General features: G+C 39.9%; 1 protein-coding gene across 1 annotated transcript; it reads left to right on the top strand.

Moving 5' to 3' along the window:
- The first annotated feature begins 30,772 nt into the window (after positions 1–30,772).
- Positions 30,773–96,768, top strand: MLXIP (MLX interacting protein). The gene is made up of 17 exons (XM_051972726.1): positions 30,773–33,318; positions 70,431–70,537; positions 71,025–71,110; positions 71,557–71,646; positions 72,138–72,179; positions 73,033–73,204; positions 74,156–74,245; positions 74,780–74,871; positions 75,597–76,233; positions 76,609–76,715; positions 76,962–77,145; positions 85,568–85,692; positions 86,756–86,857; positions 86,952–87,079; positions 87,251–87,374; positions 90,773–90,902; positions 91,027–96,768. The coding sequence occupies exons 1-17, from the start codon at positions 32,852–32,854 to the stop codon at positions 91,155–91,157; spliced, it is 2,814 nt and encodes a 937-aa protein (XP_051828686.1). The 5' UTR covers positions 30,773–32,851; the 3' UTR covers positions 91,158–96,768.
- The last annotated feature ends 20,382 nt before the right edge of the window (positions 96,769–117,150 follow it).

Raw genomic sequence — 117,150 nt, 5'->3', positions numbered from 1 at the left:
CTTAGCCGTACTTGGAAATTTCCTGGGAATAAGATGGTGGGCGGGTTCACAGATATGTGCCAAAGGCAGGATGTGTTTATGAAATGTTACATGAGAACCGTTGGCTGGATGGTCAAAGGATTTGAATAGTTCTCAGAAGAACTGCCAGTGACAGATGGACACAAGAAAAAATGCTCCAAACCTCTGAATCATAATAGACATGCAAGTGAAAACAACTTTGAGATGTCCCCTCAAAACAAGTAAATTAACAAAGATGACAATACATGCGAACAATTAATACAGAATTATTTTAAGTCAATGTGAAGTTGGGTTTTTTTTCCCCCCTTGGGATCTGAACTGGACTATTTGATCAAGAATCCAGATAGCAAATGGGAAGAGGGAAAACTTCCCAGAGATGGGCAATAATGCATTTCTCTCTCTCTCTCTTTCTAAAAAAAATTATTACTGTTGTATCTATAACCTATATCAAATTGCTTGCTTTCTCAATGTGGGGAATGAGGAGGGAGGGAAAGAATATGGAACTGAAAAATCCCCCCCTCAATATATTTGAGCATTTATTTATTTATTTATTATTATTTTACTCAGTTGCATTCAAAACAAATCTTTTTACATTTGTTTTTAAAATTTTTGAGTTCTAGATTCTCACTCTTATTCCCACCCACAATTGAGAAATCACATGTGAAGTTATGCAAAACATTCCATAAAAATCAAGTTGTGAAAGAAAACATAGTTCTCCTACCCTAATGAAAATAAAAACCCTCAAGAAAAATTAAGTTAAAAAAGAGAGAGAGAGAAAGAGAGTGCTTCAATCTGTATTCGGAAACAACCTGGAACACAACATTTTAAAAACAAATGTTGGAAATTATTTTTACATGTAATTGGGGGGAAATAAAATACCAAACAAATATTTAAAAAGAAAAAATGATAAATTATTGCTGTTGAATTTATTGACAAACATTTTACATTCCTAATTCAATTTGCCTCTGTAACTTGTCCAAAATTTGTAGCCAAGACTGGGAGAAAGGAAGAGGGAAAGAAATAAGGGTTTAAGGTTTAAGAAGATGATAACATTACGCCATTCTGGACTTTTTTGCTTTGACTCAAACTGTCTTATTAGCTAAACAAAGATATCCAATTACTTCAAAAAAATATGTAGGCAAGGACATTAGCGATCCATTAGCTAAGAGCCAAATGGCTGAGGTCATTATTCTGACCTTTCTAGTTACCAATGAGTGTGGCACAGCAGAAAATGCTTGAAGTTTTAGCTTCTCAATTGATCATGGCCCAGTCCTTCTTTCCTAATCATCATTTATGAAAAGGCCGAAAAGACTGAACTTTTGCAGCTTTTGCATCTTAAGTACAGAAGCTTAAAATACTAATGTCTTTGATTTTCCCAGAGGCATTATAATGGGAGTAACTATAACCATCGATTACAAGAAATGGTGAAATTTTGAAAGCTGTGGATAAGTTCACTTATGTTGGCAGTCTACTTCTTTCTAGGGATGTCCTCATTGATAATAAGATTGTCACACTCATTGCCAGAGCTAGCTCAGGGTTTGGGAGGCTCTGAAGGAAAGTGTGGCAGGGGAAAAGAATTAGAATGAGCCAAGGTCCACAAAGCCATTGGTCTGGCGTCATTATTATTTGCCTGTGAGAACTGGGCAGTCTAGCAGCACCATGACAGGAAATTGAATGGCTTCCATTTGAATTTCTCAGGAAGATTCTGAAGATCCCCTGGCAGGAAAAGATCCCAGACTCCGAGGTCCTTTCTTGAACTAAACCACCAAACATTCCAAGTCTACTACATCTATAAATGCTTGCTTAGGAGCAGTGGGGCAATCTCTAGCACCATATTTGAAAAGTGAATAAAAATGCACATAAAACAAATATTCTAATAGTTTCCATGGGAACACATCTCTTAGTATGACTCCCATCTCTTAGTCTAATTCTTAAAATATCGTCTCTTCTTTTTACAAGTTTTATTTTTTTAGATTTTATATATATGTGTGTGTATATATATGTATATACATATATATGTGTATGTGTGTGTGTATATATATATATATATATATGTCAAGTTGGGAGAGAAAAATCAGAGCAAAAGGGGAAAACCACAAGAGGAAAAAAACCAGGAAAATAGTATGCTTTGATCCTCATTCAGTCTCCAAAGTTCTCTGCATGTGGATAGCATTTTCCATCCAAAGTCTACTGGAATTGCCTTGGATCACTGAATTGCTGAGAAGAGCCAAGCCTATCATAGTTAAACATTACACAAGCATGCTGTTGCTGTACACAAAGTTTTAATGGTTCTGCTCATTTCACTCAGCATCAGTTCATGTCAGTCTCTTCAGGCCTCTCTGTATTCATCCTGCTGGTCATTTCTTACAGAACAATAATATTCCATAACATTCATAAACCATAAATTGTTCAGCCATTCATCTGCTCAGTTTCCAGTTTCCTGCCACTACAAAAATGGCTGCTGCAAACATTTTTGCAATACAGGTTCTCTTCTTTTTTTTATGATCTCTTTGAGGTATAGTAGTGACACTGTTGGATCAAAGAATATGCAGTTTTATAGCCCTGTGGGTGTAGTTCCAAATTGCTCTCCAGAATGGTTGGATCATTTCCCAACTCTACCAACAATGCATCAGTATCCTAGTTTTCCCACATCTCCTCCAACATGTAGTCATTATTTTTCCTGTCATTTTAGCCAACCTAAGAGGTGTGAAATGGTACCTCAGAGTTGTCTTAATTTACATTTCTTTAATAAATCGTGATTCAGAGCATTTTTTCATATGATTGTAGATGGCTTTAATTTCTTCACTTAAAAATTGTCTGTTTCAAACACAGTCTATTTTTTTAAAATAAGGTGGCTAGATGGCAAATGGCACAGTACCTGGAGTCAGGAACATAAGTCCAAATTTAGACTCTTAATAGCTGTGTGACCCAGGCAAGTCACTTAACCCTGTGTACCTCAGTTTCCTCATCTGTAAAATGAGCTGGAGAAGGAAATGGCAAACCATTCTAGTATCTTTGCTAAGAAAAACCCCCATGGCTTTTTGAACCATTGAATGAAGAGTAAGATACTGCTAAACAACGACAAAAACTCCAGCAGGAATTAAATGAATAGTCCCTCAAAATATTCTGATGCAAACTAACCTTGTAACTAATGATTACAAACAATATTAATGCTAGCTAAAGTACAAATTGTTGAGTGATACTCCATTCTACTTTCAACATGATGTAGCCATGCTGCTTAGTACATGTCTAACATAATAAGTGCTTAATAAATGAAATGATGTTATGAAGGAAGGAATTAAACACAGATATAAAGGTTTTTCTACTTAACATCATTAAAATCAAAAGCAGTGGCAAATTTTGAGAAAGCAAGATCAGACAATTATATATGTCAAATGTAAATTATCCTAATAGGAGTTTAAGCATATTCTTATAATAGGTTCTAAAAATTAGGTGAAGGACTTCATGTATATAATTGTATTTTTAACTCTGTACAAACCAGGCATTCTCCAGAGGGTTTTATATGTTTGATTTAAGGAGTTTTCTGCCTTCTGTGCTACTTTGGAATGTTTGGGTTTTGATTTATCAGTTGCTATTTGAATTTTTAAAATATTTTTGATGAATCCTTTCAGTCTCCATGACCCCGTTTGAGGTTTTCTTGGCAAAGATATTGGAATGGTTTGCCATTTCTTTCTACAGTCCATTTAACAGATAAGGAAACTGAAGCACACAGAGTTAAATGAGTTGAACCAAGGTCATATAGATAGTTAAGTGTCTGAGGCTAGGTTTGAACTCAGAAAGATGAATTTTCCTGATTCCCAGCCCAGTGTTCTATCTACTGCCTCACCAATCTGCCCTTAGAAGATTTAAATCTAAGATGAAAAATGAAATAAATGAATATAATCTTAAAAGGTTCAATGGCATTGGCCAATGATCAGAAGAGCTAATTTTATAAGTCAGATCCTTATAAATTCTTTTGAAGATTCTTCCTTTAGCCTGTTTTTGGCAGTCTCTATTTTAGGTGCAGGGTTTAAGTAAACATAGAAACTCTCTGGAGTTTTGAGTGAATTATGGGTTCCTGATCCTTCAGCTGGTTATTGAAAAACTAAATTTAGAAGAGTAGATTACTGAGGTCTGTTGGTGGGTTTTTTTGTTTTCATTTTTTGCTGTTTGTTATGTTTTTGCCCCATATTTTGGGGCAGCTAATGGCTATAGTGGATAGAGTATCAGCCCTGATGTAAGGAGATCATGAGTTCAAATTTTTTTTTGTTTTTTTTAAAATTTTTTATTTAATAATTACTTTATATTGACACTCGTTTCTGTTCTGATTTTTTTTCCCCCTCCCTCCCTCCACCCCCTCCCCTAGATGGCAAGCAGTCCTTTATATGTTGGATATGTTGCAGTATATCCTAGATACAATATATGTTTGCAGAACCGAACAGTTCTCTTGTTGCATAGGGAGAATTGGATTCAGAAGGTATAAATAACCCAGGAAGAAAAACAAAAATGCAGATAGTTCACATTCGTTTCCCAGTGTTCTTTCTTTGGGTGTAGCTGCTTTTGTCTGTCATTTATCAATTGAAACTCAGGTCTGAGTTCAAATTTGACCTCAGATATTTAACACTTCCTGGCTGTGTGACCTTGGGCAAGTTACTTAACCCCAATTGCCTCAGCCAAAAAAAAAAAAAAGAAGAAGAAAAGAAAATAGTATTTTTTTCCAATTACATATAAAGATAGTTTTCAATATTCGTTTTTTAAAAAAGTTATTGACTTCCAAATATTTCTCCCTTTTTCCCTTCCTGCCCCCTCCCCAAGACAGCAAGCAATCTGCTATAGGTTATACATGTGTAATCATTAAACTTATTTCCACATTAGTCATGTTGTAAAAGGAGAAACAGAACAAAAAGGGAAAATCATGGCAAGAAAATGACAAATAACAAAAAAGTGAAAATAGTGTGCTTTGACTTGCATTCAGACTCCATAATGCTTCCCTGGGTATGAAGAACATTTTTTATCACTCTATTGGAATTGTCTTGAATCACAGTATTTCTAAGCAGAACTAAGTCTGTCATAGTTGATCATTGCATGATGTTGCTTTTACTGTATACAATGTTCTCCTAGCTCTGCTCACTTCACTTGATATCACTTCATGTCTTTCCAGGTTTTTCTGAAATATGCCTGCCCATTATTTCTTATGAAACATTAATATTCCATTTCATTAATATACAACTTGTTCATCCATTCCCCAATGGAAGGGCATCCCCTCAATTTCCAATTCTTTGCCACCACAATAAGAACTGCTACAAATACTTCTGTACATCTGGGTCCTTTCCCCTTTAGTATAATATAATAAAAAAGATGATTGCAGTGAAGTTACAAATCTATTATGTATAATTTACTATTACTTTTAAATGTAAAATAAAATTATCATGTACATTTTTTTCCTTTCCTTCCTCTCCTGGTCCCCCCATCTCCCATTATGGAGATGGCTACTTTAGACTCAGATATGTATGTGAAATCATTCTATACAAGTTTCTATTTATCAGTTCTTTCTCTGGATGCATATAGCATCTTCTGTCACATGTCCTTTGTGTTCATTTTGGTACTTGGCTTTTTAAAAAATGGTAACTATACTTTAATAGATTTAATATAATAGCAATCCTATGTATGTTATTGTTTGCATTTAAAAACTCCCTCTGAGAAGGTTTCCACAGATTTTTGCCAGACTGACAAAGGAGTCCCTAACACAAAAAAGATTAAAATCCTCTGTTCTAGGATGAAGGTCAGTGAGATCAGATCCCAGATGCTCATCTATATCTATCCATTCCCATTTCTCCTCAGCTTGCCCTAAATCCTTCGCCCTGTTTATATTCTTTCCCATGGTTTTGCTTCTTTCCTATACCAGATGCTGTGAAGTTCTTGGTCTTATTGAATTACCCTCCTCCAATCTCATGTCGTGGGACCCTTCCCACTTTCCCCTAAGACAGAGAAACCTAGAGCTATTAGTAAATCTCCAGTGAGAAAACGTCAGGCGGTTTTAAGCATTATATTGTGGTCATTCCCATCTTTTCCCTCTTAAAGCAATACATAGATTCTGGAGTTGGAGATATAAAATGCAGTAAATAATGCATAGTGGAAAATGATTTAGTCTTAGAATCAATTGTAAAGATCTGAGCTGAATCCTGGCTTGGTCCACTGTTAATTTTTTCCTGGGTAAGTCATATATTTTGAAAATAAAAAGTTTTAATTAAAAACACAAATAATAGCTTTCTATTTTCCAAATACATGCAAAGAGAGTTTTCAACCTTCACCCTTGCAAAATCTTGTGTCCCAATTTTTTCTTCCTTCCTCCTTCCCTTCCCCTCCCCTAGAAAGCAAGCAATCCAATATATGTTAAACATGCACAATTCTTCTATGCATATTTCCACAAGAAAAATCGGATCAAAAAGGGGAAAAATGAGAAAGAAAACAAGGGAATTCCAATATAACATTTTCACCTTTACTGTTGTTGTTTGCTTGCTTTTTGGATGCAGATGGCTCTCTCCCTGGATGCAGATGGCTCTCTCCATCACAAGTCTATTAGAATTATCCTGAATCATTTCTTTGTTTAAAAAGAGCCTCATTCATCAAAATTGATCATCGCATAATACAAAGTCCTTTTTATACCTAAGGGAAAGAGGTAGGTGGGAGATTGAAAATCCTCCTGACTCCTGCTCAAAAAGATATTTTTCAAGAGTTTAACTGGAATTCTTTCTTCTGTCTTGCAGTTTACTGGAATTTAAAATTCCAGCTCTATTTTTGTCTTTAATCAGAGTTCCCAGAGTATCACTGATCCCTACAGACTATTATACCTCAACAGCCTGTTCTGTCCCAGCCTGTTTTACTTAGGGATGTGTTCTCACCTTATCATTTTCTTTAAGCAGGAAGCTTGGTTTGATTAATTTGCTCAATTGACCCTCCAACCTTGGAGCATTATTATCAGCTATAATCAATAAGGCAGAGAATTAGCTTTTGGAAGAGGCTTCCTGTTAGGAGACTTCCTATGAAGTCCTGGCTCAAGAGTCTCCAGGCTTCGCTTACTCATCTGGAAAATGAGTGGGTTGAATGTGATGGATTCTGAAGTCCCTTCCACCTCTCCATCTATGATTCTTTGGTCCTAAGAAACAGGTTCTACTGTGTGACTTAACTTCTCAGGCCCCTAGTTATTTCTTCTAGCTCTATAAAGTAATTTCTTGGCAGTTTGATTGATATGGCATTGAATCAGTAGAATAATTGAGGTATATTGTCCTTTTTAAATATTGTCTTGGCCTACTCATGTACAGTTGATATTCTTCCAATTGTTTAGATCTGACTTTATTTGTGTAAAAAGTGTTTTGTAATTGTGTTCGTATAGTTCCTGACTTTGTCTTGGCAGGAAGACTTCCAAATATTTTATATTATCTACAGTTATTTTAAATGGAATTTCTCTTTCAATCTCTTGCTACTGACCTTTGTTGGTAACATATAAAAATGTTGATGATTTATGTGGGTTTATTTTATATCTTGCAACTTTGCTAAAGTTGTTGTTTCTAGTAGTTTAGTTGATTCTCTAGAATTCTGTAAATATACCAACATATCTTCTGCAGAGTGATAGGTTTGTTTCCTTATTACCTACTTTAATTCCTTCAATTTCTTTTTCTTCTCTTATTGCTAAAGTTAACATTTCTAGTACAATATTGAATAATAGTGTTGATAATGGGCAATCTTGTTTTATCTCTGATCTTATTAGGAATTCTTCTAGCTTATCCCCATTATATATAATGCTTGCTGATTATTTTAGATAGGTACTACTTATCATTTTTTTAAAATCCCATTTATTCCTATGCTCTTTAGTGTTTTTAATATTTTGTTAAATACTTTTCTGCATCTATTGAGATGATTATGATTTCTGTTAGTTTGGTTCTTAATATGGTCAATTATGTTGATTTTTTTTCTGATATTGAACCCAACCCTGCATTCCTGGTATATTTAGATATAAATATAAATGGTCACTTGATCACAGCATATTATGCCAGTGATAAGTTGCTGTAATTTCTTTGCTAATATTGTAAGATTTTTTTTGCATCAATATTCATTAGGGAAATTGGTCTATAATTTTCTTTCTCTGTTTTGACTTTTTCTGGTTTAGGTATCAGCACCATAGCTGTAATATAAAAGGAATTCCATAGGTCTCCTTCTTCCCCTATTTTTCCAAATAGTTTATGTAGTATTGGAATTAATTGTTCTTTAAATGTTTGTTTATTGTCCTTTGTTGTTGAAGAGGACCAAAATGGCATCACTATGTTAGGGTCTAGTTACAGTGTGTCCAACCATGACTAATACAAGCTTGGAATGTTCTGCCACAGGTTGCACACAAACAGTCCCATGAACATTTGGGTTGGGTTCTCTAACTGTGCATCTTGTGTTTCTTCTGAGTTAATTCACTTCTGCTTTGCTCATAGAGCACAGCATCTTCTCCAATGAGGGCACACTACACTGGGCTGTCCTGTGCCAGTGTCTCCCAGGTCACATAATCAATTCTAAAGTTCTTAAGAGAGACATTCAGAGTATTCTTATATTGCTTTTTCTGAGGTTCTTTCTTTGAAATGTTTAGTAGAATTTACTGTAAATCTATCTGGCCCTGGAGATTTTTTTCTTAGGACGTTCATTAATGGTTTATTCAATTTCTTTTTCTAAAATGGGACTATTTAAGTAATGTGTCAATCTGGGCAATTTATATATTTTTAAAGTATTCATCCATTTTTCTTAGATTGTCAGATTTATTGGCATATAATTGGGCAAAATAGCTTATTATGGCTTTAACTTCCTTTTCATTAGTAGCAAGTTCATCCTTTTCATTTTTGATACTAGTAATTTGATTTTCTTCTTCCCTATTTCTAATCAAATTAACCAAAGGTTTGTCTATTTTGTTGGTTTTTTCATAAAACGAGCTCTTAATTTTATTAGTTCAATAGTTTTCTTACTTTCAATTTTCTTAATCTCTCTTCTGATTTTCAGAATTTCTAATATGGTATTTAATTGGGTTTTAAAATTTGTTCTTTTTCTAGATTTTTTTAGTTACATGTCTAATTCATTGATCTTTTCTTTCTCTATTTTATTCATGTAAGCATCTGGAGAGAGAAAATTTCCCTTAAGAACTGCTTTGGCTGGATCCTATAAGTTTCAGTATATTGTCTCATTATTGTCATTCTCTTGGATGAAATTATTGTTTCTATGATTTGTTGTTTGACCCTCTCATTCTTTAGTATTAGATTATTTAGTTTCCAATTAATTTTTGGTCTATTTTTCCACAGTCTTTTATTACATGTAATTTTATTGCATTATGATTTGAAAAGGATGTATTTACTATTTCTGCCTTTCTGCATTTGATTGTCTTTATTATTATGCTTTAATACACATTATATAGGTGCCATGTACTGCTGAGAAAAAGGTGTTAGAATCCTTACAAGGTGTTAAGTCACTAGAATTGATAAAAACAATGCTTATGTTTACACCTTTGAGAATTCACACATTAGCTCACACATTGGTTCACAACTTTGGGAGATTTACAAGTCAGGATACAGTATGAGATTCATAAGTTTATACCTCCCACAATCCCATTCTCGGAGGAGGAGTCAACCTTTGAGTATACACCTCTAAACAAGCATAAAAGGAGCTGAGTCAGTGGAGTCAGGGAGTTGAGGAGATTGAGAAACTAGAGATTGCAGTCAGGCAGAACTGGGGATTCGGAAGAGGAGAGGCTGAAGCTGGCAGAAGCAGAGGCAAAGGACTAGCAACAAGAGCTCTTGGAACCAAGCAAAGAGATAGGCCTCTAAGAAAACTAATGGGGCTATTTTGGAAGAGACAATAAAAGATTTGAACTTTTAACATCTGGCTGCATTTGAAGTGATTATTGATTTGAACTGAAACTAAGGCTGCCTCCAGAAGCTCCCCAAGAAACCTGCACCCAGAGAACCATTATATTTTAGAGAAAAGAAGAACACCACATGAGGTAATTATTACTCTGAACCAAAACTAAGGTTGCTTCCAGAAAACCTTCCCAAGAAACCTGCTCCCAGAGAGAACCATTATCATTTAGAAAAGAAGAGAACACTACAAAAGGTATTCCTTTCTGTCCCCATTCAATTTTCTCCAAAGGTCTATCATATTTAATTTTTCTTTCTTGTTTGTTTTGTGATTAGATTTATCTAGCTCTGATAGAGGGAGGTTGAAATCTCCCACTTGTATAGTTTTTCTGTCTATTTTTTCTTGCAACTCACTTATCTTCTCTAACAATATGGGGGCTATATCACTTGGTGCATATATGGTTACTATTGATATTACTTCATTATCTGTGGTACAATTAAGCAAGAGGTAATTTCCTTCCTTATCTTTTTAAATTAGATCTATTTTTGCTTTGTCTGAAATCAGGATCACTTCCCCTGCTTTTTTTTTTTTTTTTTTTTTTTTTTTTTACTTATGTGAAGCATAATAGATTCTGCTCTCACTTTTTCCTTTGCTCTGTATGTATCTCTCTAATTCAAATTTCTTTCTTTTTAAACAACATATTAAGGAATTCTGACTTTTAATCCATCCTGCTATCTGCTTCCATTTTATGGGAGAGTTCATCCCATTCCCATTCCCTATTAAGATTAATGGCTCTTTTTTCCCAATATCCTATTTTTCCCCAAGTTATAGTCTTCTCTCCCCCTTCACCCTTTCCCTGAGCCTCCTTAGGCTCTGAGAGGACTCTACTCTGAGACCAATTTCCTAAGGATGTTGATAATCTCCCTCAACTCATTTCTCAAAAATAAACAAACTTCCATCTGGTTTTAGCCTCCCATCTCAGTGATTCTAAATCCTTGGCTGTCCCATTGTGCAAACCAATTCTCCATTCCACACTGCCCCATGTCTGATTCACCTTCTCCTCAACTCAACCCCTTTGAGGTCTCATCCTAAAGCTACCCATCCCTTTCACTATCCCTGGAATGCCTGCTCCATAGACATCAAACTTGTTTTTTTATCTTAAAACTTTTCCTTTCCCACTTCTTGCTTCTGACTTTCAAAGGACCTAGGTCCCTTCTGAGGACACAGCCTCCCTGGCCTCCCCCTTTAGCATAAGATGCACTTTCACTCATTCCCCCAGTTGGGGAAGTTGAAATATTCTTTTCCCCTATTTCCATATGGGAAAAAAATAGTAACCATAGTTATTTTGTTACATTTTGATAGACTAATCCCTCAACCTCAAGGTAACCTAACATTAGAAAGTCCCCAACTGGTATTGAAGGAGAAATAAAATATAATAAACTATACAAGGACACAATAAAGCAGATGGTCTTGGCCATTGATTTAACAACCATTAGTTATCTTTGACTAGGAAATCTTGTAGTTTTATCTAAAAGGATTCCTTTCACAATTATAAAAGTGCTTAGTCACTTCCCCTTGACTCTTGTACTTGAGTATTCTTAGAATAAATCTTTCCAAGAAATTGGAAATTGAACAGATGTCATCAATTGGGAAATGACTAAGTTATGGCATATGAATGTAATAACATATTATTTTTCTATAAGAAATGACGAGCAAATTGTTTTCAGAAAAGCCTGGAAAGAGTTACATGAACTGATACTGAATGAAGTGAGCAGAATCAGGAGAACACTGTACCTAGCAACATCAAGATTATATGATGATCATTTATGATAAACTTAGCTCTTCTCAGCAATATAGTGATCCTAAACAATTCCAATAGTTTTGGTATGGAAAATGACATCTGTAAAGAGAGAAAGAACTATGGATACAGATCAAAGCATTCTATTTTCAACTTTTTTTTGGTTTACTTTTTCTTTCTTATGATTTGTCCCTTTTGTTCTGGTTTTCCTTTTGCAATATGACTAATGTGGAAATATGTTTAAAATGATTGTACATGAATAACCTATATCAGATTGCTTGCTGTCTTGAGAGAGGGGAACTCAAGATTTTACAAAAATGAATGTTGAAAATTATCTTTACATGTAATTGTAAAAATGAAATACTATTAAAAACATTAAATATATGAAAATAAAAATTGGACTAATTTTAAAAACTAACACTTATACAGCATGTAAAAAGAAAAGAATAAATTTTGCCAGTTGCATTCCAAACACTTCTCTTTTCTCTTTTGGCTGATCTTTCTCTTTTTCTATCTCTCTGTCTCCTATGAAATGCTTTACTTATCTATCCTAGATTGCCACACAATTCTCCTGACTATCTTTCTTTCTTTTTTCTTTTTTCTTTTTGCTAAGGCAATTGGGGTTAAGTGACTTGCCCAGGGTCACACAGCTAGGAAGCTGAGATCAGATTTGAACTCAGGTCCTCCTGACTCAGGGCTGGTGCTCTATCCACTGTACCACCTAGCTTCTCTACTTACTGCATTCTAAGTAGACCAGAAAGGTTATAAAAATCAAATCTGTACTCTAGGAAACAGACTCTACTGCTCAGTGAGAATAGTCTCCCTTATAATGTTGATATCTTTGCTTTCATTTGGCCCCCTAGCTGTGACTTATATTCATCAGACCCCCAGTGATGGGGATACCTCTCTCAAGAGATACCATTCCTCTCAGTTGAGTGAATTCCTCCATAGATACTTCTAGGTTCTCCCTCTCTCATCATCTCTCAGTAACTTCTCTTTTTTGAGGTTAACTCAATTCATATTTATCCCCCAATCACAATTTTTTTTCTTAATAGTATTTTATTTTTCCAAATACATATAAAAAATCAACACTGATTTTTGTAAGACTTTGTATTCCGCATTTTTCTCCTTTCCTCCCTTCCCTCCCCCCTCCTTAAGACACCAAGCAGTCTGCCAATCACAGTTCTTATAGCTATTGCCTGGCAACTTCCAGGAAGTTTCTCAGACCTACTTCTTCATCCCTAACCTTTTTTCTGACCTACATTCTTGCATCTCAAACTACCTATTAAGCATCTGGAACTGGATATCTCATAGACAACTTAAACTGAGTATGCCCCCAAATGAACTCCTTATTTTTCTCCCAACCCTCTCTTTTTCCTAACCTCCATCTTTCTGTTGAGGGTACTACCATCTTCCCAGTTATCTAGGCTCACAATCTCAGTACGTCCTGGACGCTTCATCCCAGTAACTAGTATTTTGCCAGAGCCTGTCCATTTCACCGCTGCAATATCTTTACAATACATTCTCTTCTTTCCTCTGACATGGCATCCATCTTAGTATAAGCCTTCATCACACTTAAACTACTACAATAATCTGTCTCAAGTTTCGCCCCACTCTGGTTCATCCTACATTCAGCTGTTAAAGTGATCTTTCTAAAGTGAAAGTCAGATTATGTCACTCCACTCCTTCCCAGACCCTTATGACTCCCAAACTCCTATATTTCCTTATTATTTCTAAAATCAAATATAACCCCCCCCCCAGCCTGTTTGGCATTCAAAACCCTTCTTAACCTGCCCCATGCACTTCTTATACCTTTTATCCCCCATGTACCCCAATGATATTGATCTCCTTGCACAAGACACCCCACTGGTGTGGGCTCTGGACATTTTCACAGCCGCCCTCTCATGCCTAAAATGATCTTTCTTTATCCCTGCCTCCTGGTTTCCTTCAAATCCCAGCTAAAATCCTACTTTCTGCAGGAAGCCTCTTCTGATCCCCGTTAAGCCTTCTCTCATTGGTTAATTCCAATTTTTCCTGTCTATAGCTTATTCATACACAGTGATGTGTATATTATCTCCCCTTTAGATTATGAACTTCTTAAGAGCTGAAACTATCTTCTGCCTTTCTTTGTATCTGTTAGTTGGGAGAATAAACTCCAAAACCTGAAATAGTTTTGGAAAGCCAATTATTAGGTCTGCAGATAGGAAGAGAGCTGGAGAGAAGAAATGGCCCTTTTGAGTTTTGGGGAGTTACAGTATATAGAGTTCCAATAAAGGCGTAAGGACATTTGTCTGATTGGACTCACAATAAGGAGTCTCCAAGAGAAGGGCAGTTGGAGGTGGATATCAATAGATAAATAGATCTAGTATCCTATACTAGTAATCCTAGTATTCCTCATAACCATCTGAAGGTCTCTGACATCAGCCTGACCTCTACTGAAAACTTTAGGGTTAGACAATTTTCTAGATACATATAGATTCAACAATATTAACAAAAAGTTTTCCCAACAATGTAATAAAATATTTCCCTCTATATTCCCAGAGCTTAGCACAACGGCTATCATACAATAGGTGCTTACTAAATGCTTATAGACTATTAATCAGCCATGACACTTAGGGAGAGAGAGAGAGAGAAAGACAGAGACAGAAGAGAGAGGGAAAGAGGAGAGGAGAGAGGGGAGAGTGAGAAAGAGAGAGAGAGAGAAAGAGAGAGAGAAGAGAGAAAGAAGAGAGAGAGAAGAGAGGAGAGAGGGAGAGAGGAGAGAGAGAGAGAGAGAGAGAGAGAGAGAGAGAGAGAGAGAGAGAGAAGACATTCCTAGGGTCATACTAAGCAGGGGCAACATTTGAATTCAGGTCTTCCTGCCACCATGTCCAACAGTCTCCCACTCTGCCACTAGCCGCCATAATTACAATTGCCATTTATTTATTTGGAAAGGCTCTGTGAGTGATCTCCTTGGCCATAGGTAAGTGCCATTGGGGGAAATCCCTTTAGTAATCCAGCTGTGCAAAAGATCTGTAAGTTGTAGACAGAGTTGCCTGGAGGCATCAAGATCACATGTTGCAAAGGGGTAACTCACGGCTCTTGGAAATGCATTGGCTCAAGTCCCGGGAGGTTCCCTTAGGTACAGTGTGGCATTTCTCCTGAGCTCTTTGTAGAGCCTTGAATGGATATCCCGACTGCCCTTGGCTCCCTAGGCAGATGTTGTCATGGAAACTGCTAGGCTGGGGGAGGATGGGAAGTCCTGTGAACTTCGGGCTGGTCACAGAGCCAGGGACCCTGAGCCCACTCCCCACTCTGACACCTTCAACATTGGTTGACATTTTTATAGTTCTTGAAAGTGTGCAAAGCACTTTCCAACAGAGGCAGCATGCTCAAAAGAGACAGTATTTGTGAGGGTTAACAAAGTGTCCAACGCATAGTAGGTACCTAATAAACGGCAGTTCTCTTTCCCTTCCTCCTCCATTTGGGCTTCACAAAGTCCCACTCCAAGTGTTATTCTCACTACAGTTTTACCCATAAGGGTCACATTAACCTAATACTCTCTGACATTTATCCACGGAGCCTCTCAAAGAACAGTGGCTTGGGAGTCAGGAGACTAAGCAATACTGGTCCTGATTCTGCTTACTGACTCTCTCTCTGCCTTTGGGTGAATGACTTCTCACCTTTCCCATCAAAGACCTAAATGGGCAAGTTGGGTCAGATGGTCTGTAAGGACTCTTCTAGCTCTGATTTGCCATGTAACTATGGGGAAGTAGTATCCTATGGCCTTGGTTCTCTTATCTGTAAAATGGGAGTAATTATATTCCTTTACTGGACTAGGAGTTCAAAGATCTTTTGTCTTTGAAATCTCACTGAGTGGTTGCATAATTGAGTGAGTCACTTCACATCTCTGTACATTTTAAGATTAGCGTCTTTCAAGAAAGAACTTGGCAGAGGATGCAGAGCTGGGTGACTTTGGATTTATTTCTTTTCTTCTCTTTTCTAGGACTTAGTAAAAACAACCTGAGATTTGATTCTTGGATAAATGCCAGTTAGTAAAAACCAGTATCTAACCCAGAGACTAAATTATCTTTTTTTTTTTTTTCTGTACAACTGAGGCATTTCTAGATCAGTTATTTCAAGATGATTCAGTTCTTTTTTTTTTTTTTTTTTTGGTGATGCATTTGGGGATAAGTAAGTAGTGTTAAGTGTCTGAGGTTAGATTTGAACTCAGGTCCTCCTGACTTCAGGACTGGTGCTCTATCTGCTGGGCCTGCTAACTGCATCTGATGATTCAATTCTTACAAGGAATTGGTGGAAGAATTAAGACTAATGCTGAAGTCTGATTTGCAGCTTCCTCTCTGGGATAGGGATTATTATATCAGAGATTTAGAATTAAAAAGGATTTCAAACTTAAGCCCTTAAACCCTTACCTATTTACTAGTCTTCTACCTCTTTCTCTGAGTACTTTACTCTTTCTCTTTCTGTTTTTTTTAATTTTAAATTGTAAAGATTTAATAAGTTAAATCCATATAACATTTAATTAAATTAATGCTTCCACCTTAAAAATATTTTATAGTATTTTTCCAAATACATGTAAAGATAATTTTCAATATTCACCCTTGCAAAACCTTGTGTTTCAAATTTTTCTCCCTCTCTCCCACTCTCCACCCTCAAGACAACGAGCAATCTAATATGTGTAATTCTTCTAAACATCTTTCCATATTCATCGTGCTGCACAAGAAAATCAGATCAAAAGGCAAAAAACACACAAAAAAACAAGCAAACACTTGTCTCTCTTTGTGTCTCTGTCTCTCTTTCCCTCTCCCTCCCACTTTCTCTCTCTCCATTTACCTAAGCATCTTCTCTCCCATTCAACAATAAAAGAAAAAGAAAACCTTAAAGCAAATACACATAGTCCAGCAAAACAAATTCCCACACCCACCATGTCCCAAGTTGTCTGCTTCGCTCTGCATTTAAGTCCATCACCTCTCAGGCAGGAGATAAGGGCCGTGTTTCATCTTTATTTCTCTGGGCTTGTAGTTTTCCATCATATCAATCAAAATTATAAAGTCTTTCAAGGTTTTATTTTCTTTCTTTATAATGTTGTCAATATTTACATCATTTTCCTATTGTTCTCCCTTCCATTGGAAACAGTCCATAGAGAGCTTCCCATTTTTCTATGACACAATCCAGTTAATCATTTCTTCCAGCACAATAACACGCCATTCTGTTCATATACCTCTATTTGTTCAGCCACACCCCAGTGGGTAGGGACCTCCTTGGGTTATAGTTTGGGGTTATGAAAAGAGCTACGATAAATATTGTTGTGCCTCTTCCTAGACTGTTGATTTCTTTGGGGCACAGTTCTCCTAGTGGTGTGGACAGGTCAAAGGGCATGCACAGCTGGGCACTGTAATCTAATCAACAATACTTTTGTATTTAGAAAAGGGATGTCAACTGATTGACTATCCGCATATCGATAGATAAAGCAATTATTAAGTGCTTACTTGGGCTGGAATCCAATACCAACGAGCAAGATAGTCTCTATCCTCAAGGAGTGGACATTTCTAGTATGAGGAAGGAAGGAAGGAAGGAAGGAAAAAAGGAAGGAAGGAAGGAAGGAAGAAAGGAAGGAGAAGAAGAAAGGAAGGAAGGAAGGAAGGAGAAGAAGAAGAAGAGGAAGAAAAAAGAAAGACAGAAAGAAAGAGAGAAAGAAAGAAAAAAGAAAGAAAGAAAGAGAAAGGAGGAAAGAGAGAGAAAGGAAGAAAGAGAGAAAGAAAGAAAGAAAGAGAGAAAGAAAGAAAGAAAGAAAGAAAGAAAGAAGAAAGAAAGAAAGAAAGAAAGAAAGAAAGAAAGAAAGAAAGAAAGAAAAGAAAGAAAGGAAAAGGAAGGAAGGAAGGAAGGAAGGAAGGAAGAAAAGAAGGAAGGAAGGAAGGAAGGAAGGAAGGAAGGAAGGAAGGAAGGAAGGAGGGAAGGAGGGAAAGAGGGAGGGAGAGAAGGAAGGAAGGGAGGGAGGAAAGGAAGAAAAGAGAGAGGGAGGGAAGAAGGAAAAGATAATTTCTGCTCTTCAGGAGATTACAGTCTTATGATGGAAGTCAACCCAGAAAAGAAAGCTCAGTGGGCTTGAAGGGTGGGCAGAGCAGTCAGTCAGAGGACTCTCAATGAGATGCCTCAGCTGAGCTCTCTCCTTAAAGGCTTTGGAGTTCCTAGCCCTGCTCTCCAACCCAGAAAGCAGAGGGGGTTGATGAGATTTTACAGACTCTGCACCCTCATTTTCAAAGCCAAAAAGACACGAGATATACATCTAAGCTTTGTTTTTAGCAATCAGAATGTTTTTTTCTGGAGTTCTAGGGGCATAGAAGCCTACATGGAATAGAACCGGTCCGATTCCCTCTCTTTGGGGTCAGACCATTTCCCAAGCTGAATCTGGGCTCTGATCCCTGAGCCAGAGAGCCTTGTGGGAAGGTTCTTCGCCCGCTTCTGGGATCCAGGTCTTTGTGTCCTCAGTGAAGAGCACTGTCCCTGGCTTATTGAACCACCTTTGCATGTATATGCCCCTTTCTCTCCTCTGACACTGGGCCCAGCCTGGTGCAGGCCCTCATCCCTCACTACTGGATTACCACAATAGCTACTGCAATACCAGAGGCAGGTCTCTCCCCGCATTAATTCATCTTCCATTCAATCACCAAACTACTTTTCCTAAAACACAGGTTCCACTAGGTCACTCCCCTCCCTACTCAATTAACTCGAGTGGCTCACTATTGCTTCCAGGATCAAAACCCACAGAATGTTCTGTTTTGACAAAGCCCTTCATAACCTGTCCCTGTAATACCGGAGAAACTGAGGCAGGATAGAGATTAGAGAGTTATAATAATTTAATTTATTGGTGAGTTTAAATGATTGGATCGGACTCTTGTCTCAAAGTATCCAGTATCGAATGTGTGATTCCCAAGATTCTTTATAAGGTTTAGTGGTTAAGAAGAATAATGACAGGATGGGGGAGGCAGAGTGAGCACCAGACATTCTGATAAGTTGGGAAGGTGTGGGGTCCTGATGTCTAAGACAGAAGGTCTTTCTCCTTATCTAAATTAAACATTTACAGTTTATAACCCTAGAGTAGCTAGTCCTAAATTATATCAGTCCTAATGGTTAGGAGGGGGGATGTTGCAACCAGGCAGAACAATTCAGGGAAACTGAGGTAGAATAATCAAAGGAAATAATACCCTTTCTACCTTTCCAGTTTTCTTACACCTCCAGCTTTTTGATCCAGTCAAATGTGACCTCAGGCATTTACTAGCTGTATGACCCTGGACAAGTCACTTAATCCTGTGTGCCTCAGAGAAAATCCACCAAAACAGGGTCAGAAAGAGTCGGACACAACTGAAAAAAATGACAACAACCAATATCCAGAAGCCTCTCCCTTTGTCTACTTGCAGTGATGTCAGTCATCTATCGCCATGTTGTTCTTTAGTCATTTCAATATTGTTTGATTCTCTGTGACCCCATTTGCTGTCTTCTTGACAGAGATTCTGGAGTAGTGGGTCATTTCTTTCTCCAGTTCATTTTACAGATGAGGAAACTGAGGCAGGGAGTGTAAAGTGACTTCTTCATGATCCCATTTGGGGTCTTCTTGAGAGAGAGACTGGGGGTTGGCCATTTCTTTCTCCAGCTCATTTTACAGATGAGGAAACTGAGGCAGAAAGGATGAAGTGACTTCTTCATGATCCCATTTGGGGTCTTCTTGGCAGAGACACTAGAGTGGTTGGCCATTGTTCTCCACTTCATTTTACAGATGAGGAAACTGAGGCAGGGAGAGTTAAGTGACTTGTCTAGAGTCACCCAACTAGGATGTGTCTGAAGCCATATTTGAACTCAGGCCCTCCCAATTTAAGGGCCAGCACCCTCTCTGGGGTACCACCTAGTTGCCCCTGCATGTTCCCTCAGCCGGAGATAAAACCCAAAGAAACAGTAGACTCCACTTTTGACTCACTGCCTATGTGAGCTTTGGAGAGTCATTACAGCCACGTGGGTCTGTTTCTTCATTTATTAACTGGGGGCGGGGGAGGACCAAATGGCCTTGGAGGTCCCTTCCAGCTCCAGACTGCGAGCCCAGGACCTGCTGGGGGGTCTCTCTGTCCTTCTGACTCAGGAGCTGGAGTTATGAATAGAGATCCTGTTTGGATTCCTTGGCTAGGAAATAACAATGGGGCCTTGGAAGAAAGGCCACGTGTCTGAAGACTGGCCAGAGTAATCGGGGCCGGAATGTTTTTCAGACAACTTCCCCGAGATGGCAGCAGCCCTTTAAAGTCACCAAACTTGTTTATTTGTGAAGGGACCGTGCCAGATGGCTCCCTTTCCAGAGAAGGCTCTGAATGGTCCCGGGCTTTCAGGACACAATATTGGGGGGGAGTCCCCTCACTAAGGACCCCCCACTAAGGAGCCCCCCAAGTCTTTGATGCCATTTTATTAGGCCCAGGTAGCCAGTGACGCAGTTATGGGCACACTGAGATGTTCCCTCTCAGGGAGGTTCTTTGGTAGAGGGATGAAGGCTGGTTTAGAACCTCTGTGGAGCCCTTCCCCTCCCTCTTAGGTCCATTCCCAGGGCAATAAAGGGGGGAATAAGAAATTTAAATGTGAAAGACAATTTCTAGGGGTTCTTTCTCCCTGAGTCTGAACCCCATGAGCTGAGGGTACAGCTGTAACATAAAACAGCCATGTTGCTATTTTCCTTAAATATAAAAATTGGGGGGGCACAATTGGATGAAATCACACAGCTAGTAAATGTTTGAAGTTAAATTTGAACTCGGGTCCTCCTGACTCTAGTGTTGAAGTCCAATCCACTAAACCAGATGGTGGCTACCTAGCGGACCCCTGGATATAGAAATCACTAGTTTTTCCTCTGATGATTGTCTTCTCCCACTCTTAACCCCAGCCCTAGAAAATAGTGATATATTATTAAGGAACCCCCAAACCCATGTATCCTCATGAGTGTTGGTTATAGGCTCAGGCTATAGCTTTTCCCAGGGACTTTGCAGCTACTGTTTGGTATAAGTCAGAAAAAAATTGGATAAACTTAGCCCCAAGTCTTTGACCTGGAGGAAGCCAAGGAGATCAGTAGGGAGAACAAAGTAGGGAGGACGTGGGAGCCAGGCAGGGAAAATGCCAGGAACCAAAAGATAAAGTGTCTTTTTTTTTTTCCTGGGGTCAGCCAGGATGATAGACATGGGTATATATTATGGAGTAAAGTAGAAGACTGGAAAAGTAAAAAGGGGCTGGGTTATGAAAGGCTTGGAAGGCCAAACAGAGCATTTTGTATTTGATTTTGGAGGCAATAGGGAGCTACAGCAGTTTTTGAGGAGTGGGGAAATGACATGATCAGACTTGCACTTTAGAAAAATCACTCTGGTGGTTAAATGGAAGAAGAATTCAAATCTGGTTTCAGAAACTTACCAGTTATATGTCATTTAACTCTGTTTGCTTCAGTTTCCTTATCTGTAAAATGGGGCTAATAATAATATCCGCCTCCCAGGGTCATTGTGAAGGTCAGATGAGGTAGTAATTGTAAAGAGCTTAGCACAGTGTCTGCACCTAGGGCTATATTTGTTGTTTGGTCGTTTAGGTTTCATCTGACTTTCTTGTGACCTCAGTTGGAGTTTTCTTGGCACAGATAATCTATTAATTGGCCATTTCCTTCTCTAGCTCATTTTCCAGATGTGGAAACTGAGGCAAATTGAGTGGAGTGACACATCCAGGGTCACGCAGCTCAACATAGCTAGTGTTGAGGTCAGATTTGAACTCAGGCCTTCCTGACCCCAGGGCCTGTGCTCTGGCCTCCAATCCGTGATAATTGTGTGACCCTGGGCCAGTCACCTAACCCCATTTGCCTTAGTTTCCCCCTCTATAAAATGAGCTGGTGAAAGAAGTGGCCAACCACTCCATTATCTCTGCCCAAAAAATCCCAGTGGGGTCCTGAAGAGTGGGACACAATGGAAAAATGTCTCAACCACAACAACGATTTGTGAGGCCCCAGAGGATCAGTTCCCCAAGTATCGAGCAGAGCAGCAGGCTCTTTCAGCGTGTCACAGACCATTTCCCTTTGGGCCCTCTGCAATCAAGGATGTTCTTGCCATTTCCCATCTCTGGGTCTTTACACAGGCCTGAAATGTACTCCCTCCTACCTTTTAGGTCCCTCACCTTTATAGTTTTTTTTTAAACATGAACCATTTTAAAAAACATATATATATATATATCCCTCAGTACTCAGCTCAGATACTACCTCTTCCACAAAACCTTCTCTGAGTCCTTCCTGCCCAGCATCTTCTACCCCAGCCCAAAATTACATTGTCTGTATTTCTTATTTACTTGTTTACTTACACGTTATCTGCTCCAGTAGCATGTAAGCTCCTTAAGCCTAAGAACTATTTCAGGTTTGTCTCTGTCCACACAGGGCCTATCAGGAAACACACGCTTGGCCACAGAGATCAAAAGTAGGAAAGGATTTTTTGGGCCATCAAGCCTGACCTGTTCATTTTATTTTTAATAGCTTTTTATTTTCAATATACATTCAAAGATAGTTTTCCACATTCACCCTTGCAAAACCTTGTGTTCCCATTTTTTTCTCCCTCCCTTCCCTTCACCCTCCTCCTCTAGACAGCAAGCAATCCAATATAGGTTAAACATGCACAGTTCTTCTAAACATATTTCCATATTCATCATGCTGCACAAGAAAAACCAGATCAAAAAGGGAAAAAATGAGAAAGAAAAAAAAGCAAAACAAAAAAGGTAAAAATATTGTTCTCTCTCTGTATTCAGATGTCTCTCTCCATCCCAAGTCTATTGGAATTGGCCTGAATCACCTCATTGTTGAAAGGAGTCAAGTCCATCACAGCTGATCACATAATCTTGTTGTCCTTGTAGACAATGTTCTCTTCAGTCCTTTCATTTTAACAAAAGAGGAACCTGAGGTCCTGAGAGAGGGAGTGATTTACTCAGGATCCCACAAGTTAAGCGTCTAGATCAGGAATCTAAACTCAAGTCTTCCTTATTCCTAATCCACTGTCTTATGTACTATAATATCCGGATACGGATTGATTGATACCAAAGATGTAAAGGGGAAAATCTCTGATCTTATTATTTTTTAAAAAGCCAACAGCAGCCTGTCAACAACCACTTATCCAGATGCCAACTTTCCCATCTATATAAATTTTTTATGAGAATCATTTCCATATATATTGAGGATGTCCTCAGAGTGGGTCTAGGTAGGGAATGGGCAGAGATTTTTGAAAGCAATATTCCATAATAGGCCACATCTTTATCATTACACAGTTGATGGAAACATGTAGAGAACGCAAGATCCTACTAAGCTGATTGTTTGCTAATGATTTTTTAAGAACCACTTAATTTGGCAGCACAAACCACTGCCCTAAATGCTCTCTTTCAACCAGGCATCTTAACATAAGAATTATTCATGATTCCTTACAAGCTATAACAACAGAGACAGGCCTTTTGAAAGACTGTCTGATAATAAATAACAGGGGAGGTGTTAAACAGACCAACATGCTTGTTATCTATCTACACTGAATCTTCCTTTAGGTTCACCATCTTTGCATGGAAAACAATTAATTCTCTCTTGTTTGTAAACTTGGGGGATATCTTTGACTCCACTTTCTTCCTCAACTTTCATTTCCAGTCAGTTACTAGGCAATTTTATCTTTGCAGTGTCTCATATCTATCCCATCCTCCCAGATATATAATCTTGGAGCCATCCTTAACTCTTCACTCTCTCTCGTCCTGCATGACTAGATAAGTATACAGTTTGATATATAGAATATAAATTCTCTCTACATATAAAATATAAATTATTTGGAAAATAGGCAAATGAATCCTATCAAATTCCTTTTATGACACAAATATGCTAATATCTAAACCAGATCAAGCAGGGAACAAACTATAGACCAATTTTCTTAATATTAAAACAAAATGCTAACAAGGGCATAACAGCATTATATTATAAATACATATACTATGACCAGATAGGATTTATACCAGAAATGCAGGGATGGTTCAATATTAGGAAAACTATCAGCATAATTAACTATATTAATAACAAAAATCATGATTATCTTAATAGATGCAGAAAAAGTTTTCTCTTTTAAGTTAATTTATTTTCATGGGATTCCACTTATTATACATTCTTACTGCCCCTCCTCACTAAATAATTAAAATAAGATTATATGTTGATAACAAATATTTTAGTTCAGCAAAACAAATTTCCCCATTAGCCATGCCCCAAAATGCATCTAAGTCTCTCTTGGGAGTTTAAGTCCATCAGCTCTCTGTGAGGTGTCATGTTTCATCTTTAATTTTCTTGATCTGTGGCTTTACAATTCATTGATCAGAATTCTATAAACTCACAAAAAGCTTTTGACAAAATACAACACCCATTCCTCTTTAAAATACTAAAAAGTATATGAATAAATGGAGTTTTTCTTAAAATGATAAGTAGTATCTATCTAAAACCAAAAGCAAGCATGATATATAATAGGAATAAATTAGACATCTTCCCCATAAGATCGGGGTGAGCAGGGATATATACATTATTACTACTATTGTTCAATATTGTACTATATGTACCAGCTATGGCAGTGAGATAAGAAAAAGAAACTGAGGGAAAAAGAATAGGCAATGAGGAAACAAAACTCACTCTTTGAAGAAATCGAAGGAAAAGAATAGGCAATATAGAACCAAAACTATTACTCTTTACAGAAGATGTACTTGGAAAACCCTAGAGAATCAACTAAAAAACCAGTTGAAACAATGAACAAGTTTAGCAGGATATAAAATAAACCTATATAAATCATCAGTATTTCTAGACACTACTAACAAAACCCAGCAGGAAAAGATATAAAGGGAAATTCCATTTAAAATAATTGGCAAGAATATAAAATACTTGGAAATCTACTTACGAAGACAAATACAGGAACCATATGAAAATGATTACAAAATGTTCTTCACATAAATAAGGATAGCCCTAAACAACTGGAGAAATAGCAATTGCTCATGGCCAAGTCAATATAATAAAAAATAACAATTCTACGTAACATGCTTATTTATTATCATACCAAACTACCGAAGAATTATTTTATACATCTAGAAAAAATAATAAAAAGATTCATCTAGAAGAATGAAAAAGTCAGGAATATCAAGGAAATTATGGGGAAAAAAAGTGAAAAAAGTAGCCTCATAGCTGGTTCCATCTTTACGACTTTCCCCCCATGTGTCCCCTTGTCTCCATTTACCTTGATTCAAGATGTCATTAAGTCTCACTTACTGATAGGCTTTTGTGGTTTTTTGTTTGCTTTGTTTTTTTTTTTTTTTTTTTTTTTTTTTGAGAGGCAATTGAGGTTAAGTGACTTTCTCAGGATCACACAATGCTTGAGATTGGATTTGAACTCAGGTCCTCCTGGCTCCATGGCTAGTGCTCTATCCACTGCTTCCCCTAACTCCCATAATGATAATCTTTCCCCTTCTAACATCTCTCTTCTCCTATTTTCCATGAAACTCCCAAATTAACACTCTTCAACCATAGGATTTAACATGTTACTCTTTTGTTCAAGAATCTTCAGTGATTCTCTCTTGTCTCTAGGCAGAGATATAAGTTCCCATGGAGCCAGAGACATTTAGGCATCATAGTGGGTAGTGCTGGCATTTCTGCCTCAGTTTTCTCAACTGTAAAATGAAAATAATAATAGAACCTCCCTCACAGGGTTGGTGTGAGGATCAAGTGAGATGATATCTGTAAAGCGCTTAGCACACTCTGTAGGTACATAATAAGTGCTTCTTTCTTTCTTTCTTTCTTTCTTATGCCTGATACTTCAAGTTCATTACAGTCTAACTCTGACCTATCTTTCCAGACAGCCTTCTCTCACACACTATTCCCATTCTAGTCTCTAACTTTGCTTTTACATAAGTTAATTATTGCCACTAAAAGCTGATTCCTGGGCTCAGTTGAATTGCAGCCACTTACTGTAGTGGTATGAAGGAGAATTATTTGAATGAATTCTAGGTGGTTTAGAATGAGGAGACAGTTTCTCTCACTTATTTAGATCCTCCATTTAACAGATCAAAATCATCTCCAATCAACCACCACTAAGTATTTATTAAACTCCTACTATATGCCTAGCACTATACCAAGCATTGGAAATACAAAACCAGATGTGAAACAGTCCCAGACATGAAGAACTTTGTAATTTAAAGGGAGGAGACAATATATATATATGTATATACAATTTGTATATATTTTAGCATATATAGATATATATGTATACACACATATGTATATTTGTACATATATAATATATGCATGCATACATATGTGTATATATATAATACTTACAAAATTAATATAGGGTAGTTTAGGGAGCAAAGAGAAGGGAACAAACCTTTATTACATATCACCTACTCTGTGCCAATTGTGATAATTGCTTTATAGATATCTCAATTGATCCTCACAGTTCACTAGCAGATGGGAGAATTAAGAAATCTTTCATATAAAGGATTGTGCTTGAGCCTTGATCTTGAAGGAAATCAAAGATTCTGAGAGTACAAATGAACAGAGATAGGAAGTAGAAGCAAAACCTGGGTTCCACTTGGGGCCAATCTGTTGGAGAACAAAAATCCATAAAGAGGGGACCACCTCAGTGAGGAGAAAGTCTACTTCTTCATCAGAGAATGAAATAAAGGAAGAAATAGCAAGAGTGATGCCAAAGGGTTAAAAAGATTGATTGATTTCCTGTTAATCCTATTTATAATTAATTGATTTTGTCCTATAAATGCTTAAGACATGGCTCTTTATCTCTGAACTTAGGGAAGAGTTCCACTGACCTGTAATGGGTTAAAGTGAAAATTTCCACTCCTCATGCCTCAAGGAATTGTGGAAATTTTGGAAAATAAAGGGAGTGGGAGCTCAAATCTTTACTCCACCAACTTATCCTTCAAAGATGGATGGTCTATTCTCCAAAAGCCTGAGCTGGTATTGCAAATCTGGACTCAGATAATGAACACTTCTTGGTCTAATGAGAGAAGAGGGGTTGTTGCTAGCGCCCATTAACAAAATTCCAACCAATCATGTTATTTCTTCTGTCTCAGATTTGTCACATTACCCTCAATCCCATGAGGTTATCCACCCTGTTTGTTCTTTGTTATATACCCTCCAAAACCTATATAAGGGGAATTGTCTTCTTGCTAGAGATCTTTGGCATTAATTGAGGCAAGCCATTGACCCCTTTCTTAATATGGTAGCATGGCCACAAGTAGCTGCTCTGAAAGCTCAGTGTCCATTATAATAACGTATTTGTATTTAGTGAACTTACCCAGAAACTTCCTTTTCACATTGATTAATGAAGCAATAGGAATTGCTTCTAGGACCACCTTCTGATCTATATCTTGCCACTGAACCCAGATGGCTCCAGAGGAGAAAGTAAGTTGGTGACTTTGCACAACTTTCCCTCACTTAAATCCAATTCACTTGCATGTCACAATATCACCTTCCTGACGACAAGGTCCTCTCTGAGAAAGGGTAAACAACAATAGCATGCACCTGCTGATAAATGTTATCTTATGCAGATCTCTGCCTCGGTTTATCCTTTTGTTAAAATCCAATTGAGACAGGTTTCTGAAATGAGTTCGTGGTGAATAACTTTGATTTTTTTTCCATTGGCAGGATTGTGAGACCATGCCATGCAAGTGAATTGGATTGATATTCCCTCAAGGTTTTTCTTTCAATGCCTCTTGGATTAGCAAGTCTTGTAAGAATCTGAAAGCAGACAATAGTCCAGAGTTAGGACAGGCTATGCTCCATTCCTACAATGTTCTCCTCTTTCAATTCTAAATGTTAGAACCCCAAATTCAATCTAAGTACTACTTCCTAAACATGGTTATTCATAATCACCCAGGCCCCCTTTGAAATTACATTTTATTCACATTATTTTGGGTATCTTTACTCTGGGCAAGTTATTCACTCAGTCAATAAGTATTTATTAAGCTCTTATTAAATGCCAGACAATGCTAAGCACTAGGGGTACAAAAAGAGGCAAAAGATAGTTCCTGCTCCTGCAAGAGCCTACAGCCCAATAGGGAAGACCACAGTGAAAACAACTTTGTCCAAACAAGCTATATATAGGATAAATAGGAAACAATTCATAGAGGGAAGGTACTATAATTAAGAGGGAAAGGCTTCCTGTAGAAAGGGGGATTTTAGCTGGGATTTGAAAAAAGCCAGAGGCAGAGATAAGAAGGGAATGACATTCCAGGCGTAAGGAACAGTTAGTGAAAATACCCAGAAAGGGAATATTTTGTTCAGGGATCAGCAAGGCCAATGTCACTGGATCAAATATTGGGGAAAGTAGGCTGAGGTGGGAAAGTTTAAAGTAGGAAGACTGGAAAAGTGGAGGCACCTATTGTAAACAGTTTTCTCTAGTAGTTAACTCATAAAAGGCAAGACAGATATGGAATGATAGGATGGGAGAATCAAAAGAGAGATTTTTTTGAGGGTAGCGGAAATGTGAGCATATTTATAGGAAGTATAGGTAGTATAGGAAGCAGCCAATAGAGATTAAAGATAAGCGTGAGAGTGGGGATAGAAGAGAAAATCTGTTGGAGAAAACCAGATGAAATGAGATCACTTCTGTATGTAGAGTGTAGATTTCCCTTAGCAAGGAGAAAGGTCACTTAGCAACCATTTTTGGTCAACCTGGGAGTCTTCTCTTAAATTTATTTAGATTTTTTTTTTTGGCTAGGTGAAAAGAGATTTTTACTTGGCCTTAATCACTGAATGGGTGTTGCCTCAGTCAATCTGAGACCTGTTAAAAGTCCTTAGCGGTTTTTAAAATTTTCTTTTTAAAAAAATTTTATTAAAGCTTTTTATTTACAAAATATATACATAATTTTTCAACATTGACCCTTGATAAACTTTCTGTTCCAAATTTTCCCTTCCTCTCCCTAACCCCCTCCCCTAGAAGGCAGGTAGTCCAATACATGTTAAATATGTTAAAATATATGTTAAATCCTATATATGTAAACATATTTATATCTTGCTGTACAAGAAAAATCAGATCAAGAAAGGAAAAAAAAACTAAGAAAACAAAATGCAAGCAAACAACAGAAAGAGTGAAAATGCTGTGTTGTGGATACTCAGTTCCCACAGTTCTTTCCCTGGGTGTAAATGGCTCTCTTCATCACTGAACAATTGCAAATGGTTTGAATCATCTCATTGAAGAGAGCCACTACCATCAGAATTGATCATATAGTCTTCTTGTTGAAGTGTATAATGATCTTCTGGTTCTGCTCATTTCACTCAGCATCAGTTCATGTAAGTCTCTCCAGGTCTCTCTGAAATCATCCTGCTGATCATTTCTTACAGAACAATAATATTCCATAACATTCATATGCCATAACTTATTCAGCCATTCTCCAATTGATGGGCATCCATTCAGTTTACAGTTTCTGGCCACTACAAAAAGGGCTGCTACATTTTTGCACATGTGGGTTCCTATCCCTCCTTTAAAATCTCTTTGGATATAATCCCAGTAGAAACACTGCTGGACCAAAGGGTATGCACAGTTGGATAACTTTTTGAGCATAGTTCCAAACTGCTCTCCAGAATGGTTGGATCCATTCACAGTTCCACCAACAACGTAGCAGCATCCCAGTTAAAGTCCTTAGCTTAAAAAGGCCAAGGTCCCCCATTACTTTCAGAGCCATCTCTAGTCTTCCTGATCTATATTTGGAAACTGAAGCAGGCAACCTTGCACAGCCCTCCCTAAAATCCAACTCACTTGCATGTCATGGCATTACTTTTCTGGTGTCATGGTCCTTTTTGAACAAAGGACAAATAAAAACACTTTATGTGTGACAGGGTAAAGGAAGAAGGGACACAAGGAAGTGAGAAGAGCAAGTTTACATCAAATGGCCTTAATTTTTTTCAGCAAAATATGAAGCAAGGTTCTTACCTGAAAGAATAGGGAGTAAAGGAACAATGGGAGATTTGAAAAAGGATGAAAAGATATGAAAGAACCATTATGGAAAATGGGATAGTGAGTTGATGAGGAAGGGCCATTCTGGAAGACAGAGTAGATAGAGCAGGGGTCCTGGAATCAGAAGGAATTGAGTTCAAATCCATTCTCAAACACTTAATACTTCGTAGCTGTGTGATGGGGACAAGTCACACAACCTCAACTGCCTAGGGGGAAAAAAGAGTTGATAAGGAAGATAAGGAAGGATTGCCTAGCAGAGGTGAGGACCAAGATACTGTAACATAAATTTAAACTGGATTCAGTCAGAATGGTTGTGTGATTTTCTTTGCCTTTGTTCAGCAGCAGGCATGTAGTCCTGAAGACCTACATTCTGAAAGGTGTTGAGAGTGACTCAAACGATCCAGGGAAGAGCACAATGTAGAATTGAATTGGTTCAGTAAGGATTCAAGATTGGGAAAGTAGGACAGGGTGGTTATTGCAGGAGTGATGGTCTGGGAGAGAAGTGAAGGTTTAGGGATTGGAAATCCCAGTGTAAACAAATTCAGGGTTTGGTAGTAAAAGGGTAATTGGAGATGTGGAGAACTAACAGACTGTGGTTAGATAAGGGGATTTGTCTTTGTATTCCCAGCCCCTAGCACAGGCATCTCATATATGAACACTTGTTTCATGAACCTGTCTCCACTCTAGTCTAAGCCACTCATGACCACCTACCTTCCTGAATCATAGAAATAGTTTTTTCATAGGACTTTTCACTTTCATCGTCTGCTTCTTCTACCAGTTTAGTAGCAAACAAACAAAAGAAATTGGGTTAATTCTCTCAGCCAGGTACCACTGGGCCTGCCCACATTGTCCAAAGGTAGATGGATAGTTATGTGCCCCTAAAGCTCATCAGGATACTCTCTTCCCTGATGAACCTGCTTCATATATACATATACATATATATAATTTCCTTTAATCCTCAGAAGAATCTTGCAACAGCTACCATTTATTATTTCCATTTCATAGATGAAGATACTGAGAACTCAGGCAGTTAGGAAGTAGCCAACAGAGATTAAAGACAAGTGTGAGTGGGGATGGAAGGGTCACCCAGCTAGTTCCCTTAGGAATCTAAGTATTAAGTCCCTCCCGATTTCAAGTTTGGCTCTCCTTCCAGTTCACTGGGATCTTCCTCTAGAGCCTAGCATGAAGCTCTGCAAAGAGCAAAGGCTTAATAAATGTTTGTCGAATGAATGAAAGGCTCTCTTGCTTTACAAAAGCTCTTATACTCATGATCTTATTTGATCTTCATAAATCTCCCGTGAGGTCTTCAGGGCAGGGATTAGGACAACTCTTTTACAGTGAAGAATACCACTGACAGGGAGGACAAGTTTTCTTTGTTGGAAAATTCACTAGGGCTGGTCCCTGGCACAAGTTGGAAGATAGTATTTTGGCAACTCATTTCAAACGCCCAATTTATATTCATAATTTGTTCGCGCTGGTGCAGGAGAGAGCAGTTCTTTGGAGATGAATGAGATAACATTCAGGAGTAAGGCAGGGTGGCTCTGCCTTCGTGAAACATGGAGAGCAAGAGTCTTCATCCGGGTGTGTGGAAAACAACGGAATGTTGTTTGTGGATAGGACCTCGGAGCTGTGGCTCCCGCCTGCCACTAACTGGTGAATGACTTTGGGCATATCACTCGACCTCTGAGTTAAGTTTCTTCGTCTGTAGGATTTAAAATTTCTAAAAAAACAGGAACGACTTTTAAATTTAATTTTTTGAGATTCTTAGCCTGAAACATCTATTACAGTACTGGAGAGGAGGTAGGGGCTGAATAAAGTTTATGACCACAAGTTTATGACACTTTCCTCACCTCCTCTTCAAGATCTATCTTCTACACAATACTTTCCCAATCCCACACCCGAATGTTTCCTTCTCCGATACTTTGTATTTAATTATTTTGTATTTCTCTTAACAAGTGAATGTCAACAAGCGCCGATTATATGCGGCTACTAAGCGAAATGCTTATTAAAAATAATTTGTTCTCTTCTTTCTCGGGCCATCCAATTATCCTTCATTTATGTCTGTTCTTTGCGACCTCCATTCTATCTCTAATCTACCTCGAGCCCCTGTACCCCGTCTCCCTCTATCTATGTAGTTGCTTATGGTCATCTCCTGCGCTATCGCCATCCGAGCCTCCCCACGTGTGTGCTTTGTCCGCCTCTCCCATCCGCCACGCATCTCTCTCTCCATCATCCGCCTCTGTTCTCCCTCTCTCCGCCCTTCTCGTCCCCCTCCCCGCCTCCGTTTGCAGGTAATGTGCTGGGCAGCGATGACTACATTCTTTAGACTGGACCCCCAGCGCCTAGCTCAGAGTAGGCGCCTAAGAAGTGCCCGTTAAGTGACTGTGCAGTGAGGGTGTTCGCTCTGAGACGTGTCACTTCCCCTCGGAGAGCCCCGGCTTCCTCCTTGGCAGAATGTCGGGGTGGGGCCGGACTGGCCTTTGGGCTGGCGATTCAGGAGTCCCGGGGCCGCAGCCCGGCCTCCGGCCTCGTTTGCCAACAGTCTGGGGAAAGAAGAGCCCGGGACCCCCTGTTGGGGTGGGCCACACGCCTTGCACACAATAGGCGCTTAAGACCGCTAGGACCGGACTTGTTGGCATCAGAGCTCCCACGTCCCGGGGTCCCCGCAGCAGAGAAGTTGCTTTGGGGCGGGGAGGAGGCGTTGGAGGGGCGGGTACGTCTTGTTTGCCCAGCGAGGGAAGGAGGCCCAGGAGGAGGGGAGAGAAGGAGGTGGGGGGCGGGGCGCTCAAGTGTTGTGTAGGTTTAAAAAAAAAAAAGAAGAAAAGAAAAGAAAATTTTTGTCCTCCGTGGCTCTGGGTAAACCGCACACCCGGAGCGAAGGCCTTGCGCCTTTAAGAGCTCGGCCGAGGCCGCGGATTGGACGCTCCGCACCGTGACGTAGAGGGAGGCGGGGCTTGGTCCGGCGGTCGGCTCCCCTGCCTCAGGCTCTTCAGGGGAGCGAGCGGGAGGCGGCTGCGGCGGCGGCGGTTCGAACCTGGCCCCGGCCCCCGCCCCGGCCCCGGCCCGGGCCCCGCGCTCGGCCCCAGCCCCGGCTCCAGCCCCGGCCCCGGGGGATGCCCCCGGCGGGCCCGCCCTCATGGCCGCCGACGTCTTCATGTGCTCTCCCCGCCGGCCCCACAGCGGGGCCCGCCCGGTGCTACTCAAAGCTCCGGCTCCCGACGACGACGACGACGACTCGGACACTGATGAGCCCTCGACCCTCACCGCAGCCCCCGCGGACTCCGGCCCCTCGGGCGGCCCGGCCGGGCCTCGGTCCGGTCCCGCCGCCGCCCCCGCCCCCGGCGGCCCGGACGAGGACGAGGACGACGAGGCGGAGGACGAGGAGCCCGGGGGGCGGCGGCGGAGCCGGCAGCAGATCATCCACAGCGGCCACTTCATGGTGTCGTCCCCGCACCGCGAGCACCCGCCCAAGAAGGGCTACGACTTCGACACAGTCAACAAGCAGACGTGCCAGACGTACAGCTTCGGCAAGACCAGCTCGTGCCACCTGTCCATCGACGCGTCCCTCACCAAGCTTTTCGAGTGCATGACCCTGGCCTACAGGTAGGCGCGCCCCATCCTCCCCCACCCCGCCCCTCTGCGCGCGGTCTTCATTCACCGGCTCTCCCAGCCGGGGGGCTCCGCCCCCCACGATGCCCCAGGACCCGGATCTGTGGTTCTGAGCTACCCCCACCCTACCCACCCATGTGGTCTGCTGGAGGATGGGGGAGACGCCCCCCCTCCATTCTCCCCCTGCCTCCTGCACAACCACCCTGTAGGGCGGCATCCTATGGGGTGACACCCCTTCCTCAATAGAGGCTGTTTCTCTTCCTATCCTATCCTTCCAGTCGATGGCGCTACCTTTTTCACCCCCTACAAAGCCGGGTGCTCATTTGGCCGGCACGACCTTCTAGCCCAGCTCCCCAGCTGGAGAATGATACCCCTCTCCTCCCCAGGGACACTAGCCCCTTTCCCTAAAAGGGAGAATCCTAGAGATGAGGATGATCACTCGTTCGGCCTTGGAGACCTAGGCTACCTCCCTCTCAGCTGGGATGATAATAACTAACCTTTATGTACCCTGTCAAAGTTAACAGTTGCCATGTGTGATCTCATTTGATCCCACCACTAACCTGTGAAGTAAATGCTTTTATAGTCCTCATTACAGCTGAGAAAACTTGAGGCTCTGAGACACTAAATGGCTATAGTAAAGGAGCAAGGCAGGATTTGAACTCTGGTCTTTCAGGCTCTAACACTCTTACTTGACTGTGCTGCCTAATTGCCTTGGCCCTTAGGAGGTAACCCTCCCATGGAAATCAAATCCTTCCCTCCATCTGGGAGAGCACAGGAGGTTGCCTGACCTGTCCATCCCTATCCTCCCCCCTCCACATACACACACATTTTCTCTCCCACATAGATCTACCCACTTCTCCGGGCTGGAGACCCTGGGAGGTGATTCCCCCAGTCACACAGGATGTTCCTTCCTGCTTCTGTACACAATGTGTCCACACTCTCCACACTTTAGTGAGCATTCTCTTCCCCATCATTCATTCACTCCTCCCCACCTAAATACCTAGCTCTACCTGCTGAGGGACTTGAAGGTGACCGATAGGAGGCACCTGCCCACCCACTCCTCCTTCCATCCTTCTCTCCTTTATGGAGACTGCTTTCTCTTCCAACCATCCTATCCAGGGTTCCCTGCCATTTCCCTGTGGAAGGTGGGGAACACAGTAGAGACTTTATCTCCAGCTGGAAATCTGAGAGCTAGCCCCTTTATATGTACTTTTAGGGAGTTCCTCTTCCTACCCAGAAATCCACTGGAAATGCTTCCTCTTATAAGGAGCTGGGGGAGAGAGGACTGAAAGGACAAATCCCCATAATAGGAAGTTAGGATCTGGGAGATACCCCCCTAGAGGGGGCTACTGACTCTAATTGGAAACTTTTCCTTCTCCCCTCCCCCAACAGGGAAGCTCAGGAAATAACATCCTTCACTCCACACTAGACTTGCCTCTTCTCCCTTCTCTGTCCCCTGGGAGTTCTTCCCTATTTCCTGTGATACCAGGGAAATCAGGATTTATCTCTTTCTCGCCATTGAGGGACCTGAGAGATGGCCCTTCCACACCCAGTCTGGAAGTTCCCTCAACCCTCCACCTCCCAGACTTCTAGGAGACTAGCAGCGGGAGGAAACCTTGGGAGATATTACCACACTCCTCCCCCAGCCCACCCTGGGGAGCTCCCCACCTCAGCTCCCTGCTCTGAGCTGCTCCTTCCCTTCCTGATGGGCTATAGGAAGGTTCTCCCCTCCCCCTCAAGGATCCCGACAGCCTGGCTTGTGTATCAGGTGGCAGCTTGCCAGGCTGACAAGCAGAAAAGGAGAACCAGGAGTTTGAGGGCCAGAAGGAACTTGGACAAGTCTGCCTCCAGCTTCCCTACTTAGAAGTGAAAGAGACCTTTAGAGATAAACAGATTTCTAATCCTCCAGGCACAGAGAGGAAATTGAGTCTCCTGTTGGGCGGTTGGGACTTGTTCCTGGTCAAGTAAGGGGCAGAAAGCACCATTTCCTTTTACTGTGTGATGGACATATACACAAGGGGTAGGGGTGAGAGGAATGGGCTCCATAAACCTTGAGTGCTGTAGATGTCTGTTATCATTATCATGTCTTATTTATTATTCCAGCAAAACATTTACAGTTAGAATGGATCTTCTAGGAGTTCCATCCCTTGGGCAGACCCCTTCTCATAATGTTTTTAAATGAATAAAATAAAATACAAGAAATTATAAAGGAAACAAATTACATTGAAATAATTACCAAAATATTTTAAAAATGAGTTCATAGGCTTTACATTAAGAACCCTTGAACTAGTCTTTTTCCCTCAATTTTACACGGGAGTTCACTGATTAAGTGTAACCCTTCTGGGTCTAAATTTTTCCTTTTGCACAATGAAGGGTTAGATTAGGCTAATTTATTAAATATTGGGTGTAGCAGGTAGGTGTTGGGAATGCCTAACAAAAACCAAATACTCCCTACCCTGAAGGATCTTAGCCTTCTGTTGCATGAGAGGGAGGGAAGAGAGGAGTGGAAGGGCCCAGGCAATTTATACACAAATAAATACAGATACAAAGTTTTTTAGGGAGTTGAAGGACTCTAATAACTGGGGATCTCAGAAAAAGCATATTAACAGGAGATAATTTAGAACTGATCCTTGAAGGAAAGTAGACAGGAATATATCACTCAGAGGCTTATGCTTGGGACATGGCGGGTGGGGGGGGTGGGGAGGTGGAAGGGGTGGTAGGGGGAGATGTACACCAAGTCTGGGAAAAGGAGCTGGAGCCAGGCCAACTAGAGGGGTTCTTTCTAATAGACACAGTAGGGAGCCATTGTGGATGGATTTGCATCTTCATTGTAGATACTGGAGAGAGGGCCATTGGCTTCCTACTGCTTGGTGGTTCCTACTTTCCTCCAATCCCTTTTTGTTTCAAAGAAACCCTAGGATGTTGAAGCTGGATCCATGGACTATGTAGAGGTTACAGCGAAGGAAGGTCCTTGTCCAAGGGAACATATTGAGCTGCTAACAATTAGGGACAAGGACTCAGGTCTTACGGTCCATTCTACACCTGGCAGAGGACTCACTGGTTTTAGACAGGAGGCCCCACCTCTTCCCTGTGTCAGTTACTGGGAACCATAGATGTGCTTCCGAGGAACTGTGGGGGACACGTTGAGCCTTGAGTGTTGGGAGCCACCAGCTGCTGGGAGTGTAGCCTGGCAATTCTTGGAGCAGTGGGAATCTGGGCTTGGAGACATGTTTCACCAGCTTTTGAACACTGGAATATGGAGCTTGCTGGTCCCAGGGCTGCTATGCCCAACACCATCCTCACAGCCTGATTTCAATGCCAGAAGAATCCCTGAGCTACATCCAGCCAGGTGCTGAGTCTGGGAAGGGATGGAAGGATTACAGTTCCTTTCCATTCTGTCATGGTGCATGCATTAAGGATTTGGACCAAGTAGCTCTTTGACTTTCTTTGGAAGATTTGCTGGTGCTTAACCCTTCACAGTTTGGGATTGGGATCACTGGTGAGCTGGGCTGCAGGCAGCATAAGAAAAACCAGTTCAGCCATCTTGCCTGGGAGTCTCTCTCCAGGAGTAATATATACTATAAAGAAAAGAAATTGGAACTTCTTTCTCCTTCTCCTTGGTAAGCTGAGTTACTGCTTTCTAAACAGTTAACTCCAAGTTTAGCCTCAATGTAGTAAGTCAGACATAGATCAAATAGTAAAAACTTGGCTGTGGTTGGCATTTTTCTTCCTTCTGGAAGAAATAATTAGGCTGTATGTTCCTCTGAGTTCTGGTAATAACTCCATTTCCTTTAAAAAGAATTTCCTTGGTGACTTATTTGTCACATGTCTATTCCTTAGCACTGACTTCCATCCTCTAAGGCACCATATTGATAGTTCCTCCCCTGGTGCTCTGGATTTTCTTATGTGCATCTGCACAGACAAATCTGGATTGGGGAGGGGGCTCTCTATTTAAAAAATAAAATGGTGGCATTGCTGTGACCCTTTGAGCTTGTATTGACATGTTCCAGTAAGGGAAGACCAAAGGAATATAGCCCCTCTAGGTTGTACTGTTCCCTTTATCATTTGGGGGGAGCCTTTTTCTTAAGTCACATATGGAAAAGTAACAGTTTAAGGAAACTTAATTCCATTATTAGGAATAAGTCTTACTATTGGGTATTAGTTATGCCCATTATTAGAGTGGACACTCTCTCTGAGCCTCTTTTTGATCTGTAAAATGGCAGTGTTGAATCTGAACCCTACCATTTCCTTCCAGCTTTACAACTTGAGCCTGTAATTTACTTTTTCTGGAAGTGCATTGGGATTTGCCTGATAAAATAAAAAAAAAAAAAAAAGGGCTAAAAACTTAGTTTACCCAAGCAGAATAGTTTACCTATCAGAAAAGGAGGAAAACAAAGTTATTATCCTCTTCTAGTGTGTCTGGTAATCTCAAACATGTTTTCTAAAACTGTATTCTTTTCTTAAACTGCTCTTGGAATTCTGGGTTTAATGGTGGCAGACAACCACACACAAATGGAGCAGACCTGTTACAGACCATATTCTGCTACTCAAGAGTGTTATGTATTCATTCAGTGAAGAGGACTGTGAGAGATTAGTTGAAATGGATAGATAGTATTGGAAAAGTGGCTTTCTTTAGGTCTAGGAGAATTGAATGCATTCAATAGAATATATTCTCAGAAATTAAAAAAAAACTATTTTTATACCAGTTATTGCAGATAATTGTACAAAAAGAGGAAATTTTGAAGAGTCACAAGTTTCAGTTTTCTCATTTGAGTTTTAGTTTTTAACTTCTAGGGATCTATTAAAATACCAAATCCAGAGTACAGAAGAAAGGCAAATAGACAATTTGTGTTTACTTTTAGTAACTAGTCCTGTAGTATATGCTGTTTCCAAGCTTAATAATCATTTCATGATTCTAGCAGAATTATAAAGACATTGGCAAATAAGACATAGTAAACTTAAGAAGAAATTCAAAATTTTAAAAGCAAAAATATAGTCTGGAAACAGTCTTCCTTTAAATATAACTGATATAAGTAAAGGGAAAATTTGTTTTTGTGTATGAAGCATTCTTACAGGGATAACTAGCCATCAAATATTGTTAAAATCAGACTTTTCTTATGTAGTACCACAAATAGCATACATTTTAAAGAATAAAATATATTTTTATTTCAGTCTTCCAAGTACAAGGGATTCAAACATAGATAGTCTTAGTGCAGTTTTAAGCTTCATTAGCTTCAATGGAAATTGATTTAAAAACCCATATAAATAAAATGATAAGAAAAATGAACCTTTAAGATGTAATAGAAAATCCCAAGGGATTGAGTAATTGTAACATATTTGCAAGTCCTCTGACTTTTAGGGACTCAACCCCACACCAAAAGACATATACATGGAATTTATTTTGTAATTAATTTATATTAATATTGTTTTGTATTTCCCTTAGTCATTTCTAGTTATGATCCTCTTTTGTATTAAAGACGAACAAAACAGTTAAGCAAAATGAAAAGAATCTGAGAGTGTCTGTGTCAACATTGCTGTCCCTTTTTACCAGAAGGAAGTTGATGAATTTCCTCCTCTCTTTTCCAAGACCAGGATTAGCCATTGCAATTTCTTTTTTGTTTTTAATTTATTCTATTTGAAAAAGATAAACAAAAAAGGAATACAAAAGAGAACTTTGTCGTGTTGGCCATTGCAATTTCTTAGTGTTTGACCTTATTGTAGTGATTGGCGTTGACTTTATTTGTACTAAAGTGAGTCCTATAGAAAAGAAAAAGAGAAGTATGACTAAAACTTCTCATTTGTTACATACACATCAGTTTTCTTGGCCACAGAGTACAGCATTTATTTGAACTTGAACAGCCCTGCTTCTGCTCTCCTTACTTTAGTGGCGATCATAATTTAAACAGTTTCCTGCAGATTTGTTTCAAGAAAAGAACTTTGTCATTGGAGAAAGTGTGAGAAGTGTTTGGCTCAAGGCTTACTCACTATTAAACAGCTCAGGAATTATTTCATAAATGGCATTTTCCTCCCCCTACCCTAAATAACTTGAGAAATAAATTTTTCCTGGAAAAAAAAACACTATTATTTTTAAAGTAAACAAGGAGGCTGAGGATGATTTCTTTCTCCCTTGTCAGTTTCTGTAGTTTGTTACTGGATGATTTTATCTGCCTATTGGTTTCATCCCTGTTTTCCCTTTGCCTTTATTGGGTTTTACTGCTATAGATCCCCTCATTTCCTTGTGTGAGGCTGGCAGTGGGATACCCTTCCTTCAGCTGGCAGCGAAGCTCTTGATTGCAGATGCTGACAGAGGAATGACCCAAAGACAGTTGCTGGGCTATGGCATTTGGCAGAGAAGTGAGAGTACAGCGACAGGTTCCTGACCTTAGCTCTCCCCTGGCAGAATTGGCTTCCTGAGAAGGAGAGTTCACATGCTAGTGAGGGAGAGACTTGGCTCCTACAAGAGAAGGAAGTGAGCACTTCTTATTAGAAAAACAGTTCCGCTGGGATTCAAGCCTTGATGACTTCCAGTTGAAGATCTCCTCTTTTCTTCTTTCAAGATTTAGGATTCCTGTCCATACCACTAGTGAGAATGAGTGCTGATTATAGGGCCAGCTGGTTTTTCTATGTTCCTAGCCTAAGTTTTGTCTACCTTTCACTTCCTGTCCCATGACTTCATTGTTCTCATTCTCCACCCCCACCCCCTACTCCCCCAATTGGTACACCCTGTGCTTTTGGGGTTTGATTTCCTGTTAACTGCTGCTGTTTCCAGATGAGTTTCAGGTGTTTATTTGAGGAGAAACAAATTGTAGGAGAATGTTGGCTTTCTGAAAAGTGACTTTTAGCATATTGTGTTTTGTCCATTTGTGAAAAGGCAGAATCTCTGCTCCCTCACTTGTACTGATTTGTTAACATTGATAGATGAGGTCTGAAGGAGTGTATGTGGGTGTGACTTAGCAGTCACCAAAAGGAAGTAGGAAGGAACAATATCTTATATTTCATTGTTCAGTGAAACCTTCCTTTTCCTTACCCCAGGGAATAGATGAATTCTCAGGTTAGGAGATCCCTTAAATAAACCAAGTTGGACCCAATTGTAAGAGATAAGAAGAGAAAAAAAAAAGGAGCCAGTGGCAAGTAGAGCAGATCTGGTTCTTGAATCCAAAGTAGTCTGTAAATTAGTCACTTTCTTTCTTTTCTTCCCATATTCCCTTACATCCCTTTCCCCAACTTACTTTCTTATTCCACTCTGAATGCTAAGTGAAGAAATGACCTTGTAATGGTTACATTGTTGAGTGAGACAGGGAATTAAAGATTTCTTGAACCAGCAGAAAATCATTGACTTAATCTGAATTCTTGTAGTCAGACAATTGCAATGGGAAAGAAGTTTCTTAGTTTTGGGAAAAATAGTTGTCAGGTTGGCACCCCACCATAATTAACAATCTGTATAAACCAGGGCCTCTGTTAATTTTTAATATATCTTCATTATCTACCTACAAATAGGGGCAACTTATATTTGTCTCACTAAAACTTTTCAACATGACATAATGGTAAGAAACTAGATAGGTTATTAGCAGATAGGGTCTGATGCCAACTTGTCTGCAAAATAGCAAACCACTTCAGCCAGCTTTTGTTTTAAAATTCTGTAATTTTATATTTTGAATAAGACTGATTTAAAAGATGCCAAATAGAATCATTATTGAGGGGAAGGGATGGTCAATATTTATTGAATTTCAATAGTGAAAAATAGAAAAAAAGAATAGTAGTTCTAGTGGAAAATATTAATCATGCTTAGTTCTTGCCTTCTGCTGTTTTAATCTTCCTTTTTTTTATGTAATAGTATTTTTTTTCTAATTACATGCAAAGATAGTTTTCAACATTTATTTTTGCAAGATTTTGAGTATAAAATTTTTCTTCTTCCCTTCCCCCTCCCCAAGATAACAGGCAATCCAAAATAGGCTACACAAGTACAATCATGTTAAACATATTTCCATATTAGTCATGTTGTGAAAGAAGAATCAGAACAAAAAGAAAAACCATGAGAAAGAAAAAAGAAAAAACAAATTTTAAAAAATGAAAATAATATGGTTTGATCTGCATTCCAACTCTATGGTTCTTTTTCTGCATATGGATGGCATTTTCTATCACAAGTCTTTTGGAGTTGTCTTGTATCACTTTATTGCTAAGCAGATCTAAGTCTATCATCATTGATCATTACCCAATGTTGCTGTCACAGCATTCTTGATTCTGTTTCCTTCATCAATTCATGTAGGTCTTTCCAGATTTTTCTGAAATTAATTTGCTCATCATTTCTTATAGCACAGTAGTATTCATATAACACAGCTTGATTAGTCATTTCCCCAATTGATGAATGAGCTCTCACAAAAAGAACTGCTATAAATATTTTTGCATGCGTTGGTCTTTTGCCCTTTTTATGATCTCTTTGGATACACACCTAGTAGCGACCTTACAGGATCAAAGGGAATGCACAGTTTTGTAACCCTTTGGATATAGTTCCAAATTGTTCTTTCTCTAGAATAGTTGGATCAGTTTATGCATTAATATTCCAATTTTCCCATATCCCTTCCAAGACTTATTTTCTTTTCCTGTCATTTTAATCAATCTGACAGGTGTGAGGTGGTACTCTAGAGTAGTTTTAATTTGCATTTCTCTAATTTGAGATTTAGATCTTCTTGTTAATATGACTTTAGATAGCTTTAATTTCTTCATCTGAAAACTGCCATATTCTTTGTCCATTTATCAATTGGACAGTCTTTTTTTGAGCATTCTGGTCAAAAACATGCTGGTCACTTGATATGAAAATTAAAGAAGACTTCATTTCTTTCTATACTTAGAGACAAACCTTTTGTAAAGGTTTCCTACTTAACTACATATTTGAGAAAGGTGTAAATCAAGAGAGGAGAATAGCTTAATTCATTAGATTTCCTTAAGGTATAGTTCTTTAGAATGAAGATCTAGGTAGCACATATTAATTATTAATAACAACAGTAAGAAGTTAGAGGCTGTACCAGATATAACAGATGGTATAAGAGAAAGTTATATGTTCTAAAACAGAGCTCCTCCAAATTGTTTAAAGCTGTATACACATGATTGATGCGTGACAAGTGTATACATTTTGAACAGTTTGTGTTTTAATATAATATGATTTATATAAATATTTAATCTGGTATACATTGATTATTGTGTAATCATTGTGCTATATAGTAATATGGCATAACTCCTAAACAAATCGCATACGTCATAGCTTCCCAATTCTTTAGAGGCATTTAGATATGTGTTGGACTTAACAGGGTTGTTGTGAGAATCAATTAAGATTTTATTTTATGTATGTACATGGGCACATGAACACACACATGCATACATATAAATAGCAGTAGTATCACAAACATTAAGGCATTATATACATGCTAGCTCTTATTATTGACATAATAATTCATTAACCAATCCAGATTTTTATGGCTTTTGTCAGTATAGGGACAGTTTTCTTTGCCTCTGTGAAGATTTTAATCCTATTTCACAAGAAGGGGAAAAGACAGAAGCCAGTTAATTTTCCAACAATAGAAAAAAGACTGCTCACACTTCTGGACAGAATTCCCTGGGTGCCTGCCCCTCTCATGGATGTCCCTTTAGCATACGAGAGGCTAAGCTTCTGATCTGACGATCTCTCTATAGATAGAGATACGTAGATAGAGTACACTGTATCAGCACTTGCCTGTTTTAAATTTATTACTGGCCTCTTCTGAACTGCCTACAAATGTATTCATATCTAAATTCCTTGAGAAGGCTAATAGGAGTCACCCATTACTTCTTCTCACTAAGTGTTCTACAGTCTGACTTCTCAGATCATTGTTCAATAGAAATTGCTCCCTTTTCTCAGTCCTCATCCTTATTGACTTCTCTGAAACCTGATACTATCAAATCTGTCTTGAATGATAAAGGTCCTGGGAGGCAGCACTGAAAAGAGCAGTTGGAGAATTCTAAAAACTAGGCTAACTTAGAAACTAGGACTTCTTGGTCAGGTGGTGAAAGAAATACGTAGTGCCCCTCTGTTAAATGGAGAATTGTCAAGAGACCTTCTCTTAATCCTCTCCCTTTTTTGTCACAAGATAGGAAGATGTCTTGTAAAAACCCAGATTTGTGTAACCATTTAAAAAAAATGTCACTGAGAGCCTAACCCTGCTTTATCATTGCTGCTATTCTTCGTTCAAGTGGTTGAACATCAGAGGGGTTACAGAATAACAGAAACCCCAGGCTGGTTACGCAAAGTGCCTAAAGAGAGCTGTTAGAGAGACAAATGTTATTTAATTCAGTAATTATATATTGAGTTCCTTTTATAAACAAAGATCAGCCTTCTCTTCCTCTCATTTCCCTTTACCCTACCTTGAGAAAGAAAGAAAAATAAAATTTCTTTGACAAGGATCTGTAATCAAACAAAATAAAATTTCTCACTGGACAATTCTAAAAACAAAGGTATTAATCTGTACTCTGAACCCTGTCTGTCAAGATATGGGCAGCACATCATGAGTCCTCAGGAATTGTTGCTTGTCATTGTGCTGATGAAAGTTCACACATTTTCTTTTTACAAATGTTTTGCTTTAATCAGCCAAGATTCACCTTTTCATCCTCCAGTATTAGTCCTCCACCTCACTCATTGTGATCTCAAGAAAAATAAAATCCACTACACACATGTGTGGTCAATCAAAACAGATTTGCATATTGAAAATTTCCTAAAAATTATTTGTCTTATTCTGCATTTGGAATCTTTTATTTCTATCAAAAGAGAAAGTGTGTAGCATGTTTCATCATGAATCCTCTGGAAATCTAGTTGGTCATTACACCAATAAAAGTTCAGCATAATAGCGTTTTATCATATTTCTATAGTATAACTTATTCATTCATCTCCCAAGTTATGGACACCTCCTCCCCTGTTCCCATTTTTTGCTCACACCTCAAAAAGTACTATATTTGTTAGATTAGATTACTTACTCTTTTAATCTACTCTCTTTCTAATCCCCCATTTTCCTCTTTCCCTATTGTTTCTCTATGTAGTGAAATAATATTTCTGCACCCAGCTCTTCCTTCTTTTTGACCAGTTCAAATGAGAGAGTTTTCAAGTTATTAGCTGCTCCCTCCCACCCACTTCTCTTTTGTATAGATGTCTACTTGTGTACCCCTATATAATTTGACACAATTTATCCTAACCATTTTCCCCCCTCACCCTCTAATGCATTTCTGGTCCCCTCTCTTTCCATTCTTAAAGTCAACATATAATAGAACCATTCCCAGGACTCCTTGTCTAATAGGACTCCTTGTGAACCCTGAGAACAGGGATTGGAGGAGAATGATATCTATCATTTCTCCATAGTTGAATGTAAGCAGTTTATCCTTATTTAGTTTTTTTTTTTTTACTGTTCATTCATGCTTATATTTTTATATTTTTCTTCCCACCTGTATTTGTAGTTCAGATTTTTTTCATCAGTAATGCTTGTTGGTGTTGAGTTATTTTTGTCATTGACTTTGCGACTCCATTTGGTGTTTTTGTTTTGTTTTGTTTTGGCAGAGATACTGGAGTGGTTTACCAATTTCTTCTTCAGCTCATTTTGTAGATAATGAAGCTGAGGCAAACAGGATGAATTGACTTGCTCAGGCTCACACACCTAGTGTATGAGGCTAAATTTAAATTCAGATCCTCCTGATTGTAGGCCCAATATTCTATCACTTTACCTCAGGAATATTTAGTTGTCCTCTGTTCCATTAAAAATTCTTTTTTTCTTCATTGTAAGATCATACTTAGTTTTGCTGCATAAGTTATTTTTGGTTGTAAGCCCAAATCCTTGACCTTTTGGAATAACATATTCCAAGCTTTCTGTTTCTTTCTTTTTCTTTTTTTTGTGTGTTTTTAACATTCACTCTTTTTTTCTTCTTTTTTTCCTTTTTAAAAAAATTATTATAGCTTTTTATTTACAAAACATATGCATGGGTAATTTTTCAACATTGACCCTTGCAAAACCTTGTGTTCCAAATTTTCCCCTTCTTCCCCTCACTCCCCCAGATGACAGGTAATCCAATATATGTTAAATATGTTAAAGTATATGTTAAATACAACATATGTATACATGTTTATACAGTTATCTTGCTGCACAAGAAAAATCGGATCTAGAAAGAAGATAAAAAAAACCTGAGAAAAAAACAAAAATTCAAAGCTTTCTATTTCTTAAAGTACTGAATCTTGTATGATCCTGACTGTGGCTTCTTGGTATTTGAAATCTTTTTCTCTATCTGCTTACAGTATTTCTTCTTTGACTTAAAAGGTTTGAATTTTGACTGTAATGCTCTTGGGAGTTTTCATTTGGAGGTTCTTTCAAGAGTTGACTGTGGATCCTGTTTCCACTTTGCCCACTCGTTCTAAGAGATGGTGGCAATTTTCTTTTAAGATTGCTTGAAATGTGATGGTTAAGTTTATTTTTTTTCCCGTGGCATTCAGATAGTACATTGAATCTTAAATTTCTCTCACTTTTTCTAGATTAGTTTTTTTTTTTTTTTTTTTTTTTGCTATGAACTATCTTAAATTTTCTCCTGATTTTTTGGCCTTTTAACTTTCTTTAAATATTTTTTATTGCTGCATGGAATCATAGGTTTTTAATTGGTTTATTTGAATTTTCTGGGATTTTATTGCTAGGAAAAGGATTTGTGTTTCAAGTATCAAACTGTTCCTGTAGTTTTTACTTCTTTTCCAGCTTTTTCTCTGACTCTCATTCCATTTATAAAAACATTGTTCACTCCAAACTCTTGTTTGATCTCAACTCTGAATTCTAGTTGAGTTTTTCTCCGAGTTGCATGTTCCTCTGAGGCATTGATTGTAGATATTTTGGGCTTGTCTTGAGCTTTTCTGCTACCACAACAACTTGTTTTGGTGAATTTTCCTACTCTTTTCCTCTTGCAATCTTCCAGCCTTGACTTCATTCTTCCATTTCTTGACTTCAGACTTGGTGATAAGGTTGGATTCTGCGACACTTTTGAAAAGAAGAGCTGGGCGAACTGGCTTCATTGCTGCTTTTTGGGAGGCATTAAATGGTGTGTTATTCCAGGATCTCAGTGATAGACTGAAGATCTATAAACTCCTAAAATGGTCTGATTCAGAGCAAAGTCTGATTACTTTTCCCCTAGTCTGAGTTCTGCAAGTTCCTAAGCAAGGGTAGACTGCTGCCGAATCTAGATTCTGTCAGTCATCTGGAAAGCTCTGCTGGCTCAGAGCAGCAGAATTGTAGGCTTTGCTTTGGTTGGGATTCGTGCCTTTGTGATTCCTTTGCAGGCTGGATTAGATGTAAGTAAGACTTTGTGTTTGAGGTCTGAGTCACGCTGCTGCTGCAGCTGTACAAGGCTGAGGGCTTCCCTGTCTGGAAGCCACTGTCATGTGTAGGTACCCTTCTCCTTCCATTCTGGATCTGGTAGTGAGTGACACGGCTGCCACCTGTCCCCATCCCAGTGCTCTGTGTGAGTCTGGGGGATGGTGGGAGAGCGTTATGAGAGGTCCTCTTGCCTGGGTGCTGGACTGCTCTGGCCTGAGACGTCCTGTCTGGACAAATGACCCACGGTGACTTTTTCTGGATGTTCTATCAGGATTCCTACAAAGCCTGGGTATTGGACTCCTTTGTTTTGGGCGTCCTCCTTGCATGATATTGGGATTGGGAAGGTAGAACCAAAGATACTCATCTTTAGGAATCATGGTCTCCAGGAGTTCCTCCATGGTACACTGGCAGATGGCTATTGATTGCTTGTGTACTCAGCTGCCTGCTTTCTGCTGATAACTTTCTGTTTGCTCGGCTCTGTGTGGGAGTTGTTGCTGGCTGGCTTCTTGGCACGAGGGTGTGTATAGAGTGTTGACGTGATTGCCAGGGGTTGGATAAAGTGTGTGAGACAGGTGTAATATGGAAAGAAATCCTGTAGGAGAGCTCTAGACTCAGGACTTCCCTTAGCACAGGATTTCTTCTTGTTTCCTGCCAATGTCCAATTTCTAAATAGTCCGTCTGAACAGAGCCCAAGTGATAACTTTCACTTGGGGAGGACGGTGTGAGTCATTCCCTAGAACTATAAGGGAGCCAGAATGAGACCTTACAGAATATAGGTCATTGTCCCAAAGGGGCTGGGTTGTTGGGAAAATCCAACAATTCAAGCTGACTTCTTTTTGGCAGGAGTCAGTGAATTGTGGCATTGAGGTTGGCTTAAGGAAACATGTCCTGTGAACTGGCGTTCCTGGATGGGCCTGTTTGGGGGCTTTCTCCTTGTGAGGGGCCAGTTCTGGTTCTCGGCCATATGGGTGTTGTGGACGCTTGAGTCTTGTCTTTTTTAATGGCTCTCCCAAAGTCCTTGGTATGAGACGGGAGAAACTGGGAGGAGGAAGGTGGTTTTTCAGATAGCCCTTACTGTGCTGTTGTAATCTTCTCACAAAGGGTTCATTGTCCGGGGACTAAGTGCTGGTCAGTTTGGGTTGGTTTGGCTCGAATCACTGATGCTCTAAAACTGGCTCTTTTAATCAGAGGCACTGTTCCTGGAGGTGGGATGGGAAGAGAACTGCCAGACCCAGGAAAGGGGGGAAAACCCCAACTTTCCATTTCCCTTCCCTCTCCGTCTTATCCAGCTCAGAGTATGCAGCTTTCCCAGTAGCTGCGTGGCCAACCCAGGTTCCTTCTGGACCCCAGCCGGCACGCCGTTGTCGTCCTCCCCACGTGGATGCCGGGCAGGCATTGGGTTTCTGCTAATCACGCCACTTGCTCATGGTTTCAGCCTCACTTGGCTCTTCTCTGTCCTGTACTTGAGACCACCTGTTCTGGCCTTGGCTCACTTTCTGCCGTCGGCACAGCTGAATTCTCCTTGCTCTCTGCTCCTCTCATATCCATAGTGCTGTAGGCTAAGTTCACTTAGTAGGGAGAGAAATAGTCATTTCTCTGGCATGGCCACTAAGTAACATGAAACCACAAGCAGGGACTTGGAGACAGATGGTCTGTTTCTTTCTGATGCTGACATTATTTTACCTCAGTGTCTTCTTAGGCTTACATTTGTTTCAGTCCCGTTAAATTAGTCGGATCCAGCTCTTGCCTTTTCAGCATTGTAGACATAAAGGTGAGCACAATATCCATGCTGCAGACGTAGAGGATTCTTATTAAGGGGGCCCTCTCTCAAATGCAGGAAATTAGTTTCTCTCCAGTTGAGGTTATAACTGCAAAGGTAATGTAGTAATCAACAGCCTAGAGGCTGAAAAAATGCTGAGCATGAAATGTTTTTGAAAAAGTGTAATTAGTCTCTAGCTCTAGACAGCTAAATTGAAGTGTTTATTCTAAAAGCTGGAGTTGGGAGGGCGCTGAAGAAAGCTCAAGGGTATTTTGTGTGGGTTATTTTGTTCATCAAATAGAAAGTGATCTCATGGAGTATTTAGCCATTTGCATGATAAAATTTGAGAAACACCAAAAGCCTTATTTTCTTAATATATGTTCTTATGCTTTGGTTTGTTGAGGGCTTGTATTATCTGGTGATGATAAAATAAGTCAGTTAATAGATAGAAACATTTTAATAGAATTAATTTATCAAATTATCTGATCGGTTATATAGGAGATTCTTGAAGACACAGGATAGTTAAGGTTTGGGAAATAGGATTTAGGAAGAGTCTTACACTATGGATGAAGAAGACTCAAGAGCTGATACCACAGGGGGAGTCCCAGAACAGCAAGGGAGCAACTTAAGGTAGCTGGGGGAAGATGGAGGTTGTAGAGATAGACTTTACCTGCTTCAGGTGGTTGTACCAAGAGCTGGCCTTCTTCAGTACACTGGGCAATAAAAATAAGAGGCACTATAAAAGACCTTTAGAAAGCCCTTGTGTACTTTTCAATTTTCTGATTCTGTGGCCAATTAAAAAAATGTTTGAACGCCATTTACCTTTTTTGCTGACAGCAACCATTTATTTGCCACAGAACCTAAACAGAAGAAAGCACTAGGAATGGTCATGTGATATCATTGTCCCAAATGGTATTTAGAGACCATTCCTAGATTGCTTCTATCTTAGCAACAAATTAAGCTACTAAAGGTCCATATCTGAAGGAAGTTCAACGGCCATTGCTCAAATGCTGGCAGCTCAAATTTTCAAAGTTTAAAAACTTCATTTTGATTTTCTGAAGCCCCTCTTCTGAGCAAGTTAGACAACTGTAGCCTTCCTCTGGAACGAAGAGATATGGAGATGGGGTAGAGAGCAATAGTCAGGGTGCTCATTAAAGATCATTTCTTCTTACTGGCAAAAAGGGGCAGGAATAAGACAAAAGGAGGTTTAGATGATGCCGAGTCCTTATGTCCCCTAAAGCAGAAAGACTTCTTTGTGGAGGTGAAATTTCATAGAGACTTTAGAAGAAACATGGAAATTGTTTGCTCTAAAAGGGACCGTGTCCTTTAAAAAGATCAGAAATCTAGTAATATATAAGATGTTTTTATGTCTCCTTGACCAAAATTAAAAAACACATCCCTGTTAGGCAGTTTGAGGTAGTTTGAGATAAAGCTACCCTGCTGTGAGATGGTCCTGGTCCTGCCTTGGTGTGGGAGGGGGTCATATAGACAGGGTGATCCATGAGCCTTCCTTTGCAAAGCCTATGGATAAGCCAGAGAATGCGTGTGTTTGTGCAGACATTATCTACGATATCAGTAATAGCTGAAGAGGGGGAGGGAAGACAATCAGCCAGGTGGTGTCCTGAGACAGGAAGTGGTCCCTGTGAGTAAGTTCTTTGATGCCCCTCCATGTTTTGCAGGAACTTGAAGAGTTATTAGAAGCAGCCCTGCATTGTCCCCTTGCAAGCCACATCAAGGTGGCTACTTAGTTTGATTCTTCCCTTGACTCCTATGTCATGTGAATCCCCAGATTGGTTTCTGGATGTGAGAGGGATCCTATTTCATTTTTGTTAGTGTTGAATTTGGATGGTGCTCCCCCCTTTTTTTCCTTCTCTTTTTTCTCTTGCTTTTCCTCATACTTAACAAAGAATGGGAAAATTTATGTGGCAAGATTTCTATTCCTTCCGATTTAGTCAGATTTTTGAATTGAAGTTCAATTCAGTCCAAATTGGAAATTTAAAATAGGGCAAGAAGAAGGCTAGGTTGGGTAGTCCCTCTTAATTCCATTTCCTCTCCAAAAATCTCTCTTCTTATAACTGGCAGCTATCCCATAGGCAAAAGGAAAGTAGCAAGCAAAGCTGAAATTTTTATCAGTAAAACTGATGATGTTAATCCTTCTCCCTTCTAAACACATCAGTACCATGGGTCCATTTGTGGGGATAGAAAGAAGGTTCAGCAGGGAAGTGTTCTGGAAATAGCCTTTCCTGATTGTGTTCCCAGACCACCTCATATGGAAGTGAGGAACCTGAAGTGCTTTAGGCAAAAGGATTTCCCTCCTTCCTGTTTCCCTCATTTGTCCTGTAGCCTATCAGAGGTTGAGGAATTTTTTCCTTGCCTCTCTTCTGGCACCACTGCAGCCCTGCCAGGTCTAGTCTCTCACATCGTGGGGCTTGACTCTGTCCCCCCCTCCCAATGCCCTCTTCTCCCTTTTCTGCTTCAGGCGCTATCAGAGGCAGCCAGCCTTGTTCTCCATTTCTTCCTTCACACTAAGGTTCCACTCTCTAGTCTGACTAAGTGGTGCTTGATAAGGGTAAGTGATGTGAAGTACGCCTGAGTGCCTGTGTGGGAAGGGAAAAGTGCAGCCTTGCTGCAGGAGAGTGTCACCTGGGGCTGGAGGGGCTGGTCCTCCTGTGCTCATAACAGCCCTGGAAATGCTCAGGCCTCTGCTTCTCTTGAGCAGTCATCCGTTGTTCCCCTGTGGATGTCCTTACATGGTGGGAAAGTGAAGAAGGAATTCTAGAAAGATGGGTTGGTTCTTTGTTTGCTGAATAGGATGTTAGGAGTCCTTTGGGCCCCAGACCTGTTTGATTCATTTATTGTCTTCGATTTAGACTAAGGGGCTAGTTTGTCCACGTGAAATCCAGTAGTTCTTCCTAATGTCCTGTCCCTGTACAGCTGAGCTGTGAACCTCTGAAAAGACGCAAAGGAAGCCATTAACATCTTATTCTATGTGCTTTGGGGAGGGGAGAGGAAAGGAAACTAGCTGATGTTGCAGTGTCCTTTTTGTAGTGGCAGGCATTTAATTGGGACAGTAGGAAAGCATATTTGAACTCCAAAAGCCAGCAAGCCAAATATCTTTCTAATTAAGAACGCTGCTATTATATTTGAAGATAGGCCTTTACTGGTTCACACCATGTCTCCATCAGTGGACAGTGACCTGGTCTGAGATTCTGTTGAGAAATAAGAGGAATTTGACATCTGGCCGAGCATGGTGGACTGGATCTGATTTCTCCAGCACATTTTAGGGCTTTGACATCAGAGAAGGCAGGTCCTTCCCACCCCCAACCCAGGAGAGACTAGCAGATCTCTGACTAATCCCTGGTCTGTACAGTTATTTGAAGAGCCCCAGACTCTTAGGATTCTAAATATAAAACCACTTGAATTGGTTTTGTATTTTATACTTAACTTTTCTCACTGGGGCACACACATTTTCATGCCTTTTTCTCTCTCAGACATCAGTAAAAATTCAGAACTCTTGCCCTTTTTATCTCTAAATTGAGAGGGTTGACTTTCTTTAGAGTTTATACTCCTCTGCGTGGTGGTGATCTGTTTTAGGTGAGTGCCTAGTTCAATGAATTAAAGAATAAAGACTTTTCAGGATCTTGTGCTGTTGAGAAAATAAATGTGTATTATTTCCTATGATGACTTTTTGTCACTCACCTTTCCTTCTAAATTTTCTCTATCTTTGAGTGTTTTTTTTTTTTTTTTTTTTAACTTTTGAGGTGAAGATGGAGGCGGAAGGCCCTGAACTGCTAGTGAAAGACTGGATCCTCTGACTTTGGTTTTATAGAACTGCAGTAACTAAAGCTTTGCTTAGCCATATATGTATGGCTTTCTAGAACTTTCTAGAAAGTGCCCTTGGTTCAGGATTAGTAATATCATGTAAAAAAGCCTGAGGCTGATGATATGATGAGCAAACAAAAATTTACTTCTCCTTATATTAAATTTGATTTCACGTAGATAGAATGGGTCTTTTTGTTGCTTTAACTTCTGAAAATCCCAACTCTTAGTAAGTGTGAAAATGAATATTTTGTAGTGAAGTCTGCCCTGTGCTTGCCCCAAATGAGCTTCTTCTCAGAGTGAAAAGAACTAATCTGGAATAGGGAAAGAGAAGTTAGCTTGATTTTAGTAGATTCAGTGTGTGTGTGTGTTTGTGTGTGATGCGATGCAGAGTTTCTCTCTGTAGAGATTGAATTTGTAATGGGAATTGTACCCTCCTAGCCTTTTTTCCTTTCTTTTCTTTTCTTTTCTTTTTTTTTTTTTTTTTTTTTTTTTTTTTTTTTTTTTTTTTTTTTGCAAAGGAGGGACATTGGTAAGTTGGCTTACTAAGATACTGGGTTACTCTAGTATCTCCCTTGAGGTGGTAATTGATTGATTTCTTTTATAAAGAAGCACTCTTCCAGTCCCCAATTGATAAATAATCAAGATATGAACTGTATCCAAAGAGCTATAAAATCATGCACATCTTTGACCTAACAATACCATTATGAGGTATGAATCCCAAAACAGATTTTTTTAAAAAGAACCTATATGTACAAAAATATTTCCAGCAGCTCTTTTCTCATGGCAAAGAATGGGAAATTGAAGGGCTATCTATCAATTGGGGAATGGCTGAATAAATTGTAAAATGTGATTATGATGGAATATTATTATTCTATGAGAAATGGTGAGCAGGATGCTTTCAGAAAAACCTGGAAAGTGCTCCATGAATTCAAGGAAAAGGAAATGTGTTGTGTACAAAGAAATAGCAATGTTGTGGAATGATGGATCGGCTGTGATATTGCTAATATCAGCAATACAATGACTATTCTAAAGGATTTATGGTGAAAAATGCTATCTATGCCCAGAGAAAGAACTGGTTGTTTGAATACAGATTGAAGCAACTCTTTTTTATATTTTATTTTTCTTAAGGATTTTTTTTTTGGAGGGAAGGCTGATGTATATTTTCTTTTATGGAAATGTTTTGCATGATTTCACATGTGTCTTCTTTGGGAGAGAATTTGTAACTCAAACATATGCATACATAGTTTTTCAACATTCATCCCAGCAAAACCCTGGTTTCAAATTTTTCTCCCCCTCTCACACCATCCCCTTCCCCAAGATAGCAAGAAATTTGTTATGGATTAAACATGTAATTCTTCTAAACATATTTTCATATTCACCATGCAGTATAAAGAAAAATCTGATCAAAAGTGAAAACACACACACACACACACACACACACACACACACACACAAACTAATAAGCAAACAGCAACAAAACAACAAAAGGTGAAAATACTAGATTTTGCTTCGCATTCACTCTCCATAGTCCTTTCTCTGGATGCAGATGGCATTTTCTATCCCAAATCTATTAGAATTGCCTTTAATCATCTCGTTGAAAAGAGCCAAGTCCATCAGAGTTGATCATCACATAATCTTATTGTTACTGTACACAGTGTTCTCTTGGTTCTGCTTACTTCACTTAGCATCAGTTCATTAAAATCTTTCCAGGTTTTTCTGAAATCAGCCTGATCATCATTTCTTATAGAAAAATAATATTCCATTGCATTCATATACCATAACTGATGTGCATCCACACAATTTCCACGGAACTCAAAAGTTTTAAAAGCAAATGTAAAACAATTGTTTTACATGTGATTAGGGAAAATAAAAAATAAAATAAATATATATATATTTTTCTTTTTTTTTCTTTTTGCGAGGCAATTGGGGTTAAGTGACTTGCCCAGGGTCACACAGCTAGGAAGTGTTAAGTATCTGAGACCAGATTTGAATTCAGGAACTCCTGACTTAAGGGCTGGTGCTCTATCCACTGTACCACTTAGCGGCCCCCAATAAATATATTTTTAAAAAGAAATACTCCTAAAATCTCTGCTGTGAAGTGTGCTTCCTTCTGGAAAGTAGGTAACCAGAAAACTCAATTTGGTGGCCAGGCTGGTAATGGGTGAATCATTATAGGTCAAACTGCCCATCACCCTCCTATTCCCTTAGGAGCTATGCTGGAATGATCCTTCCTATGATAGGTATGTAAACTATGAGGGACATAGTTTCTGTTTTCATACAATACAAATTTCATACATGGATTGGACATTTATTAATGATATCTAGCTATTTACCTGCTAACACATCTGTCCTGTGTAACTTCCATTTATAGTCTCCTTAGTACTTTTCCCTCTGGGAAAAGGTTAGATATATGGTGAAAATAAGGATAATCCTAAAGAAAAATCCTGCTTCTGCTTTAGACAATATTATGTTGTTATATTATGTATTATTATATATTATATTATGTAGTTCTATGAAAATGTCTGAATTTTAAGTAGCACCACATGAGGGTTCCTGCAGAAGAGTAAGAGACTGAGTCACTTCTTAATTCAATGTGCATGCATTTTTAGAGAGCTTATGTGTACAAATTGTTTTCAGAATTTGGGGTGGTTACAGAGGAAGGACCCCTTGTTTCAGCTCTCAAAGACTTAAAATGTCTTTGTGGAGAGATCGACCAAGTAAGTAATGATCATGGTTTATTTTATTATATTTTCTGATTCAGTAGGTATTTATTGAATTCCTATGTGGGTAGAATACTATATTAGACTTTGGGGTAGGTACTAAGACAAAATGAAATAATTTCTGCTTTCCAGATATTTATTCTGTTATACTGGGGGGGATGCTGAAAAGCCTTTTGATAAGTTCCAACAGTTATTCCTATTAAAAACATTGGAAAGCATAGTGATAAATGAATGTTTCCTTAACATAATACGTATGTACTTAAAATCAAGAGCAGACATATGCAATGGAGAAAAATAGAGGGCTGTCCAATAAGGTCGTGGTAAAGCAAGGATGCTCATTATTACATATTTAGCATACTTCTAGATATACTGGATATAGCAAGAAAACAAGAAAAAGAGAGGAAAGGATTTTATTGTTTGTTTTTTACAGATAACATAATTTACTTAGAAAAACCTAGAGTCAACCAAAAAGAAACAAAATAAGCAGAGTTGCAGAATATAAAATACATTCACAAAACCATCAGCATTCCTTTATTTCACCAATAAAACCAAACAAAAAGAGTTTAAAAGAGAATTACATTCAAATGATTTTAGGAGCTATAAAATATTTTGGAATGTGTCTACCATGTTACATCCAGGAACTATATAAGTTCAGCTATAAAACACTGCAGAAATTAAGCCAGGCCCAATTAATTGGAGAAATATTAATTGCTTCTATCTAAATTAATTTATTTACTGCTGTACTTATCAGTTAACAAAGAATTAGTTAGAATTTGAACTAAAAAGAATTAGATATAATTAACAAAAACTAATTAGTTAGAATCAGAGCTAGAAAAAATTAGTGAAATTCATGTGGAGGATCAAAAATTAAGGAATTTCAAAGGTGATAATAAAGTGGTAAGAAAAGGCATCTGCCTGTGTCAAACTTCAAATTGGATCACAAGATAGTAATTATTAAAATGATTTGGTACTAGTTAAAAATTAGAGAAGCTGATCAGTAGAACTGATTAGATACATAACATGAAAGATGTGAATACAATCGCGTAGTTTTTGGTAAAACCACAGACCCCATTTACTTGTAGATGATTCCTATTTAACAAAAATTGTTGGGGAAAAACAGAAAACAGATTATCAGAAATATAGTATAGAATATTATCTCACACTGTATCACCTAGATAAACTCCAAATGGATATATGCCTTAGGGACATAAAAGGTAACATCATAAGCATATTAGAATAGTATGGTAGACCTTTCAGAACTGTGAGTAGAGGAAGAGTTTATAACCAAGCAGTGAAGAGAATCACAGAAAATAAAATGGAAATTTTTCACTATCTAAAATTAAAAAGATTTTTGCCCAACAAATCTGTAGTGGTTAAAGTTAGATAACTGGGGGAGGGAGCAAAATCTCTTTGGTAAGTTTTCTTTGATAAAGGGCTCATCCAAAATACGTAAGAAATTTATTCAAATTTATAAAACTGTGAGTCATTTCCCAATAGGTAAGCAGTCAAATGATAAGAATAGGTGATTTTTAAAGGAAAAGAACCAAACAATCAATAAGCATTTGAAAAAATGCTCCAAATCTCTAACACTCAGAGGAATACACATTAAATTAAATTGAGGTTCTATTGCATACCCAGTAGATTGGCAAAGCTGACAAAAGAGGAAAATTCATATTAGAGGGGCTGTGGGAAAAGAGATAACAAAGATCCCATTGTTGGTGAAGATGTGATTGGCTCAGTTATTCTGGAAAGAAATAGGAAACTTTGCCCAAAGAATTACTAAAGTAACCCAAGTATATCACTATTAGTCCTATACTTCAAAGAGAGTAAAGAAAGAGTTTGGAAAAGCACTCATGTACAAAAATATTTATAGTTGCTCTTTCCTTAGTAGCCTCAAACTGGGAACTAAGGGGATGCCCACCCACTGGGATATAACTAAACAAATCTTGGTGTATGAGTACAATAAAATGTTACTGTGCCAAAAGAAATGATGAAATGGACAGTGTCGTAGAAAACTGGGAAGACCTCTATGAACTGATACAGTAAAATGAGAACTCAGAACACACAGTGACTTATATTATAGAGGAAAAAGTCTAGTGAATTCAGTGATAAACTGTAAGCCTAAAAGCCTGAAGATGGATCAGGCTTGCACTCACCTCCTCTCAGAAGTTATGGACTCAAAATCCAGGAGAGAGATGTGCATATTTGGATATGGCTAATGTGAAAATTTGTTTTGCGGGATTATTTCTTTTTCCTGTAAGAGCTTCATTTTTTTTGGTTTTGGTTTTTGTTTTTGTTTTTTGGGTAGGGTAATGGGAGGGAGAGCTGAATCTTTAAGTATTGGCGACATTGAAAAAGCCAGATTAGCTGGTGTGACCCATTTCCATTTATTATTAGCTATAGGTATTGAATTCCAAAGTCAGGATTTTGGACTTTACTCATTTATTTATTTTTTATAAGAATTTATTTTTTTTAATTATAGCTTTTTATTTACAAGATATATGAATAGGTAATTTTTCAGCATTGACAGTTGCAAATCCTTTTGTTCTAACTTTTCCCCTCCTTCCCCTTTCCCTCTCCCCCAGATGGCAGGTTGACCAATACATGTTAAATATGTTAAAGTATAAATTAAATACAATATGAATATACATGTCCAAACAGTTATTTTGCTGTACAAAAAGAATTGGACTTTGAAATAGTGTACAATTAGCCTGTGAAGGAAATCAAAAATGCAGGCAGACAAAAACAGAGGGATTGGGAATTCTATGTAGTGGTTCATAGTCATCTCCCAGAGTTCTGGGTGTAGCTGGTTCAGTTCATTATTGCTGTAGTGGAACTGATTTGGATCCTCTCATTGTTGAAGATGGCCATGTCCATCAGAATTGGTCATCATATAGTATTGTTGTTGAAGTATATAGTGCTCTCCTGGTCCTGCTCATTTCACTCAGCATCAATTCCTGTCAGTCTCTTCAGGCCTTTCTGAAATCATACTGTGGTCGTTTCTTACAGAACAATAATATTACATAATATTCATTTATCACAATTTATTCAGCCATTCTCCAATTGATGGGCATCCACTCAGTTCCAGTTTCTGGCCACTACAAAGAGGGCTGCCACAAACGAAGAATTTTTTTTTAAGCAAAAGAAGGCTTTGGGGAAAGGATGTGGCTTATGTATCTTATCTACCCTAAGAATATCCCAATTTGGCTGTCATCATTAAAGCATCTATTAAGTATCTTCTAATAAATGGATACAAGCAGGCTCTTTTCTCTTTATATTTTCTTCTTTGATGATCTCAGTTGTCATGAATTCAAGTATTATCTCCCTGTACATGACTCCAGAGCTATCTTATCTAAGCAAAAACTCTTTCCCTCTAGTTTAGTTTCATATTACCAATTGCCTATTGGACATCATCTGGCTGTCTCACACTCAATATATTTAAAGTAGAACTCATTTCTCCCCAAAGCCAACTCTCAGATTTCCCTGCTTCTTTTGAGAGAGTACAAATTCCTTCTTAATGCCCTATAGTAAGCCATTTGTCAAGTCTGGTTGATTCTATATTTCTGCAACATCTCTCATGTCAGTTGACTTCTTTCCATTCCCACAGACCTCTGCTTAGTTCAGGCCTCATCACTTGTCACCTAGTCAACTGTTCTGGTTTCCTAATTAATCTCCAAGCTTTATACAACTTTACAATGAACACTCCTAAAGCGTAGCTTTTGCTATGTCACATTTCCACAGCTTCCCTTCTAAAAACCTTAGCAGGTCTCTATTATCTGATATGAAAAGATAAAATCCTTGACGTGGAATTTGAAACCCTCCACCATCTGATTCCTGTCTGTTTGTTTAATTTTGTTGTAGTCCTCTCCTTGACCAACTCTTGAGTTCCAGTCAAACTGACCTCCCAGCTGGTATCCCACCCAGTATTCCATCTCCCCTTCTTGGTCTCTGATCCTGTGTGGAGGGCACTAACTCCCCTTACCGTGCCATGGAGGAAGCCTGGCATTCTTCCAAAGCACCGCTCAGGGTCTCTCTCTTCATCAAGAGGTCTTTCTGGATGTCTCCACCCTCCTCAGTTTTAAATGCTCTCTCAGTGTTGGTTTGTATTGCTTCATGTATAGTTTGTTTGCTTACACTTAGGCTTATGTTGTATTCCCCTAAAAAATATTTGTTCCTTGAGTATAGAGGAACTATTTTTCTTTTTTTGTTTGTTTGTTTTGGTATTCCCAGTACCTAGCATAGGCTCTGCCACATAGTATATCCTTAATAAATGTTTGGACAATTGAATAAAAACACCCACTCTCCTCTGAAAAGAACACTGGATTTTCTAGGAGCAGTAATGTAGAAACCATTAAATTGTAGAAAAGTTGAGAGGAGAACTGGATGACAGACAGTCTCATGGTAGTGGTTGGGTTGGGGTATGCAGAGTACTTATTTTTATGTGACTGGTGAGAATTCAGGGGAAAATCTCATTTGGACAGTAATCTCCTCTGTAAATCTGAAAGATTTTTGGTCTTAAGTTTTATAAAGGTTTCTTTTATTGGTTTTAATGATTCACTGAATGACATTTGACTCTTGGTTTTTTAGCCACTTGAAGCCTTAAGAACTAAATTTAAAATCAAGGATCTGAGTGCTCTTAAACAGTTTTTTGAGTTGATGCTTTGAGAACTCCCAAATCAAAACTTGTTTTAAGCTATGAAGGTCTGGGGTTCTAGAGGGGACTTCTTTCTTCCCTGAGTCAGTAGAGACAGAGGCTCCTTTTAGAAATCGATTCCTGTGGCTGCCAGAGCTTATTTTTAGGGTTGGGGGATGTGACAATGTTACTTTATCCTCTGAAATGTGTAAGCAGCTTCAGATTTCTCTGGCTCTTGATCAGTGTAAGTTGCTTGCTTTGCCTTGGAATTGCCTAATAGTAGTAATGATGCCTGGAGTTTATTTAGCACAGTTCTTCAAAGGGTCTCCCCGCTTTTTGCCACCTAATCATCATCTCTCCTCCCACCAGTCCCTCCAGAGTCTGGAGGGAAACTAAAGCAGGGGTGTGGCTGCAAGTTTTTCTTTTTTGTTTTTTAAGGGACTTGACTAGAGTTTCTTAGCAAATCTGCAGAGATCCAGCACTTATGTTAGACTGAAAGACCCTGCCTCTAGATTTATATTGCATTTGTAAAAATTGATGGTCTCTTAATTCCATTGCTTTACTTCATGTCTAAGACAAATTGGGGTTTGTTTCATATATAAAAATGTTAAAAGGAATATTTGAACCTAGTAATTATCACCTTTTTATTTCACTTAAAAATCTTTTTCTTTTCCTTTCAATGCCAAAGGCATTGGATGTCTCATGTAGGCTCATTTCCCCCTTCCCCATCTTTTCCAGATTTTCTTTCTGAGCAGAAAGATCCTGTTAGAGTCAGCATGATGTTCTGACTCAAGAAATACAACCAATAACAATTACTTTTAAATCCACAGACTTGAAAGTAGCAGATTAAATGAGAAATTTGTATGTTTGTGAGCACTTCTTACAGCAGGAGTCCTCAAACTTTTTAAATGGGGGGCCAGTTCACTGTCTCTCAGACTGTTGGAGGACCTAAAAACAAAAACTTTGTTTTGTGGGCCTTTAAATAAAGAAATTTCATAGCCCTGGGTGAGGGGGATAAACGTCCTCAGCTGCCGCATCTGGCCATGGGCTGTAGTTTGAGAACTCCTGTCTTACAGCATGATTTCTTTTCTTTTTTTTTTTTTCAATAACTTTTTATTGACAGAACCCATGCCAGAGTAATTTTTTACAACATTATCCCTTGCACTCACTTCTGTTCCGATTTTTCCCTCCCTCCCTCCACCCCCTCCCCCAGATGGCAAGCAATCCTTTACACGTTGAATAGGTTACAGTATATCCTAGATACAATATATGTGTGCAGAACCGAACAATTTTCTTGTTGCACAGAGAGAATTGGATTCCGAAGATATAAATAACCCGGGAAGAAAAACAAAAATGCAAGCAGTTTACATTCATTTCCCAGTGTTCTTTCTTTGGGTGTAGCTGCTTCTATCTATCCTTGATCAATTGAAACTGAATTAGCTCTCTTTATCGAAGAGATCCACTTCCATCAGAATACATCCTCATACGGTATCGTTATTGAAGTGTATAATGATCTCCTGGTTCTGCTCATTTCACTTAGCATCAGTTCATGTAAGTCTCGCCAGTTCTCTCTGTATTCATCCTGCTGGTCATTTCTTACAGAACAATAATATTCCATAACATTCATATACCACAATTTACTCAACCATTTCCAATTGATGGACATCCAGTCATTTTCCAGTTTCTAGCCACTACAAACAGGGCTGCCACAAACATTTTGGCACATACAGGTCCCTTTCCCTTCTTTAGTATCTCTTTGGGGTATAAGCCCAGTAGAAACACTACAGCATGATTTCTTAAATCCAAATATGTGTACAAATTCAAGTTAGCCCACTCCAGTTATCAGTTTTAACATGCTTTCCAAACTCATAATGACTAATGACACTTGATGACTGTTCACTTGTCTCTGATCCCACAGATTGTAGCACAAGAATACGGTCCCTGGAAATTCCTAGTCCCCACATGTAGTCACGTATGGAAAGATGTTGAGGCCCCAGGACCCTGTGATTCCATCTCTTTTTGCTGCAGCCATTTGTCTAGATTTAGGACATGGGCCTGCCATAGGCTGCAGCTTTTGTACAGCTAGAGAGGTGGCCCTTGGATGCAGGGCTGAGAGAGCAGGCCAGCAAGCTCTGATCCTGATTTACGAGGTGGGAAAGTGGGGCCCGCCCCCCCAGACCACAGACCTCCGAAGGGAGCTTCACAGTTGTGACTTTGGTCTTGGTGCCAGGCCCCAGAGCGGCGCTGCTGGGACCCAGTGAGAACCCTTCCAGTGAAAGGCCTAGCGCCGTGTGTGGGTGTGGGAGAAAGGCCTTGAAATGCTGGCAGGCCTGTAGGGAGGAGGCCCGTGTGGGCCGGCCAAGGAGAGGTGGATTTGGAGAGGTCCAGAGATGTGGCAGCGATTCCGCTACACTTGCCCTCGCTCCCCCTCATCCTGGCTTTCTTCAATGAACCTTTGTCTTGACCGTGGACTGTTAGTCTTGGCTCCCAGCAGCCTATAGAGTCAGCCCAAATCCTGAAGAAAGGCCAAGGAAGATAGACTAGTCAGGGGCAGGGATATAGGGAGAGAGCCCAGTCTGGAATCAGGGCCTGGGCTGGACTCTGGGCTTTGGGGGATTGGGGAGAAGTCATTTAATCCCTCTTTTGTAAATAAGGTCAGAAGCAGACCTGAAAGGCAAAAGTCATTATGTCTCACTCCCACATCTTACAGATGTGCCTTCAGTTCTAAAAGTAGCCCATTGTAAAGGCCCCCTGAGCCTGCAGTGGCAAAGGAAGGATGCCATCTGGTGTCAGCTTAATTCAGCCATCTTACTGTATAGATGAGAAAAATGAGACCCAGAGAGATGGAGTTTTTTGCTCTTTGTAATTAATAAGTGGCAGAACCAAGATTTGGATTCAGATTTTCTGACTCCCATTTGAATACTCTTTCCGTTACCTTCTTTTGCCTCATACTTCTCTCTCCCTTCCTCTAGGGGACACAAGAGTCAGACTCCAAAGCCATCTACCTCCATTTGCCTTTAATAGTAAGTTACTGGAGTTGTTTGAAGCTGATTGAATCCAGCTCTTACTCCTGGCTCTGTATTCATTTTAAAAAATTATTTCAACACATCTTACAAATTCCCAATGATGGCCAGTTGAATTCTCTGTTATGTACAATCCCAAAAAAGTTACTTTCTTAATAACATTACTAATTCCCATGTACTGTGCCATCCAAGTAATTTTCTTCCTTAGAATATTATGTCTCCGTCTTAAAAGGTATCCGTAAGATACCTGGATCTAGTAGTAGTGATAGTAGAGAGGAAGACTTGAGATTGTAAACTGCGTATTTTAAGGAGTGAATAAATTCTTATTTCTTGGGTGGGAGTAGGGTTGTTACACTAGGGCAGTGTGAAGATGTTGCCTTTGTGGAGGAAACTTGTGTACTAATTGATGACCTTGGAGGATGAGGATGACGAGACTGAGGGCGACCTTGGAGACTGAGGGCCAGACCTCACAGCAGGCTTTTGATCACTTTAAAGGGCCAAGAATATTTTTGGAATGTGGGCCTATGGGAGTATCAGCCTTGTCAGAGAGAGGAGCTGAAATAAGGGAGAAGGCGAAGATGGCCCCCTATGAATGAGTGAAGATGGATTCTGCTAGTCCTTTGGAGTTCCTGGGGGCAGGGCTGGCATTTGTCTCAGCTGCTGTTGCCAGTTATAGGTGTTCCTGATCTAGAAATGCTTCTGAGTTTGGGTAGTCAAGAGGCAGAATACTTGGTTCCAACTTCTCTCTAGTCCTTAACCTTCTGCTTGGGTTTTGTTTCTGTTCTGGGTTTTTATGCTGCACTTCATGTTCCTCCAGTTCCCTAGACTGACTTTAGAGATGGATTCCAGGGGTTATTTGGGAAGCATGGGTACAGTAGCGTCATCCTATACAAACAGTGACTGAAGAAACTTCAGCAATCATCCAGATCAACCAGTCCTTGAAAAAGACTTCCCATAGGCTCTCCAGTAAGTGCCCCACCATCTCTGCTTGTGATCCTTTTTCTAAACATTAGTTTAAACACTCTCATGAACATCTAACCCTCTGTCAGGGGGAAGAAATCCTGGGAGACTAGAAATCTAAAATAACCATGCAGATGTGTTGGCAGCTACTTGCTAAATACTACATAAAACTTACCAGGATTGACTAGTGATGAAGTAGGACATTTGTATTGCCTGAACCACAGACCTCAGAGGTCACATACAGTCCACCATAATCAGCCAAGGAAGGACCTCATCACCCTGGGGCATTTGGGATGAGAGGGGTAATCTACCTAATTCAAAATCTCATTTAATCTGCCTTCTTTCAGACTATTCAAATAAAATGAGGCCTGCCAGGAGGAATATTTCCATTTATTTTTTTCTATTTTTGAAAAACAATCCCTCTTGTCCCCAAACACAAAGAACGAGCCTTGGTGACAACAAAGGGTAGAATTACTCTGCCAACTGGTGCAACCTTTAGACCTGTTATCCAAATATACCTGAGCTCTTCTTCCTGGAAGGAACGCAAGCATTCTGATACTCAAGGACATGCTGCTTCCCTCCCTAGTTTTGTTATTCTTAACATTTTCTTTTGGTGAGAAGTGCTCACTAAGGTTACCAGGCATGTGTGTAAAAGAAAATGCCCAATTTAATGGAAGGAAAGAGAGAGAAGGAGCGATAAGATCACTTGGTAGGGGGAGGAAATTGTTTGTTTGTTTGTTTGTTTTAATTAAAGTGTATGCATTCTTATTTTTTTTTCACAGTATTTTATTTTCCCAAATACATGTAAGGATAGTTTTCATCATTTTTGTAAGACTATGTTCCAAATTTTTCTCCTTCCCTTCCTTTTCCCTTCTCCAAGACAGCCAAAAACTTTATGTAATTATACATGTATAGTACTTTTAAACATATTTTCATATTTGACATGTTGTGCAAGAAAAATTAGATCAAAGGGGGAAAAAATGAGGAAGAAAAAGCAAACAAACAAAAAGATGAAAATGCTATGTTTTGAATTACATTCAGTCTCCATAGTTCTCTTTCTGGATGCAGATGGCTCTCTCCATCACAAGTCTGTGAAAAGCTTGCTGTGAGAAGAGCTAATTTTGTTATGTTGATCATCATTTAATCTTGCTGTACAAGAACATTGTACAATGTATTCCTGGTTCTGCTCATTTCACTCAGCATCAGTTCATGCAAGTCTTTCCAGGTTTTTCTGAAATCAGCTTGCTCATTATTTCTTATAGAATATTACATTCATATATCATAATTTATTCAGCCATTCTCCAACTGATGGGCATCTACTTAATTTCCAGTTCCTTGCCACTATAAAAAGGTTACAAACATTTTTGTACATGTAGGTCCTTTTCCCTTTTTTATGGTCTCTTTGGATACAGACCCAATAGAGACACTACTGGATCAAAGGGTATGCACAATTTGATAGTCCTTTGGACATAGTTCCAACTTGTTTTCCAGAATGGTTAAATCAGTTCACAACTCCACCAACAATACAGTAGTGTCACAGTGTTCCACATCTCCAACATTTATTATTATCTTTTCTTATCATCTTAGCTAATCTGATAGAGGTGAAGTGGTACCTCAAAGTTGTCTTAATTTACATTTCTCTAATCAATAATGATTTAGAGCATTTTTCATAAGACTATAGATAACTTTAATTTCTTCATCTGAAAAATGTTCATATTCTTTGACTATCAGTTGGGGAATAGCTTGTATTCTTATAAATTTGATTCCTTTCTCTATTTATTTTAGAAATGAAGCCTTTATCAAAAACACTAGCTGTAAAAATTATTTCCCAGCTTTCTGCTTCCTATCTGATTTTGGCTGCATTGATTTTGTTTCTTAGCCAGGATCAAATGGTTTTGGTAATTGCCACTTTATAATATTTGGCATATATAATCTGGCATAGCTAGGCTACCTTCCTTTGCATTTTTTCCATTAATTCCCTTTATATTCTTGACCTCTTTTGGATTAATAGATTAATTTTGCTATTTTTTCCAAGTCTATAAAGTAATTTTTTTGGTGATTTAATTAGTATTGTACACAATAGATTAATTTAGATAGAACTGTCCTTTTTAGCTCAGTCTACCCCTAAGCAATTAATATTTTTCCAGTTGTTTAGCTCTGTATGAAATGTATATTACATATGTGCCTTTTTAGAACTTTATATTATGGATTTTTCCTCTCAGTATCCTTTCTCTAGTAATTCCAGGAGAAGCTAATATTTATCTTTTGATCCTCACAGAAACTCTGGGAGATAGGGGCTATTATTGCCTCCTTTTTAGCAGATTGAGAAAACTGAAATAGACAGAAAGTTAGTGAGTTTCTGAGGCCAGATTTACAGCAGGTCTTATCTGGTACCAGTTTTAGTATTTGAATGCCTGTTATATGTATAGGTACAAACAGTGTAATAGGTAGAAAGGTTAGTTCTCTGAAGCCCTTAAGGCAGTTTTATCATCCCTGACTTGGTAGTGACCATAGAACTTTATCAGCATCTCTATTAGACATCTACAATGCATTATTCAATATTATGGTTATTTGACTCTGTCATATTCTTTTGCAAAATTGTAAGTACCAGAAGGACATGCATAGAATTTTAGCTAAACTTTGTATCCCACCTATTTATAATAGATTTATATTAAAGGTTTGTGGAAGTGATTGTAGGTTTCAGATGGTTTACTATGTAAGTCTTATGTTTCACAGAAACTGATAAGTTTTTGTTCTTCTCTGATTGATAAGAATAGCCAAGTGAAAATGATTACAAGAAGACATTAAATAAAGACATTAGAGAAAGAAATCAGTTGTTGTTTTTTTTAATGGAGCCTTTCTGTAATAGTCAAATCTTACATAAAGAATTCCCTGTACAAATAAAAAAAAGTGATTGTAATTAGTGATATGTTATAAATGTTTGCCAACCAGCTTTCTGAGGGAAAAAGTGTATATATAACACACTTTTATATTTACTCTGCAAGGATTGGCATGTGAACCCAGATCACCTAACTACAAAGCCAATTTTCACTGAACTATGTTGTTTCCATAAAAATATTCTGTGAAGTCCACTGTACTAAATACTCATTATGGTTGTTTATGAATTCAGTAACTGAATAAAGCTTATCATAGTAATAAAAAAAGTTTACTCTGCATTGTTAACATAGTCTGTATCACTTTCTTTTATATATTTTTATATGTATATATATTTTATTTTTTTGTTTTTACCCAATTACATGTAAAAACAATTTTTTACATTTGTTTTTTAAAATTTTGATTTCCAAATTATTTCTTTTCCTCTTCCATCTCCCCTCTCATTGAGAAGGCAAGCAATTTGGTATAGATGATATATGTGCAATTATGCAATCTTAGTCATGCTGTGAAAGAGAACACAGATCAAAAATAAGAAAAAAATAAAAAATAAAATATGCCTTAATTTGTATTTAGACTTCATTGATTCTTTCTCTGGAGATGGATAGCATTTTTCATCATAAAGTCCTTTAGTATTGTCTTGGATCTTTATATTGCTGAATGTAGCTAAGCCATTCACAGTTGATCATCTGTATACATTGTTTCCTGGTTCTGCTAACTTTATTTTGTATCAGTGAGTATAAGTCTTTTCAGGATTTTTTTGCTTATCATTTCTTATAGAACAATAGTATATTTTACTCTCTGGTTCTAGAATATCAGGGCAGTTTTTTGTTAATTTCTTGAAAGAAGATGTCTAAGCTTGTTTTTTGATTATGGCTTTCAGGTAATCCAATAATGTATAAATTATTTCTCCTGACTCTATTTTCCAAGTCAGTTATTTTTCCATGGAAATATCATTTCTCCTCCTCCTTTTTTTCTTCTCCCTGTTCTTTCTCTTCCTCCTTCTCTTCTCCTCCTCCACTACCACTGGCCATTGTTGCTGTCTCTTCTCTTTGACTTTGATTTTGTTGTTTTTTAATGTTTCATGGAGTTATTAACTTTACTTGCCCATTCTAATTTTTAAGGAATTTTCTTCAGTGAGCATTTATACCTCCTTCTCCATGTGGGCTATTTCTGCTTTTTAGGGGGTTCTTTTCTTCACTGGATTTTTGGGCGGTTCTGTTTTTTTAAGGTGTTAATTTTTTTTTTATTTTTTTTGTGTGTATGCCTCTTTTACCTTTTTCATGATTTTTTTTTTGCATTACTCACTTTTCTTTTACTAAGTTTTACCCCATCTCTCTTATTTGATTTTAAAAATCCTTTTTGGAGCTCTTCCAGGAATTTTTTTGGGATCCGAGACCAATTTACATTTTTCTTTTAAAGTTTTGTCTGTAGCAGTTTTGACTTTTGTCTTCTGAGTATGTGTTTTGATCTTCCATGTCATCATAGTAACTTTCTATGGTTAGGTGTTTTTTTGGTGGTTGTTGTTGCTTATTTTTCTAGTCATTTCTTTATACGTAAATTTATGTTAAAAGTGGTCTCTGCTCCAGTGTGGAAGGAGCAGTGTCCTAAGCTTCAATGTTTTTTTGTGCAGTTATTTTCAGAATTAGTATTGAGAATTTGTAAGTTTCCAGTTCTTTCAAGGTGGCATGATCGTTGCTTGCCTGCTTTCTGGTTTATGATTGACCTCAAACACTCTTCTGCCTTGGAACTGTGACCATGGTCCTTGCTTTCCTGAGGCAACAAGTTTTGCTGTTCTAGTAATTCTTGCTTTGGAACTGTAACATAGGACTGAGACCTGGAATGCCTCAGTCTTGTACCCAGTGCTAGCAAAGGGACCTCTGAGGTCTCCTTCTGACCAGTTGTCAATTCTATTTGCTGTCTATGGGCTCAGCTGTGGAAACTATTGCTGCTGCTACTGATTCAATTGCCCCCCAAAACCTGCTGCTGGAGTTTGCTGGGGCCCAGCTTTCTCTGGACTGTACTCTATTCCCACCCTGGCCTTTCCTGACAACCTCCCGAGTTGTTTTTGGGAAAATGTTGTACCATATTCTTTTGTGCGTTCTGCCCCTCCAGAATTCTTTTTGAGGTGTTATTTAAAATTGTTTGGAGGAGAATTTGGAAGAACTTAGGTTAGTCCCTGCCTTTTCTTCACTCCTATGGCCCTGCCCCTGCCCCTGCAACATCTCTTTTTCTATCAGTAAAGTAAATTTCTACTGATTTGTAGTGTTTACACTTCTCTGAGTTGTAAATACACTCTTGAGAATAACATTGGGAGCCAGAGTAAGAAATGGCTTCCGTCCTCCTTGTATGTGCTGTATTGGGGAGAGGTGGTTTTGTGTATGGGTTAAATAATTTCTGGAACATTTTAGCTAGAAAGAATCTGCTCCAAAAATTTTCTTTCCAGAGAAAGATTTCTGAGTCTAGAGAAGTGAAGGGATTTTTTCCACCATAGTTATATAGAAATAGATCTCTAGATGAAAACTCCCTGGAATATTACAGTCAAATTCCAGAGCTCCTAGATCAAGGAGAAAGTGCTGCAAGCAGATAAAAAGAAACAGTTCAAATATTGTGGCGCCAGAGTCAGGATATCACCTCAGTGCCAGGCACTGTTATATCCTGAGATGTTGTTAAAACAATAAAAACATCTCTGTTCTCAAATTCACATTCTAATTTTAATAGAGAAGTTGTTCAGTATACATTAATCTGGCATGGTTCATCAACAGTCCCAAGTGTTTAATATGTTTGAAGTACATATTTCTGGGGAGAGGAAGCTAAAGGGGAGACTAAATATTCTTAAATAGGGCTTGATCTTGCTACTTACTATTAGTCTTTTCCTCTGTATATCAGATGAATGCTTCTCTCTGGAGAATAGGGTCATGAAGGATATTTTCCTGAATGATCAATAGTTAATAATCTTCATGAATGAGCAATAATTACTACTCTGGGCATCCATAGTGTCAGGAAAAAAGTATTTTAAAACATATTTGTATTTTAATATATTAAAAATATGCAATATATATAAAATATATTTAAACATAGTGATATGTTTAAATACACAATGTATTTTAAATATATTTTATGCCTCCAAATATGTGTTTGTTGTCTCATCAGAGTCTTGCCATCAGTAGTCTAGTTCTCTGAGAAGTATTTCTCTTACAATTGGAGGTAGAAATTTTCAAATAATGATTGGCTTTACCACTCCTAATTTCTTCTTCTTGTGTTTTATCTGACTTAGGTTCTTTTGAGTGGGGGTAGTAATTTTTACATAGGGGCTGCAATAGAAACTGAGTTCTCAAATACAGTCAGTGTTCATCAGTAAGTCATTTTAAGACAAAACACTGAATATCACTTTTTTTCCTTGCCATGTCCAAGCAGGCCGAACAGCTGGAATTGGCTTTCCTAAGTCATTTTGAGTGTTTGGGAAAAAGATGTTCTGGGATCCCATGGGTGCCATTCAATGGATGGTGTTGAATGAAGAGTTTTTGCTTCTATTTCTCTTGCCTTTCTCTTCCTCGTGTATCAAACAGTAGGAAAAATATCTGTATTTGAGAAGTGACATTTGTGGCTTGGGGCTCAGGTGAGCTTTCTTTTGCTTTGTACCTCCTTGGTTTGTAAGTGAAACCATAAATAGCAGAATGAACGACTTTGGGAAATATCGGTGGGTTAAGAAATCCAGATAGGCAGACCTCAGGTGACTGGGCCCCGGACAGGTGCCCACCTCAGGGCTCAGAATCGGAGCTTGCAGGAAGGGTCACAGTTCAGGCCAGTACTGGGACATATGGTCATGGAGGGAATTGGGGTTTAATGTACTGGAAGGGTAGCTTTTGGCAATCTTCTAATCGGCTTCCATGAAATTGGGGAAGTCATTGAGTTCTTGCTTTTGCTTTTCAGTGGGAAATTGGTATCTCCCAAGTGGAAGAACTTCAAAGGGCTAAAGCTGCAGTGGAGAGACAAGATCCGGCTGAACAACGCCATCTGGCGGGCGTGGTACATGCAGTGTAAGTGACCTCCCAGCCCAGGCCGAGGAGAGGAGAGCCCGCCGGTTCTGGCAGGCGTCAGGTCCCTCCGGGAGCCTCCATCCAAAATGTCCCTGCAGAAGAATCCCGGGAGGGCATTGTCTGTAGAGAGGGTGGTCCCTGGAAATAAGACGACCAGGGGTAAACGTCCATGTTCTGGGTTGAGCAGCATGTATCTGCAGGTAAAGCCAAGGCAAGAGGGGAAGCCCGAGCAGGAACGGCAGGTGCCATCTTCCTGGCTCTTACACAGCTCGGGTCCTGCCCTTCAGCTGATCTAATGGAGACCAGAGCCTAGCAGTGCGTTTGTGTCACACGAGTATTTTTAGGCATTTTCCCTCTAATCTCTACCCCGTGCGCCTGCCCAGGTTTCACAGGAAGATAGCCAAGGGGCATCTGGGTCCAGACTAGAGGGGAGGGGTCAGGCTGAAGGCTTAGGCAGAGCTACAGTTCCTTTCCTTCTTCCTCCTAGACTTGGAGAAACGGAAGAATCCCGTGTGCCACTTTGTGACTCCCTTGGATGGCTCTGTGGAGGTGGATGAGCATCGCCGGCCAGAGGTGCCCTGGAAGAGATTGTCTTTTAGGGACTAGGAGGGAGTGGGGGCCCTCCTGCACTAAGTACATGGGCATCTCTGAACTGATTGTCTTGTCTCTTTAGAACCTATCGGATTTTAAGAATTGAAAGGCGTATTCACTTGTCCTATAAGCACTTTCCTAAATCTTCTATTCACTCACTTCATTGCCTTTTTTTTAAAAGCTCTTTCTTTCTGGGCACCTCTAAGTTTTGGTAGGACCTGAATAGAAACCATAACTTCACCTTTCAACTCTTAAGGACTTTGTGCCTGAGAGAATAGGAAGTACCCTGTGAGTGTGAAATATCATCGTGGCCAAGGGCCAGGTGCTCAGCCGCTGTCTTCTGTCCTTTATAGGGCATGTCTTATCTTAACACTGACATAAGGAATCATTTCTGCCTCTGACATGTCCTTTCCCTTTTCCACATTCAGGCCATCACCACAGAAGGGAAGTACTGGAAACGTCGAATTGAGATTGTGATCAGGGAATATCACAAGTGGAGAACGTACTTCAAAAAAAGGGTATCTGTCCTTGGAACCAGAGAGAATGTAGTAGAGATGGGAGTGAATGGTGTCTCCAGAGCGCTGTATCCCAGCTGCTAGAGCATAGATTGGCAGTGGACTATGACAGATGTTTATGGGCTCCCGGCACTTTTACCAAATCTTTAAACTAACAAATGGATTCTTATTCATTCTGCTTTGCCCCATCTTTTTCTTGTTATCTGTTCTTCTTCCTTGAACCAGTAAAGAACCAATACATTTAATTGTTATCTTCCAAAGTTTGGTTTGGAAAACACTAGCTAAGTAGAGCTGTATATGTGGTGCTAAGGCCTGTTTGGGCTAGGAGGACCTTCCTGGGCCCCATGCTTTGGTTCTGCAGTCTCCCAGCTCTCTTTCTCCCAGAGAAAGGTATGATTGACTGTCTTATAAAGAGAGAAGCAATCTCAGTGACACAACAACACGTCCTGCTCCCATATAAAGTCTTGGTAACTTGGGTGTCCCTTTCCTCACAGCTACAGAAGCACAAGGACGAGGATCTATCCAGCTTGGTTCGGGTGAGTAGACATCTGGGAAACAGAACTGAGCCTGCCTAAAGCACTGTTCAGGCCAGTTACTCTTTAAGCCACCTTTGACTGAGACAAGAGTGAATTACATGGCTTGGCATGGGGCACCATAGCAGGAGGTATTTTGTGAATGGAACAAATTCCTGCTTGTTAATAGAAAGAATTGTGAGGAAATTGGTTTACAAATGAGAGAATATTATATAAATATGAATTGTTGGTATTTTTATCATCATCATTGTCAGGCTACTTGCTCTCTTTAAAACAGGACCCAGAGAATTGAAATTTGTCTGGAAGCAGCTAGGTAGTGCAGTGGAGGAAGCTGAGTTCAAATTTAACTTTGGACACTTACTAGTTTTGTGACCCTCAGCATGTAATCTAATCTCTACCTGTCTTAGTTTCCTGAGATGTAAAATGGAGATAATAACAATCCCCATCTCCCAGGACTGTGATAGGGATCAAATGAGATAAGATTTTAAAATGCTTATTACACTGTGTGGACACATAACAGGGTCTCAATATCTATTTATTGACTGATGTTCTTCTAACTTAAAAAAACAGAGTCTTGAAGCAGCCAGGATAGTGGATACAGCACCAGCCCTGAAGTCAAGAGGACCTGAGTTCAAATCTGGTCTCAGACACTTAACACTTCCTGGCTGTGTGACCCTGGGCAAGTCATTTAACCCTAATTGCCTCAGTGGGAAAAAAAAGAACAGGGTCTTTATCAACAGCTCTTGTCATACACTCTTAGGGTGACTAGATGAGGCTCCATGTAGTTAAGAATTCAGGGTTATATTTTCTTTCCTTTTTAATACTTTTGTTTTCTCTTTGCCTCCTATGGGGCTAGGATGATGACCTGCTTTTCTGGCATAAGAGTGGGGATGGGTGGGACACCCCAGTCCCCATGGAAGAAGATCCACTCTTGGACACAGACATGCTCATGTCAGAATTCAGTGACACCCTCTTTTCTACTCTTTCATCGCATCAGCCAGTGGCCTGGCCCAACCCACGGGAAATAGGTAACTTCAGTCTGTTTGTGTCCCTAGTGGTGGAGGACTTTTCTTGTTTCCCTTCAATCTCAGTCTTTCCAATTCTAGTGTAGTTTCTGAACTTTGCCTCGCTTCCCCAGTGTGTCTCTAGTGGTATTACCTAACTGTTTTGAAGTTGGCAGTTTGGAGATTGGGCAGTGTTTTTGTCACTGCCATTAGAGGCTGAATACTGAGCTAGATGGGCAATGGGATTGATCTCTTGTGGCACTTTTGCTGTTACATTCAATTCATCAAGCATTTAGTGAGTTCTGGTTGTAAGGTGCTGAGGTTACACAGATAAAGATGGATTATCCCTTCCTCTGAGGAGCTCCCGTTCTACTGGAATATTATCTTAAGACCCAATGTGCTTAGGTATCAGTGATAATTCTGTTTTATTTGTCCAGCCTAAAGCAAATCTTTACCATATTCTTTGGCCCTTGGGAATTTGATATCATACCTTTTTCCTGCCAACCTTTTTTGTGAGACATGGACTGAGAAACAGAATTTGGGGGAGTCTTAGTTGAATTGGGCTAAATCTAGTAGTTATCCAAACTAAGTTCAGTATTGATATGAGTCCCTGGGATTGGGAGCTCTTCAGGCTGCCTAGAGGGGGCTTAACCAGTCTGGTTTGGAAACAGAGAGGTGAAAGCTCCTTTGTTCCTCAAAGTAGGGTTGTTGTAGCCCCGGCACTTCTAGCCCAAGTGTGATAAGGAAACCCCAAATTTGCAAACAATAAAAAGAGTAACTCATGCTCTAGTGAAAACAAAGCAAACTTTTGAAGAAAGCTGTTTACTACCTCACTTGTTATGGGGATGGCTCATGGCTCAGGACCATGGAAGTGTATCCTAATCTTGCTGGTTGTTCCTCCAGTCTTTTCTATGCTATTGTTCCACTGACTGAGCAGCCTGACTTAGTTCCTTTCTCTTCTCTGCCTTCTTGCAGCACATTTGGGAAATGCTGACATGATCCAGCCGGGGCTAATTCCTCTACAACCAAACTTTGACTTCATGGATACGTTTGAACCTTTCCAGGGTGAGCCCCTTCAAATCATGGTCACACCTCTCTTTGTAATTCCCAGAGGAGCCAAATAAGTGATTGAGTCCAGACTACTGTGAAACTAAGGAGACTTTGTGCTGTTCATAAGCAACAGTGGGTGCACCGCGATGGTAGTGAGGGGGAGAAGATATGGGTCTGGCCTTGGCTGCTGTCCTTACCCTGGCTGTGGACAGTTCTCTATCTGTGCAGCAGAGGGCACTGGTGACAATCCTAGTCCAGCTGAGATGTCTCAGAACAAGCCCTTGATCCTCAGACCTGACGAGCAATTGAACTATAGGGTTGTGAGAGTTGTTCTGAGTGAGCCTTGCTGGGCCGTCAGGAACTGGTCCCTAATAAGAAAATTGTTCCCGAGGAAGAGTGAGTCCCAGCAAGGGCGAGCAGCTTCTGTCTCCTGTTACCACTCTCTGGGTGAGGGAAGACACCTAGCATTGCTGAATCCACAGGTACCTTTCTCTGTTCAAAGGCGTCTGGAGGCTTTGGGACTTAAAGGGCCCTGATCTTGTCTTTCAGACCTGTTCTCATCCAGCCGCTCCATCTTTGGCCCTACACTTGCTGGACCTGCTCCTTCAACTGCAACAGACCCCAGTAGTCCACCAGCGCAGGTAGGGGTGTCTGTTTCTAAGAATTTGTCAGGTTGTGCCAGGGGCATGGCCATCATGACTGATATAAATCAGGAAATTATTATAAACCTTCCTTTTTGGCTCTGGAATAAGTGTGTGAGGTGGAATGCAGAGTTTAATCCTATCCCAGGTTTGGGGATACTTGTGGGAATGCTTCACAGGAGACCTGAGTGAGAATGTCTTGAATGGTCAGAAGATGTGGGTTCAAACTGTTTATTTCTTTCCCTTTCTTTTGACCCACTAGAAATTGTGCTCTAATCCAGGGTGAAGTTTATCTTAAAAGGATGGGTTGTGAAATCTTTATATGTCATTCCCAAGCTTTGGGAATGTGGGAGATCTGTAGCTCCAGATACACACCAGCACCCCTAGAAGACCCCATGTGTCACTGTAAACCTTGGTTCTCCCATCTTGTAAAGAGAAGAACAGGATTTGTGGGGAACTCGTGATCTCCAGAGTGTGAAGACCCTCCATAACTGTGGGAGTGTTCGTGTTGTTGTGGCTTTCTGTCCAGGCTTCATTTGGGAGGCCAGTCCCTGTTGGGAGCATCTGGAGAAATTCAGAGAGGCATTACTCCCCTAGATTTGCAGATATCTTCACCTTTGTTCTCTCACAGGAGTCGAGACCTTTGGAGTCTCAGTTTGGGTTCTCGGTGCTTACTGATGAGGAACAATTATTAAATTGTGGCATTCTCTCCTTTTTTCCCTTAGGGGCCTGTCCTGTCAGCCGGTGCTCTACCCACTGTGAGCCTCCCTGACAGCCTCATTGTCCCAGCGGGGCCATCCTCCCTAAGCCCCACAGAAAGGCGCAGCTGTGAGCGTGGGCCCCGCCTTGGAGGCTATGGCCCGGCCACCGACTATGAGAGCCCTGAGCCGCCTCTGAGTGGCGCGCAGACTTTCCTCCCGGTGTTTCCAGGTTCCCTGCTCTCTCCTAGCCCAGCTCCAACACCATCTTCGCCTGAAATGCCATTAGTGCCCCCTCCAGCGGCCACTCTGAATGCCCAGGCTCCATCTGCTTTTCTGCAGCCACAGAAGTTTGGAGCTGGCAAGTCCTCCTCAGTCATCACCCACACAGCTTCGGCTACCTTCACCCACGATGCCTCTGCAACGACTTTTAGCCAGAGCCAGGGCCTTGTGCTAACGGCACAACAGCCAGCCCCACCAGGACCACCCTGTAGCTTGACAGTGCCTCCGGCAGTTGGGCCAACCCAATCTCGCCTGACTTTTGTCTATGCCCTTAAATCTATGCCCTTGGCTAGTGGGCGGGCCAAGCAGCCCCCTAAAATAGTGCCTGCTCCAAAACCTGAGCCTGTGTCCTTGCTCTTAAAGAATGCTTATATCACCCCAGGTGAGTAAGGTAGAGAACTTATGGGTGATGTCCTTGACCCCCATAAATGAGGCAGGAACAAGTACTCTTTTGATCCTACTTTTTCTGCTTTTTTAAATTGTTTGGGTTTGTGCGGTGCTTGTGGGAGCACAGGGTAATGACTTAAGAAATTTCAGGGTTTTGGGGAGCTGCCTTCTCGAGCCTTGTCTTGGGAAAGGAGCCTTCAGGTGTGGGAGATTGACAGGGCTTGTTGGTTTTGTGCCCTTGGCATGGGCAATAACTGAAGGGGTGTGGGTGCCGCTTTGTAGTGACACTGTCCTGACCTTCCCATGCAGGTCCTTGCTGTCCCTGCTGTGCTCTGAGAGCCTTTGCCCTAATCTCTTCCTCGTTCTTCAGCTGCCTTTTCAGGACAACCCCAAGCAGTGATTGTGACCCCTGGTCCTCTGAAGAGAGAAGGGGTGCTGACCTCTACCATGTCCCAGCCCAACGTGGTCATTACCAGGGTAAGGAAAGCAAGGTCTCCTTGTCCTGGGAGAGGAGGGCACTGGATGCTGGGGGGTTCTTTTGTTACTCTGAGATCTCCCTTTTCCAAGGAAGCCTCCCATCCCATCTCGCTCCAGAATCACTAGGTCCCTTGCCATGAAGACTAACCCGTCTTTCCCTCTCTTGCATGCAGTTGGCAGCAGGCAGCAAACTGGTCTGAATCCTACGTCTTTAGATAAGTAATGCCCATCTCACTGTTGTGGCAGGCTCCTGGCGTCCCAGAGTTCCATAGTGGTGTCTTGGTTGCTGCAGACCTTGGCCATGCTACTAGTAGCCAGCCATCCCCAGCCCCCCGGCTCTTCTCCCCAAGTGCTGTGCAAGACTCCTTGGTGAAGGGGGAGCAGATCTCTCTGCATGGAAGTGCTTCCCAGATTGCTTCTCCATCCTCCAGTGAGTATTTAATTTTAGAGGGAGCAAACACCTTCAGTTATGGGTAATAAATGAAACAAACAAGTCCGTATTTCTCTGACTTGACAACGTCCAACATTTCTCTGTAAATTTAGGTAAGATACAGTTCTTATCCTCGTATCGTTTAGCCATAATACCCAGCAACACATAATACAGCCGTACATCATCAATGCCTTAGAGAGCTCTAAGAGTGCTTTGTGAAGTCCCAGGGATGGTGGTAGAGGAAATGTGCCAAGGGGCAAGAAGCATTGGTGGTCCTTTCTCGTAGAGATGAAGGGGGCATTTGAGGGAAGTCCAGGCATAGGGGACGAAGGTCAGGAAAGGAGCAGAAAAGTGCAGGGCTGTCTCGAGCACATTTGATATACCTTGGAACAGCAGAAAACCTCAGTGACCTTGGGCAAATCAGTTACGGTCCCTGTTTGTGAAGTAGGAGGAGTGGACTGGATGTTCTCTCAGGTCCTGAACAGCTCTAGCTCTTTGATCTTAAGGCAGTAAAAGAAGGCTGGAAAAGTTGGTTTAGATTGTATAGGGCTTTCAATGCCAAGCTAAGAATAGGGGTGACTAGGGGCCTGTCTCTTCCCTTTCCAGTCTTCCTCTCCCTTACTCCTCACCACATGGTCTTCAGTCCCTGCTGTTCCATGAACAAGACATTTCATCTCTTGGTTCTGAAAATTTTCTCTGGTGGTTCCTCATGCCTAAAGTGCTTCCCTACTTTCTTCAAAAGTCATAGAAAATCCCACCTTCTACAGAGAGCCTTTCCCCACCCCACTGAATTCTATTGCCTTTCCTCTGTTAATGATTTCCTTTTTCTCCTGAATATAACTTGCTTTGTATATATTTGCTTACAGTGGTAGGCACTTAATAAATTTTGATTGATGGACTAACTTATTGGAGAGAAGAAGAAGCTTTCTTTTAGGAGGCTGTTAGCCGCTTTACAGTAATTCCTTCTACAGTGTACCTGAGCTGATCATGTAGCTTTGACTTCAAGATCTCTGTAGCTCCCTCACAAAGCAGCCAGTTCCATTTTTGGACACCTCAAATTGCCAGGAAGTTGTTCCTTAATGCCACACCTAAATCTGCCTCTCTGCTGTTTCCAACTCTGTGCACCTCATTTTGTTTTTTAGGGCTGAGCAGCAGTTTGAGCTGTGGGACAGTTTCTTTCATTACTTCAGCAGATAGCTAGCTTATTTTCTCATGCTTTCTTTTCCCTAGATTTTTAGTTCTTTCCACACATGCTTATATAGCATGATCTTCTGATCTTTTACTATCTTGTTAGCCTTCTTCTAAACCAAGAGTTCTTGACACTTTTTATGTCATGTACCCCTCTCAAAAATCTCAGGAAGCCTATGTTATTCCCCTGCTCAGAGTAATGTTCTGTTAAAGAAAATATTAATATTTACAAAATGAAATAAAAGTTAGAGCATCTGGCTTTCTCGTTTCCTATAAACAAAAAATGGAGTCTTTCCTAAAGGAAATCCTGGGGAATATATTTGTGTTTCAGTTAAAGTAAGGGGTTAAGGCTCTTAGATTCTGAATTGAAACACCAGAAAAGAATGTTTCCATATGTAGAGCAGAATTGTGAATCTCTACTGCATTTATCTCTTGCTTTTTTTTTTTAAAGAATATGATGGATTCTATACATTACTTTCAAATTGTCCTGCTTCTCTTTTCTCCCTTTTGAACAACCTTTTGTTTTCTTTTGTGCATTTCAAAAATGTTACATTGTCCCTGTTTTTAACTTTAGTATTGCTGAGTTCCCTTTCTTCAACATTCTTCTTCCTTCCTCCCATTTACAAGTTTAGAAAAAGAAAAAATTCTTTGTAAAAAATAAGCAGGGACAAAACAGATCCTCTCAATGGCCGGGCTCAAAATGGTGTTTTTCTGTATCTTGCATTCATCATGTCTCTCTCAGGAGGCAGATAACTTAATGGAATCAAAATAACATTGCATTTTCTTGATATACCAGTTTGTTCAGCCATCTTAAGAGATATTCCAAGGCATCCCCATAGATTCTAGTTCTTTTTTCTCCCTCACTCCCACCCCATCCCCAACTTTTCAGGATGAGAAAATTCGTTTTGCTTTTAGTTGTTTGCTTCTTGGTATTATTATCTTTTCCATCCCTGCCCCCAGTCTCCATTTATTTTCTTATTTAGGTTAATATATGTCTATACCAAACTATTTTTACGTGTCTATTTCAGGTAAAAGTAAAGTTCATTTGATCACCTCACTCCTTTCAAACCTCTTACTTCATGTTTGTATGCCTCTCTTGTATCTGCAATCATGAGAAATTAAAAGTTCTCCCCCTTTTCCCCTCCTTTGCATACCAATGAATTCCTTCCCCCCTTTTTCTTTCCCCTCCTCCAACTCTAATAAGCAGAGCCAGCCCACCTCCAAGATTTAACTCCCCCAGTACTCTTCAAAGAGGTAAAAGTTCCAAGGGCAACCAACCCCAACAGCATGCAGCTGGGTGCTTCCCTGTAAGTTTACCTTTCCAGCGGTCTCTGACTTCTCAGTGCTCTCTTTCCATCAGGTACTCAAAAAACCTCTCTGAACAACCTATTCCCTGTAGAATTTTTAAAAAGCTATGGTGAGGACAGTTTTTCATCTTTTGCTTTTGTTTCACTATTCCTAGCTGGTAACATCAGTTTGTTTGACCCATTCTTGTTTCCAGTTAGTACCTTTTTTGGGTACGAATGCAGGGACCCCATTTCTCATTTGTTAACGAGTCAACTTCTGGTTGACGTCTTGTGCAGTTTAAGGACAGGGGAAATCACTTACTGTAGTTTGTCATTGGATTTATTGATCACCATTTGGTCTGTTCAGCTCAAGATACATATTCTGACAAACATGTCCATGTGGTTTTTTTTCCTAGTTCTTAAAAAAATACTAGAATTCAAAGAGAGAGGAAAGGGAACCACATGTTCATAAATTCTGCCCCAAAATCGATTATTTTGTTTAATGAAGACCTAGAAACAAAAGAGATGTGCATTAGTTATGGCATGTCAGTGGAATGGAATTGTGCTTAGAAAATGATAATGGTCAGAATCATTGTAACTCGGGATGACTTGATGCAGAGTGAAGAGAGCAGGACAAGGAAAACAATTATAAGAACATCATAAAACAAAATGATCCTGAAAGCCTTAAGAACACTCATCCAGTGATGGACAATAATAGTAACAACAGCAGGAACAGCAGCTATTATTATTGTAGTATTTACTCTGTGCTGGGTATCACACTAAGAACTTTATAACAACGAGCCTGGGAGGCAGGCTGCGGTTTTTATCTTTGTTTTAAAGATAAGGAAACTGAGGCAAACAGGTGAAGTGATTTGCCCAACTTCACACAACTAGTAAGTGTGGGGCTGAATGTGAACACAGGATTTCTGACTCCCGATCTACTATACAGAATGAGATTTTTTCGGACGGGGCTAATGTGGGAATGTTTTGTTTGACTATGCTTATTTGTTATAAAGGGTTTGTATTTGAGAGGAAGAGTTGGGATCTAGATAAAATTGGTTTTTGTTAATGGAAAAAAAATTGTAATAATAAAACAAACCCTTCATAAAAATAACTGCCAAGCCAAACCCGGTTTTCCTTTTTCCTTTCCTCTGTTTTGCCTTTCGTTTTTTCCTTTGCTCCAGGTTCATCCAACAGAGTACTGTTTTAGGAATGTAGATTTAGCACTGGAAAGGACTTCAAAGGCCATCACCCTTGTCTTACTGATGAGAAAAGTGAAGCCTGGGCCCTTAAGCGACTTCCTTGTGGTCACCCAGATAGTGAGGGTCAGAGACAGAATGTGAATCCAGTTCCTGGGCCTTCAGAGCCAATGCTCTTTCCTCTGTACCTGCTGGTGGTAGAAACCAGAGGGCTCAAACTTGCCAGAGTGCAACTTTAACCTCATTAATAATGTCATTGGGAAATGTTTAAAAAAAAATTTCTTTTTGCAACCATTGTAGATAATGTTAATTTGTGGTAGTTTTCTAAATTTCTCTGCTGTAGCTATAGAGATCCTTTTCTATTTGAGTTTGACACTGCTGCTCCAAACTACTTTTTTTTTCTTCTTTTATTATCTATAGCTCCACTTATTCATCATCATCTTGATCTTTAATCAATCTGTTCTCTTTTTGCCTTCTCTATACGGCTACCACAATTGCTATCTCTTGAAACTCTTCCATTACAACATCAACATTTGTTGCAAGTGTATTTTTAGGCAGAGCCTTCTGAGCTGTTTTTTCTCTCTTTCTTGCAGGCACCATCCTTATTAACTCTGAAGACTTTGTGTCACTTTCCCCAGAAACTCACAACTGCTCACTGATTCCAGTGGGTTATCTTGGCATTTCACCCTGGCATTTCTGGCTCTGTGTCACCCTTTAAACTCAGTGATCTTGTAGGCCAATAAAATCTCCAGATCTTTTTTCAGATGGATTTCATCTACCCATGGTACTTCTCCATTTTGTATTGGTAAAATTAGTTTTGGAACTCTAAGACCTGATGCCTACCAAATACCTTACTATTTAACTGAGCCTCTGTTCTAGTCTGATGAAAAGTTTTTAAATCCTGATTCTATCACCTAAAAGTACGTTAGCTTTCTCTCTTAGTTTTGTGTCATCATCTTGTTGTGTCATGTATTGATCAACATGCAACTTAGACCTTTTTTCCCAGGTAGAAAAGATTTTTTTAATCTTAAATTTTCTTTTATTGTGAACTTAATCATCAAAAGACGTACATTTCAGGATGTAAACAAAATAAGATGACTTTATATGAAGCCATGAATTCATTTATTAAATGTGATTTTCAGATTTTTAAAAAAGTGCATATTAAATTCTAACATAGATATCCAAATCCAAGGACACAGTGATAGAGAACTCACAAGAGATCTGCTTCCAAGATATTATCAGATTTTCTATTTTTGACCTCAGATTTATCTCCAATCATGTCCTTTTGCCCACTCCTATCTAGGGAGTTATCCCTAGATAGTAACAAAAAAAATTAAACTGTTAGTGTCAATTCTTGGGGTCTGTCCCTTTAACCATTTAACCTGATTGTACAGTTTTCTAGCTCACGTCTCTGTCATCTTAACAAAAGCATCATAAACTTGGTCAAGTGGTTTTCTGCAGTCCAGGTAAACCCATATACAAAACTGTCTTGATCTACCAATTTAGTCAGAAAAGGAAATGAAAAATTGGCAAAATTTGCTCTTGATGATGGCATGTCAGTTCCTTGGGATCACAAGAAAAAACTTTTATATCTTCCAACTACTTTCAATATTGTATATCCTTAAATTTTACCAGAAATTGAAGTCAAAGCTCTTAGTAGCATATAGTTTTCAGGCTCTGCTCTCTTACCTTTTTTGAAATTGGGACTTTTTTGCCATTCCCTGGTCCCGCCCTGCTTCCTTCACTTTCTTTTAGAGCTCATTTGACAGTTTTGTCAATGTTATAGAATGTCATTTGCCTGTACTAATCAAGGGCAGCGTGGTGTTATGTTTTTCTCTCTCTGTTTATATTGGGTTTCAGTTCCCTATTCGCCAGTTCTATTCCATCTTTTCCAGTCCAAAAGCCATTCTCCTTAACAAATAAAACAGGACTAAAGTTCACAGTTGACTATTTCTGCCTTCTCTATATTTTGTGTTATCATCTCATCAGTCTTTTAGACAACTCCCCGCCCCCTTCCTTATCACAGTTGTTTCACTTTTGTCTTTTCAGAATTTCATTCTTGATAGCTTACCATCGCTTACTGGTCTGGCATCTCCTGAAAGGGTTTAGGCCGTGGAATCCTACTTAGCTTTTCTGGGAGCTTCTTTTCAAGGACTGTTGAAGAATGCTAACCCCTTTGTGGTCAGAATGGACTTAATATGCAAAATGTAAAACACAAGTTTTGGATGTGGCCAAAGTGGGAATTTGTTTTACTTAACTATATTTATATGATATAACTTTTTTGTATTTCTTTTCTTTTTTTTTTTCATTGTGTGTGTGTGTGTGTGGGTGTGTGCGCGCGCGCATGTACACACACATGTGCAGGGATTGGGGTAAGAGGGAGAAAAAAAGCCAAATGTTTGATAATTGAAAAAAAAAATTTTTTAAGGTTCTTTCACAATCTATTCTTGGCTTTCATTTTCTTTATCACAGACTTCAAGATGGAATAGTAATTTCTCTTTAAGGTTCCCATTATTTCACCCAAGCAGTTAGTTCTCCTCAATAGCGGCAGTCATGTCCAGAATAGCAGGTCCCCCTTAATCATTTCACCATTTTTTGAAGGTTGACATTTTTGAAGTAGGGCAAGAAATGGTAAGGTCCTCTGCCTTTGGCAGGAAAAGAACCCCTCACCTAGCATCTGGATAATTGAATCCTCATCATAATTCTGTCACTCCTGTTTTAAGCTTGTCATCATTTCCCCAAACTCATTTATTTGTCTGTTTCCACTTTCTGTCCAGGTGGTTTCCACTGTGCGCTTATGATACTTTTCTTTATCTTCACTAAAATACCCTCCACCACGCTTCCGCCCTTGGTTCCCAGCTTTTCTTAACATGAGTCTATCTTTTTAATATACAATGTTATAGTCTCTCTTTTTACTTATCTTCTTTTATTTCAATAAAGTCTACTCTTCCAGGACCATGTTGTAATAATGGGTCCTATCCCATCAATTTTCTCTGATACTTGTGGGGGCTGATTTGTTGCCTAGTGTTAATATTTCTAGTTCATGTTTGTGAATTGTGTATATATAATTGAGGCCATGTGTTTTCTGGTCTCCTATCAGCTTCTACTTCTTGCTTCCTACTCTGTAGCTACTCTTTATGAAATTTAGTTCAGTAGACATATACATACATGCATATATGTTCTTTTCTTTTTCTTTTTCCCCCCAGTTTAGAGCTCTTAATTTATTTGCAAAGTTTTAGGAAAGTATGTAGGTTTTTTTTTTTTCTGTTTTTTACCAGACTTGGCACATTATCCCTGAGTGTTCAATTCCTTGTATTTGTGTTTTGCTTTAGTAAAATGCCAAGCTGATAAGATCACATTGTGGAACGTTCTCAAGGTTGTGCAAATGGATTTGATAAGAATGTTGGATTTGAACTTCATTGTGAACAAGTATAATTTAATGCATTTAAGGAAAAACCATGTACAATTCACTCCAAAATGATAATTTCTGAGTGCTCAGGTATAGGTCAGAAAAAGATCTTAAAGGCCTAGATTGTTTCTAAAGATACTTATTATTTCTTAAGGATATTGTGGCATTAAATGAGACATTGTCCATATATTGTTTTCTGACTGTAAGTGATACTTAAATGTGAACTGTTATTTGAATATCCATAGTCTTGTCAGAGGTAGAGTTCAGGTTGAATTTCTATTACTTTGGCAGTCCTTTTGCATTCCTATGAAGGCAGGTGTTATTCTGGGTCCATTGGAAAATATTTTTTCACTAAGTAGAACTTTTTATGTTTATATTCTTCAATCTTTGGTAGAGAAGAAGGGAAAGTCTTCATGAATTGACAAATTTTGTGGTGTTAAAGTTAGTGTAAATGTTCGATTTACTTGAAAGTTTGGAAGCTTTATGGTGGCTTGTAGAAAGCCCTTACATCTACTTTTGCTGAACTGTTTGTTTGGGTTCAATTTCTTTTTTTTTTTCCCCTTATCAGACACATTTGCATTTTTAAATTTAAAATTAATATTTTCTCCATAAATTACATGTAAAAACAATTTTTAATGTACTTTAAAAATTTTTTTTGAGTTCTAAATTCTTTCCTTCCCTTCCCCTCTCGTTGAGAAGATGTCACAAATCAAATTTCCATGTTTGTCATGTTGTAAAAGAAGACACAGACAAATAAGCACAAGAATAAAGGAAAAAGTATGTTTCAGTCTGCAATTAGATTTCATCAATTCTTTTTCTAGATATAGGTAGCATTTTTCATCATAAATTCTTCAGAATTGTCTTGGATCATTGCATTACTGAGAATAACTTAATTCATTCATAATTGATCATGCTACAATATTGCTGTTACTGTATACAATGTTATCCTAGTTCTATTCACTTCACTTTATATAGATGTTTTTCCAGGTATGTTTTTTTAAATCCACTTGCTCATCATTTTTAATAGCACAATAGTGTTTTATCTCAATCACATGCAACAACTTGTTCAGTCATTCCCTGAATGTTAGATGGACGTCTCTTCATTTTTTAATTCTTTGCCACCACAAAAATAACTGTTATAAATATTTTTTGTACACATAGGTCCTTTTCCTTTTTTGTTTTTTATCTCTTTGGGATACAGATCTCATGGTGGTATTGTTTGGTCAAGGGTATGCATGGTTTTATAGTCTTTTGGGCATGGTTCCAAATGGTTCTTCAGGATGGTTGAATCAATATATTGGGTTTCATTTCTAAGAAGAGTTTGTATTCTTGCTTTTCAGGCCGAGATTGTCCGAACTCTGGTCAGGCCTCTCCTTGTGCATCTGAACAAAGCCCCAGTCCTCAGTCTCCCCAGAACTGCTCAGGGAAATCCACTACAGACCCCCCAAATGTGGCTGCATTCAAGGTATCTCATTCTCTGGTTTGGGGTCCCTTTGGAGATGGTGAAAGGGAGAGGGCAGCTAGGAACCCATGAGGCACTTCTATATCTTGGATAGGCACTCAAGGGCTAGGTTAGGAAGGAGAGCTGGAACAAGCTCAACAGATCTTGAGAGCTAAAGCATCCTAGCTTCTCTGTGCCATCTTCTTCCAACTGAACCAGTTGTTTCATCTGTCAGGAACCAGTGACGTACTTCTACCAAGTGCTATTGAGAAGGTTCTCCAGTACCTATTACTTGGTAATAAGGAGTAGGCCTGACTCACCCCCTACTCTGTAAGCCTCAGTAGCTCCATAGTCAAATGGAAATCCTCCCTAATCGGTTCCTTCTTACCTGTCAAGTCTTCTTACACTTGATTGCACTCCACATACTCTGCAAGCTGCCCGTGCTAGCCACCTGGCTATTCTACGTTTAACACTCTGTCAGCTCTCTCTGATGCTTGGGATGTCTTCCCTTCTCACTTTGCCTCCTGTCTTCCTTCAAGACTGAGTGCATCCCACTTTCCACAGGAGCCTTTCTCAGTCCCCTTCCCCCCATCTGTTAGCGCCTTCACTTGAGCTTTGTCTCCTTGTGTTACCTCGCCTTTAAGAACATGAACTCCTTGAGAGCTAGGACCATGGTGTTGCTTTTCTTTGTATTCACAGTGCTTTAGCACAGCACCTGGCACATGATAAACAATTAATGCTTCAGAACAGTCCTCTCTTGTCTATGAGAAGCCCACCTTTGCTGAGGATTGTATCTTTTGGGAAGAGTCAGAGAAGAGTTATACATCAACCGATTTTGATCTTTTCCAGACTCGGGAACTCTGTGGCAGTGTTTATAAAAAGTATCTTGGCTTCCTGATGACTTCAGTGGGTTGTTTTTTGCCTAATTTTCTTCCCAAATGCAGTATTATTACCAGCCATGGGTAACATTTGCAACTAACTCTCTTATGTAAGGTTGATCACATTAAAATATGAGGCAGCAAATACAAGTTATAGCCCCAACGGGGCCCAGTGTAGTCAGGTGTAACACATCTGCTTCCTCAATCAGAGCCGGAGAATGAAGCACATTTCAGCTGAACAGAAGAGACGGTTCAACATTAAGATCGGCTTTGGAACCTTAAACAGTTTGATCTCCAACAACTGCAAGCTGGTAAGTTGACTGAGAGCATGGGGATGGTTCTTGGGAGTCTTTGCCCTCCTCTCTGTCACTGGGCTCACTGAAAGGCTGACTTTCCCTTTCGTAGACCAGCCACGCCATCACCCTGCAGAAAACCGTAGAGTACATTGCCAAACTTCAGCAGGAGAGAAGCCAGATGCAGGAGGAAGCGCGGCGCCTTCGGGAGGAGATTGAGGAGCTAAACGCCACCATCATGTGAGACTCCGCCATAGGCACGGTGGGGTCGGAGAACATTTCCCGTCAGGATGCCGAACATTAGAAAGTGGGGAAACTGTGGTCTTTCCAGCCCCCGTCGCCATGGAGGATGCCCGAGCTCAGGTGTCTGACTCAGAATTACTCAGCATGTTTCTGACCTTGTTGTTTCAGCTCCTGTCAGCAGCAGCTCCCTGCCACAGGGGTCCCTGTGACTCGTCGCCAATGTGATCATATGCGGGACATGTTTGATGATTATGTAAAAAGTCGGACTCTACAGAATTGGAAGTTCTGGATTGTATCTTTTGTTTCATTCTGTCCCCGAGCCCTGGGCCCTATCAGAATCTACTGGGTGGGGGGAGGGAAGTGGAGGAGGAGAGGAGAGGAAATTACAGAAAAAATAACACTTCCTGCTCTTCAGAAGCATCCCCAAGAATTGTTGTCATTAGGTTTTCATTGAGCTTGTTGAAGTCGTTAACTCCCCTGGGTCTGTAGAATAGAGAGGCCTGGCCTGGATTTGGTGAGAGGGTCCTTGGGTTCCAGTGATGGGGATTAGTCTGAGTCCTTGCTAGCAAAGGGTATTGACCATCAGGAAGTTCACTCAAAGGATCACAGGACTTAAGAGTCAAAGGAACCATTTAGTCCAAGAACCTCATTTCAGAGACATATCAGCTGATCCCAGCAATAAGGGGAAGTGCCTGGGGCAGATCATTAGTCTGGGCAAGTGGCCAGGCCAGTCTGAGGTGCTGAATCCTGTACTTGTTTTTGCTCCCCAGCTTAGAGACTTCAAGGCTTGGGGAGGGAAGTGGGGGCCAGGGCATAGGGAGGTGATTGGGAAGCATATATGGCAGCATAGGGCCACCTCATAGCTCCAGGGCACTTTGGTTCTGCCTCTGAGACCTCTGCAAAACTGGAGTGAGCTGCTTTCTCAGTGGTTTTAGTGCTGATCCTCTGAGATGATAGGCTAATCGGTACCCATCTTTATGGTGGCAAGTTATATGCATAAGGCAATTTGAAAGGACATATAAATACTGACTTTAGTTTCATTACTTCAGTTTACTTTGGTTTATTCGTGGGGTACCATGCATTCTTGTTTTAGTCACCAAGCAATCAAAATGAGTCAGTATTCTCCTGAGTAAAACGGCTTGAATTGCAGTACACCGGACTTTCTTCATTTCTTTAAAATTAATTATTTAGATTAAATTTTTACATTGGAAAAAACAACCTTCCCCTTACAGAATTTACATTCTATAGTGGTCACACAGTGTCAGATATAAGTGCCCCTTTTAGATCTTGTGTCAGAAATAAAAGTCACACTATTTAACATGCTTATCTCAATTCAAATTAAAAAATTAGACACACACACATACATGTATATGTCAGCACGTATATGTGTATGTATAGTACCTAATTTCTTTTTAATCACCATGTGACGAGGGAGACAATATGCAATGAACTGAACAGAGGCTACAGAGTCACTTACTGAGAGTGTTGTAGTGGGGATAGTTTTTCTTTTTAATAATAGCTTTTTATTTTCAAAATATATGCAAAGATGGTTTTCAAGGCAAAACCTTGTGTTCCAAATTTTTAATCCCTCCCTTCTCCCCCCTTACCTCTCCTAGACAGCAAGTAAGTTAAACATGTGCGATTCTTCTAAACATATTTCCATCTTTATCATACTGCACAAGAAAAATCAGATAAAAAGGGGAAGAAAATGAAAAAGAAAAAAAAAAAAGCAAACAAACAAGAACAAAACAGATGAAAATAATATGCCTTGATCCACATTCAGACTCCATAATTCTCTTCCTGGATGCAGATGGCTCTTTTCCATAAGTCTATTGGATTTGCCCCGAACCACCTTAGTATTGAAAAGGGCCAAATCTATCACAGTTGATCATCATATAATCTTCGTGTTACTATGTGTACAATGTTCTCTTAATTCTATTCACTTCACTCAGCATCACTTCATGTCTCTCCAGGTCTTTCTGAAGCCATTCTGCTCATCATTTGTTATAGAACAATAATATTCCCTAACATTCATACTGTAACTTATTCAGCCATTCCCCAACAGATGGGCATCCACTGTTTCCAGGGCTGCCACAAACATTTTTGCACATGTGGGTCCCTTTCCCCTCTTTTGAGATCTTTTTGGGATACAGACCCAGTAGAGACACTGCTGGATCAATGGGTATGCTCATTTTGATAGCCCTTTGGGTTACAAATTCCTGGGGAATTGTTTTTCTAATATTGTTTGAACAGGGTTGCTGAGACACGGCTTGATATGACACATTCTTCTAATTTAAATTTTTTTTTCCTTCTGTAGCAGCTCCTTAGTATTTTTGAGTAAGGCCATGACATTGTCATACTTGCATTTTAGAAGCTTTCTTTGACAACAGCTTTAAAGAAGCTAGACCAATTAGAAGGCTGCTAACAAGGAACCACGGGAAGATGGTCAGTATCTGAACTAGGATGCCAGTGACATTTTGAATGATGAAAAAATGATACAGGATAAAGAACCTGTAGGATCTAGCAATTAAGGCTAAAGCAAAGATAATTCTGAAGAGAGAGCAGTGACAAGGTCAGTTCTGAACACATCATGTTTAAGAAGTCAATAAGCTTCTGGGCAGAAGTATCTCGCAATCCTTTGGAAATACAGGACTGGAATTGAGGGAAGGAGTTGAGGCTGGATCTGTGAATTCAAGTGTCATCTGCAGAGAGTTCATAATTAGTTCCATAGCAATGACTTAAGTGATAATGGAAAGAGTATTGGAAAAGAAGAGAAGGACACAGGGAAGAGCCTTAAAGGAAACTCAAATTTAGGGCACAGAAAAAGGATGACCAGTGAAAGAGACTGGGGATTTGTGGTGTTAGGGAGGAAGAGAATCATGTGTGAGCAGTATCTTGGACAACCAAAAAAAGCAAAAGTATTCAAAGGGAGGAGAAGGGTCAGATTCAGATGCAGTAAGAAAGTCAGAAATGATGAGAAAAGGCCATTAGTTTTGGCAAATAAAGAGGAATCCATGACCTAACAGAAACCAGTTTCAGTAAAGCTGTAGAGTTTGAAGCCATAGTGGTGGCTGAATTGAGGCAGGGTGTAAAGAAATGGAGGCAGAGGGTAAAGAGGAAAGGGAGACAAGATGATGGCGCAAAAAAGTGTCAGGATCAGGGAAACATTTTTTATTTTAGGTGAAGAAGACCTGCATATTTTTGTAGCCAGGGGACAATGTGCATTTTTTATTATTTTGTTTGCAACAAGAACTTCCCTGCATTAGTTACATCATTTACAGAGTCCAAGATGTTTAGAAACCACATGGAGGAAGGCATTTTGTTTTAGTCCAGCATTGGCTTTGTTGGCATAGAAGGCACTGTAGTACAGTGGGATGGGCCCTGGACAAGTGCTGAACTTGGAGTAGTGGGTCTCAAGTTCAGATCCCATGTCTACCAGTTACAAAGGCAGGTCGTGTCATCTCTCCAGATCTAGACTTTTTCACCTTTGAAATGAGGGGCTCAAGACTAGGGGGCCTGTAGGGCCCCGACCAGTTGTAGGGTTGGATCCCAGCCTCTCTTGTGTGATGTTGGCTGCCATCCCCAGAGCTCAGTAAGAGATTAAAGGGAGGAAGGCAGGGAGGAAGGGCAGCAGATGGTCCCTTAACCCTTGGTGCTTCTCATGTTTCCCTTAACCCACGTGCTGGGCAGTTCAGCATCATCATCAAACCATTGTTTGAGTCGTTCAGGGGCATGGTATCCACCACCAACCTGCACGAGCTCCATCAGAGCGCGCTCTCCTGGCTGGACCAGCACTGCTCCCTCCCTGTTCTCAGGCCAAGTGAGTGGGCGGCCCCTGTGCATCCATGTCCCTCATCCCGGCAGGGGGTTGGGGGCTGCTGGGGGGAAAGGTGTGTGTTGGGCCGTGTGGCGGAGCTAAGTCCCCTCTCCCTCATCTCTTGCAGTGGTTCTGCTCGCCCTCCGCCAGCTGAGCACGACCACCTCCATCCTCACGGACCCGTCGCAGTTACCGGAGCAAGCCTCGGAGGCCGTCACCAGGATCGGCAAGAGGACGGGGGCCTCGCAGCAGCCCTGAGCCCCTGCCGCCCTCTCAGGGAGCCCCGAGCCCGGCTCCTTGGCTTCTCCCCAAGCCCCGCTTCCCGGCGTCCCTGGGACTCGCCTCTGATAACGGTTTGCGTCTCAGCAGAACTGCCCAGCTCAGGTTTGTAGCAGGTGGGGGTCCTGCCCACAGCAATAGCCCGTCGGCTAGAACCCGGCGCTTCGTGACCTCAGGCATCCGCTTCTCTGGGATTCAGGCGGCGAGAGCTGGTCCAGAAAAAAGGGAAATGTCTGTGCTTGATCAGCCTGGGCCCAACCCTGCTTCGCTCCAGACCAGCTTTTCTGGAAGGCTGGGGAAGTGCAACGGTTTCGGAACAAAAAAAGGGAGCCTCCGCCCCGCGGTTGGTTAAAAGCCTTCGCGCCCGTCTGCGTTTCCAGGCTCGGGCTCGTGTTTCTCTCTCCATATTTTGTGGTGGTGAGGAGGGCGGCTTTTCTCCAACTCCACCTCTCCTGATGTAGCATTGGAAGGTGTCTGCCGGCAACGCGACACGCACCTGTAGCTTGTAAATACTCTCAGACTTCTGCGGGCGGCCCTGCTGCGGGCTGCCCGATATCCTGCATGGCAGGGAGTGGGGGGGGGGGAGGGGTGCCTTCTTGGGGAACACTCAGGCTGCCTCAAGAACCAGGTCATTCTGGGGCAGGGATGGAAATGCGAAAAGCTGCTGCCTCCGTCTGGAAAATGGGGGTTTGGGAGAGGGAGCGGGCCACGGGGCGGCTTATGTATCATCAGGGATGTGAGAACTGAGTGCGGGGCAGGGGGCCCCTCAGCCTTCACCCGGCAACGGGACCTGCTGTTTCCCTCCCTTGGCTTGTGAGCTCCAGGTGCTGAAGGGATTGAGAGCCTTTTACAAAATACAGAAGAGGCTCCCAGGAGAAGCCACTATTCTTAAATACCCAGGTCCTGTCTTACTCTTCCTGGTCAGCGTAGCCTCTCTCCAAGATCGATCTTCCGCAGCCTCTCAACCCCAGATTTTCGGACCAAAGAAATTCCTCTGGGCAAAGTCTGAGCAGAAGGAACCCGTCTAGCTCGCCCTTCAGGTGGCTGAGGTTTTGTACTGGATAGGTCTTTGGAGGCATCTGTGGATCGGGGGGAGGTCCCCGACGTGGGGACTGGCCCATCTGTGAGTGACCGGCCGTGCCTGTAGGTGGATCTTTTAAATAGAGAAAAGCTCTCATTAGGACCGAAAGCACTGGGAATGTGTGGCGTGCAGAAGCTTGCTTCCTAGCTGGTGACCCTCCATTGAGGCAGCTTCCACATGGCCTCTGTCACCATCAAAGAGCTTTACTCCAGTGGTGAAAGCTGGCCCTGCTGCTGCTGCTTCCAGCTAGAAAAGTGAGGGGGGGAATTATCCCAGTCCTTGGGAAAGTGTCCCGTTGTTCCCCCTTTTAAAAATATGCCAGAACCACTTAGTTTTTCCTGAAGGTGATAGGTAAGAGGCTGCTTTCTCCACTCTGCCACCTGGGTTAGGCAGTGAGCATCACATGTGTGACGATTTTGGCCGAGCTAATCCTGCAAAGTTCTGGGTGGTCTTCTAAGCTCCCCCCTTCTCTCAGCCACATTTCCACTGCAACATAGGTAGAACTGAGTACATTTTATTTCCAACATTTTGCATAGAAAGTAATCTTTTGTTTCTCTGATAAATGGGGCATCTCCCTCCAGGCCAAGAACACGTCTCAGCATTCAGTTAGCCCTCTTAGGACTTGCTTTCTGATTGGAAATTTGGAAAAAGGACTGCAGCAGTAGCACAAGGTCCTTAGGGAGTTACCTGCTTTTCGATGTGGACTTAGGAAGGTTCAGGGAAGCAGACAGAAGAAGCTGCAAGGCAGAAAGAGGGCTGGTAGGGCTTTCCCGAAACAGAAAGACTTTTCCCAGAGGAGGCTTGCCCCTCAGACTAGATGTCCCTCTCTGAGAACTTTAATTCAGATCAGCAGCAGATCAAAAGGGAATTTAGCTACCCACCTTTCTAGATTTGATTGTGTCCCTCAGAGCCAGTTGTTCCTTGAAGTTTTCTCTGGCAAACTCATTCTTCACAGGATCAGACCTCTCTAAGCCTAGTGTGAGTTATCCAGCGTGAAAATGAATACTGCTTGGGCGTTGGGGCAACAGAGCAAGTGGGGAAGAGGAACGCAGCCTTGGCTTTTGTCTCTCCAGCCTCTCCTGTGCTGGCTTCGTGGGCTGCTGGGGAAGGGGCCCGAGCAAAGCTGTTCTCATCAGTACTGCCCAGCAGCACTCCAGAAGGGGGGTGGGAGTGGGGAGGGGACTGGGGGTGTGGGTAAGGAGGGGACAAAGCAGACTTTCAATCTTCTCCGAATGTGAAATTGGCATTTTGCTTTTCTGACCTGCCTTTCCCTTCTACTAAATCAGTGTTCTCAAAATATTTAAGGCAGTAAGTAGGTTAGACTTCATGAAGTGTATGTGTATGTGAATACTCACAAATTGTATAATAAGGTGCATGTTTTCATTGTTTACCCATTTACTTAAATTCATTTATCCTGGTGCTCATGACAACCATGGTGATTAGGAAGCAGAGTTGTAACTGGGACTTCAGAGATCGAGGGCTCTGAGATTTTCCTCTGAAGATCACCTCTGATTGGGCTTGAATTTGCCTTCTCTTACCAACTTTCTGGGCAGAGAGGTTGGGAAGTTCTAGGGTTTGGTCTGCTGATTAGGTGCAGAATCTGGGATTGTTTTAGCCTGCTGCCCAGGGAAAGAGACAGAAAGCAACTCTGACCTTATATCTGTGATTTGTTTACACTCACTTTTCCCCTTTCTCTCCCCTCCTGCTAAAGAAACAGCTGAGTCTTTTGAGGGAAAAAAATCAGCTCAGAAAAGTCCCCTCTGCCACACAATCTCAGAAAGTGCTTTTCTAATACCGAACATCTCTCTGATCAGCATTATCAGTTCTTGTTTCATGATGAGCATCGGAAGTGTGAAGACGTTGGCTAAAGCGGACGTTCAGTGGGGTTTTCTGTGCATTCTGACTTTGGTGCACTTCCTCCCACCACCCTCTCCCAGCCCCCTCCCACATCCCTCCACGTGGGTTTACATAATCTGAATGATGCTTTATTGCCTAATTAGGGTTGCCTTCATCGTTCTGCCGGATGGTATTTGGGTTTCTGTTTTCCACAGGACAAATAAAGTGTTCATGAGGAGAGAATGTCACCGATTGAAAGCCAGTGAGTAGAGAGGAGTGCGAGAATAAGGCAGGCGTGAGAAAAACGCCCAAGAGTGCCAAATATGCTTGATGCACCCGGTGCTGGCCCAGGCTGGGTTGTAGGCGGTTGTCAGTTCTGTCTGGGAAGTCTCTGCTTGGCTCCTTCCCTCCCGCGCTGCTCTGGAGATCACATCCACAGGAAGTAGTCTCCATAATCCAGGGCTGAAGCAAGCCCGGTCTCCCATCTTCAGCCAGAGTAGGTGGAAAAAGGGTGCCCAGATGCCCGGCACTCTTAGGCGGGCTGCAGAGGAGCATCTGCCAAAATGTTGTGAAAACTTCCCTGTTCTCCGAGGCCGCCATTCTGGCCCTGTTGTTCTCTAAGAGTCTCCTGGACCCGGGAAAGTTTCCCTAAGTACTGATGCTGCCTAGTGGAGGAAGAGGGGAAGATGGAGATCGCTAGGGCTTAAGGGGGTTGTGGTAACCATAGCAACAAAGCATCCTGCAGGTCCAAGGCTGAGACAATTTTGGTCATGATGGCTCCACCCTCGTGCCTTTCCTCCTCTCCCCTAGGGATCAGGGCCAAAGCCAGATGGAGATGCTAACCAGTATACCTCAGGGACTCCAGACTTCTGTTTAATTTCCTGTCTTGGGTGTTAGCGGGATCCGGCGACTCTTCTTCCATGTGCCCAAAGCCCAATTCTGTGTCTAGAAAGTGAAAAAGGCAGATGGAGTTTGCAGTGATGTTTTGCCTTGTCGGCCACGTTCTCTGCTTGGTTTAGGGTAGGCTGTGAGATGTTGTGAAACCATCTGGCTCACTACTGGTTTTTCTGGTCTCGGTTCTTTCATATCTCACTTGCCACCAAGACAAACAGATTAAGAAACCACCGCTGTGGATGCACAGAAGGCGATGCTCACTAACTACCTCTCTTTGGGTGGTGTCCTCCCCGTGACATAGCATTTGTGCTCCATCCCAGGCCATTTCCTCAAAAGCCCTTAGTTCCTTTGTGTGCACAGAAAAATGCCTCCAGTTTTCTGTGAGGGAGAGCGCCTTTCCTCGGGAGTCTCCAGCAAGGCTGTGAGGAGAAGCAGTAAGTGTAATAATCCAGAGCACTCCGTGATCTCACCTTGTGGTTGCCCCGTCAGAAAGGCACAGCAAGTATTATCCCCATTTGACAGATGAGGAAATGGAAGCCTTGGGGACAGGCCTGATTTTGGAAGGTGAAGGAGGCTCGCTGTGATTGGCTCTTCATTCCAGTTTTTGGGGTAAGGTTTTTACCTTACCCAAGAGGATAGAAGAGGAAGTCTGGCTGTGAATTTGAAGTATTGAATAATCCATGGGGCCCATGTGAAGTCTGTGAAGGCCCTGGCGAGGACTCCCAAAGCCCGTGGCACAGAAGGCCACCTGTGCTGGGAGAGAGGGGAGACTCAGACGGAGGGAGGGGCCTGCCTTCCTAGCTCTTACCAAATGAGACTTTTGCTGGTGCTCATGAAAAAAACAACTTGGGGGAAAAAGGGAAACTTTTATCTTGAATGTCTTTTTTGTTTTTGTGTAGTTTACCTAAATGGAATTTAAATTTTGTGTGACTCATTTCTTTTTATGGTCACCATATGACAACCCTTATTTTTTCCTTTGTTCCAACTTTCTCTCAGATGAGTGAGTCTGAAATCAGAATCTGAGAAAGTTGAAATACTCTTCTCTGGGTTTTATTTTGCTTTGGTTTTTAGTAGAGATTAGAATGTCTCTGGAAGTCTGAGAGTAAAGGGATTGAGGAGAAGCTAGAATTTTAAATATTTCAATATTAAGATTATAGAGTTGAAAAGGACCCCAGAGGCCTTCTAGTCCAATCCCCTCATTTTTTATTTGAGGAAACTGAGGTCAAGGGAGATTAAGTGATTTTACCCAGAGTCACACAGGAAGTGCCAGACCGGGAATCTTATCTCTGGGGCATCTTCACTTACAGTTTGCATTCTACTCATACACCAGGATGAGCTCTTAGCTCTCAGCAATGAGAGAGATTCCTGGCCTCTCCCATCAGGCTCAGGAGCTCCCCATGCCGATGGTGATTTTTTTACATTTCTAAATTGTTCATCAACAAAAGGAAAACTGAATTACGAGGCTTTTACTGTAGCGCCACGGTGTGATATACTGTTACTTTTCTGGTTTTAGTTTATTGCATAAGTGGGTTTATTGTGAGTTTTGTTCATTCTTTCAGGGTTCATTTCAGCAACTAGATTTGCTTTGGGATGGAACTTCAGACAATAGAAACCTTTACGTCCCTTTGTCTTTGTGTGAAAGGCAGTCCCACTGCGCTGTACATCACCCCCTCCATTTTTCTGCTATCCAAAAGCACATTTCCACCAGCTGTATTCAACACTACAATGCATTTTTTATATATATTTGCAGCCAAAACAATAAAAACTTATTTTTTGGAAGAGCTTGTGCTATGACTTGTATGATTTCTTAATTCATCTTTGATCATAGGAAGGTATGCTGAAAAAAAGTGAGGAAAAAACCCTTTCAGTGATAGATTGGGGGAAGGACGAATAAAGGGGGCCGGGTACTGAGAAGAGGGAATGACCAAGCTTGTGAAGAAGCCCCCTGGACCCCCTGAGAGATCCGACCAAGGACCTCTACCAACAGGCTGCCATTCTGATGAGGAGGAATTAGCCTTTATGGGGGCACTTGAATGTTTGCAAAACACGTTGCATAGAGGATGGTCTCCTCTAGGCATCACAAACAGTTGAAATATGTCCTACTGATAAGAAAAATAAATGAGAAAGGTCAGTGACTTGTCCAGAGTCACATAAGCTAGAAATCTGGGTGGGGATTTGAACTGAGGTCTTCCTGGTTCCACATGCTGTGCACCTGTGTAAGGGTGCTTCCACCAACTGACCCCACTTCCTCCATTTTGTTTCTCTGCCTAGAGTCCTGCATTCAGGAATCTCCTTGGTGAGTGACTCCCAGGCCGTCCCAGGAGCTGCCCTTGGCGACTGTCCATATGACCCTGCAGGGAGGGCACCTGAAATGGCTGCGAAGGCCACCCTTGCAGACACTCCCAGAAGTTAGAGCAACTTTGCTTAATTTCTACATTGAGAGCAGAGGTGCTTTTTTTGATCCTCTTGATGTTGGGAGGTGCTGCCTTAATTCAGGGAGATGCAGTTCCCAGAAGAGTTTCGGCAGCTTCGCCCCATATGCTGAGGTGACCCCCTGTAGCAGGAGGCCCCTTCCGGGGCCACCCCAATCCTGTGATCACACAGCCTGCTCCTGTCAGATCCAAATCTGTTGACTAAGGGTGCTAGAAAGAGCTCCTTGTCTTATCGAACCGATTCATCTCATTCAAGAGGAAAATGTATTTATCTTAAATAGAAAAAATATGAATTCATTACACAAAGTAAAAGTTAAACTCAGTGAAAGAAAGCTGATGAATCCCAGGCTCCTTTTCTGCACTTGGCTTTGTTTTGCTAATGAACCAAATTTGAGGGTCCTTGGGAAGGACATTATAGAGAGTCTGGATATGTTGGGGGAGAGAGTGAGTCCTCTCGGGACAGAGAGGAATATAAAATAATGAGATCTGGGGGGTAGGAGTGTGGAGGGATGAGATGAAGTCAAGCGGATGAGCAAGAGCAGAGACTACGGAACTGAGAGACTGTGAATCATTTCTGAAACTAGACGGGATGCAATTATTCTGTGAGTGAAGGCCATGTCCTGTTTACCTCAATCAAGGTCTGTATAGGATTCTGCTCTGAACAGGCACTCGAAACACCAATGGATTGTGATTCCAACCAGGAACCAAATCAAGAAACATTAAATGTGCACAATATCCAGTCCTCAAGGAGCTTACATTCTACTTGGCTGCTATTAATAACATTCTTTTTTTTGTTAATAAAGCTTTTTATTTACAAAACATATGCATGGGTAATTTTTCAGCATTGACAGTTGCAAAACCTTCTGTTCCACTTTTCCCCTCCTTCCCCCCATCCTCTCCCCTAGATGGCAGGATGACCAAGACATGTTAAATATGTTAAAAGTATACGTTAAATACAATATATGTATACACCTTTATGCAGTTAACTTGCTGCATAGGAAAAATAAGGTCAAGGAAAAAAAAAACCTGAGAAAAAACAAAATGCAAGCAAACAACAGCAGAGAGAATGAGGATGTTATGTTGCGATCCACACTCAGTTCCTACAGCCTCTCTCTGGGTGTAGATGGCTCTCCCCATCACAAGATCATGGGAACTGGCATCAGTTATCTCACTGCTGATGAGATCCACGTCCATCAGAATTGATCATTGTATAATCTTGTTGTTGCCGTGTATAATGCTCTCCTGGTTCTGCTCATTTCATTCAGCATCAATTCATGTAAGTTTCTCCAGGCCTCTTTGAAATCATCCTGCTGCTCATTTCTTACAGAACAATAATATTCCATAACATTCATATACCACAATTTATTCAGCCATTCCCCAATTGATGGACATCCATTCAATTTCCAGTTTTTGGCCACGACAACAAGAGCTGCCACAAACATTTGTGCACATGTGGGTCCCTTTCCCTCCTTTAAGATCTCTTCGGGGCATAAGCCTAGGAGTAACACTACTGGGTCAAAGGGTTATGCAGAGTGTGATAACTTTTTGAGCATAGTTCCAAATCACTCTCCAGAATGGTTGGATCAGTACACAACTCCATCAACAATGCATCAGTGTCCCAGTTTTCCCACATCCCCTCCAACATTCGTGTTGACAACATTCTAAAGGGAGAAAGCAACCCATCAAAGGAAGGTGGGGGAGGAGAGGAGGGAGAGGATACCTGGAGGAGGGCATGGTGAATATTGTCTGAGTAACAGGACCCAGGTAGAAGAAAAGACAGGCTAACCTGAGCATCACCTAAAATGGAGGTTGGGGAAGAACTGACCAATCAGAAGGTGACTGCAAGGGTGGAGTGTCTCCATTGAAGGCCAGTGGAATGAACTTCCAGAGCAAGGAGGCCAGAGGATCAAGTGTTGAATGAATGCAAATGTATATAAATAGGGAATAATTAATAAAGGTGAATTAAGAGGAATCAAGAAAGACTTTCCTTAGGAGGGGGAAACCAGGGAGGTCATTAGTGGAAGAAGGATGAACAGTTGCCAGAGATTTACCCAGTGTGGGGGAGACATTTATCTCAGTTTCTTGCGAAGAGACCAAAGAAGCTCATCCCATCATCCCTTGCCCTGCATTTGTGACCAGCCAGCCCCCATTTTCAAATCACATATTTCCTTGTTGATAACGCCTGGTCTTCTCACATTCTTTGAAACCTCTTATTTGTTGTTCATGGCAGCCCTCTTTGTAGTGGCCAGAAACTGGAAACTGAGGGGAGACCTATCAGCTGGGGAATGGCTGAGTAAGTTATGGTAAATGAATGCTATGGAATATTATTGTTCTGTAAGAAAAGATCAGGAGGAGGATTTCAGAGAGGTCTGGAGAGACTGACAGGAACTGATGCTCAGTGAGATGAGCAGGACCAGGAGATTATGTACAGGGCAACAGAAGGATGATACGATGATCAGTTCTGATGGACATGATTCTCTTCAACAATGAGATGATTCAGGTCAATTCCAATTATCTTATGATGGAGAGAGCCGTCTACACCCAGAGAGAGGCTGTGGGAACTGAGTGTGGATCACAACATAACATTCTCACTGTTTTTGTTGTTCACTTGCATTTTCTTTCTTTTTGATCTGATTGTCCTTGTGCAGCAAGATACCTGTATAAATATGCTTACATCGATTGGATTTAACAAATATTTTAACATGTTTAACATATATTGAATTACTTGCCATCTAGGGGAGGGAGTAGGGGGAAGGAGAGGAAAATTTGGAACACAAGGCTATGCAAGGATCAATATTGAAAAATTATAAATGCATATGTTTTGAAAACAAAAAGCTTTAATAATAATAAAAAATAAAAAAGAAGACATTTGTCATTTGTATGGTAATTGCCACAATGAGAGGAGAAAGTCTGGAAGATTTCTGGCATATTGGGTAGACCCATAGCTAATTTAAGAGATCACAGGTTGGACACCTGTGGAGGGGGATGGTCTGTAGATTTAGACAGTCAGGATGAAAGGGAACACCTAAAGTGACAGCACAGGGACGTCTGGAGCAGCCTGGTCACACCCACCACAAGTCCTCTCTGTGTATGTTTTGAATCTCAGAGTCATACTGATATTCAATGAAAGTTTGTTAAATGAATGGTTAATTCTCCCAGGTTTGAGCCTCGGCCCTCTTCTCTACATTCTATGTAGGCTTTTTAACTCCTATGGGTTTAACAATTCTTTGTACCAATGATTCTCATACACACATCTTTGTATACATACGTACATATATACATATATATAAACATATAGATATCAATGAACGTTAAATAGAAAAAGGACTTCTAGGACCTTTTTGTTCATGGTGGATTTTTAAAATGGAAGTCCTTTATGAAGTCCATGTTAAGTTTTAAAAATTAACTCAGATTTACATGGAGCAGGCTGTAAAAGAAATGATTTTATTTTTTACAAAGTAGCAGATATTTTAAATTATTATTTCTCCCTCCCACTTCCACAAACCAACCCTAAATCCCTGGATATAGATTATTTGGTTTCTGTCCACCTTTGGGGCAAGCTGAGTGCATCAAAAGAAAGAAAAGTCTGCACTGAGAATCCATAGGGACCATTTAACCGAATGAGTTAAGCACACAAGTACTCACACCTTTGCTTCATTTCAGATCTCCTGGAAGCCTCTGTTGAGCTTCTTGTAAACCATAAAGGAAAGCAGAAGCCCCTGCCTGCCCTCTGAGAGCTTCTAAACCAAGGGATTTCAGCTACGTGGGCTTGAGTTTATTGCTCTCTCTGAGGAAACGAATGTGATGATCTTATTTGGGAATGAATGGATGAACTCTCATGACTTGATGGAGAGGAAGGCTGTGATAGGGGCACAGGGGACTCTGAGGGCCCCAGAGAATTCCAAAGAAAGAAGAGGGCATGAGAAGAGTGGGATATAAGGAGAAAAGGGTATGAGAAGAATCATGGGAAATTAAGAAAGGCTGGGACTTAATAAGGAAAAAGGCAACATCTTGTGTTGTATCGCATAGGGCCCCACAGAAGTGAGAGCAGATATTTCTTGCTGTCCTGATTCCCAGCCACATTTGGCTTTTAGTCTCAATTCTAACATTAACTGGTCACAATGTGACACTGGGCAGAATAATTTTGCCTTTGATCTCTCTGAATTTGTTTCCTCGTTTATAAAATGGTAGAATTGAACTGGGGCATTTGGGGCATTGTCCAGCCCCAAATTGATGTTTTTATTAGGCCTTTGAAGAAAATTTGAAAAATTTAAGGGGAAAAAATTTTCAGAAATGGAAGATTTTGGAAATTGAATTAGAAAAAAGAGGCCAAAGGGGGATGAAGTCATAACCTTATTTTGGAGAGGAAATTGGGTACAAGGTGTCTACAATCATTGGGAATGGCAGGAATAAGGCTGGCCTTTCCTTTTAGATGTTCTTTCAATCCCATCTTTTCCCATCTTCTTCGTTTAGTCCTAGAACCAGCTGGTCAATAATCCCATTGAGTTGTAGACCTATTCCCACAATATATCCATTCAGAATAGACTGAACATGTATCAAAAGTCATAATTTATTAGATATACTCAGAGGATTCTATACAGATTTTCATCATCATCCAATAAGTAAAACATATATAAAATACATAAATAAAGTACAAGTAAAATAAATATCAATAAATTAAAAGGGATGTTCTCAGCATATTGTGAGACAAAACATAGGGAACTATGATTCCACTGATAAAAGGAATTCCTCACATAGTAGGTACATATAGAAAAATACAAGTTGATTAATAATAATAACAACAACAACAGGTGGAATTTGTATAAGACTTTTAAGATTCACACAGAACTTTCTCTCCATTATTTTCATTTGTTCTTCTTAAAAACCTGGGGAGGTAGACATTATTATCAGCCTCACTTTCGAAATGAGGAAATGGGCTAAGAAAGACAAATGAATGTATTACAGCTCACAGTCATATAGCTAGTAAAAATTGGAGAAGGGACTGGAATCTAGATCTTTCCAGTTCCAAGTTCAACGTTGTTTCTCCAAATATAAATTCATTATCTTGGTGGTTTTATATAAATAAGGATTAGTTAATAACAATATAATAAAAGCATGACATTAAAACTCCTAATCTTTAAACCTTGTTCTCTGCCCCTTTGGAGGAGACTGTGAAATAATTCATTATAACTTAGTGAGGTCACCATTAAAAACATTTTTTAAGCATTTAAAAAAATGCTTTTATATTCCCAGAATGGAAAATGATTTTATTGATAGAATGCTCCCAACACCAGATCTCAGAGGGCTGCCTTGAACACTGAAAGGGTCGGGGCCAAGGGCCAGCGTGTCAAAGGCAGGATTTGAAAGCCGGTCTTCCTGGCAGCCATTATACCATGTATGCCTTTTTAGTGTAAAAATGTTAAAGTCCTCTAGAAATGTGAATTATTTTCACCATTCTTCATGTTTTGTCTACAAGTCTGCCATTATTATGGCCTTGAATGGGACTGACTGGATGAAGTCTTCTCAGTTGATGAGAGGAGGCCTAAGTTACATCATCCCTATACCCAGAGTGGGAGGATGAGGTCTTGGACCTCCGGTTTCAGGAAGTCACATGATCCCTACTCCCAGTCTTGAATCCTGGGCTGCAGGGAGTCACATGGTCTCTAAAGTCAGGCCCATGGGAAGCAGACAACATTGGTGACCATTGGTCAAGGAGGGTTACTTTCATTCAGTCTATCCAATGAGAGGGTTTGGGTCTTTTGTTATTTAAACCTGAGAGAAAGCTGGTCAGATTCATGGCAAGAGATGGGATGGCTCCCAGGTGTGTCTGAGCCTCTCCCTGCAGGGATTAAATAAATGCTTTCTCTATATACCTGAAGATGTCTCTGATCAGTTAATTTGGGGAAGGGGGTCTAGCAATTGTATTACACATAGAATTAGTAAAACGATGGCGGTGCTCATAGAGATGTGTCACAAAATGGAAGAACTGTTTGAAGGTATTCAAAGCAAAACGTTTCTTGTCAAAAGCATTCAAAGGAAGAATATCCAAAGGAGAAGAAGTTGTGTCTTCGCCAAACAAGCTCTCTTGGAGATTCTCTAGCTGATTGATGAGATTAATTATCTCGTTTTTGAATTCTCCAGAGAAGTACATTTTGAATTCGTTTATCTTTTGCAACTTTTTTAGAAATATATTGCTGTCATTACAGATTGCTGAAAGATTTAGCTCAGGTCCATAGGGTTTTAAAGAGTCAGTTACATTTTGTAAGGAATTTTCCAGATTTTCCTAGGAAGTAAGATGAAAAGGGTCAAGATCAGTCAATAAGCATTTTAAAATGCCTACTATATGCTAAGTACTGAGAATACAATCATTTTAAAGTGCCTATTATATTCTAAGTACTGAGAATACAATCATTTTTAAGTGCCTACTATATGCTAAGTACTGAGAATACAATCATTTTAAAGTGCCTATTATATTCTAAGTACTGAGAATACAATCATTTTTAAGTGCCTACTATATGTTAAGTACGGAGAATATAATCATTTTTAAATGCCTACTATATGCTAAGTACTGAGAATACAAGAATTTTAAGTGCCTACTATATGCCAAGTACTGAGAATACAAGCATTTTAAATGCCTACAATATGCTAAGTACTGAGAATACAAGCATTTTTAAATGCCTACTATATGCTAAGTACTGAGAATACAAAGAAAGAAAAGCTCCTGTCTTCTAGGAGCTTAAATAATAACTTCATTCTTCATTATAATCATCAGAGGTGATGGTTCAGCTCCTAGACAGTGATTGCAGTGGTCTAGAGAACTTGGATAAGGAAATTCTCTTGATCAAATGCCAAATACAAACCAAGTAATTCCTATAGCCCCTACGGTGTGCCAGGCACTCTGCTAAGTTCTTTTGAAATTATCATCTCATTTGAGCCTCACAGTAACTTTGTGTGGCAGGGAGACTAGGTGGTACAGGGACGGAGCACTGGGTGTGGAGACCTGATTTCAAATCCAGCCTCAGATAGTGACCACACGGCACTGAGCAAGTCATTTGAGCTCAGCTTCTTTGGCTGGAAAATGGGACCCTCCTGGTCAGTTGTCATGAGGATCAAATGAGATGATGTAGTGTTTGTAAAAACAGCTGATCAGAGAGACTAGAACATAGTTGTGCTGCATGAATCATAAGCTGCCCCAGATTACTTGAGTATGTTATAGTGACTATTTGGTTAAGGGAATTTTCTTTATCCAGGAGTGGTTCTCAAAGTGTGGTCCAAAGAATTCTGGGAGACGCTGAAATCCTTTCAGAGGATCTACAAATTATCAATTGGGGAGCAGCTAGGTGGTACAGTGGATAGAGCCCCTGCCCTGAAGACAGAAGGACTTGAGCTCAAATCTGACTTCAGAAACTTAACAGTTGTTTGCTGTGTGACCCTGGGCAAGTCAATTAATCTCAATTGCCTTGTTCCCACCCCTCAAATAAAAAAAAGCTAAACCAAAATTAGTTTTAATTTCTCATATGGCAAATATCTATAAATATAACCCATATAAACAAAAACTCTTTAGGCAGATCCTCAATTGTTTTTTAAAGTATAAAGATACTGAGAATTGCTCTATACCAGTGAAATCAATATGTTAAATAGAAATATAGGGTAGTCCCTATCTACAAATTTTGCATTGACTTCTCTGCAGACTCGAATTCCCTGGCCCCCATGTTCCCCTCTGGCACACAGTTCCCCAGTAGAATGTAAGGACAAGGACTAGCTTGTTTTACCTTTGTATCCTCAGTAATTAGCCCAGTTTCTGGCAAATAGACAACACTCAGGGGTGGGCAGGTGACACAATGGATAGAGAACTGGGTGTGGAGTCTAGAAAACTCATCTTATGACTTCAAATCTAGCCTCAGATACTTCCTATCTGTGTGACTCTGGACTTGTAACTTCACTTTGTGTGCCTCAGTTTCCTCATTTGTAAAATGAGCTGGAAAAGGAAATGGCAAATCACCCCAATATCTTTGCCGAGAAAACCCTAAATAGAGTAACAAAATCACACAACTCAACATCAACAATAACAAAAATTGCTAAGGTTGAATGTTTTCAGCTCCTCAATATGGATCATAATTTAGAGCTGGATGACAATCTTAGATTATCTACTCCAGCTCCTTGATTTTAGATAGACACAGAGAGAAAAGTGACTTGGCCAACAGAGGTTGGAAATTTGAATTCAGCCTCTCCCACTCCAAATCCAGAGCTCTTCCCACAGTTCTACATAATCTCTTTTGGTCTGGGAAGATTAGCCCCCTCAAGTACTTTACAATAAAGTCTGAAAAAAAAAAAAGATTCAAAAGACACTTACATAGCTTTCATAAACCCTTTTAGCAATGTTTTCTAATTCGCAAATTTTTTTCACCAAAGATGATGTTCCACATACTGGGGTTTCCTGCGAGGGAGCCCACCATAACACGAAACAAAGAATCGACAGGGAAAAATACCCAGCTCCTAAGAAAAAGAGAGAATTGACATATCCCGATCAACAAATTATTCCAGAATCTAATCTCCAGATCTCCCTACCCATTTCATCCTGGGTTCTTCAATTAGTCTGTCTGTCAGTCAATGAGCATTAATGCTTCTATTCTGTGCAGTGAGTATGATACAAGAAGAAAACTCATTTTTCTATCATGAGATATATCTTCCTAAACCTCAATTTCCTGATCTGTAAAGTGGGGATAATATTATCACCTGCTTCACAGAATTGTTGCAAGGATTAAATGAGATTAATTTAGGAACAGGTACTACACAAACTTTGACATGCTGAATAAATGTTATCTGCTATTTGTATATATGTATAATTCTATATTATACTATTATACTATTATATTATAGGTCTTTCAAGATAGAAGGTCACACAGCTGGTAAGAGGATTCAGCCTTCTGCCTCCTGATATTAATTATCTATGTGACCTTGGACAAATGATTTAATTTCCTCACTTGTAAAATAGGGTTAGATGAGATAGCCTCTGAAGTCCATTTCAGTTACAGATCTGTGATCTCAAGTGTCCAAGCCAAAATTTGAATCCAGGTCTCATCTTTTTTTTTTTTAATTTTCTTTTTCTTTCTTTCTCTTTCTTTTTTTAATTAAAACCTTTTATTTTTCAAGACATATGCATGGATAATTCTTCAACATTAGCCCTTGCAAAACCCTGTGTTCCAATTTTCTCCCTTCCCCCACATCCTCCCCTAGATGGCAAGTAGTCCCATATATGTTAAACATGGTAGAAATACATGTTAAATCCAATATATGTATACATATTTATATAATTATCATGCCACACAAGAAAAAAAGAGAAGGAAAATAAAATGCAAGAGAATAACAACAGAAAGAGTGAAAATACTATGTTGTGATCCACACTCAGTTCCCACAGATCTCTCTCTGGGTATATATGGTTCTCTTCATCACTAAATAATTGGAACTGGTTTGAATCATCTCATTATTGAAGAGAGCCATGTCCAGGTCTCTTCTGATTCTGAGTCCTACTTTCTATTTTGTTATGCTTTTCTAAAACAAGTTCAATTATTTCTAATTCAACTAATAGGGAAACTGAGGCTTGAGACTCCCCTGCAATCACATAGCTGGTAACTGTTGAAAACAGACTCATACCAAATATCTCCTGAGTATAAGAGTCAGGCCGCTAGCCATAACCCCCCCACTCCCATTTTTTCTGATGGCAGTTCTGCCCCTCAGTAGCTCATTAGAAAGACAAAACGAAGGGTGAGAAATCAAGAATTTTGACCCCAGAGTCAGTAAATGCTCAAAGAAGTGTAATATAATGGAAAGAGCATTGGATCTGAAAGTCAAAGGACTTGGGTTCAAATCCTGAATCCTAGCTCTGCCTTGGACAAATCATTTAAACCATTCTTGACCTTGTTTTCTCATCTGAAAAAAAAAAAAAAGAAATGAATAGAGAGAGAAGAAAGAAAGAATTGGATTGTTGACAGCCTCTAAATCTGTTATCGATAAAGATCCTCTAGATCCCATTTTTGACTCTAGCTCATGTTACTTCTCTTTAAGCCTTTTCATACCCATAAAAAGAGAATAAGAGGTGGGAGTAGAGTATAAACTAGACTACCTTTCTATGGTCTCTTCCAACTCTTTGTCATATTCTGTTTTGTGATCTGACGCTCAAGGATTCAAAACTCCTAGAATCTCATAGAAATAGATTGGTAAAATCCATACCTCGATGCCGATCCATAATCTTGAGAAATTGTTGTGACTTCTTCAGAGTAGCTTCTTGAGACGGATGTGTTAGCCATGGTCCTGAGATGGTATATAAGGGAATCTATTGGATGCCGAGGGTGGGAAAAATGTGGGGTGGTAATCAATTAACTGCGTCATCACTAATGGCAAAGATATTGCTCAGTTTTTCTTCAGAATAGTGGTCAAAACCTCACTCTCTAGTGGCAGCAGCTAGACAGGAGGTGGAAGGAAATTTTGAGGTTTACCATTGAGGCTGGCAGGTGACTCAATGTGATCAAGCACTAGGTCTTCTTGGAAAAGATTTGATTAGGCAAATTTAAATTAAAAAAATCAAAACCCAGAATGGATATCTACAAATTCTGTGGAAAAGGTGACTTGTTAGAGCTAGGGAAAGTAGAAGAGAAGAGGAGAAAGGTTCTGACAGGTAGGGAATTCCTTTAGGGGTAAATTGGGTAGACAGGCAGTTAAATTTCTACTTATTTGTAATTGAATCTGGGAGATGTCGGGGAGTGATCATAGAGGTCCAACATAGTCCATGTGCCTCTGTTTAGCATGGAAAAATGTGCCAAAGATCTGCAAATATGTGCTAAAGAGAGTGTCTTCCTTCTACTGTGAATGACTGTCCCTGACTGCCTGGATCTCTGCAATATTAGTAAAGTCACTAGGCAGAATTGCCAAAGAGTTAGGCCATTCTTGTTTCCTATTCCCAGTAGAAAAATGCAAAAACTAAAAATTTCCCTCCAACTTCCCATTACTCATTGAGGGAAAATTTATTTTAAGCTTTAGGTGATAGGATTCTATGTTTAGAATAGAAGAGACTGTAGAGGCTGGGTAATCCAGTCTCCATTTTACAGATGAGGAAACTGAGTCACAGAGTTTTTTTTTTTTACAGTCATACAAGTATCTGCCACTAGTTTAGACTTGAGTAAATCACTTTTTCTATTTGAGCATACACTTATTTATAAAATCAGAGCAGAGGAGGAGAGAAGACTGTGAACTAGATTGTATCTTCAGTGCCCTCTATATTTCAGTGCCTTGAGACAGATAAGCTCTACCTTAATTATGTATTTACTTCTCTTCTCCCTCCCCCAATAGAATTTGATGAGGAATAATCACAGGAACTACAGAGTAAGTGGTTTGATTTATGACAGTCAGTTTTTAAATATTTGGCAGTTTTCTAATGTAATATGTACTCGTTAAATGAAATCTTCCCAGAAGTTATTTTTGTTTTTTTCATTTCTGTTTTCAGGAAGAAGTAAATGATAATGAGAAGCCACTAATAAGGCCCTAATCACAGAGTAACTTCTAAACTATGCTGAAGGGTTGATGACATCTACTCCAATCTTTTCCATCTTTTGTCTAAGTGATACAGAAAGTGTGTCTGAGGCCTGGGGAGTTCCTCAGTAGTCAAAGGGAAATTAAATTCTAGTCATCAAATTAAAACTTCTGAAGATAGGAAAGTAAATTCACAGGCCTTAGAAAGATTTCCAACAAACTTTGAAACCAAAAAATTTTCTCTGGCCAATTCTCACTTAACTAGAAAATTCGATAAACAAAAACCATCCTCCCCCATAGCTCTATCCTCAAAAACCCTAAGTAATGGAAGCTTTTTTATAGAATTTATTTTAAGTTGTCATTTGCTCTCTCAGCATGCTGTAATGGAAATAACTGGACTTGGAAGTAGATGATGAATTCAAATCCAACCTAAGCGAGTCCTTTTGCCTCCAGTTTCCTCATCTGAAAAACTGAGATGATAATAATTAATAATATTATCTTACTTCACTGGTTTGTTATGATAGAAGTGCTTTCAAAACTTAAGTGTTATATAAATGCTTTTTCCCCTGTTGGAGGGAGGGAATGAAAGGATGAACCTGTAATTTAATTGATGCAAAGGTTTCTCAGGGAAGAAATGCCCCAATCAATGCTAATCAGTAACTACTCCAATACTGATAATCAAGAGTTTCCTCCTCTCTCTTTTTCCTTATCTCATACCTCTCAGATGCCTTTTTTTCTATCTCTTTTGTCTTTCCTGTTTCACATGAAGAGATGGCTCTTCTCCTTTCCAAAGCAGACTCCTTTACACCTATATTCCATTCTATCTTCTCCAGCACTTTGCAGCTTCTATCATCTCCACTTTTTCACCAATCTTCAATCTCTCAAATATCTCCTAGCTGCTTCTTTACTATAAACACACCTATGTGTCTCCTTCATGCTTAGAAAAAAAAAACTCTCATTTGATTTGAACAGCTTCATTAGCTTATTCTCCTGTGTGTGTCTCTTCCCTTTTGTGGTTCAATTTTTTGAGATGGCCATCTACATCGAGTGCCTCTACTGCCTTTCCTCTGTTGTTTCTATTGTTGTTCAATATTTCATGATCCATTTGGGGTCATGCAAAAGATATCGGAGTGGCTTGCTATTTCCTTCTCCAGCTCATTTTACAGATGAGGAAAGTGATGAAAACAGTTAAGTGACTTGCCCAAGGTCACACAGCTAGTAAGTGTCTGAGACCAGATTGAACTCTGTTCTTCTTGACTCTAGGCTGATTCTTCCACACTCTAATTGACCCTCCTTTCTTAACTGTTTAATTCTCAGCAGTCTTCCTTGTGTTCTCATCATTTAACTGAAAATGCTTTCTTCAAATTACCATTGATTTGTTAATTGTCAAATGGCCTTTTCTTAATCTTTACCTTTCTTGATCTTTTTATAACTTTTGACATTGCTGACCACCCTCTTCTCCTGGACCCTCTTGTGGTTTTTGTGACACTGCTTTCTCCTGGTTCTCTTCTTACCTGTCTAAACTCTCTTTCTTATCCTCTGCTGGATCTACATCAAGGTAATACCTACTAGCTGTGAGTATTCCTCAAGGTTTTATCTTGACCTTTCTTCTCTTTTCCCTTTATACTATTTCATTAGCTCTCAAGAATTCAATTATCAAATCTTCCCTCCCCCCCATTTTAAAAACATTTTAATTTAAAGTTTTGAGTTCTTTTTTTAGTTTTTATTTTAATAGCCTTTTATTTACAGGTTATATGTATGGGTAACTTTACAGCATTGACAATTGCCAAACCTCTTGTCCCAATTTTTCCCCTCCTTCCCCCCACTCCCTCCCCCAGATGGCTGGATAACCAGTAGATGTTAAATATATTAAAATATAAATTAGATAGACAATAAGTACATATGACCAAACCATTATTTTGCTGTACAAAAAGAATCGGACTCTGAAATATTGTACAATTAGTCTGTGAAGGAACTCCAAAATGCTGGCAGGCAAAAATATAGGGATTGGGAATTCAATGTAATGGTTCTTAGTCATCTCCCAGAGTTCTTTCGTTGGGCGTAGCTGGTTCAGTTCATTACTGCTCCATTGGAACTGATTTGATTCATCTCATTGCTGAGGATGGCCAAGTCCATCAGAAATGGTCATCATACAGTATTGTTGTTGAGGTATAAAATGATCTCCTGGCCCTGATTGTTTCACTCAGCATCACTTCATGTAAGTCTTTCCAGGTCTTTCTGAAATCATCCTGTTGGTCATTTCTTACTGAACAATAATATTCCATAATATTCATATACCACAATTAATTCAGCCATTCTCCAATTGATGGGCATCCACTCAGTTTCCAGCTTCTGGCCACTACAAAGAGGATTGCCACAAACATTCGTGCACATCCAGATGCCTTTCCCTTCTTTAAGATCTCTTTGGGATATAAGCCCAGCAGCAATACTGTTAGATCAAAGGATATGCACAGTTTGATAACTTTTTGAGCATAGTTCCAAATTGCTCTCCAGAATGGTTGGATGTGTTCACAATTCCAACAACAATGTATCAGTGTCCCTGTTTTCCCACATCCCCTCCAACATTCCGCATTATCTTTCCCTGTCATTCTAGCCAGTCTGACAGGTGTATAGTAGTATCTCAGAGTTGTCTTAATTTGCATTTCTCTGATTAATAACGACTTGGAGCATTAAAGTTTTGAGTTCTAAATTCTTTCTCTCCCTCCATTCCCTCCCCCTACTTCCTGAGAGGGTAAACAATCAGCTATAGAAATACATTTGTAATTAAGTAAAACATTTCCATATTAGTAATTTTATATCAGATGACTCAAATAAAAAAAATAAAGAAAGGAAGTGAAAAATAACATATCTCAGCATGTATTCAATCAATAGCAGTTCTTTTTCTGGAAGTGGATAATATACTTCATAATTAGTCCTTTGGGATTGTCTTAGACCATTGTATTGCTGAGAATAGCCAAGTAATTTTCCAGTTCTTCATCATTGAACAATATTGCTATTACTGTGTATAATATTCTCCTGCTTCTGCTTACTTCACTATGCACTTGTCTATATAAGTCTTTTCAGGTTTTCCTGAAACAAAACTGCTTGTCATTTCTTATACCAAAATAATATTTAATTAGAATTATATACCATAGCTTGTTTAGCTACCCCATAGTTGATGAGCATCCTTTGGACTTTCAATTCTTTGCCAGCACAAGTGCTGCTATCAATATTTTTGTAAATGTAGTTCCTTTTTTCGATGTCTTTGAGATATAGACTCAACAGTGGTATTCCTGGGTCAAAGAGATAGCTCTTTGGGCATAGTTCCAAATTGTTCTTTAGAATGGTTGCATTGGTTCACAACTCTACCAACAATGCATTAGTATCCCCATTTTTCCACATCCCCTCCAATTGTTTGGTCACACTGACCCCCTGTGAAGTTGTACCTCATAATTTTTTATTTGCATTTCTCGAATCAATAGTGATTTAGAGGATTTTTTTCATATGACCATGATAGCTTTGATTTCTTTGTCTGAAAACTGCCTATTCATATCCTTTGACCATTTGTCAATTGGGGAATAACTTGCATTTTTATGAATTTGACTCAATTCTAAATGTATTTGAGAAATGAGACCTTTATCAGAGATATTTGTTGCAAAATTCCCTTCTTTCCAGTTTTCTGCTTTCTGTATAATTTTGGTTGTATTGGTTTTGTTTATGCAAAAATGTTTTTATATAATCAGAATTACCTGTTTTACATTTTGTAATGCTTTCTATACTTCTTTGGTCCTAAATTCTTCTCTTATCCATAAATCTGACAAATAAACTATTCCATGCTCTCTTTATTTGCTTATAGTTATCATCCTTTCTGTATAAATCATGTACCATCTTGATTATCTTATTATATGGTTGAGATGTTTGTCAAGTTTTCTCAACAGTTAAGATGACAGGAAAAAATAATGATGAATGTTGGAGGGGATGCGGGAAAACTGAGACACTGATGCATTGTTGGTGGAGTTGTAAACGAATCCAACCATTCTGGAGAACAATCTGGAATTATGCTCAAAAAGTTATCAAACTGTGCATACCCTTTGATCCAGCAGTGCTACTACTGGGCTTATACCCCAAAGAGATACTAAAGAAGAGAAAGGGACCTGTATGTTCCAAAATGTTTGTGGCAGCCCTATTTGTAGTGGCTAGAACATGGAAACTGAGTGGATGCCCATCAATTGGAGAATGACTGGGTAAATTGTGGTATATGAACGTTATGGAATGTTATTATTCTGTAAGGAATGACCAGCAGGATGAATAGAGAGAGGCTTGGAGAGACTTACATGAACTGATGCTAAGTGAAATGAGCAGAACCAGGAGATCATTATACACTTCGATAACGATATTGTATGAGGATGTATTCTGAATGGAAGTGGATTTCTTTGACAAAGAGACCTGAGTTTCAATTGATAAATGATGGACAGAAGCAGCTACACTCAAAGAAAGAACACTGAGAAACGAATGTGAACTATTTGCATTTTTGTTTTTCTTTCCGGGTTATTTTTACCTTCTGAATCTAATTCTCTCTGTGCAACAAGAGAACTGCTCGGTTCTGCAAACATATATTGTATCTAGGATATACTGAAACATATCTAACATATATAGGACTGCTTGCCATCTAGGGGAGGGGGTGGAGGGAGGGAGAGGAAAAATCAGAACAGAAACGAGTGCAAGGGATAATGTTGTAAAAAAAAAATCAACCTGGCATGGATTCTGTCAATATAAAGTTATTATTAAATAAAATAAAATAAAATATTAAAAAAAAGTTTTTTCAGCAGTTTTGGTCAAATAATGAGGTTTTGTTCCAAAAGTTTGGATCTTTGGGTTTATCATATACTAGATTACTATGATCATTTACTAAAATGTAATTTGCATCTAATCTATTCCACTGATCCACCATTATGTTTCTTAGCCAATATCATATTGTTCTGATAATCATTGCTTTATAATACAGTTTGTGATCTGAGATGGCTAGATCACCTTCTTTCACACTTTTTTCATTAATTCCCTTAATATCCTTGAAATTTTGTTCTTCCAGATGAATTTTGTTATTATTTTGTTCAGCTCTACAAAATAATTGTTGATAGTTATATTGATATGATGCTGAATAAATTATTTATTTAATAGATTATAAAGATAGAATTGTCATTTTTGTTATAGTGACTTGACCTACCTATGAGCAATTAATATTTTCCCAATTTTTGATCTTATTTTTTATCATCTTTATGGAGATGATTCTCAGATTAATTCATCTAGCCCTAACTTTCAGAACAAAATCACCAACTATTTATCGGACTAGATGTCCCATAGATATGTCTAAAACTAAACTCAATAATCTTTCCCTCCAAATCCTTGCTCTTTCCAAACTTCTGTATTATTATCAAGGGTTCTAATCTCAAATTTTTGCATTATTATAAAGGATTTTAATCATTCTGGTTTGAAACCTTGTCATTATCCTTGACTTCCACTCCACCTACCCCACATAATCAAAATGCCAATTCTTTTTATTATTCCCTTCACAACATCTTTTAAATATATCACTCTTTCTTTTCACTCAAATTGCAGCCACCCTGGTGAAATCCTTTCATATATATATTATTGCAATAAGTTTCTGCTTGATCTCCCTGCCCCAAATCTTTCCCTGCTCCTATCCATCTCGATTCAGATATCAAAATTATCTTCCTGACCATGTCATTCCTTATTTTTTAATATTTTATTTTTCCAGATCCATTCAAAGATAATTTTCAACATTCACTTTTTAAAAATCTTGGCTTCCAAAATTTTCTCACTCTCTTCTACTTTCCCTCCTCCCCAAGACAACAAGCAGTTCTATATAGGTTAAACATACAATTCTTCTAAACCTATTTCCATACTCATCATGCTGCACAAGAAAAATCAGATCAAAAGGAGGAAAAAACAAGCAAAAAAACCCAACAACAACAAAAAGGTAAAACTACTATCATCCTGCTTGCTTATCATTTCTTATAAAACAATAACATTCCATAGCATTCATATACCATCACTTCCTCAGCCATTCTCCAATTAATGGATATCCACTCAGTTTCCAGTTTCTTGCCACTACAAAGAGAGCTGCCACAAACATTTTTACACATGTGGGTCCCTTTCCCTCCTTTAAGATCTCTTTGGGATATAAGCCCAGTAAAAACACTGCTGGATCAAAAGGTTTGATAGCCCTTTGGGCATAGTTCCAAATTGCTCTCCAGAATGATTGGCTCATTTCCCAACTCCACCAATTCATTAGTGTTTCAGTTTTCCCACATCCCCTCCAACATTTGTCATTTTAGCCAATCTGAGAGGTGTGAAGTGTAATCTCAGCGTTATCTTAATTTGCATTTCCCTCATCATTTTTTTTTCACGTGACTAGAACTGGTTTTAATTTCTTTATCTGAAAATTGTCCGTTCATATCCTTTGCATGTCCTCTTTTATTCAGTTAACTTTGATGGTTCTCTATTACCTCCTCAAGAATCAAATATAGAATCTAGCTTTTAAAGCCCTTTATTACTGCCCCTTTCCCGCCTTTCTCCCTTCCATGTGTTCTAGGACAGGACTTCTTAAACTATTTCCACTCATGACCCCTTTCCACCCAAGAAATTTTTAAACCACTCTGAATAGATAGGTATATAAAATTGGTGTACAAACGAAACATTTATTGATAATAAATCACAAAGAAACGTATTTTAAAAAATTCTTTGGTATTTTGCCATTTGTTAAAGGTGAAGCAAATTTTCATATTGATGAGATGGATGTGCTTGTTCATTTTTATGTAAAGAATTAAATCTTGTAATATTTTATACCTTTTGCTGTTGTCAAATTTTTTCTGATTCCCACATTCAGTTAAGTGATCCCATATGGAGTTAGAATTCACAGATTAAGAAGCTTTGTTCTAGGGCATGAATGCTCTTCATAAAGGACATTCTTCTCACCGCATCTAGAACATTCTCTCTCACTTTCCTCTTTCAGGATTCAGCTCAAATTCTACTTTTTAAAAATGTTAACTTTAAACAACTTAAAAAAGCAACTTAGAAAAACTTTAAAAGGTTAAATTTAAACTAAAAAATAGTGCTTTACAGGATGATTTCAGAGAGTCTTGGAGAGACTTATATGAACTGATACTAAGTGAAGTGTACAGAACCAGATCAGGAGATCATTGTACACGGCAACAAGAAGATTACATGGAGACTGATTTTGATGGAATTTTCAACAATGAGATGATTCAGGCCAATTCCAATGGTCTTGTGATGAAGGAGTCATTTATACCCAGAAAGAGGAGCGTGGGAACTGAGTGGACCACAACATAGCATTTTCACTTCTTTTGTTGTTGTTTGCTTGCATTTTGTTTTCTTTCTCTTTTTTTTCCTCTTTGATCTGATATTTCTTGTGGCAGCACGATAATTATGGAAATATGGAAAAATTGTACATATTTAACATATATTGAATTATTTGCCATCTGGGGAGGGGGTGGGGGAAAGGAGGGAAAAATTTGGAACAATAGGTTATGCAAAGGCGAATGTTTAAAATTATCCATGCACATGTTTTGAAAATAAAAAGTCTTAATAAAAAAATAAATAGTGCTTTATTGTCATCCAGGAAGAGTCTGATGGGGGCCCACTAAGGTGTTGGGACAGTCCAGGGCCAGAGCTCTGGCCGCTCCATGTAACTAAAAACTTCCTGAAAGTATCAGATTGATAATGATCCCAACAGATTCCACAACGACTTTCCTTTTAATGAAGACACCGGAATTGCTGATAGAGCGGCTGGTCAGAACCCATGCAGATGAGATTCTTGACCCCGTCATTGGAAGGCGGGCCATCTGGGCCAAGGCTTGCACTACACTGGGCTTTTCCAGCACCGGAGCCTCCTCCCCAGACATAGTTTGGGCCTGAGCCAGGACACTGCCAAAGGCGAACACCATCGTCTGGGTTGGAGCTGCTGGGTCGGAGCTCGATTGGGCTGAAGCCGGGCGAGTTTTGGCGGAGTTCGCGGCGTGGGGGAAGGGTAGCCTCGTGGAAACCCGTGTCTCCTCTCAGATCATAAATGTCGCGCTCCCGAGATGAAGATGGGGTAGAAGGTCCCGAGAACAAGGCTCTTGGTAGCCTGGACCTCTTCCTGGGGAGCCACTGGCAGCAGAGA

This window comes from Antechinus flavipes, chromosome 1 (assembly GCF_016432865.1).
Source record: "Antechinus flavipes isolate AdamAnt ecotype Samford, QLD, Australia chromosome 1, AdamAnt_v2, whole genome shotgun sequence".
NCBI classification, from domain to species: Eukaryota; Metazoa; Chordata; class Mammalia; order Dasyuromorphia; family Dasyuridae; genus Antechinus; species Antechinus flavipes.
Note: the sequence above shows the minus strand (reverse complement) of the source record. Positions and strands in the feature narration are given on the sequence as shown.

Excerpts from the sequence above, each read along its gene's own strand:
- MLXIP (XM_051972726.1), top strand. The coding sequence starts at position 32,852 with ATGGCCGCCGACGTCTTCATGTGCTCTCCCCGCCGGCCCCACAGCGGG. Across the intron at positions 72,180-73,032 it reads ATCTATCCAGCTTGGTTCGG|GATGATGACCTGCTTTTCTG; the intron begins GTGAGTAGACAT and ends CTATGGGGCTAG. Across the intron at positions 85,693-86,755 it reads CAAATGTGGCTGCATTCAAG|AGCCGGAGAATGAAGCACAT; the intron begins GTATCTCATTCT and ends TTCCTCAATCAG.